General features: G+C 57.0%; 14 protein-coding genes and 1 long non-coding RNA gene across 28 annotated transcripts; 7 read left to right on the top strand and 8 right to left on the bottom strand.

Annotated features, from left to right (window-relative positions):
• Nucleotides 1-1,874: 1,874 nt before the first annotated feature.
• On the bottom strand, nucleotides 1,875-6,542 carry LOC136793458 (uncharacterized). The gene is made up of 4 exons (XM_067023912.1): nucleotides 6,507-6,542; nucleotides 5,818-6,163; nucleotides 5,427-5,680; nucleotides 1,875-4,455 (listed from the first exon to the last, which is right to left on the bottom strand). Exons 1-4 carry the CDS (start codon nucleotides 6,540-6,542, stop codon nucleotides 3,616-3,618), a joined length of 1,476 nt encoding a protein of 491 aa, XP_066880013.1. The 3' UTR covers nucleotides 1,875-3,615.
• Nucleotides 6,543-8,691: 2,149 nt separating this feature from the next.
• Nucleotides 8,692-18,977, top strand: EOLA1 (endothelium and lymphocyte associated ASCH domain 1). Of its 7 annotated transcripts, none has more exons than XM_067023107.1 (5): nucleotides 8,692-8,781; nucleotides 9,666-9,737; nucleotides 11,267-11,396; nucleotides 11,984-12,264; nucleotides 13,150-18,977. In XM_067023107.1, exons 3-5 carry the CDS (start codon nucleotides 11,329-11,331, stop codon nucleotides 13,371-13,373), a joined length of 573 nt encoding a protein of 190 aa, XP_066879208.1. In that variant the 5' UTR covers nucleotides 8,692-8,781; nucleotides 9,666-9,737; nucleotides 11,267-11,328; the 3' UTR covers nucleotides 13,374-18,977. The 7 variants fall into 7 exon arrangements, with proteins under 7 accessions (XP_066879208.1, XP_066879206.1, XP_066879203.1 ...); XM_067023102.1 differs by lacking the exon at nucleotides 8,692-8,781 and adding an exon at nucleotides 8,798-9,008; XM_067023103.1 differs by lacking the exon at nucleotides 8,692-8,781 and adding an exon at nucleotides 9,219-9,391.
• Nucleotides 18,978-20,541: 1,564 nt separating this feature from the next.
• LOC131748791 (melanoma-associated antigen 10-like) lies at nucleotides 20,542-21,531 on the bottom strand. Its single transcript, XM_059051138.2, has 2 exons — nucleotides 21,378-21,531; nucleotides 20,542-21,203 (listed from the first exon to the last, which is right to left on the bottom strand). Exons 1-2 carry the CDS (start codon nucleotides 21,529-21,531, stop codon nucleotides 20,551-20,553), a joined length of 807 nt encoding a protein of 268 aa, XP_058907121.1. The 3' UTR covers nucleotides 20,542-20,550.
• A 4,470-nt stretch (nucleotides 21,532-26,001) lies between these two features.
• LOC136793457 (melanoma-associated antigen C1-like) lies at nucleotides 26,002-28,619 on the bottom strand. The gene is made up of 3 exons (XM_067023911.1): nucleotides 28,406-28,619; nucleotides 27,636-27,889; nucleotides 26,002-27,548 (listed from the first exon to the last, which is right to left on the bottom strand). The coding sequence occupies exons 1-3, from the start codon at nucleotides 28,617-28,619 to the stop codon at nucleotides 26,106-26,108; spliced, it is 1,911 nt and encodes a 636-aa protein (XP_066880012.1). The 3' UTR covers nucleotides 26,002-26,105.
• A 226-nt stretch (nucleotides 28,620-28,845) lies between these two features.
• On the bottom strand, nucleotides 28,846-30,399 carry LOC136793475 (paraneoplastic antigen Ma6F-like). The gene has a single exon (XM_067024302.1). It carries the CDS (start codon nucleotides 30,368-30,370, stop codon nucleotides 29,105-29,107), a length of 1,266 nt encoding a protein of 421 aa, XP_066880403.1. The 5' UTR covers nucleotides 30,371-30,399; the 3' UTR covers nucleotides 28,846-29,104.
• A 5-nt stretch (nucleotides 30,400-30,404) lies between these two features.
• Nucleotides 30,405-31,457, bottom strand: LOC131748775 (paraneoplastic antigen Ma6E-like). The gene is made up of 2 exons (XM_067023910.1): nucleotides 30,535-31,457; nucleotides 30,405-30,418 (listed from the first exon to the last, which is right to left on the bottom strand). Exons 1-2 carry the CDS (start codon nucleotides 31,388-31,390, stop codon nucleotides 30,405-30,407), a joined length of 870 nt encoding a protein of 289 aa, XP_066880011.1. The 5' UTR covers nucleotides 31,391-31,457.
• Nucleotides 31,458-35,584: 4,127 nt separating this feature from the next.
• Nucleotides 35,585-37,844, bottom strand: LOC131748849 (melanoma-associated antigen 8-like). Its single transcript, XM_067023909.1, has 2 exons — nucleotides 37,737-37,844; nucleotides 35,585-36,899 (listed from the first exon to the last, which is right to left on the bottom strand). Exons 1-2 carry the CDS (start codon nucleotides 37,842-37,844, stop codon nucleotides 35,679-35,681), a joined length of 1,329 nt encoding a protein of 442 aa, XP_066880010.1. The 3' UTR covers nucleotides 35,585-35,678.
• A 935-nt stretch (nucleotides 37,845-38,779) lies between these two features.
• Nucleotides 38,780-75,236, bottom strand: TMEM185A (transmembrane protein 185A). Of its 2 annotated transcripts, XM_067024300.1 has the most exons (7): nucleotides 74,699-75,236; nucleotides 52,321-52,497; nucleotides 50,469-50,676; nucleotides 45,406-45,489; nucleotides 42,201-42,377; nucleotides 41,606-41,729; nucleotides 38,780-40,417 (listed from the first exon to the last, which is right to left on the bottom strand). In XM_067024300.1, exons 1-7 carry the CDS (start codon nucleotides 74,734-74,736, stop codon nucleotides 40,173-40,175), a joined length of 1,053 nt encoding a protein of 350 aa, XP_066880401.1. In that variant the 5' UTR covers nucleotides 74,737-75,236; the 3' UTR covers nucleotides 38,780-40,172. The 2 variants fall into 2 exon arrangements, with proteins under 2 accessions (XP_066880401.1, XP_066880402.1); XM_067024301.1 differs by lacking the exon at nucleotides 45,406-45,489 and having other exon boundaries at nucleotides 74,699-74,903.
• Nucleotides 75,237-79,492: 4,256 nt separating this feature from the next.
• LOC136793398 (paraneoplastic antigen Ma6F-like) lies at nucleotides 79,493-80,660 on the top strand. Its single transcript, XM_067023274.1, has one exon. The coding sequence runs from the start codon at nucleotides 79,564-79,566 to the stop codon at nucleotides 80,626-80,628; it is 1,065 nt and encodes a 354-aa protein (XP_066879375.1). The 5' UTR covers nucleotides 79,493-79,563; the 3' UTR covers nucleotides 80,629-80,660.
• Nucleotides 80,661-84,849: 4,189 nt separating this feature from the next.
• Nucleotides 84,850-87,730, top strand: LOC131748848 (paraneoplastic antigen Ma6E-like). Its single transcript, XM_059051198.2, has 3 exons — nucleotides 84,850-86,894; nucleotides 87,080-87,182; nucleotides 87,332-87,730. The coding sequence occupies exons 1-3, from the start codon at nucleotides 84,850-84,852 to the stop codon at nucleotides 87,728-87,730; spliced, it is 2,547 nt and encodes an 848-aa protein (XP_058907181.2).
• A 644-nt stretch (nucleotides 87,731-88,374) lies between these two features.
• Nucleotides 88,375-90,199, top strand: LOC131748847 (melanoma-associated antigen 8-like). The gene is made up of 2 exons (XM_067023907.1): nucleotides 88,375-88,404; nucleotides 88,531-90,199. Exons 1-2 carry the CDS (start codon nucleotides 88,375-88,377, stop codon nucleotides 89,899-89,901), a joined length of 1,401 nt encoding a protein of 466 aa, XP_066880008.1. The 3' UTR covers nucleotides 89,902-90,199.
• Nucleotides 90,200-94,452: 4,253 nt separating this feature from the next.
• LOC131748783 (melanoma-associated antigen 10-like) lies at nucleotides 94,453-95,433 on the top strand. The gene is made up of 2 exons (XM_067023579.1): nucleotides 94,453-94,606; nucleotides 94,781-95,433. Exons 1-2 carry the CDS (start codon nucleotides 94,453-94,455, stop codon nucleotides 95,431-95,433), a joined length of 807 nt encoding a protein of 268 aa, XP_066879680.1.
• A 1,569-nt stretch (nucleotides 95,434-97,002) lies between these two features.
• Nucleotides 97,003-106,847, bottom strand: LOC131748788 (protein EOLA1-like). 7 transcript variants are annotated; one of them, XM_067023994.1, is made up of 5 exons: nucleotides 106,505-106,847; nucleotides 105,552-105,623; nucleotides 103,893-104,022; nucleotides 103,025-103,305; nucleotides 97,003-102,173 (listed from the first exon to the last, which is right to left on the bottom strand). In XM_067023994.1, exons 3-5 carry the CDS (start codon nucleotides 103,958-103,960, stop codon nucleotides 101,950-101,952), a joined length of 573 nt encoding a protein of 190 aa, XP_066880095.1. In that variant the 5' UTR covers nucleotides 103,961-104,022; nucleotides 105,552-105,623; nucleotides 106,505-106,847; the 3' UTR covers nucleotides 97,003-101,949. The 7 variants fall into 7 exon arrangements, with proteins under 7 accessions (XP_066880095.1, XP_066880096.1, XP_066880094.1 ...); XM_067023995.1 differs by having other exon boundaries at nucleotides 106,501-106,630; XM_067023993.1 differs by having other exon boundaries at nucleotides 106,509-106,630.
• On the top strand, nucleotides 99,316-101,493 carry LOC131748846 (heat shock transcription factor, X-linked member 3-like). The gene is made up of 3 exons (XM_067023906.1): nucleotides 99,316-99,792; nucleotides 100,238-100,662; nucleotides 101,319-101,493. The coding sequence occupies exons 1-3, from the start codon at nucleotides 99,316-99,318 to the stop codon at nucleotides 101,491-101,493; spliced, it is 1,077 nt and encodes a 358-aa protein (XP_066880007.1).
• Nucleotides 106,848-107,251: 404 nt separating the features above from the next.
• LOC136793466 (uncharacterized) lies at nucleotides 107,252-110,628 on the top strand. The gene is made up of 4 exons (XR_010838733.1): nucleotides 107,252-107,376; nucleotides 107,611-107,740; nucleotides 108,038-108,597; nucleotides 108,882-110,628. It is a non-coding gene; the product is annotated as an uncharacterized lncRNA (long non-coding RNA).
• The last annotated feature ends 6,604 nt before the right edge of the window (nucleotides 110,629-117,232 follow it).

The raw sequence follows: 117,232 nt of genomic DNA, 5'->3' as shown, positions 1-117,232 counted from the left end.
GCATCCTCGTGGGCAACCAGGGTACACGGAGAGTCACCAAGGCACAGAAGCAGGGGTGGGCAGGCAAGAGAGAGCTTCCAGATCATTGGTTGGCAGAAAACCCCAATTTTGCTCAGGGAAAACATGGACTTCGCAATTTCGGGTCCAGGTTAATCCTAATAATATTATTGGCTACTAAGCATGGAGCAAGTGAGACGTCAGTGCTACTCCCTGAAGGCATCTTTCCATCCTGTCCAAAGTTAACAGACAGGCTTCTCGGGGACAGACGGGGCCACCCAGCAGAGCAACTAGTACCTAGGGCAGCACAGCGCCCTTTCAGCTGATCTCCTCCAGCTGCGTTTCCCACTGGGCTCTTGTGAGGTGTGCTATGAAAGCGAGGCAACTGGGTGAGCCTGACACTGCCGAGCTTCCTGTGTCATCACCGAGCTCTCAAAATCAGAGACTCCTAAATCACAAAACACGCCAGAATTGTGTGGGGGACGCAGGCTTCGTGGGACGGCACTGGGAGATGGCACAGGGCTCAGCATTTTCTGAAACAAGACAGTGGACAGGTTTTCAGAGATATAAACAACTAGTGGACACACACGCTTTCCAAGACCCCTTCCTCTTTTTAGCTCTAGGTTCATCCCATTTCTACCATGGAAGACCGTGGTTGGTACCAAACGAGATTCCACATCCTGATGCAGTTTGACAGATGGTGGGGTGTCTAGTCATCTAGGTTGACCTGGGGCTTGGGCCTCAGTCCTGCCTGTCCCAGAAATGGCATCCCTGCTGGCCGAAGGCTGCAGGAAGGTCACACACCCAGGAACCCTGGGCCTCTGTCAAAATGTTGGCTCTTACTGGTGTTAATATCACATGCGCACAATGCTTCGCCCAAAAGCCTTGGGGGCCACGTGACTTTTAGGATTCATAAAGATGACGGGGACACAGAGCATATATCAGTGACATCCTGGCAGGGTCTAGCAAACACACCGACTTCTCTGCAGTGAACCACATGACTCTTAACACCAAATGGGATAGAGAAAGAAAATTCAGGATGCTATAAATAGCTTTGTGCCGTTATCCATTTTTGGTTTTACCACCGAAAGGGTTTAGGTCAAGCTGATGGAATCGTGGAGAGCAGCAGATCATAGACCCGTATTACCCGAGGCAGCAGGCTGACATCAACTCCCACACAGTTCAGGGAAGCTCCTAGCTTCAGTGATCCCTGGCACTGCTACAGCCCCTAATTCTCAAACCCTGTCGGTTTGACTCAGTTCACACTGCCTCCTATTGTGTCCAGGGGCCACTATACGTCTTTGGCCAAAACCTACCCATGGCCCCCAAGTCCCCAGGCCATATCCTGTAGGACCTTTGGGACTGGGGTCCAATGGTGTCACTGTTCTCTTCCTCCTTTCCAAGCTGGAGGCTTTTCAGTGTCTGCCTGTCTCCCAGCTGCAGGCTTCAAGGCACAAGCCTGCTTTCCCACACTCTTTCTAGCCTGGCAAATCCTCCTTGGGCAAACAGCGATGCCTCTTCAAACACTATTCGTAGTAGGTGCTTTCTGGTTTCCAGATTGCTCTTGTGTGAATCATCCCATGCCATCCTCACCCCCACCAGACAGAATTTTAAAAATTTGTCCTTATGGGGAGACTTTCACATTATGCCCATCCTTCAGGCCAGGAAACCGAGACTCATAGAGGTCAAGTGATTCGCTTAGACTCACACTCCAGCAGTGGTGGTGCCGGGGATTGATCCCAGGTTTGTGACGGCAGAGCCGAGCTTGTGCTTCCTCCCACGATGCGCCCCATGGACAACAGGAGTGGCCCAGCCTACCTGGGTAGCTCTGCACACACACTTCCCTCTACAGGCAATGAATGAAACTTCACAGCACATCAAAATCTCTAAAACTCCTATGCCAACAATCGCTCAGAGGACCTGAATTGATGGTGTCAGGCTGGGGCCCTCCACAAACACATCTGCTCCAGCCGCACACCCGGTCTCAGTCCCCTGAATGTGTGTGGCCCTTGCAGGGGGCCCGTCCCCCATCTCCCAGCTAAGGAGACCCTTCTCACTTCAAGACCCAGCCCCGACGGCCCTCCTCCCTGAAGCCCTCCACAGCCCCTGGCTCTGAGTCAGGGGTTCCCCGCCCTTCACGCTCCCCTCCCTCTGCCTCGTTTCAGACTCTGCGCCTTACAGGTCTGCCTGGAAGATGCCCCTGCGGCACCAGCCCCGAGTAACCCAAGGGTGAGCGGACACCTGCGTCCCGTCACAGTCAAGGACCCTCTCACAGGACGGGCGTCTGCGGACTCGCACGGCCTTTGCCTCACCGCGCCTGGCATCCAGCTCTGCCCTCTCCCATCAAGCCGCGCCGACACCGACGATGCTCGCAGATGGCCAGTCAGCCGACGCCCTGGAAGCACGCCCCCGGCCCAACCCAGCGGCTGTCTGGTGCACAAGGAGTCAAAGCGCCTCCCGCCAGGCCGGCCGCAGGGCAGAGCCACGTGCTGCCCGGGCGAAGGCAGCTGGTGCCCCGCGTGCGCACGCAGCCGCCCCTCGGGCGCCAGTCCTGGCTGTCGGTTCTCCCGGTCAGTCCGCGTAGATCGCGAGGCCTCGGGCACTGCGAGGGTCCCCCGGGGCCCACCGGGGCCCACTGCGGGGGGCCTCTGACGCCCGTCCGTGCTCTGCAGCTCCCCGACGGGCTGGCAGAAAGCGTCGGGTCGACGTCGCAGGTTGAAGGCACACCCTGCCCAACCCTGCTTGCTCCCTGTCCCCTTGGCGGGTGTGAGTCCCCAGCCAGCCTTTGGCACTAACTCTCTCCCGGGATCGGCTTCCCGAGGGACGCAACCCGAGCCGGCCAGCCCTGGAGTGCTCCGAGGAGCAGGTGATGAGACGGGGTCTTGGCACGGGACGGGCGTCACCCGCCCCACTGGCACTGAGGACCCCGCCCCGGGGATGGGTGCTGTGCGGACAGCCCCGGGCACAAGGCCACAGCCCAGCTGCCTGCTAGACCTTTCGCTGGGCTGGCAGGGGGAGAGGAACCTCCCGGCAGGTGAGACGGTCCAAGCGTGCGGAGCGTGGGGGGCACAGGGGGAGGTGACTTCTTTGCTTGGCCGACCACAGGGGATGAGCAGCTTAGGGTGAAGAGCAGAGTGAGAAAAAGGGGGGCCCCAGGCTCTCCCCAGTACCTTACAAAGGAGCCCCCATCTCAGGCAGCAGACATTCGTCCAACCCAGGATTCGAGAGAAGTGGCTGAACCTCAAAGACGCCGAATGTCCCACCAAGGCACGTCTGTCCCGCCAGGATCGGAAGCCCACTTGGGAAAACCTGCACCCTTGACACGAGGCCCAGGGAGACGGGGAGGACGCCCCAGAAGAGCGGGACTCCCCAGAGGCCTCTGACCTTCTGCGCCTGCGGCAGGGGCCCACCCCTTCCCCTGCAGAGCTGGTGTCCCCGGCTCACCGCCGAGGGAGCAAACGTGACCCGAGTCCTTCCCCACAGGTGCCCCCCGTCCCAGGAGACAGGGGAGCCGGCCGCCCCGATTTGCTGTGGGAGCTGAAGCGCTACGAGCAGGAGAGTGCAGCAGAAATGGGGAGAGGTGGTCGGCCCACCGCCAGGGCCCCAGGCAGAGCGAAGTCACCTCACAACACAGGCCGGGCGCGCCAGGCCGGGGTGAGAGGGAGGAGAGAAGGGACGACCCCCTGCCCTCCCCCGCCGCCCAGGGACTGCAGCAGACAGAGGTCGTGGGGCGCCACTGAGCGGCCAGAAACCAGGGCCTGTGACGACGGCCGCCGCTGACCAGGAGGCCTGACCCACCGAGCGGGGCAGGTGGTCGGTACAACACGGCTTCCCGGGGGCGCGACGGACGGGCAGCCGACCAACATAGAGTCTAAAACGCACGCTGAAAAGAGCAAGGACGGACGGCAGGAGGCCGAGGGCAGCCGCCCCAGGGAACAAGTCACGATCCCTCGCCCAGGTTCTCCGCCCCTGAGCCGGTCCTCGGCGGTGGAACCGCGGACCAGGGACGTGGCGGCGGGTCCCCAGGGGGAAGGACGCTGCAGCACCACGGCGAGCGGGCACTGGAATGACCCCCAGCCCCTCCCAAAGGGGCCTCGGGCTCCACGCTGGCTGACCCAACACCGGGAAGCGGGACAGCCAGACAGCTGGAGGCTGCTGGACACGGGGCCCAGCTTGACCCTGGCGTGGGAGACGCGATAAGCTCTGTCTCTGCGGCCGCTTCGGGAGGACCCCTGGGCTGGGGTTTCTGAGCAGAGGCCGTCGCTGGCCCAAGGTACGCAGGGCCGTTCCCGAGGACTTGTCAGTGGGTCTTGAGCAGGGAGACGCTGCAACCCAATATCCTCCGGAACCAGGTGCAGGGCTCGGTGAGACGTCTGCCGAGGAAGCCTTCAGACCCTGGGACGACGCTTCACGTGAGTGAGCGAGAAGACGTAAGGCCCAACGGTAACCCTGCACGCACTGCAGCGAGTAAAGGAGAAACGTGGAGAAAAAGAGCGGGGCAAACGCGCCCCCCACCCGTGAACTCGTGAACCTTCTTGCCTCCGGGTGATGCCTCGTGGGCGTCCCTCGCTCCCGACTCTTCACATCCTCTCTGTACTCTGGAAAGTCGCCACAGAGAGCGCACAGATCCTCAAGAGGCGGCTGAACGGGCCCTACGTGCAGAGCGCATCAGTCCTGCCGGCCAAGCCCTGTAACCACGGTTACGGGATGGCAACACTCGCTCCAGACCCCCACCCCCGCACCCCGGCCCCACTCCTGAATCTCTCAAACAAGGAAGCTGGACCCATTCGCTGGGCCACGGCCTGATGGCGGGAAGGCCCCCTCCAGCTGCCGAGGGCCTGGGGCCCGGGTCGTTGCCGATCTGCCCAGAGGCTGAGGACGCTAAACAGCACGTAGACCCAAGAGCTCAGGAGTGCCCCAGACGTGCACACGAGCATCTCCCGCCCCCAGCCAAAGGGGATACAACGCTCTGTAACGTGAATGCAAGCGGGGGCATCGCCTGAAGAGCACGGGAGTCCCCCTGTGCTGCGCCACGTGCCCTGCGCAGGCACCACCCCCGAGCAGTGGCGGCAAAGTGGCTGCTCACGTCTGTGGGTCCCCTGTGCGCAGCTCCTTCCCGAGGTCCTGCAGCGCCAGCCACTGAGACAGAATCAGGTATACCTGCGGTTCTCAGGCTGGAGCCCCCGATCTGGGCCGTGGGGAGAGGGACACGGCCCACAGGAGCTGCCCAGGGGACAGAGGGGAAGGCGGGGGCAGGGGAGCACGTCTTAGAAACAGGCCAGATGTGGGGCGGCAGGAGGTAAACCGGGAGCTGGGGCAGAGCAAACAAGGCCGGCCGTCTTCCCGCAGCTGCACGGCTGCCCCGGGGCGTGCCCCGCCTGAGTCCATGGGGCACGGAACTAAAGCCAGGCGGCGAGCCAGTGACTTACCCAGTCAAGAGGGAGCCCTTTCTCACGGGCAGAGCGCTGGACGCCAGGGCACCGCCTCCTCGGGGACCACCAGCCCCAGGGGGCGGGCCAGGGGGCGGACCGGGAGCCTCCAGCGGGAGGGCCGGCGGGACACGCCCCTGACGCTTGGGCCCCGCTTACAAGTCGGAGAGGGTGCAGGCGAATGCGAATGCGGAGTCCAGAGCTGGCCTTCGAAGAGAGGAGGAAACCAGCCCCCAAGGGGCAGGAGGAGGCACCTGAAACACAAACAACCAGGGCTAATCGATTAGCACCCGGACACCGCGAAAGGAGCCCCCACAACTCGGCACACAGAGGACACGCAGCTCAGTGGGAAGATGGGCAAAAGGCGTTTCAGGGAGGAAACCAGCCCTACCAAGGAGGGCGCTAGGGAAACTGAGACTTTGCGTCGAGCCCGTCCCACACCGGTGGTGCCCCAAAACGTGCGGCAGGAGCAAACTGGAACCCTCTCCGGGCCTCAGAGAGGCAGCTGGGGTGGGGGTGGGGGGCTGGAGGGACCCAGGCCACCGGGGACGAGAAGGGGACGCAGCCGCAAAGGCAAGTGCCCAGATGGGTCGCAGGGACAGTGACGTCTGCTGGTGCCACGGGCAGGGCGTCAGAGACGGAAGTGGACTCAGAGCAGGTGCCCTGGGCTCCGAGAGGAGGCGATGTCCTGGGGGCACCGTCCCCCAAAGAGCAGTGGCGCAAGCGACAAGGACTTCCTAAAAGGAAGATGGGGCGCCTCATGGGGACAGAAGCATGTCTGGGGAAGAAGCAGAACCTGAGGGGGAGACTCCCTCCTGTGATGTGGGGTGCAGGCCAGTCACAGGGGCCGGGAGGGAGCAGGGGCCCCGAGCGGCGGAAGGCGGGAGCGGCCAGGCTGGAGGCCAAGGCTGACACCCAGGTGAGCACAGAGGAAGGAGAGAAGGCCTGTTCCTGCCAGGACGTCGTTCCTGGAGGGTGTGCGAAGCAGCAGGTGGAGAAAACGTCACCGGGAAGTCGGAAATCAGATGGTTTTCAGGCTCGGCGCTGACCTTCCTGTAATGAAGATCAAGGCTGAGTTGCCAAGGGGTCCTTCTCACAGGGGCAGCCTAACACCATCCCACGCCCGCCTGCAACACGGCCAGGCCATTCCTCCTGGGCCCGCCCGGCCCGCGGCGAACTGGCCTGGCAGCCACTACCCCGGGCCTCCCCACCCCGCCACCCCCACGGGGGACCTGGGTCTCCCCGCCTCTCAGCACACACGGGAGGGTCAGAGAAGGGAGTCCTTATGCAGCGCCATCACAGCTGTCCCCCAACCAGCAGCCACCGATCACGTGCCTCCAGCTCACTGGGCAAGCTCTAGTTCTTCAACAACGGGACTCGGGAGGAACACCAGCAGCCCAGCCGCCATTCACGGGACCCTCCCTCATGATTTGAAACCGCTCCGACGAGGTTCTGGGGTGTCTGGACGCAGCTGGTGACCACTCTCGGGGCGAGGAGCCGAGGAGGGGACACCGGCATGGAGGGAGTTGGATCTGCTGATCGCTCAGGTCCCCCGCAGCCCCGAGGCCTCAAACCCACGAGGGCGCCCCCTGCTCCTCACCTCGGGGCCGGCGTTCCCGGGTCCTCGGGCTTCTGCAAGGGGAGAGGAGGCCAGCCCGCAGGAAGAGAAAGCAGCGCTCTGTTGAGCCAACACCCCCTCCCCTCAGCGGCAGCTCTGTCAGGCGCCCGGTAAGACCCTGTCCTTTGTCTTCCCGGGACTCCTGGAGAGCAGCTCCAGCCCGGGAAGGAGAGCCCAGCGAAGGAAGGCAGCAGGAAGGTACACGGCGCGGCCAGAACCCCAGACAGGCGCTCCTGACGCCCGCGGCGGGCAGAGAAGGGGACGTTACAGTTGTGCCCTGGAAGGAGGACAGGAGCTCGCCAGGACAAGAGGAACCAGGGGTCCAGGAGCGGGAACCGCACGTGCCAACGCGTAGAGACCCGCAGAGCGCGTGCGCGCAGCGTGCAGGGACAGCACAGGCACCCAGGGTGCTGGGCGACAAGGACGGAGAGCTGGGGCCGCTCGAAGGCCCTCCCAGGGCACCAAGGAGGTGTTGGGGCTTAAACAGGAGAGGGCTCGGCAGGGTTTTCAGTCCGGGGTTGACGAGGACAGATGTGCGGTGTGACACGGAACCCATGGCCTGTGGGGCACCCACTGGAGGAGAGACAGGCGGCGTCTCGGCCGGTGGGGAGACTCAGGTGACAGCACCGGCCCTAGGTCACGAGGCCTGAAGTCAGCCAGTAGCAGTGGGGTCAGAAAGAGGAGCATTTATTCTGATCAGGCACCTGGGAGGCAGGGACACAGGACTTGGTCACCAAGCAAATGGGAGGGAGGGCGGCGGTAAGGAACGCGAGGAGGAGCAGAGCCAGGTGGGAGGCACTGAGTGGGCTGAGGCCCCCGCCCCCCCCCCACTGGGAGGAAGAGGACAGGAAACAGCTCTGAGGGGGAAGTTGGCTTTCTTTGGCACATGCCAGCTCCCAGGGGCAACAGCAAACCGAGTGCGAAATTTTCTTCTCACCTCAGAAAAGGCCAGAGAAAGACTGTCCCGCAGGGCTCGGCCAGCAGTCGCAGGGTGGCTTGGAGGGGAGCTGGCCTGGGCATTCAGCCCAGAGGGGCGAGACTCAGCCCAGAGGCCCCGCCCTCTCCCCCTGCCTCCCCCCCGCCCTCTCCCCCTGCCTCCCCCCTCCCTCCCCTCCCCACCTCGCCCCCGCCTCCCTGTCCCCTGGGGTCCATTCTGAGGCTCGGATTTGGTCGCTAAGGACCCTGGGTCGCTGCCACTTTGACCCCTGCCGACTGTTGAGGCGCGGACTGGACTGGACGCCTAAGGCAAGGCACTCAAAAGGGCACTGCCCGGCCTCCGCCACTGAGCTGGCCTCGCCCACCCTCCATGGGTTCCCAGGGGCCCAAGCTCCATCCCTGTCAGCTCCGCCCCCGCCCCGCACCTGCCGGGCTTTTCCCCAGCTCGGCCCCACTCCTCCTCAGCTCGGCCTCCTCCTCCAGGAGCTCCTCCTCACCCAGCTCTTTCCCACACCTCAGCCCCACATACTCCTCCCCCCAGTTCCTCCCACCTCCGCCCTGCCCCTCCCCCAGCTCCTCCCCAGCTATTCGCCACAGCCCCGCCCCTTCTCTTCCGACCCGCTCCCCCGCCCACTTCCTGGTCCTCCTCCTCCTCCTCCACCTCCTCCTCCTCCTCCGGGTGCCGCTCCACGCCGCCGGTCTCGAGCCTCCGAGCGGCCTGGTCTTCCGCGCGCCGCACGGCCTGGCGGCTCCTACCCTGTCTCCTAGCGGCCGGAGCCTGCGGCGAATGCGCCATTGTGCGTAAGTGCGTGTCTACGTACCTGCGTGCCTGCGTGCGTACGTGTGTACGTGCATGCGTTCACCCTGGAAATCAGGGGCGTCAGCGCTTGTGGGCGCGGCCACGTGTCACCGGTCCCGGTTCCCCGAGGCGGACGACCGTCCTCCCCGGTGGCCGCAGCCGGGCCGTCCAAGCGCTCCCGCGACTCGCCCCGCCCGCAAGGAGCCAGGACCCGCCGCGCCCGCGGACGGTACTTCGGGGCGGGAGTTTCCCGGGCTCTGCGCTGGGGAGCGTGCGCGGGGCGGCCGAGGCCGCACCTTCCTGTCCCCTCCGCCACCACCGTCCCCGCCCGCCATCCTTCCACGTGTGTGTCCCGCGATGCGCTGGTCCACACGCACCAGCCGCCCGCAGTCCTGCCGCCCCCCCCCCCCGCCTCCCGCGGGCACCCCGCCACCCCTACCCCCGCCTCCCTGCCCTGCGGGGCTCAGCTGCTTGTCCGCGGCTCCCCTCCCGGTGGGGCCCTCCCAGGAGTCCATTGAGGGGCACGGACTGTGGGGCTCTCCATATCCTTCCCACGTGGCCGTGTGAGGAGAAGTGTCGTTTTTTCCTGTTGGATGCGGGAGCTGCTGGGCTGTAAGATCCCCGTCACTCCTGTGGGATGGGCTTCTGTGCTGCAGGCTGAGGCATTCGTGGGGTCCCGGACCCGGCCGGGCGGGGGCAGGGCCATTGCTTTGATGAGCAGAACCAACCCCGAGGGAGCCGGAACGTGTGTTTCTCATCGGTTGGGCCCTCCTGGGTCCTGGTAGTCTCCGGTCCCCGCCGAGGAGAAGACCGTTGTGGTTCCTTGGCCAGCATTGCTGTCTTGTGGCTGATGACTTTTCTCCTTGTTCCTCTGGTTCTCGTGCAGGTGAAGACGCCCAGACAAGTGGAAGAGTGTTTTCTCCTCTGGCCGCCAAGCAGGCACTCTCTGCGTGGAGAGGTAGGAGGGCACTCAGCCCCCTTCTTCCCGAGGGATTCTCCCCAGGGATTCCACCCACACAGTTCGGGTCCCATGGTTGTGATCTGGTGGTGCCCGTGAGCAAGGGGCTGGCTTAGAAGCTGAGTGGAGGAAGCCGCGGGCGAGCCTGGGATCCAGTCACACACCCCAGGAGGAGCCGGAGAAGCGGCCAGGCCCCAGGGACTGGCCAGCCTCCCTGGTAGCTGACTCAAACGCAGTGTGGAGGGCGACCCTTTGTCGCCCCTCAGGTTGGCAGAGGTTAAGCGGAATGAGGATGCTCGGGGGCCCACCAGCGCGTGAGGGCACGGCAGCGTCGCCCGTGGCTGGTGGAGCGTACACGGGGTGGGGCGCCTTGGCGGAAGGCCGTCTGCCGGCGTGTGTCAGCATCTCAGGATGTGGGCCACGTGACACGGGCCTCCCCCGAGCCGGGGCTTCAGTTAGCGAGTGTGTGGTCGTGTTGAGCCAGTCTAGAGGGGCCGAAAGTGCCAAGCAGTCTGTGAGTCCCCGTCAGCAGGGGGAACAGTCAGTAACCTGTGGGACAGCCGACGACGGGGTACCGTGTGGGCGGTGAGACTAGGACAGATGAAGATGTACAGACGTGAAGCAGTGTTCCCGAGGTGCTGTGAGCGGAGAAGTCATCCCCCATCCCTGCATGGAGAGGTGTCCAGGACAGGGCTGACCCTCTGTGATCGCTTGCCCGGGCAGTCGTGTCAGAGTCCCGCAGTCTGGGTGGCTTAAACTCCAGAATGTATTGCCTTGCGGTTCTGGAGGCCAGCAGCCCGAGATCTAGGTGCCGCTGATGGTGGCTCTCGCGAGGGCTGTGGAGGGAATCTGTCCCACCCCGCCCCCCTCACTCCCGGGGCTTTGCTGGCTCTCCTGTGTGCCGGTCTGTCTCTAACTGGCCCCTTTTTATGGGGACATCAGTCCTGTTAGAGGAGGGTCGACCCTAATATTAGAGCTCACCTGACCTTGATCAGCTATGTGAAGCCCTTTGCCTTGTAGGTAGGGTCACGCTCTGAGATACTTGGGGTTGAGAGTCCAGCACGTGAATTTCAGGGGCATGGTGTGACCTCCTAACACCCTCCAAAGGCTCTGAGGTAGGAGCACACGTGGAACATTCCAGGGATGGAAGGAAGGCCTTAATGGCTGCAGGGGTTGAATCCAGGGGCGAGGAGAGCAGGCAGCCAGGGGGAGAAGCCAGATCATGTGGGGCCTCACGAGCCCTGGAGAGAAATGTGGCTCCGCTCTGCTCGGGGCAGGAAAGCCCTGGAAGGTCCTGGGCTGGCTGCCTTTGCGGCCTTGTCGCCCGTCCTCACAGCCACGTGCAAGTGGAGGCTCCGTGCGGTGCCGTGACCCGGCTGACTTTCAGGCCCGCGGCTCCCCTGCTCCTCTGTCCTCAGCGAGCAGGGACCCTCCCCGCCCTCCCCGCCTCGAGGTACAAGGAAAGCAGGCGAGGGATTCAGGTGCCCTGGAACCATGCGCTGTCTCTCTATCCTCCGGCGCCTCCTCAGCTGCAGAGCGGGGTGACGGTAACCTCGCGGGCGACGTGAGGATTGAGTTCTATGATCCCCGGATGGTGCCCGTCCCAGGTCCTGGCGTGGAGACGGAGCGCGCACCAGGGCCAGGAGTTCCTGCCGTCGGGTATCCTTTCTGGGGCTCCGGGCCGGGGTGGAAGCGGTGGTGCAGGAAGGGGTGGGAGGAGGGTGGCTCCCGAGGCGCGGGGAAGAGACGGCCGGCAGGGCGATGTGAGAGCCAGGGCGTCCCCGGGGCCGAGCCAAGGTGGGTTGCCGAGGCCTTGCCCTCAGCGGCCCTGGGGTGAGATGGGGGCGGGGGATCCGCAGAGCATGGGGTGCGGCAGGGCCAGGGAGCTGCGGGGCCGGGGGCAGGGGAGAGGCCAGGCCCGGGACGGTCCCTGTCTGTGCCGGGAGAGGGCCAGACCGGCCACCGGGCTGTGAAGCCAAGGGGGCCCTGCCTCCCTCCTCTCTGCCTCCGGGGGCCCAGTGTCCTCTGTCGTGGAATTGCCCACACGCGCCTCTCTCTCGCTGTCGCGGGCTCCACCTGACGGACGGATCCCCCCGGTCGGCACCCCCTGTCAGCTGACGGCGCGGAGACGGATGGAAGGGGCGGGCGCCCGCGGGGCCCACGGGGCTGGGGTCAGGCCCACGGGTCGTGAGCTCGGGGGCCGGCACGTCGGGCTCCTTGACGGTCACGGTTCTGTGTCTCCGCAGCCGCGTGAGGCCCCGGGAGCTGCGGGAGATGAAGTTCGGCTGCCTGTCCTTCCGGCAGCCTCATGCGGGTTTCGTCTTGAACGGGGTGAAGACCCTGGAGACGCGGTGGCGGCCCGTGCTGAGCGGCCAGCGGCACCGCACCCTGGCCGTGCACATCGCGCACAGGGACTGGGAGGACGCGGCCTGGAGGGAGCTGCTGGCCGAGAGGCTGGGGCTGAGCCCCGAGCAGATCCAGGCCTTGCTGCGGGACGGGGAGAAGTTCGGCCGCGGAGTGATAGCCGGCAAGTGACGATCGCCGCCCGGGGCTGCCCCCCAGGGGCCCACCCGGGCCTTTGGCGCCTCCTTTTCGTTCCAACCGGTCGGTGTGGGGTTAGGGTTCGTTTTCCTGAGGCCCCTCGCCTTCGGAGGGGCCGGGCCGGTCCCTGGGCCGGGGGGGTCGGCGGGCGGGCCCAGGTCCCCTCCCCGCCACTCTGGGGCTCGGTCCCCCTTGGTGCTCTGAGAGGCAGAGGCGGGGCCGGCTCTGCCCGCGGCGCTCGCCTCCGTGTGTGTACGTGCGTGTGCGCGTGCGCCTCCGTGTGTGTACGAGCGCGTGCGCGTGCGCCTCCGTGTGTGTACGTGCGTGTGCGCGCGCGCACCGTGGCAGAGCCTGCGGGAGGCGGCGCGGCCGCCGGAGCTGCGTGTGAGGGGGACCCGGGGACTCGGGCCGCCCGCCCGGCTTCACGCGCCCGCCTCATCCCCGCTGCCCGCGGCATCCTGAGGAAGTCCCCTAACCACACCCCCCCGGGGTCGGGGGGAAGGTCCCGCATCAACCGCCGGCCCCCAGTGAATCGCTCGGGGACCGGATTGCCCGTAGGCTCCCCGCAGCGGCGGTCGGGGGGCGGGGGGGCCTCCCCACCTGTACCTGCCGCCTGCAGCGGTCGGGCTGGGAGCTGCCCGGGGTCCTGGTGGGGTCGTGGAGGACCAGGCCTCTCCTTTTCATGGCTCTCCCTCCCTCCCTCCCTCGACCTCGCCTCGAATTCCCTGAACCGAGGTTGGCAGGTGGGAGATGCTCAGCCAGAGGGACCCAGTTCACCCCGGGTCCCCTCGATGATGTGGTCTTAGTCTCCAGCGGTCGTGACTTTGAATCCCCTTGTTGTCCGTCTGCGTGCTTCTGTCTTTGTGCACAGGGCTGGTCGACATTGGGGACACTTTCCCGTGCCCAGAAATCCTAGGCCCCAGCGAGGTCGCGGAGCTGGAGAATCGAGCCCTGCTGCCCAACCTGCGGCACAAGTACCTGACTGCGCTCGCCAACCCCCGCTGGCTGCTGCAGCCCGTCCCCGGGAGAGGCGGGAAGGACGTCTTCCAGGTGGACATCCCCGAGCACCTGATCCCCTTTGGGCAGGACGCCTGACCAGACTGGGCTCTCGGGGGGAAGGCGACCGAGAGGCCAGCTCATCGTGCCGCCGCCCGCTCGCCTTCACGCCCTGCACGTGCACGTCTGGCTCGGTCTTCGTCGGCCCTGCCCCGGGGAGCGCTGCCCGCTCCGTGCTGTTCGCAGAAGCAGGCGTGCCCCCCTGGCGCAGGGACCGGGCTCGGGACTCTCCTCGTGCGATGCCGCTCCGGGCTCAGCCACAGAGTCTCGAGGACTTCGACGGGCCTCGTGCACGCGGGAGAGGACCGCGGGCCCGGAAACAGGGCGCGGTCCGTCCTTACGGGTGACCCTGGCCCTGGGGTAAAGCGTCCCTCGGCTCACGAAGCGCGTGTGGGTTAGACGTGCTGCCCGGCCACTTCACGTCCGAAGACAGGCTCCTAACCACAGCTCTGACGGCAGAGTGAGAAGGGCTGGCGCTCACTTCGTGGAAATCTCTTACTTCTCGGTGGGGTTTGGGGCCACCCGCCAGCGAGCTTTCCAGGGGTTGTTACCTCTGCAGGTGCGGGGCTTTCCCCCAGGTGTCGGCTGGAAGGGCCCGTCTCTTCTGAGGCGGACGGCGGTGTGCACGGCTGCCTTGGTGGGCGGGATGGCCCTCCTTTCCGGCGGGCCTCTTGGGGAGGCCCCCGGATGGTGGGCTGGACGCGCGCTCAGCTGCGGGTCAGAAACTTCTGGCACCGTAGGGGGACCCAGGAGGAAGCCCCTTCTGCTTCAGGATGCGTGACTAAGGGAAGGTGACGGCCCTGGGGTCAGGAGCCAGGCTGTGCTGCCTCCTGACCAGCAGGCAAGGCCCAGGGAGCAGCCGGTCCGGGGCTGCACTCAGCGCTCCCTATAGCCACGCCCGGGGCTGAGCGTGGGAAATGCTGCTGCTTTAAATGAAAGGGGACGGCGGGGACCAAAGCCTGCCGGGGGTGTGGGTTTCCAGCCTCGTGGGGCCCGTCCACTGAGATGTGCGAATGGTACGTACGGACAGCTAGGAGGGACGCAAGACTCGCGATTCTCGTTCGATTCTCCCTTTACTCCCGTGGACTTTGTGGCTTTTCTTTTTTTTAGAGGCAAAGATAGGTTCTTGGTGATGAGATGGGGCTTTTTGTGTGTCCCCAGGGGCCTGCGAGCCCAGGGATCGCAGTTGTACTTGCCCGGTTCGCAGACGACACACGTGCGATCCGAGGAGCCCCCTGCTCCTCACCCACCTCAGGGACCCTGTTTGTGGACGTGACTAAACGGGCCGCCAGCAGGAGGCAGAAACACCTCTAGTACAGACACACCTCCAAGTCATAAGCTGAGGAAACCGTGGGGCTGGCGGGCAGTTAGTTCCCTGGCGCCGTCCCTTCCGGCGCAGTAGCCGCCGGGGGCACAGAAGTGACGTTCCAGGGAGCGCCCTCCCCACTCGGGCCGCCCTGATCCCTGGGGGGATGGTTCTCCCTGGCCTGTCCCGCTCCACCGCTCGTAGAGCACGCGCCAGAGAACAGGAAAGACCGGGTACCCCTGGGCCCCTGAGCGCTTGGGGCTTCCTTCTGGGCGGTGGAATCGTCGTAATGGACGTGTGGGGAGCATCTGGTAGCAGCCTCTGGCTTCCTTCTCTTTGGGGCTGTTGCGCTGGTCCCGGGCCGAGCCTTTGCTCGTGGGTTGACTTTTCTCTGAATGTTCTCGATGAGCAGAGGCTTGTCTCTCTGAAAGTTGGAGTGGCGGTAGATCTGAAATGAAACGAATCACTTTAGCCATTCTGGGAGATAATACCCATTCCTCCCCCCCACCCCCCCCACCCCCCACCACGCCCCGTCCATCATAATGGTCTTATCTGACTGTGGGAAAAGGTGTCTTTAAGTTCCTGGCAGGTTATTCTGCCCTAGAGTGTGCGCTCCCTAGAGATCCCCAAGGCGAGCCTCCGTCGAGGAGTTGCTGTCGCTCCCTGACATCTCGTGGCCCCTCGAGAGCGTCTGTAGGCACACCTGCGGCTTCTCTCTAAGGGGCCGCGGCTGAATACCACAGGCTCTACTTTCTCATCTTTCCTTAACTACCCTTCTCTCGTGAGGAAAGTTACTCTCGCCAATGAAACCCGTTCAGCACGTGGCCCATCTGGCCTGCCCGGAAGGTGTTCGAATAACAGAGAGAACGTGGGCCACGGAAGGGCTTTCTACTTTACCATCAGCCTCTTCTCCCCTGGAGAGCGGCTGGTCAGGCATATCTTGCTGAGTCCGTGCAGGTTCAGTTGGTGGACGAAAGACGTCAAGCTGTCTGTTTTGGAAATCTTGTCTGCGCCTCTGCGGTGAAGAACCTCCGCCTGGCAGAGGTCCGCCTCGATGACCACCGTGTCTCCCTCGTCGTTCCAGCGCGCAGAGGCGCAGGCGGGATCCCCCACCATCCTCCAGAGCTTTCTTGGGAAGGAGAGCTCAAGCATACTCTCGTCGGCCACGCCGTTGTCTGGGCCCCGTGGTGGCCGGTTGTCTTGGGAGCCGGGAGCCGGGCGCTCGGCTTGGTCACCCTGCTTCTCCGGGCTCTCCCTTGAATCCACGTTTGGATCCGGGGACGCACGAGAGGGGACCCACATTGCTGGCTCTGCGTCAGCCGACGGGCGCAGCGTGGCCGTACGGAGCTCGGAGCCAGTCTCGATTGGGAGCATTCTCCACCCGAGACCGTACCACTGAACTCTCAGGGCAGGAATGCCTTGGACCAGAGCGGGGATGCCCAGTAAACACTGTCCGCAAGATTCTAGAATCTCGGTAGTGGGGCAGGCAGCCGCTTAAGGCGCAGTCTTCTTTATTGGTCACGTGATGTCACAAAGGTGGCCTGGAGAGGGAGCCCTGGCCAAGTGTGGGGGAGGGGAGGGGGACGGGGCCCCCGGCGGGCGTCTTGTCTTTTTTTCTAAAAGTCTCGAAAAGTATGGTTCAGGTTCCCGGGAGAGACTCCCGTCCGCCGCCAGGCACCTTGTCTCAAGGGGCCGGGCCCCGGATGGGTTGAGAAACGTGATCCTGTCTCCACTCCGGTCCCTCGAGGCTGGCTTTGCTGGCTTTGCTCAAGGGCCAGGCCCTGGCGAGGCGTAGCTTGGCTGCCACTCAGACCACAGGGATCACGTGGGCCCCTGGCGACTGTCCCCCCCAGAAGATGGGGGTCCCTAGCGGGCTGGTTGGCCCAGCCGGAGTCGGTGCCCACCCCCACCCCCACCCCCATCCGCCTCCCGGCTCTGGTCGCTCGCAGATCTTCCTGCCAGCTGGTCGGTCGCGCTCAGATGGGCCCAAACAGAGAGTCCCGATTTCCTGCCTCCCGGGTCAAGCTGTCCCCAGAGCCGGGCTGTGCGCGACCTCACGTTCAACTCGAGGGTTCCCCAAGCACCTCGGGCACAGCCCTGCCCACGATGCTGCGTGGGAGGGCATAGCCACGTGCCCTCCGCTGGGCATCGAGCCTCCTTTTGAGCTCTGCCTTTGCCCCCAGACCGCAGCCCCGTGCGGGTCACAGAGGGGTTGTCTTCAGCGTCCGCCTCTTCCCGGAGAAGCCCTTCTCATGGCCCAAGGGCGCTCACTTCTTCAACAGCTGCGTGTGTCCTTGTCCCATCGCCTTCCCAGACCCTCGGACTCGGCCTCCCCGGAGGCTGCTTCGAAAGCCCTGTTTCCTTCCCGCAGTGGGGGGGAGGTGGGGGTTGGCTGCTGCTCCCCCGACCCTGGCCTCCCACGTCCACGTTGGGTCTTGCCCTTGGAAGGACTTGACTTGGGCTTTCAGCGTGTAGCCTGTCCCATTGAAAGCAAGCATTTCACTGGTGTGCTCCCAGGCCAGCCCTGCTCTCCTTCCCCACGCCCGCCCCTGCCCCCCCCTCCACCTCCACCCCTGGGCCCTGTCGCACTGAGGATACATAGGATGATTTTGCTTGCTTTCAGCTTAGACACTTGGGCGGGCCTACGTGACACGGACTCACGCCCAAGGAGGTTTCCCACTTGCCGCCCTAGCCGAGACCAGAGGAAGCCCCCGCCCACGTGCATTTGGAAACAGACGAGGGTGTGGGCGTCGGACACGCCGAAACCAGACTGAGAGTCGTCCCGCGTCTTCACCGCGGGCGGGAGGATAGGATGGTGGGTTTGGTGATGCGCGTCCTCTGGCCGTTGTGGGCGACTTTGTCCTTCATAGCCACTGGGTTTGAGACAGAGTGGCACCTTGGAAAGGCCCGTCTGCGAGGATCCTAGGCCCCTGTCCCAGCGCTGCCACTAAGCAGGGTCCCCTGCCCTCTGTGAGCGCCACCGCCCTACTTCTGCCAGGGGAGAGCTAAGAGGATGTGGAAGAGGGCCTCCCAAGGGGCCTTTCAGCCTGAGGACCGGCACCCTGGATGGAGCTCCCGGGCCTACATGCGGGCCTGCTCCCTGGTCTCTGTGCTTCTACACGGGTTTACAAGGCGTTCTTCCAGGTTAGTTCCTCCTGTAGGGACGTGACCTGGGAGGCTGCGAATGTCGGTGGAGGCCGTCGGCGGCTCCTCAGAAGGGGCCCGAGGGCTGCGGCCCCCTTGGGCGAGCCTGCCTGTGTGGCCTGGCCTGCCGCCCCCCTCCTCCCGCCCTCCCTCGCCCCCCGGCTCCCGTAGGAGCTGCCTCCCTCCTGGTCCCCCTCCCTCCCAGGTGCCAGCCGGGCCCCGGCACTGGGTTTGTGGGGGCACCGTGGGGTCTTCCTCAGCCGGGTCTCGGGGCCCTTCGGCTGGGCAGGCACAAGCCCCCGTGACGTCCGAGGCCTGCTTTTCCCAGCCTCGCCCTCCGGCCCCTGCCCCGGGCTTCCGCGCCCTGACGCCCCCGGCCCAGAGGCCCTCCAGCCGCTCCCCTCCCTCGCTGCCGCCAGGGTCTCGGGGTGTCCGCCGGCGTTCACTTCCCTCCGGTATCTGAGGAGGCTCCTGGAGGGGCCTTATCCCAGTAGGCGCTGGGGCCTTAGAGTCAGTCCCGGGCAGTCTCAGTCCCTCCCTCCCCGTGGCCCAGCCGTGAGCAGCTCAGCAGGCCGGGCTCCCGCTGGACAAGGAGGGCCCCGGGGCAGGAGCAGGGACGGGGCGCCGTCACGCGGGAAGGTGCCGGGACTGGACAGAAACGCCGGCACCGGGCAGCGTCAGATCGCAGCAAACCGCAGACGAGCCCCACGCCGTCTCTGCTTCGCCTCGGCGCCTTCCTTCCTTGGGCCCGCTTGCTGTCAACTGACAGACACCGCGTCGCACCGAGAAGAGCAATGAATCGCCCGTCAGAAGGTCGGCCACGGGCTGGGGTGGCTGGGAACAGCGTGGGCTCGAGAGGAATTCAGACCGGGGCTCTGGTCCCCACCCCGTCACTTGCCAGCACGTGATCCTGGCCAGAGCGCCAAGCCCCGCGGCCTCGGGTTCTTCCCCTGTGAGGCGAGTGGGTGTGACGAGCCCTGGCTCGGGCTGCAGCTCACAGGGCCGGGCGTCTGTCGGGACGTGGATGATCGGCGGTTGTCTGTCATAGCGTTTGGCCCCGGACCCTTCCCCTCGCTCCTCCGGCGTTTGGTTGCGCCGTTTCTTGTCCCGGTCATGTCAGAGAATATGCAGCTCGATAGGAATCAGCCAAACAAGACGTTTCATGAATAAAACTAAGTCAACTTTCCCAGTTAGAGGCTGTGTTAAATTCGGGTGCGGAGGAGTGTTCCCAGCGGGATACAACACGAAGCTCCAGGAAATAGAATCAAGGAACGAGGCTTTGCACCCCTCCCACATGCTCGCCCATCCAAACCGTTCCTTTGCTTCATTTCAGCCCCACCACACATGGAGTCCTTGATGACAATTGCCCGATTACAGTCACGATAATGATTAAAGCTAATTAACACCTTGGGTTCTGGTCCCCCCTCCCGCAACCCCGCGCCCGAACAGGGAAAAGAGGGCCTGTCCACGGACTTCTGGGCATCACGTCAAGGGAGTGTGACCGCATTTTTCCAGATGTTGCATATATAACACCTACTTCTTCACCGTGGTCAGCAGCAGCGCGACAGGAGCCAGGACCCCTTCCTTCCTGCCCGAGTATGAGATTTCTCTCGGGTTTATCCGTGATCCAGAGGGACACCTCACAGCCATGTCGCATTTCAGACGTTCCCCCCAAACCCAAGTCACACCGCCTGCTGGCCTGGCTGCTGCCACCACCCAGCTTCATCGCCATCACCTCCCCCAGAAGGAAGCCCCGCTTCCCAAAGGCCCAAACTGCCCCGGCTCGGGGCACTTACACTCCGGGGCTTGCTCCCGGCGCCCCACCGCCTCGTCCCATGTTGACTTGTTGTGTGGGACTTGGGGGACGTCTCACCACCTTCCTCATGTGACTGCGGCTCCTAGACCGTCACTCTACGTGTGCGTGTGGCCCGCTTTTCCCAGTGGCCCCGCTAATAACACAGGGCCTTCCGGAGAGCAGAGGCTCCGTGAAGGCCTGTGGAATAAATGAACCAGTGAGCAGGGGGTTATTGACTCAGACCAGTTATTATTGACTCAGACCAGTTATCTCCTACTTTCGTAAAAAACCCATGCAAATTCAACTAAACATATATATTTTCGTTTTATACAATGACAGAAAAAGTTAAAAGATTTAGAATTAACTTTTGCTTTTCTCTATTTCTTTCTTTTTTTGGGGGGGGGGCACACCATGCGGCTTTAGGGATCTCAGTTCCCCAACCGGGGATCAAACCAGGGATACCAGCCGTTAAAGTGCTGACTCGTAACCACTGGACCGCCAAGGAATTCCCAACTTCTGTATTTCTTGACCGCATCAATTTTAGTCTTAAGTTCGTTCTGATTTCCAACTACATTCCTATTCCAATGAAATGCTATCTTGTTTAGGATCACAAAATAAAATGGGAAACTTACAATTTGTTTTACAAAATAGAACAACTTTTGTCCTTGAACCATACATGTGTGATCAATGTCATACACAAAGTGAGACACTGAAGCTTATTAACCCTTCTTTTAAGTGGAACAATATTTGACAAATTTCTAAAGAAAACAGAGATGAAATTGCATGTCATCATGCACAACAGGAACCAAAAGTGGGTACACACCGGGTCCCCCCGACTGGCCCGGGCCCTCCCTACTTAGAAGGCGGACCGCGCCCTCTTCACACTCAGAGAGAAGCATCTGCCTCCCTGCCCGCCCCACGGGAGAAGCTGCTGGACGTGGGCCTGGAAGGAGCCTGGCTGCGGCCCTGGCTCAGGCCCCCTCTTCCTCATCGCTCACACCCTCTGCCCACAGGGATGCCGAGGACCTGGGATCCAAGCTATTGACCCAGAGCAGATGCTCCAGGACCTGCCACTCGCTGGTCTCCGCGTGGGCCCGGGGACCCCACAGGAACTCGTAGCGGGCGGGGTCGCTGTGGGGCACCGGCCGGTACTCCACGTAGCCCTCCTGCACCCACACTTCGGTGAGCAGCTCCCTGGGCTCCCCGTAGATGCGGTGCTCCCGCCCGGCACACACCCCCAGCTTGCCGAGTGCTCCCCAGACCTCCTCCTCGGGGCAGTGATCTCCGGACAGGGCGATCAGGCCCAGGAGGAGCACGAGCAGGCCGGCCTTGGGCATGCACTGCCCGTCGCTCAGCACCGCATCGCAGGTGAGGCCCAGGGTGGGGACCAGGACGTAGGTGCGCTCGCGGGGATCCACCTCCCTCACGTCCACGCCAAAGACCAGCTGCATGCACTCGCAGGCTCGCCTGAAGACCACGGGGAAGTGGTCCTGATGGTCACGGAGGACCATATGCAGCATCTCCGCCTTGGAGGTCGGCTCCTTGGTGCGATACTTGAGGAGCAGGAAGGCCACCAGGTCAGCCACCTTCAGTGGCAGCGGGTCTAGGTGCAAGGGATCAGCGTCTTCCTGGTCATGCTGGGTGCTCGGCCCCTCCTCGTCTTGGCTGCTGGAGTCGTCGTCTTCAGATTGGCTCCAAGGACTGGCGGCCATGAGAGTGGGGGAGGGGCTCTGTGGGGGACTGGGTTCCCCAGCATCAGCCGCCTCCTCCAGGGTGCCCGGGAACACGACATAGTAAGAAGAGGAGGAGGAGGAGGAGGAGGGGGAAGAGGCCGAGGGGGAGGAGGGGGATGCGGGCTCCTCCCCCGCAGCCCCGAACAGCTGCGCCTCCACCGGGCCCTGGGCCGGGCCTGGGCCCTGCAGGTCTGCCTCAGACTGGCGGAGCTCCCTCATCTCGCCCAGGGGCCCGATGACTGGGCTCGGGCCGCCGACAGGAGTGCGGGCAGGGGTGACAGGGAGGGACCACGGACCTGGGCGAGAGAGGGGCTGTGAGCGGCCTCGGCTAAGAGACGCACCCTGCGCAGCTCTGACAGAGGCCGCTCACAGGTCTCGTGTTGAGGGGAGCCCGCGGGCCTCACAGGGGCGCTGCTCCTGGGCGGCCCGGCCCCCGCCAACCTGAAGAAGGAAGCGAGGGGCTCCTCAGGCTGCGGCCAGCACGGCCCCAGGTTCTGGGGCTGACAGGGCGGTGGGGTGATTTGGGTGCTGCGGGGTCCCCGCTGTTCTGGGAGGCGGAGCCCCTGGGTTCACACGCAGGGCACGCACCTCCCCTCGCCTCCTGGCGCTGCCTGGGCCTCCTCTGCTCTGTGCTCTGCGGACACGTGCCTCAGACCCAGGCCTTCACCGCCTCGTTCCTGGAGCCCCTGCAAGAGGAATGGAGGCGGCACCTCGGGTGTAGACTGCGGCACGGCTCTGGGCCTCGGTGCCGGCAGGACGGGTGGGCAAGACTCCGTGAGAGCCCCCTTTGTTCCGGGGACTGGGCTCTCCTCAGTCCTCTCCCCTGGTCCACACCTTGACCGTGGCAGATCCTGGGAGTCCTCCCTCCGCTGACCTGACGTTTCCACTCAGACCCAGGTCCTCGCGTCCCAGGACGCGTCCATCCCCAACCACGTGGCAGAGGTGAGGGCCTCTGCCCGAGAGGAAATCAAGAAACGCTGCGTGTGCTCATCGCACCCCGGGGCCGCCCAGGGCTGACGGCAGGGGCGGGGATCTCTGGGGTCCCCTCTGCTTGGGGCCCAGCGTATCCTCCGTCCTCCCTCGGGGGCCTCACCTGGACTCCCCGCAGGACCTGGGACTCTCCCCTCTGCGCACCGGAGGCCCCGCCCCTTTTGCCAGGTCCCCGGTCTCTCTGAGACCCGGATGTCGGGAAGTCGGGACGGGCCTAGTGAGCTCATGCCGCCCGGGGGCCCCCCAGGGACGGCGGCAGGGACGGGAGTCTGTGGGCTCCCCTCGCTCCTCCCTCAGGGGCCTCACCTGGACTCCCCGCCGGACCTGGGATTCTCCCCTCCCCCCACCTTGGGCGCCGCCCCTCAGAGCAGGTGCCCCGTCGCTCCGAGGGCCGCACGTCAGAACCTGCTGCACGGGATTCTACCGCTCTCGGGCCGTCCAGGGCCCACTCGGTTCTGGGGCCCTGGTTCCCTTCGCTCCTCCCTCAGGGCCCTCACCTTGACTCCACGCGGGACCTGGGACTCTCCCCTCGGCCCACCTGAGAGCCCGCCCCTCGCCCCCGCTCCCCAATCTCCCCGAGCCCAGGAGGGCAGGACGTACTGCAAGTGCTCATCGCGCCCTCTGGCCTCCAGTGCGACCTGGAGCTTCTCGACGCCTCATGCAGTGGGCCGGAGCCCCTCCCTGGACCCCCACACATCCACCTGCTGTGGCCAACAGCCTCCAGCAGATCACGGCAGCCCCAGCGCCCCCCCTCGCAGCGTCACTTACGCCCCTCGTGGCCCGGCGGCTCCACCCCGCCCCCTCCCCGACTACATCCCCCCATACGCGCCCCCCCCAGGCACCAGCGGGTGGCGCTCCGCTCGGGGCCCTGGAAGCCGGGCGCCCCCCCGTGCGTACAGGTCACACTGCCTCTCTCAGCTGCCCACACCGGGGAGTCCTCCCCCAAGCTCCCTCAGCACCAGGGGCTCTCGCCTCTCGCACCCCAGACGCAGAGCCCACCCCTCGTGACCCCGCCCACGCGGGAGCCGGAGCCCCCTTCCTGCCACGAGCGGCCTCGCCCCCCGACACCCCCAGCCCCGGCGGGAGCTCCCCTAACGCCAACCGCACCCGGGCCCGGGAGTCCTCCCCATCGACCCCCGCCTCAGCCAGGAGCAGCTCCTCCTTCCTCCCGCCACACACACCGGCCCTTAGTCCTCCCCTCCCATCTCAGCCCGTGGGGGGGGGAGCGTCCCGTCCTCCCCACCCCCACAGCCAGTCGTCCTCTCCTCTGGCCCCCAAAGCCGGCCCCACCCGCCCGGCAGGAAGCCGTCCACTACACGCCGCCCCCATTCTTAGCCATTAGCCCCACCCTCTGCACCCCGACTCCAGAACGGCCCCCACCAGCCACCCCGGCGGACAGCGGTCCTCCCCTCGGACCCGCACACTGGGGGACCCTTCCCTCAGCACCCCTTCGGCCCGCTGCCCTCAGCCGCCCCTCCCCCACTCCAAATCGGGCAGCCCGTAGCCCTCCCCCCAACTCCATTCCTTCCCACGGCCCCCCCGGGGTACCTGCGGAGTCCTGGCCCCGGCAAAGCCCCTGCCTGGCTCCTGACTTGCTCTGACTCTGTGGATGACTCCGGAGTCCCGCTCAGGACGGGCTGAAGAGCTAGCTCGTCTGGGCACTGCAGCCAGCAACTGAGCAGCCGACCGTCCCGGGCACTCTGTGCGAACGCCACGTGGGTTTCCGGGTGCTCCCGGAAGTCCCAGGAAGGTGAGGGAGAACGTTCTAGACGTCTCTTTCCAGAGAAACTGGTTGGATGAGAAGAGCACGTGAGGCGCTTTGCGACGGAAGCAGCAGTAGGCATGCGCACTGAGGGCCTGAGGTCCCAAGGCTTGGCGCCTCCGGAAGCAAAAGACACGCCCACTGGCCTTCCACCAATAGGAAGGCCTCCCTGCAAGGCTGCGGAGTTGGAGGAGCAAACTTGGCGATGCAGAGCCCGTGGGGGCACACGGGTCAATCTGTCTTTACAGGTGGGTGGCTACTGTGATTGTTAATGTCATAAAGCTATTCTTTTCTCTTTCTCTGTTTCTTTATTTTATGTATTTTTTATACAGCAGGTTCTTATTAGTTATCCCTTTTATACATATTAGTGTACATATGTCAGTCCCAATCTCCCAACTCATCACACCACCACACCCCCGCCTCCACCACTTTCCCACCTTGGTGTGCATACGTTTGTGCTCTACAGCTGTGTCTCTATTTCTGTCCTGCACACCAGTTCATCTGTACCATTTTTCTAGATTCCACACTTAATATATGATATTTGTTTTTCTCTCTCTGGCTTCCCTCACTGGGTATGACAGTTTCTAGACCCATCCACGTCTCTACAAATGACCCAATTTCATGCCTTTGTACGGCTGAGTACTAAAGGAATAGGAATAAAGCCCTTCTTTCTATGGACTGATTACTGGTCTAGTTGTATCAAGTAGCCATCTTCTCACATGGCAGAAGAGGTTGAGGCAGCTGTCTGGGGTGTCTTTTACAAGGGAACTAATGTCATTCACGAGGGCTCCCCCCTCACGGGCTCATCACTTCCCAGGGCCGCACCTCCAAATCCCATCCCTTTGGGGGTTAGAATTTAACAGGTGAATGAGGGGGAGAGGTTTACAAATATTCAGTCCATAGCACTATCTGTCCATCTATTTTTGCTCCCACGGTCCCTTTTCCTGCTGAGGTAATCAAGTTTTTCATTTACATTTTAACTTCTCTACTGCCTTTTTAGGCACTGATCACTTTTCACCAAAACTTTACAATTCACCTATGAAATGGAAGAAAAACCCTCCCCATGTCTAGGTCTACAAATTGTCTACCCTACCCTCTCGCTGGTGAGGTGTCCCATGGGTGCTGAGCAGGAATCCGACTCTGGACCCCCGCCCTCACCCTCAGCAGCCCTTTCCCTCCATTGCCCCCAGCAGAGGCCAGACTCAGTGGAAACTTTCTCGGAATTTTATTAAAGAGAAACCTTGACTGAAGCCATTGAACAGAGGGCATGATAACACAGAGAGGAACCTCTAACGGCCACCGGAGCCCACGGGTCCCGCCTCCCCCCCATGGTCCCCAACAGTGTCCCCCCGGCGCACCCCACCCGGCGGCCCTCCCTCCCCGCACAGTCTCCCTTCCGGAGGGCCCCGCGGCTGGCATCTCGCCAGGAAGACGGGCGCCGGCCACGCCCGCTCCCCAAGGGCAACCACGCGCCCTCCGGCTCACATGCCCAGGCCTGGCCCTGCCCGATGGCGGGCTCGGGACAGTTTCACAGCAGGGCACGCACCTCTGAGCTGACGACGGGTTGTCCCGAGGAACAACGGGGGGGGCCTTCGGTTGTACTGCTAATTACTGTCACATTTCCAAGGAAATTCCTATTCCAATGCCATGATACCTTGTTCAGGATCACAAACTAATATGGGAATCTTATCATTTGTTTTACACAGTAGCAAAACTCTTGTCGGTGAACCGGATTAGTGCAAATACATCTGTGCTTAATGCCATTCACAAACTTAGATTCTGAAGCTCATTAAGCCTTCTTTCAAGTGGAACAATATTTGACAAATTCCTAAAGAAAACAGAGATGAAATTCCATGTCGTCATGCACAACAGGAACCCAAAGTGGGTACACACCGGGTTCCCCCGACGGGTCCGGGCCCTCCCTACTTAGAAGGCGGACCGCGCCCTCTTCACACTCAGAGAGAAGCATCTGCCTCCCTGCCTGCCCCACGGGAGAAGCTGCTGGACGTGGGCCTGGAAGGAGCCTGGCTGCGGCCCTGGCTCAGGCCCCCTCTTCCTCATCGCTCACACCCTCTGCCCACAGGGATGCCAAGGACCTGGGATCCAAGCTATTGACCCAGAGCAGATGCTCCAGGACCTGCCACTCGCTGGTCTCCGCGTGGGCCCGGGGACCCCACAGGAACTCGTAGCGGGCGGGGTCGCTGTGGGGCACCGGCCGGTACTCCACGTAGCCCTCCTGCACCCACACTTCGGTGAGCAGCTCCCTGGGCTCCCCGTAGATGCGGTGCTCCCGCCCGGCACACACCCCCAGCTTGCCGAGTGCTCCCCAGACCTCCTCCTCGGGGCAGCGATCTCCGGACAGGGCGATCCGGCCCAGGAGCACGACCAGGAGGCCGGCCTTGGGCATGCACTGCCCGTCGCTCAGCATCCCATCGCAGGTGAGGCCCAGGGTGGGGACCAGGACGTAGGAGTGCTCGCGGGGGTCCACCTCCTTCACGTCGAGGCCGAGGACCAGCTGCATGCACTCGGAGGCTCGCCTGAAGACCACGGGGAAGTGGTCCTGGTAATCCTTGAGGACGGTCAGCATTTCTGCCTTTGTGCTCGGCTCCTTTCGGCGATACTTGAGCAGGAGGAACCCCATCAGGTCAGCCACCTTCAGATGTAGTGCATCTTGGAGCAAGGACTCGGCATCTTCCTGGTCATGCGAGGTGCTCGGCCCTTCCTCATCTGGGGGGCTGAGGCCGTCGTCTTCAGATTGGCTCCGTGGAGGGGTGGCCATGGCAGTGGGGGAGGGGATCTGGGGGGGACTGGGTTCCCCAGCACCAGCCGCCTCCTCCCGGGTGCCCGGGAACACGACAGGGTATGAAGAGGAGGAGGAGGAGGAGGGGGAGGAGGAGGAGGAGGAGGGGGAGGACGAGGAGGAGGGGGGATGCGGCCTCCTCCCCCACAGCCCCGAACAGCTGCGCCTCCACTGGGGCCCGAAGGTCAGCCGCAGGCTGGCGGAGCTCACTGGTCTCGACCAGGGCCCTGATGACGGGTCGGGCCGCCGGCTGGAGTCCACGTGGGCAGGGGTGACAGGGAGGGCCCAGCGGCCTGGGGGAGAGCGGCTGTGCGCGGCCTCGGCGGAGAAACGCACCCTGCGCAGCTCTGACAAAGGCCGCTTGCAGGTCTCGGCTTGAGGGGTGCCCTCGCAGGTGGTGCGAGGCCCTTTGAACGACGGCTCTTCGGCCAAATCCTGGAAAGCGGCTTCCCCAGGCAGCAGCCTGAGGTCGGGGTGCCCCGCGGGCACGGGCTGGGCCAGGGCGAGGGACTGGGGGGTGCAGCTCCCTGAGCCGAGGGCCGGGGCCCCCGCGTCGGGAGGAAGAGGCACCTCGCGAAGCCGGGCGCCCTGCCCGCGGGGGGGCCCTTCTCGGCCGCGGCCACGCGGAGGGCGGCGTGTCCCTCCTCCAGGTAAACGGGACAGTGCGGCGCGGCCGGCAGCACCCTGGCCTCAGGCTCCCGCGCAGCCGCTCACAGGAGTGCCCGGGCTGCTCAGGGGGGACATCACAGCCCAGCCGGGAAGTGACATCACCAAGGGCGGGCCCGTCAGCGTGTCAGCCTCCTGCTTCACGCCCGTCAGCGCAGGGGACACGAAGACACGCGGGCACGGGCGCAGAGCCACGGGCCGAGCGCTCGTGCCAGCCGAGCGCTCGTGCCAACCGGGCACGGCCTTCCGGTCCCGGAGCCCCCGGGCCAGGCAGACGTGCCCGGACCCACGTGTCACGCACGAGGTCAGCGGTCCTCCTCTGTGTCCACTGGCCGTCAGGGCCGTGCACTGCACCCATGCTTTCAAGCACGAGCAACGCCCGGGACGGGGCCCACGGTCAAGGGCGCAGAAAATTTACAATTCACTTATGAAATGGAAGAAAAACCCTCAGCATCTCTGGGTCTGCAAAGTGCCTACCCTACCCTCTCACTGGAGAGGTATCCCATGGGTGCTGAGCAGGAATCTGACTCTGGACCCCCACCTACCCCCCCCAGCAGCCCTTTCCCTCCATTGCCCACAGCAGAGGCCAGACTCAGCGGAAACTTTCAGGGAACTTTATTCAAGAGAAACATGGACTGAAACCATTGAACAGAGGGCATAACAACACACACAGGAACTTCTAACGGCCACCGGAGCCCACGGGTCCCGCCCCCCCAAGGGTCCCCAACAAGGTGCCTCCGCTACACCCCACCCGGCGGCCCTCCATCCCCCCCCCAGTCTCCCTTCCTCAGGGCCCCGCGGGTGGCCTCTCGCCAGGAAGATGGGCGCCTGCAATGCCCGCTCCCCATGGGGCAGCCCCTCCCGCTCTGGCTCACATGTGCCTATGGCGAGCACAGGACCGTCCCACAGCAGGGCACGTGCCAGTGACCCAACGACGGGTGTCCTGAGGAGCAACGGGGTGCCCCAGCAGAACACAGGCCCCGGGGGGCCTCCCGCAGACCTCCTGCAGCCCCGGTCCAGGTCTTCCTTCCCAAGGTCCCGGGTGGGCTCCCAGGTCCTGGGGTGGGCACTGGCTGTGACCTCGTCCATCCCGTCCTTCCCACCGGCTCCTGGGACTGGGCTCGGGGTCTCCGTGCCGGGCTGGAGCGGGGGGAACTGCTCATAGGAGAACAAACGCAAATTTCCACAACAACAAGCAGCGCCGGGCCTGCATCTACGCCCAGAAAGCACACGTTGAGCTCACGACACTGGCCCACACAGACCAGAGCCTTGGCTGGCACGTGTCGTACCTCAGGGCTCTCCGGGGTTGGGGGGGCGATGGCTAGGGTGTGTGTGTTGGGGGGGAGGGGAGCGGGGGCTGGGGGGTTCCTTGACACCTGGGTCCCTCTGGGGCCTACAGGGACACATTGGGGCTCGCCAGGACAGGGAGCAGCCTGCCCAGGGGATGACGAACAGGGGTCCCCTCTCGGGAGGGAGGCCCAGGCACCTTGAGTGGCCCCTAACGTGGGGCCAGGAGGCTGCCAGGGCTGGCCTCCCCCTGCCTCCAAGCCTGGGGGCCCCGGGGCCTGCTGAGCCTACTGGCCCGAGGACGACCCCGGGGGGCTCATCTCTGCAGCCCCGTCCTCATTTCCCGGCTCTTCTGGGACATGCTGGAGCCCCTCCTCGGGGGTCTCCTCGGCCTGCTGGCCTCCTGCCTGGGCGAGGCCCTCTGGCTCCCAGCCAGGACCTCCTGGGGCCACCGGGGAAGCACTGCCCATCCGGCCAGGCATGGGGACTCCGCGGGCATGTGTGGGTCCTGCCGGACCTAGGCCCGCAGGGCCGGGAGCTCTTCCACCTTCCTGAGTGGCCGCGGAGGCCTTGCTGGTCTCCCCAGGGCCAGGGGCTGCCCTGGCGGCACCATGGTCTTCAGGGCCCGCCTCGCCAGCCTTGGCAGTGCCCGCAACTGCCTCACTGGCCTCTTCGGGCGCCGGGTGGTCCTCGGCGCGACCTTGCTTGGAAAGGGCGGCCTGGGTGGAGGTATCTTCACCGGCCGGGGAGGCCTTGGTGCCATCCGCAGTGGGGCCCGCGGTGATGGCCTCATGGGCCGGGGCGGCCTGGGCGGCTGCTGCCAGGACTCCAACGTCCACACGGGCCTCTTCTTCCCCTGGGAACAGCTCCCTGCTAGCCGGGGCGGCCTCGCAGGCCTCGGTCATCTGGAGGAGCCGCAGCATCCGCACGAAGCCGGGAGGCCTGGTCATCAGCTGCGTCCTCAGCGTCTGCTGGAGCGTGTCGTTCAGCCGGGCCCGCATCAGCACCTGCCGGGCGCGCACCTGGTCCGCCACGGCCGGGAGGATGGCCCCCTTCTCCAGGGCCGACTGCAGCAGGCCTTCCAGGCGCATCACGTACGCAGAGAGAGTCTCCTCGGGCCGCTGGGCACAGGTCAGGAACTTCAGCCGAGCGCTCTCCCGGGGGTCCGTGTTCCCAAACACCTGCACCAGCGCGGCCAGGCAGTCCTGGGCGGCCAGCTCGGGATCTTCCGCCAGGAGGCCGCGCAGGACGTCCAGCGCGGGGCCGCGCAGGCTCTCCACCAGCCTCCTCCTCCTCTCCCCCTCAGACACGTGGCGCCACAGGTGCAGCATGTCGCTGGCCTGCTGCAGCCAGCTCTCAAAGGACTCTTCCCCGTGGCCCGGCTCTTGCATCCCAGAGAAGGTTCCCAGCTCCTGGGAGCCCGCGGTGTCTGGCACGGCCTGCAAGGCCTGCCTCCACTGCTGGGTACAGGGCCCCGCCTCACCCACGGCGCCTGCCGCTTCCACAGCTGCTTCCTCAGCCGCGGTCATTGCCTCGCCCGCGGGTCCTGCCATACTCGGAAGTGCTGCCTCGCCTGCAACATTTCCTTCACCTGCAGCTCCCTCCTCATCTGACATTCCTGCTTCACCTTCAGCTCCTGCTTCACCCTCAACCCCTGCCTCACCTCCATCCCCTGCCTCACCTGGACCTTCCTCCTCACCTGCGGCTCCCTCCTCACCTGCGGCTCCCGCCTCACCTGCACCTCCTGCCTCACCTGCAGCTCCTGCCTCACCTGCAGCTCCTTCCTCGCCTCCAGCCCCTGCCTCACCTCCAGCCCCTTCCTCACCTGCACCTCCTGCCTCACCTGCACCTCCTGCCTCACCTGCAGCTCCTGCCTCACCTCCAGCCCCTGCCTCACCTCCAGCCCCTCCCTCACCTCCAGCCCCTCCCTCACCTGCACCTCCTGCCTCACCTGCAGCTCCCTCCTCACCTGCAGCTCCCTCCTCGCCTCCAGCCCCTGCCTCACCTCCAGCCCCTCCCTCACCTGCACCTCCTGCCTCACCTGCAGCTCCTGCCTCAACTCCAGCTCCTTCCTCACCTCCCGCTGCCACCTCACCTAAGCCTTCCTCCTCACCTGCGTCTCCCTCCATACCTGCGGCTCCCGCCTCCCCTACAGCTTCCTCCTCACCCGCAGTTCCTGAGTGACCTGCAGTTCCTGCCTCACCTGCCCTGCCAACCACTGCTTGTCTCTGGGGCTGTGCAGGGAAACTGGGTCTATCCTGTGACTCAGCATCAGGGGCCTGGGGCAGGCAGGCCACAGTCCAGGGCCCCCCCTTGCCTGGTATTTGGCGGGGGATCAAGCTTCGATTTATATACTCAGCAAACTCGACCAGGGCAACCCTCGACCCCAGCTCCTTTCTGTAGCCCTTGTGCAGCACTCGGTACCTGCCCAGGGAACGCAGGGCAGCCTGCACAGCCTCCTGGAATTCCTGGTCTTCGCCGTCGTCTGGGACACCCAGGATGAGCAGAGATCGCTGAGCGTTCACGCCCATCGACCTGCACCAGTCCCGCAGTATCGCCAGAGCCATCGCCATCTCCGAGGACCTGAGGGTGGGGGGAAGCGATCCAACAGGTGTGCACAGACTGCTGAAGTGTGGGAATCGGCCTGAGGGTGCAAAGAGGAGAGAATCATGTTTGTGCCACACAGCCCACCCTACAGCCGCTCACAGCAGCAGCCTGGAGCACCTCCCGGCCCTGTTTTGTTTGCTTGACTTTAGGAACCTTTTTCGATAAATTAAATTTTCTTACACAATGGAAGGCTAGGGACTTCCCTGGTGGCGCAGTGGTTAAGAATCCACCTGCCAGTGCATGGGACACGGGTTCGATTCCTGGTCCGTGAAGATCCCACTTACCGCGGAGCAACTAACCCCACGTGCCACAACCACTGACCCAGCGCTCTAGAGCCCACGAGCCATAACTACTGAGCCCACGTGACACAACCACTGAAGCCCACATGCCTGGAGCCCGTGCTCCGCAACAAGAGAAGCCACCGTAATGAGAGGCCCGCGCACCTCAACGAAGAGTAGCCCCCGCTCGCCGCGACGAGAGAAAGTCCGTGGGCAGCTACGAAGACCCAATGCATCCAAAAGTAAAAATAAATTTTTAAAAAAATAATAAAAGAGCACTTTTTGTATACGACACAAGAAACAGTAATAAAAAAGAATAAAATATTTTTTTAAAATAGATAGAAGGCTCATCACCTCTTCTACATTTCTGGCATCAGTTTTAGGAAGCTGCCTTTTCCCCAAGGAATTTTTCAAGTCTTCCAATTTTTTAGCATAACTATTTCCATAATATCCCTATACTCTCTTTTGAATATACATCTGATACGTAACATCAGCCCTGTTTCATTCTGGATATTGGTGATTAGCGTTCTTTCTATTTTTCCTTGATTCATCTTTCTAGGGCTTTCTCAGTTTTCTTGCTCTTTTGAAAGAAGAGCATGGCTTCTTTGTTCATTATGTCCATAATTTGCATTTTTTTTTTTCCTGTACGCGGGCCTCTCACTGTCGCGGCCTCTCCCGTTGCGGAGCACAGGCTCCGGACGCGCAGGCTCAGCGGCCACGGCTCACGGGCCCGGCTGCTCCGCGGCATGTGGGATCCTCCCGGACCGGGGCACGAACCCGCGTCCCCTGCATCGGCAGGCGGATTCTCAACCACTGCGCCACCAGGAAAGCCCCATAATTTGCTTTCCAGCACTGATTTCCTGTCTTAGCTCTCTTATTACTTCATTTCATAGTTCCTTTGGTCATCTTTTTCTAGCATCTCGAAATGGACCGTTAGCTCACTGATTTTATGTTCTGACTCTTTTCTAACAGAAGCATTTAGAGGAATACCGTTTCCTCCTGTCGTTTGTTGCTGCCTCCCACTGATTTTGCTAAGTTGTGTTCTTTTAGTTTTCAGTTGGAAATATTTTCTAAGTCCCTCTGTGATTATTTTCTTTGATCCATGGGTTTCCAAATATTTAAAGATACATTATCATTAGTACCATCAAATAAAATTTCCCCAGGATGAGAAAACTTTTCATGCAAAATTGCAATACTGTTAAATGTATGGAGAGCGTCCTCACCCCCACCCCCCGCCGCGGCGGGAGCTCCCCTAACGCCAACCGCACCCGGGCCCGGGAGTCCTCCCCATCGACCCCCGCCTCAGCCAGGAGTAGCTCCTCCTTCCTCCCGCCACACACAGCGGCCCTTAGCCCTCCCCTCCCATCTCAGCCCGTTGGGGGGGGGCCGTCCTCCCCACCCCCACAGCCAGTCGTCCTCTCCTCTGGCCCCCAAAGCCGGCCCCACCCGCCCGGCAGGAAGCCCTCCGCTCCGCGCCGCCCCCACGCTTAGCCATTAGCCCCACCCTCTGCACCCCGACTCCAGAACGGCCCCCACCAGCCACCCCGGCAGACAGAGGTCCTCCCCTCGGACCCGCACACTGGGGGACCCTTCCCTCAGCACCCCTTCGGCCCGCTGCCCTCAGCCGCCCCTCCCCCACTCCCAATCGGGCAGCCCGTAGCCCTCCCCCCAACTCCATTCCTTCCCACGGCCCCCCCGGGGTACCTGCGGAGTCCTGCCCCCGGCAAAGCCCCCGCCTGGCTCCTGACTTGCTCTGACTCTGTGGATGACTCCGGAGTCCCGCTCAGGACGGGCTGAAGAGCTAGCTCGTCTGGGCACTGCAGCCAGCAACTGAGCAGCCGACCGGCCCGGGCACTCTGTGCGAACGCCACGTGGGTTTCCGGGTGCTCCCGGAAGTCCCAGGAAGGTGAGGGAGAACGTTCTAGACGTCTCTTTCCAGAGAAACTGGTTGGATGAGAAGAGCACGTGAGGCGCTTTGCGACGGAAGCAGCAGTAGGCATGCGCACTGAGGGCCTGAGGTCCCAAGGCTTGGCGCCTCCGGAAGCAAAAGACACGCCCACTGGCCTTCCACCAATAGGAAGGGCTCCCTGCAAGGCTGCGGAGTTGGAGGAGCAAACTTGGCGATGCAGAGCCCATGGGGGCACACGGGTCAATCTGTCTTTACAGGTGGGTGGCTACTGTGATTGTTAATGTCATAAAGCTATTCTTTTCTCTTTCTCTGTTTTTGTAAGTTTTGAATTTTATTTTGTTTATTTTTTTATACAGATTATTAGTTATCCCTTTTATAAGTATTAGTGTACATATGTCAGTCCCAATCTCCCAACTCATCACACCACCACACCCCCGCCTCCACCACTTTTCCTTCTTGGTGTCCATATGTTTGTGCTCTACAGCTGTGTCTCTATTTCTGTCCTGCACACCAGTTCATCTGTACCATTTTTCTAGATTCCACATATATGCCTTAATATATGATATTTGTTTTTCTCTCTCTGACTTCCTTCACTCTGTATGACAGTTTCTAGATCCATCCACGTCTCTACAAATGACCCAATTTCGTTCCTTTGTACGGTTGAGTAATAAGGTAATAGGAATAAAGCCCTTGTTTATATGGACTGATTACTGGTCTAATTGTATCAAGTAGCCATCTTCTCACATGGCAGAAGAGGTTGAGGCAGCTGTCTGGGGTGTCTTTTACAAGGGAAGTAATGTCATTCACGAGGGCTCCCCCCTCTCATGAGCTCATCACTTCCCAGGGCCGCACCTCCAAATCCAACCCCTTTGGGGGTTAGAATTTAAGAGGTGAATGAGGGGGCGACGTTTACAAATATTCAGTCCATAGCACTGTCTGTCCAACTATTTTTGCTCCTATGTTCCCTTTTTCCTGTTGAGAAAATCAAGTTTTTCATTTACATTTTAAATTCTCTACTTCCTTTTTAGGCAATTATCACTTTTCCCCAAAACTTTACAATTCAACTATGAAATGGAAGAAAAATCCTCCCCATTTCTGGGTCTGCAAAGTGCCTACCCTACCTCTCACTGGAGAGGTGTCCCATGGGTGCTGAGCAGGAATCCTTCTCTGGACCCCCACCGACCCCCAGCAGCCCTTTCCCTCCATTGCCCACAGCAGAGCCCAGACTCAGCAGAAACTTTCAGGGAAATTTATTAAGAGAAACCTTGACTGAAACCATTGAACAGAGAGCATGATAACACAGAGAGGAACTTCTAACAGCCAGCGGATCCCACGGGTCCTGGCCCCCCTACCCCAGCGTCCCCAACCAGGTGTCTCTGCAACACCCAAACTGTCGGCCCTCCATTCACCCACATTCTCCCTTCCTCAGGGCCTAGCGGGTGGCCTCTCGCCAGGATGATGGGCTCCGACAATTCCCGCGCCCCCAAGCAGCCCCTCACAATCTGGCCCACATGCCCGGGACCTGGTCGTACCCTATGGTGGGCACAGGAGTGTCCCAGTGCAGGGCACACACCACTGACCTGACGACGGGGTGTCCCGAGGAACAAGGGGGTGGCCTTCAGTTGTACTGCTAATTACTTTCACATTTCCAAGGAAATTCCTATTCCAATGCCATGATACCTTGTTCAGGATCACAAACTAATATGGGAATCTTACAATTTGTTTTACACAGTAGCAAAACTCTTGTCGGTGAACCGGATTAGTGCAAATACATCTGTGCTTAATGCCATTCACAAACTTTGATTCTGAAGCTCATTAAGCCTTCTTTCAAGTGGAACAATATTTGACAAATTCCTAAAGAAAACAGAGATGAAATTCCATGTCGTCATGCACAACAGGAACCCAAAGTGGGTACACACCGGGTCCCCCCGACGGGTCCGGGCCCTCCCTACTTAGAAGGCTGACCGCGCCCTCTTCACACTCAGAGAGAAGCATCTGCCTCCCTGCCTGCCCCACGGGAGAAGCTGCTGGACGTGGGCCTGGAAGGAGCCTGGCTGCGGCCCTGGCTCAGGCCCCCTCTTCCTCATCGCTCACACCCTCTGCCCACAGGGATGCCGAGGACCTGGGATCCAAGCTATTGACCCAGAGCAGATGCTCCAGGACCTGCCACTCGCTGGTCTCCGCGTGGGCCCGGGGACCCCACAGGAACTCGTAGCGGGCGGGGTCGCTGTGGGGCACCGGCCGGTACTCCACGTAGCCCTCCTGCACCCACACTTCGGTGAGCAGCTCCCTGGGCTCCCCGTAGATGCGGTGCTCCCGCCCGGCACACACCCCCAGCTTGCCGAGTGCTCCCCAGACCTCCTCCTCGGGGCAGCGATCTCCGGACAGGGCGATCCGGCCCAGGAGCAAGACCAGGAGGCCGGCCTTGGGCATGCACTGCCCGTCGCTCAGCACCGCATCGCAGGTGAAGCCCAGGGTGGGGACCAGGACGTAGGAGTGATCGCAGGGGTCCACCTCCTTCACGTCCACGCCAAAGACCAGCTGCATGCACTCGCAGGCTCGCCTGAAGACCACGGGGAAGTGGTCCTGGTAATCCTTGAGGACGGTCAGCATTTCTGCCTTTGTGCTCGGCTCCTTTTGGCGATACTTGAGCAGGAGGAACCCCATCAGGTCAGCCACCTTCAGATGTAGTGCATCTTGGAGCAAGGACTCGGCATCTTCCTGGTCATGCGAGGTGCTCGGCCCTTCCTCATCTGGGGGGCTGAGGCCGTCGTCTTCAGATTGGCTCCGTGGACGGGTGGCCATGGCAGTGGGGGAGGGGATCTGGGGGGGACTGGGTTCCCCAGCACCAGCCGCCTCCTCCAGGGTGCCCGGGAACACGACAGAGTAAGAAGAGGAGGAGGAGGAGGAGGAGGAGGAGGGGGGATGCGGCCTCCTCCCCCACAGCCCCGAACAGCTGCGCCTCCACTGGGGCCCGAAGGTCAGCCGCAGGCTGGCGGAGCTCACTAGTCTTGACCAGGGCCCTGATGACGGGTCGGGCCGCCGGCTGGAGTCCACGTGGGCAGGGGTGACAGGGAGGGCCCAGCGGCCTGGGGGAGAGCGGCTGTGCGCGGCCTCGGCGGAGAAACGCACCCTGCGCAGCTCTGACAAAGGCCGCTTGCAGGTCTTGACTTGAGGGGTGCCCTCGCAGGTGGCGCGAGGCCCTTTGAACGACGGCTCTTCGGCCAAATCCTGGAAAGCGGCTTCCCCAGGCAGCAGCCTGAGGTCGGGGTGCCCCGCGGGCACGGGCTGGGCCAGGGCGAGGGACTGGGGGGTGCAGCTCCCTGAGCCGAGGGCCGGAGCCCCCGCGTCGGGAGGAAGAGGCGCCTCGCAAAGCCGGGCACCCTGCCCGCGGGGGGGCCCTTCTCGGCCGCGGCCACGCGGAGGGCGGCGTGTCCCTCCTCCAGGTAAACGGGACAGTGCGGCGCGGCCGGCAGCACCCTGGCCTCAGGCTCCCGCGCAGCCGCTCACAGGAGTGCCCGGGCTGCTCGGGGGGGACATCGCAGCCCAGCCGGGAAGTGACATCACCAAGGGCGGGCCCGTCAGCGTGTCAGCCTCCTGCTTCACGCCCGTCAGCGCAGGGGACACGATGACACGCGGGCACGGGCGCAGAGCCACGGGCCGAGCGCTTGTGCCAACCGGGCACGGCCTACTGGTCCCGGAGCCCCCGGGCCAGGCAGACGTGCCCGGACCCACGTGTCACGCACGAGGTCAGCGGTCCTCCTCTGTGTCCACTGGCCGTCAGGGCCGTGCACTGCACCCATGCTTTCAAGCACGAGCAACGCCCGGGACTGGGCCCTAGGTCAACGGCACAGGCACCCTGCCCTTTTGGCACTGTCACAGGCCGGGCCGGTGGTCCTCCACGGAGACCCTCTCCAGGCCCTGCCGTCGGTCCGCAGGAGGATCAGGGCAGGAGCTGCAGAGGTGACGGGTGAGCTCCTGGGGACAGAGGAGGACAGGCTACCGTCCCCTGCTGCTCCTCAGCCTGCACGTGTCCACCCCAGGCTGGTCTCTCTCTGCACGCCTAGTCTCCCATCACCCGGGACGGCGCGGTCACCCTGGGCCTTCACCCACGGTGCGGCTCACTTTCCACCGACCGCCGTCCATGGGACCCCCGTCTGGGTTTGCGCCCAGGCCCTGAGTGCTGCCATCCTGTTCTGGGGCCTGCTGCTCAAGCATCAGACAGGCGGCCATGCGCAACCGCCCATCTGGCACGTTCTCCCCACATGCGTGGCCACCTCCACTGATGCCCCCCACCCTACTCTGGTCACGGGCTCGAGGATCTTCCTGAGATTTCCACAAATCAGAAATGCCTCCAAACCCAATACGTCACCTGCCCACGGCCCAGGCGCCCGGCCCAGTGGGTGAGAGCGAGGGCTCGGCCAGAAGATGCCAAGGCCGGCACCACAGACCTGCTGATCCCCTGCTGCCTGGCTCACACCCTCGGAGCCTCTGCTTCCCCACAAGGATACTCGTAGGAGCACGTGCTTCATGGGGTCCTGAGGACTCAGGGGGACGTACAGCTGGAGGCAAGGTACCTGCCACTTAACTCACAGTTACCGTGGTTATGGAGAAGCGTGCTGTCTCACAGCAAGTTTGAATCTAAGGAGCTTAAGCAGTGGTCCATCGGTGGCCCTTGGGTACCTGCAAAAAGCCTTCCATCACCAGCAAAAGGTGGCCTTCCTTGTCGATTCATACAAACCGTGAGCTGAAACGCCACCTGAGTTAACTGTCTCTAGAGACAGCTAGGGTGTGCTACACAGAAATCACAGTGCATTTTGCATAGATGTAAGCGGTACTCAGTGCCCACCTGACTGGGCAATGCCTCGGGACCACTGAAAAGCCGAGTTCCACCTTAGAATGTCTGGGAACTCGCAAACACTGTCGGGCGCCTCCTCACCCGTCAGCATTGTGGCCGTGTGCTCCCCCACCAACAGCCGAATCCCGGGGCCCCCGGCTTTCCTCTCTGTACTGCATATTCCAGCTGCCCCTGGAGACTCCTGAGAGATGCTCACCCACCCCTGCTCCCCTCGGCTGCTGGTGGCAGCTCGAGGTTCCCTTTTGTGCTCGTTGACAGGACTTCCAGCATCCTGGACCATATCCAAACTAAGACGCGCACAGTGCACATGGAAAATGATGAACCAGTTTATTGAACAGCTAAAGGCGGAAAAAAGAGTGGATTGGGCTACATTTGCTATACACCAAGCCGGAAAGGTGGCACCATTCCAAGTGTCCCCCTTCAGGCAGCATAGGCTTCCTACAGGCTGGCACCAGGGCGGAGTGGTGGGCGCGGTGGACGTCAGCGGAGCCCGGTTTAGACAAGGTAGCAGCTGCCCCCTCTCCCCCTCTCCCCTGCTCCCAGGTGACAATGCCAGGGCTCCTTTTACCTTCTTTTACTCACGGCCTGCTTGTTCCCATCACATCTGCTTGCTTCCCTCTGACTCGTGGCTGTACCCTCAGCTCCTGGAGCCGTGGTCCTCCTAGCTAAAAGCATGGGCCCGGCTTGGGGGCGGACAAAAAGCCCCAGACCTCAACGCACACACTCTGCTGGCCATTTCTAGTCTCGGCACCCTTCTCCAGTGTTCCCGTTTCCAGTCGTGCTTTATGGCTTTCTGCAAGTCAGTATTCCCAGCATGTTAGAAAAAAGCACAAACAGTTTCTTGCTTACTGTGGCCGTTCTGGCAGTAGCAGCTACTATGTATGTGGAGAAATTGAATGAAGGGGAAACGGCAATGTCCCATGCAGGGGTGGCACCCCAGTGGGCAGGACAGGGGTGCCACCGGCCTCTACTTCTGCGACAGAACACGTATGTCCTCAGTACAAGCTTGTAAAAAAATACTTTAACAGAATATACTGTACAGGACTAGGATTTAACACGGTATATTACAGCGCTAAAATATTTGTATAAATACTATACAGGCACGGAGTCACTCCATTAGAAAGGGCTCACCAATGGGGCCGGTAAAAACCCAGAGAGAAACGACGTCCACGGCAGGAGCATGGCCAGCTGAGGCGGCATGGGTGCACACGGGGCCCGAGGCCTGTGCACAGTCCCCGAACCATGCCGCAACAGGGGCATCTGAGCTACGCGGCCGGGCCGGCCTGGTTCAAAAATACATTTCTCAGTAACACTTTCAATGGGAATTTTCACACTTTGAAAACCAGCTGTGTAGCCATTCCTGCTCAGGCCTAATCAGCCATCCAGGATGGCTCCAAGCCAGCTCCGCAGGCACCTGCCCGGGAGAAGTCACTTCTTCCCTCTCCACAGGCTCCCTCCATCAGATCCACAGCCGCTGACACGCACCCCACACCACGCTGCGTGTTCCAGGCACCTGTCACCTGCGTGTCCTGTCGCGGTGAGTCATTGGTAGGCATTGAGTGCAAACAAGGCATGAGATGGAAGTCCCCGGAGACCCAGCTCCAGCTCCAGTTCTGGGGGTGGGGGAGGTGAACGGAGAGGCGGAGGGAGGTGGAAGAGAGCGCGGGCCAGGTCCGCTCACGGTCCGCCCTGGGAGGGGCTGTCTAATCTGGCATTTCGATATTTAACTTGGGAGGTGGGAGGACATACTTTCCAGGGCTCTGGGTGATAGCTACCCTGGTCTTCTTTCGAAGCATAGGAGCGATCTTAGGAGGCTCTGGAACTGGCGCTTCTTCGGTTTCCTCATTACCTTCATGGTGGAGGTCGTAGGAAATGTTTCCATATTCTCTCAAAAATGGGCAGATTTCAAGCAGAAACTGACAGAAATCCTTGCGAATCCCAAACCACCCTGAAAAGGGAGAAATGTACTTTCTCAAACACTCGTGTCCATGGAATTTCAGGTTACTTTTCCTTCATGAATGAGAACTTTTCCTTGTACACTGTAGTGCTTTATCCTGATGCCTTGGGAATGAAGCCTGAGCGAGGCCTCAATACCAACTAAGGGTAAGAAGGAAGCCCTGCAGCTCTGCGGCTCTGCAGGTGGCAGTCCTGGACTGGCAGCTACCAGATGTCTCCCTGGGGCCTGTTAGGGATGTGATCTCGGGCCCCGGCCCACACCTCCTGAACCAGAGACTGTGGTGGGGTGTCAGGGGGCAGTCCTGGGATTCTGATGGGTCCTCCAGTATTGCGAACTACTGCTCTCACGAGTCTCACATTTATCTGCGGTGTCTGGATGATGTCAACATCCTCCAGTCTTCCCGGCCCAGGAGAAACACATGTGCGACAAAGGATGTCACCCAAGAAAAGGATCTCCATCACCCTCTGGGGTCCGGGAAGATGGCAGGCATGTGTTGGTCCAGGCCTCAAAGCTCCTTCTCCAAGGCCCGCTCTTCCGGTCTGGGTACCACTAAACCGTCAGCTTAGTGCTGGCTCTCCTGGGGCAAAAATCCCCCGTGGCATTAGTTTCCAGAAGGGCGTGCTCTGGGGCTACATGCAAAGGAGCTCAGAGTCTAGTGAGGAGGGGGCCCTCATCAAAGAGCACTTCAGAATGGGCTATCACAGCACACAGGTGGAGAGGGAGAGAGAGAAGCCGGGCACCGCTGACAAGACTTGGAGACGTCAGGAATGACGCCGGCGAGAGCGAGGACAAAACGGACACCAGGAGGACGCCAGGGTTTGGTAGATGATGTGGATTTTCACCTAATCCTCAGGAGCCCCTGGGAAAAAGGAATCCTGGTGCCCAGGTTGCAGCGGAGGGCATGGGCTCAGAGAGGCTGCCTGCCGCGCTCAGGCCTCCCTCCGGTCATAGGGCCACGAAAGCAAGGCTGAGAGCACGCCGTTCCCCTGGAAGATTCCAGGCCTTCTTCAGTCCTACCTTTCCCAGGGAAACTCCCTGATTGGGGTCCTTAGGCTCATCTTTTCATAAAGCGGGGCCACACACACACACACACACACACACACACAGCCACGCAACAGGCACACAGACACGCACGCACACACACACAGTTCAAGCGCTTCGGAAAAGCTGAGTACGTACAGTGGTTTCCGCCTTTCTGCCCGAACGTGGTTGCCATCAGAGTGATCAAGGAGAGCCAGAGCGGGACAAATATGGGGACACAAGAGAACGCGTTGTGGCCGTCTAGCTTGTGAACCAGCAGGATCTAAGGAAAGAGAGACAGGTGAGGTTCTGTCGATGGAGCATCTGCAAACAGACCCTCTCTGAAGCCAGACTGCACTGCCCCTCCCTCGTCAGGTCTCCTGTTTGCTCCACAGGAGGCAACAGTAACCCTCTCTTCTGCGGGGAAAGGACAAGATGAGCTTTCACATGGCTCTTCGGGACTAAACAAAATCCATCCACCTAGAACATTTCCAACATCCGGATTGTTATGGCAAACTCTTGCTGCTGTTCTTTTGGAGGAGTCAACAGTGCCCACTCTAGAATTCTCCACAGGGCTCAAATACAAAAATACCACATCCGACTTTCTCTTTCTAGAGGACGACAAATCAATGCATTCGGCTGCACGGTGGCTGGAGAGGTACACTTCTCACCGCCGGCGCCCAGGCCCCCAGAGGAAGGCTGCTCCGACTGTCCTGTGGTCCTCTGCTGGCAGGCTCACCCGGGAGCTGCTTACCTCAAAAGTAAGGAGCGGCACGACGATCGTCATCCAGCTCAGCGCCATGGTGATGTGTGTCCTCCGCTGCTCCGCGATCACGTCCATGGAGCGCAGGAACAGCACGGACCACACGATGTAGTAGAGGACCACCAGGCACAGGAAAGACATGAGAATCCACAGGGGGACACACACGACCTGAGCGAGGAGGAGGGAAGAGAGGTCTTTAGGGTAGGCGGAGCCAACTCCTTCGGGGATCTCTGCGCTTAAGACAGCACCAGGCCTGGACGGGGCCAGCGTGGGAAGAGGACCCGCCGCTCACTGTCACGTCGGGGTTGCCGTCGCCCCGGCAGCCCTCAGGGTGACGGGACTCGCGGGCGCTTCCCTGAGGCGTGAGCTCGCTTGGCGGGCCCCGGGCTCTGCCCGCCTCCCCTCCACCCACGCCCTGGCTCGCCCGGACATCCCCCCTCCGCAGTCACGTCCCATCCTGCCAGAGGCACTGTGGCCAAAGGCTCCTTGGCAACTCGGGCTGCCCAGGGCGCCCAGGCCCTCCGTGAACTTTCAAGTCGAGGCCGGGAGGCTTCCGCCACTCGGCCTCCGCTGCCCCGCCCAGGTGGGTTCTGGGCCAGTTGCTGTCACACCAAAAAGAGCTTGTTTCACCCTCACACACAAGCCCACACGATGAGTCCTGGGGGCCTCAGTGGGCTCCTCCCGCGTGACCTTTTCTCCCTTCTGCACGCGGCCCCCTTGGGTACATCTGTTGTCCCTTTGTCTCCCCTTACAAAACAGTAAAATTGACTGTTATCCTTTGGTGTCCAGTTCTATGACCTTTCACGCCCACATGTATAGATCTGTGGAGCCTTGGGCGGGACACAGGGCAGCTCCTTCACCCTGCCAGACTCCCTCGTGCTCTCCCATTACTGTGTCACCCCCTTGCCCCACCCATAACCCCCAGCAGCCACTGCTCTGTCCTCTATCACGACACTTTGGTCTCTTCAAGAACGTGATGGAGATGGACTCATACAGCACGTGACCTTCTGAGGCTCCCTTCTCCCAATCAGCAGAACATCTCTGAGATGCCCGCAGGTTGTTTGCGTGTATCTACACGTCACTCCTTTTCACCGCTGAGCGCTGCTCCCCTGGATGGATGCACCCCAGCCTGCTATCCAGTCACCCTGGGAAGGAGATGTGGGTGCTTTCCCGCTTCTGGCTCTTGCAAATAAGGTTGCTATAAACATCTGTGCCCAGGTTTCTGTGTGGCTGTACATTTACATTTCTCCAAGGGAAACACCCAGGATCGGCACGGCTAGGTCACATGGTAACTCCATGTTCAATTTATAAGAAATTGCCAAGCCGTTTTCCAGAGCGTTTACCCAGTTTGGCATTTTTCCCAGCGACGGGCAAGGGTCCGGGTCCCTCGGGTCCACCCCAGCACTTGGTGCTGTGGTTCTTATCTTTGCCATTTTGATGAGTGTGCTGTGGCGCCTCATCCTCGTTTTTATTTGCTTTTCCCTAATGGGTAATGATGTCCTTTTCGCGTGCTTATCCGCCACGCGTCTATCTTCTTTGTGAATTGTCGGTTCAAGTCTTTTGTCAATTGTAAAATTAGGTTGTTGAGCTTTGGGAGTTTTGAGAGTTCTTTACGTGCTTTGGATACGTGTCCTTGGTTAGACATCTGCTTTGCGAATATTTTCTCCTGGTCTGTGACCTGTCTTTTCATTAATTTCATTTCAATTTTGAGCTTCTTTTATAGACCACGTTGTTGGTGCCATTTCCGGGAACTCTTCACCTAACTCCAGATCCCAAAGATTTTTCTCCTATGTTTTCTTCTAACAGTTCTTTAGTTTTTACCTTTCATTTTTAGACCTAGGACTTGAGTTGGTATATGAGTTTTAATCCTCCTGGAATGTTCGTGACCAGCCTCACTGGGTTTCTCTTGAACACTGTGGGAACCTGCAATCGGGCTGCTTCAGCTGCTGGGACTCGCACAGGACTGGGGCTGGAAAAAATTCCTCTGTTCATCTATAGAAAACATGCACGATTCCTAATCTTTTTTTTTTTTCTGATTTTACCTTACACTAAAATTTTGTTCTTACCCAGATTTGTTTCCTCCATGGCACAACAGAAAGCTCTGAACCCAACTATCGTTCTCTAGACACAGCACCCTGAAGATGTAAGATGGGTGCCTGCACAGTATTTTTTATTATGAATGTTTTATCAAAGACTTTAGGCAGAAGGGATGGATCTTGTCTTTATTCACTAGAGAGGTAACTTATATTCCCTTATTTTCCTCCTTGTCGCCAAATGAATATTTTCTTTTTTTTTTTTTTACTATATCTTTCACAGACAATGTCTTATGTACAAAAGTACACATCAAGCGGGGGGGGGGGGGGCGGGGAGAAAACCCCAAATCCTGGCAAGACCTCGCCTCCCAGAGACAAGATAATTCTTCTACCTTTTGTCTCATCTTCTTTCTACGCGTTACTAGTTGAAACCGTACTGTCTTCTCTAATTTGCAGCTTGCCATCTCTCTCTCTCTCTCTCTCCATCCATTCTTCTATCTATCTATGTATGCACAATCGGTTTGAACCGAACACCCATTAACGGAAGCAAGAGGTCACTAGCATGACTCAGACTTCACCCCTGGCAGGAGTGTAAACTGGCACAGCTTTTTTGAAAAGGGAGTTGGCAATGCAGTTTGTATTTCAAAATCTCAAAAAGTTCCCACCCTCTGGCCCAGTAATACTGTTTCTGTAACTTTCCTAGGAAAACAATGAGAAAAAAAAATAGGCAAAGATTTTTATGCACAAAATTATATGCTGCAGCATGGTTTATAATCGTAAAACACCGGCAACAACTTCAATATTCGGAAATGAGGGGACAGTCTCGTAAATGTATTTGAAGACTATTTTGCATCAATTAAACTTGAAAGGTTATGCTTATAAAAACCTTTTATTGACGTGTAAAAATGCTTATGATACAACACTAGAACAACAAAGCAGGATACCCAATTATACATGCAGTATGATCTCAATTATCTTTAGGAAACAGTAAACCCCCAGACAAGGAAACAAAAAACACTAACCATGTTATCTCCCAGTGGATTACGGGTGATTATTATCCTATTACCTACGCTTGCCTGTCTTTCCTGACATTTCTACAATAAACACGAATAACTTTTATAACAGAAAGAAAAGTTTATTTAAGGATTTAAAAAGTTACATACAAGCCACGGCCAGTGGATGATCTTGTCCAGTCTTAAGGCAATGAATATGAACTGGAGAATGTTGACAGAACACAGGATTTCTAACTAAAAATGAAGAGAAGAATCAGTTAAACAAAATGATGGTTGCATTCAATACCGCAGCTCTTTGGTGAGCACACTAAAAGGCAATGCAAGTTATAAGGCAGCGAAAGTTGTATTATGTCACGCTTGCAACCTCCTGATTTTCAGCACTGGAGGAGCAAAGCAGTGCTGTGTCAAGGAGAAACCTGGCCCTGGCCTTGTGCCTCGTCCTCTCTGCTAAGTGGCTGCTCGGCCCTTTATGCTCATCCAGGCAATGACCTGTTTCCAGGCTCGCGATCTGCAGAGGCAGTCTCTAGGGGTCTCCCCCAGCTTCCTTCCTGCGCCTACCCACAGACATCTCTGTTCTTAATCATCCCTGTACCGCCTTCTTCTTGCACCTGGAACTCAGTCTGCATCCCACACCTTCCTTTCTGGCTCCTCGAGGACCCTGTCACACCAAGACATCAATTATGGATTCTTTACTGCATCTTTAACCCCGCCACGCCACGATCCTTCCCAGAAGCACAGAAACGTGTTCAACTTATTCCCATTCAACACAAAATTACCCCAGGACCCAATGAACCCACCCTTCCCTTGATCCGGTACCCCTCCCAGCCCTAGCTCTCGCTTTGTGTTACCATCAAGCTTTGTGAGACACCGTGGACACTTGAGTCCCTATGGCCAGCCCTGCCACTCCAAGCTCCACCCACTGTGGCCCGGCCTCCACCCTCAGGACCACCCGGAAACTGCTTTCATGAAGGTCACCTGATCAGCTCTGTAGCGTCGGACCGCTTCAGCTGGCATCATACTGGGCGTCTCTGCAGTGGGGAGACTGCCCACCGCTCCTCCCTCCTCCGAGGATCCCAGCGTGCAGTCTCGCCAACTTCCTGGTCCCGGACACTTCCCTTTCATGTGCCTTTTCCTCTCCTTAAATGGTGAGGCCCCCCCAAAGCCTTAAACTCAGCCCTCTCCCACTGTAGAGACTCAGAAACACGTGCTTTCACTCCCTTGGCCCGCCCTGGGGTGGGGGGTAGAGCCAGCCTTCACATCCCTGGCCCACCGCCGCGACCTCCAGCTGCTCGCTTCTCCACGCTCGGTCTCCACCTTGGCCTTCCTGCTGTGGCCCAGAGCCGACTCTCCCTGAGGCGCTTCAGAGGAAGCCCTTCTCCCCCCGAGTTCATCACCCCACCCCGCGCACCCTGCTGCCTTCACGCTGTCTCACCGGGAGCTACTGCGGTGGCCTGATTCCCCAGATCAGGACACAGGAGGGCAGCCCGCACTGTGTTGCCCACACTCTCGGGCTCAGGCCCTCCGCCCTGTGCCCCACGGCGCACACTTCTCTAGCGCCCGTGGCCCGGCCCCCAACCTGAGCCCCCCTGCTCCCGGATGCCCCGCAGGGGGCCCTCCCTCTGGCTCCAGGGCTCGCTGCCCTTCGAGGGCTCAGCGCTGCCCACAGGATGGACGTCACAGGACGCCACGTGACCTGGCCCAGAGCTGCCCCAAAGTTCCCAGTTCCCAGGGCATTTAGCGACTCAGCAATTCTTTCTGAGGCCTCTGGGCCAAAAGAAACACCTGACAGTTCCACTGATTTAAGTCATTAGATCTAAACTGAGTACTTATCTTAAGTAGCCATCTAAAAAAAAAATACCTCACGTTAATTGAAAGAAAAATATTATATGTGTTCCACTCTTAACTAACGACCAGTCATTCCTAGTGGGAAGCGTGTGCCTGTTGGCACTGCACCATCCCTCAGAACGCTGCCACCCTCATCACCTGCACTCCGTACGGACTTCTGCACAGTATCGCCTTCTCATCCCAGCAACTGCCAAGAACTTAGACTCTTCCATGACACCACCGAAATGAATGTAGTGTGACCTAATAATAAAGCCGTGAACTACATGGAGCTAGTAGTTCGTAGGGTGTCCCTACAGATGCCAGGGATCACTGCTTTTCCCTCAAAAATGTCCGGTATCCCATGGTGCCCCTGTGAACTCATTATGGTGCCCTGGGAAGCTCAGCAACGCCTCGAGGACTGAGGACTGGCCCTTTCTCACCCCAATCCCTCTACGCAGACCCCCTCCTCCCCGGCTCCCTCCTTCACACTTCATGCTCCGGGCATTTTTTTTCTTTTTACTGTGGAAAAATACACATACTGTAAAACTTACCCTCTTTGTCTTGACCGTCTTTCAGGGTACAGTTAAATGGTACTGAGTACATTCTTTCATAGGACCACCATATGACTGTAGCTGTGACACCATCACCATGTTCCACCTCTAGGACTCTCTGCATCCTGCAAAACTGTGCTCCAGTCATATCTGAGTCACTGGTCCACTCAACATGACAGACTTTCTTCTGCATCTGTGGCTTCTTATGTGTTATTTCCTCTGCCTGAAAAATACCATCCCCTTCCTACCTACACAGGGCACCCTGGCTCACCCAGACTCCTCCTCCAGGGCTCTGGGGGAACCTAGCCCCAGTCACCCCCTAGCCAACGTAGGTACTCCTCCTGGGACACAAGAACCAAGAGGGAGCTCAGCTCTTGGCATGTGCTTTCTTCTCGTAGGTACACTGCCAAGAGTGGGAAAATACGGTTTCATGCCCAGTACAGTCCTAACCCCTGTATATGCTTTTACTTTCTAAGAAACAAAGTTCCAAATTTTCAGTTTTCTTAACCCTCCTCCTCAGCCCTCCTCCGACAGTATGTACAGAACTTCCTCAGTGCTTTTCAACCCGGGTAATGCTGCTCACCTGCGAAAGAGCTAAGAAATGTGCAGGGGCCCTAATGGCTGTCACAGCGACTTGAGGGAGCACCTTCGCCAGTGTTTAGTGTTGAGCAGAGGCCAGGGGTAAGTGTCCTGACATGCAGGGCAGAGTCCTGTCCAACGGGACATTTCCTATCCGAAAGGCCAAGAGCATACCCAGCCCCCACTGAGAAACACGGCCCCAAATAGGTAAAACCGAGAATCTGTGATCTCAGTGATTCTGTTTAATGCAGGCTTTTATAAATGATTTTTAAAGCTTGGCTTTACTTCATTTTGCTCAGATGACAGAGAAAAACGCAAAGCAGCAGAGGCACAAAGTAGAAAGGTAAGTGTGACTGGGTGGAAATGGTGCCTCCACCTAATACAGGGAATACAGACTCAGGGGAAGTTGGATAAGGAGTCTGGAGCTCGTGTAGACATCAAAGTTTACAAATGCGAATTTAGGAAGCGAGAGCATGTAAGTGGCAGCGGAGGCAGGCAGTGTGGACAAGATCATTCAGAGGACGTGTGCACAGTTGAGGACAGAAAGTGCCCACGACTAGACTCCTAAGGGACAGCGCTGTGCGAGAAGGGGCCGAACGCAGGCAGAGGTGGCCAGACTGGTCGAGGGACCCGGGGTGTCAGGAGCCACCGAGCGGCCAGTGGCCAGACAAGACGGGGGCTCAAGAGGCCCCCGGATGAGGCCACAGGGCACGGGGAACGCGGGGCCCCTGCCGCACCGCTTCCCAGAGCCTGTCTGTGGGGAAGGAAGAGGCACGAGAGGCCAACAGAGGCCTGAGGGGGGTATTGCTGCTGCTGTTGTGTTTTCCCTTTCAGATGAGAGAGCGAGGTCGCTGGACAGAGGGCACCAGTTCAGGAGCAAAGTTTTGGAGGACCCGGCGGGGCAGAGGGTCTGAAGCGGGAGGGCAGGCGCAGGGAGGCTGAGAGCGGGCCCCCAGGGCTCCCCTCCCTCCGCGGCCACCCGGACCAGGGCTGAGGGGCCGCTCTCCCTGTGCCAGGCGCAGCCGCTCCTGTCGCTCGGGGCCCTATTCCCACCTGGTGCCCGGGGGCCTGGCTCCATCACTCTCCCACTGTGGGTACCTCCCTTGCCAGGTTCACGTACCCTGAGCTGCCACCCACCAGCTCCCACTCTCCCTTCCGACCAACTGCGGCCTTCTTCCTCCGCTCTCCACCCACGCAGCTCAGCACGGCATCCACAGTGTCCAGTTTCCCCCCTCGAGCCATTCGAGACCCGGCTGTGGGCCCTCAGCTTCTGGGCAGTCGGCGCACGGGCTTTGGAGTCGGGCTGCCTCTGCAATGGAATCCTGTCCCTGTCCCTGGATAAGCGGCCAGGAACAAATTCCCTACCCTTTCTGGAAAGCAGGGGTGGCAACTGCAGCCACGTCACGGGGTTGTTGCAGATCTTCAATGAGATCCTACTGCATGGAAGCACCCAGCCCCAGGCCGGGTACACACCAAGTGGTCAATAAATATTATCTGCTATTATTTTCATTACTACTGTTAGCATTGCTAGTATTGCTTTTTCATTCGTGTGTGTATCCCCTATGTTTAGGCCAAGAGGGCTTGGCATATAGTAAATACTTGGTAAATGCTTACTAAATGAACATATAGGCCCATCAGGATAAGCTAACCAGAGAGCAGACAAAGTGCTGGTCATGGGGTCTGAGGTGCTGTACTGGCTAATTTTACACGCCCACTTGGCTGGGCTGTAGTACCCGGTCCTTTAACCTGTGAGGGTACTGACTTTAAGAAAAGGAGACCTCCCTCCAGGATGTGGGTAGGTCTCATCCAATCAGTTAAACGGCCTGAAGAGCAAAAACTGAGGTTTCCTGGAGAGGGAGAAATCCTGCTGAATCTCCAGCCCGCCAGCCTGCACCATCAATTTCAGACTCGCCAGCTCCTTCAAATAAACCTCCTCGTGTGTATATCTATCTGCACATCTACATCTCTATCTACATCTACGTCTATCCTACTGGTTCTGTTTCTCAGGAGAAGCCGGCTGATCCAGGTGGGCAGGGAAAGACGTGAAGCTAGAAGAAGCCTGATGGCCTCGGTGAAAAACCAGCGTTCTAAGTCAAGAAAGAGAAACGTGATGACTTCCATCATCTTTCGTTTCCTTATACACCATGATGCAGCGTGAGCGATCAACCTCATCCTAACAAAGGACAAGAAGTCTCCATTACAATAACCGACCGAAAGAGTTTGCTTTTTAAAACCTTCCTAAATAGACAAAAATCTCACCTCCAGTGACCTGTCATGTCGAAAACCCCAAACACAAGCTGCCACAGACACTGGGGAAACGAAGAAGAGCGGCATGAAGACCAGGAGCCAGAAGTGGCTGCCCCTCTCGATCCTGTCACACACCAGCACCTCAAACATCAGCAGGAGCAAGTGGATGCCCACCGCGATCAGCATCGCCTTGAACTCCACACACGTCTCCCCTTCTGCTCTAGAAAGGGACACAAGGAGAAGAAAAACACCCTCAGTTGGGAATCTCCGTAACACGCCAGCAGCTCAGCGCAAATACCCACTTATGTGGATACTAAGGACTGTATTTGTAAATGTGACAAAAGGCGAAGGAAAATCAGGTAGAAAGCCAAATTAACATTCCTCCTTAATAGGCCATCTTTCAAACATCAAAGAACTACTACAGGACAAGAAATGAACATTTACAACCAAACCAGACTTAGACTTTGAACTGAATAAAGATATTCTCAGAAGCGACAGCCACAGTTATTATTTCCTGACAGCGCACGTAAACACTTTTGTTCACAACTTTAAATTCAACTACTTCCAAGATTATTTAAGCTGATTGCTTCTACTGCTAAAAACTGACAAATATCCCTTAAATCTCACGATCCCTGTCTCTCAGTGAATTAAAAACCATGTAAATCGCATTTCATGCAATACTATCAAAATAGCTCTAGTTTTATGAATAAGTGTGTGTTATATTTCAAGAAAATACAGTAACTGTGGTTAGGTACTATTTTAAAATGCAAATAAAATTGTGAATGCCTTTTTATTTTCCTTTCTATTCCATTAGGATGAAGTGACACCTGCAGATGATAAAAAAGAGCCATTAAAACTGTTCTTTAAATCAGTTAAAGCTGCTTAAGGACCATTCTTGGACTTAACAGGTTAACAATTAAAAACAGTAAGGCCACTAATCAGGAAAATGCTTAACGATGCATTTGCAAGGCTGACAGGGCTTCATTCAAAATATAGATGAACAATTGTGATGTGTCATGTTGGTGGTAAATACTTGTAAGTTTAGGACACAGAGAAAATGAGGTCAGTGGTTATTTCTATAGGACCCAACGATGTTCCATTGGACAGTACTGACACTAGAATGACCATGTCTGTACGTTCGGGACATTCAGCTATGCACACACAATTCCTTTTCTTAAGGGAATCTTGAAAGGAATCAAATTTAACCAACAGAGGAAAGCTCAGATAGCTTCTAAATAACTAGTGGAACTTAAAATGTTTAGCTATGTAACTTTTCATTCTTTGAGTAGCAAATATTAGATATCTGAAAATATCTCATAAAAAATAGAAGATTTATGGCCACACAGGTAATCTTTTGGGTCTCACCTTTTCCTGTCTCAGGACCTCACTGTTTCCTGGCCAAGCTGCCTCCTCCACACTAACAGTCCTAAAACCCCAGGACTAGGAGACTGGGACAAGGGGAGACCCAGTTCCAGGACTGAGTGGAGGAGGATATATCCCTGAGGGCCAAAGCTAGAACTGTGGTTTGTAGAACTGCTCCTACAAACATGATGGTTTTATACGTCCTTGTCTAGCACGGTATAACAGTTCTATATTTTGGATGCATGTTAGATTACTTAAGCTTTTGTAGGCTGGCTAGGAACTTAGCACCTAAAATAACAGTGCATTTATAAAAAGTGGATATCAAACACTTAATTTTTAAAAACTTAGAAAAGAACTCAGCTTGCCTACATTATAGTTCTTATAAAACCTCAGACAGGTAGAAAAGAAAATAGTCCTGACTTTATCAAAAGTGAAAAACAAGATACTGCCCCCACCCCCCGGCTCAGAGTAGAGACCAAAAGGTTTTATAAAGCAGTATTACCGATATTGGGGATTTCGTGCCCAGACTCCAGTTCCAACCGAGGCTCCAACAATGACCATTAACTTCCACAGCCATATTGGAGCAAAGACAGCCCAGTAACTCCACTGAATGATGCCATCCAGACGAAGGGCCAGCAACACAGAGAATAGCAGCAGACAGGCATAGATGAGGAATTTACTAGGAGAAAAGCAAAATGATTAAAGAGGATTCACATTTACAAATATGCGATATTAAAATGAGAAGTAGTAACAGCATTGCTTTTTAGCACATGAAAAGAGTCACTAATTCAATAATCATATATCAAAAATTCTATGTAGAAGACATACTGTTGTTAGAGGATAAGACAAATATAAAGAAGACTAAAATAAGTTTCCTGCTTTCCAGGGCTTCCTGGTAGGAGGGGGAGTCCACACAGAAACATATAATTACAACACAGCATGGCATGTGCCATAATGGTTCTATGGGTAGAGTGTGATGGCAGCGCAGAAGAGGAAATATGGATTCTGTCTGGGGGGACTGGGAAGCAGAGAGGTGATGACCCTGGAGCTGGTTCTGGAGGATACATGGAAAGCTGCCAGGCAGGAAAGGATATGAGCTGAGGAAGCATTCCAAGCAGAAGGAACTAGCCCTTGAGACATGGAGACTGAAAAAAGTTGACAGGCTCAGGATATGGTCAAGTTCTGTCAGTGACTAATTATTTGATTCTATTTTTAAGCAGGTAGCCATCTGCCATATTCAAATATAGTAATATTTTAGTATGTGTATTATCCTTTTTGTGACTGAATTATATATACAAACATACACTTATATTTCACATAAAAGGGACTTCATGAAGAGGATGTTTTTAAAATATTAATTAGAAATTACATTGTTGAGGACTTCTACTTCCAGCTTTGATACAGTAAGAGGGATGGAGTTTTCCTTAAACAAGAAACTGGAGAAAATATATGAAACAACAGTTTTCAGACAGTGAACAACAGGCAGTGAAGGACCGTGACGGCAGAAAGAAAGAAAACAAAGGAGATAAACTCTATCAATGCCCCAGCTTACTGCTTTGGAGGCAATTTCCAGACTGCAGTAAGAAGGCAGTTAGAACCCAACCCTATGGACAATTACATGAAATATAAATGGTCTAAATACCAATTAAAAGACAAAGATTGTCAGGCTGGATTTAAAACAGCAAGATAACTATATGCTATCTATAAGAAACCTACTTTATCTATCTACAAAGTGAGAGATAGATAATAAGGACAGAAAAAGTTATACCAGGCAAACACTAACCAGAAGAAAGTCAGAGTGAGTTTATTAATATCTGTTTTAGTCTTCTATTGCTGCTATAACAAATTACCACAAACTTAGCAGCTTAAAAGAATGCAAATTTATTATCTCACAGTTGTGTATGTCAGAAGTCCAGACAGGCTTAGTTGGTTTCTCTGCTCAGAGTCTCATAAATGAAATCAAGATGTCAGTTGGCTGGGCTCTTCTCAGGTGACTCTGGGAAGAACCTGCTTCCAACTTCATTCAGGTTGTTGGCAATCCTATTTCTTGCGGTTGTAGGGCTAAGATCTTAGTTTCTTTGCTGGCTGTCAGCTGGGGGCTGCCTGTAGGTCCTAGAGTTCTCTCTCTGAGAAGAACATAATAGGCCTTTACACTCAAAGCCAGGAGCAGCATATCGAATCTTTCTCATGCTTCGGACTTCTTTTGCCCTATGGCTCCTGCTTCCAGAGAAAGTGCTATGCTTTTAAGAGCTCATGTGATTAGATTGGGTCCTCCTGAATAATCCAGGATACCCTTCCTATCTTAAAGTCCACAACTGTGGCAGGCAGAATTCTAAATATGTTCGCCAAGATTCCTGCCCTCAGTTATTCAATCTACGTACTACCATGAAAGGACTTTGCAGATGGAATTAAGGGTACTAATCAGCTAATTTTGAAATATGGAGATCATCCCAGATTATCCAGTTGTGTCCAATGTAATCATATGAGCCCTTAAAAGCAGAAGAGGAAGGCATACAAGTAAGTCAGAGAGATGTGGCAGAAGAGGAGAGATAAAGGCACAAGGGGAAGTCGGTGAGATTCCAAAAGTGAGAAGGATTCCACCTGCCTTTGCTGGCTTTGAAGATGGAGGAAGGGAGTCATGAGCCAAGGAATGCAAGCCAACTCTAGAAGTTGAGAATAACTCCTAGCTGACAGCCAGCAAGGAAATGGGGTCATGAGCCCTACAACCACGAGGAACTGAATTCTGACAACAACCCAAATGAGTTTGGAAGCAGATTAATCTCCAGAGCCTCAAGAAAGGAACAGAGCCCTGCTGACACCTTGATTCCAGCCTTGTGAGACTCTAAGCAGAAGATGCAACTGAGCCAGGCTGTACCTGTACTTCTGACCTACAGAACTATGAGATAATAAGCTTGTGTAGTTTTAAGACACTAAATCTATGGTAATTTGTCACGGATGCAATAAAAACTAATACTGTAACCTTAAAGACATCTGCAAAATCCCCCTTACCGTGTAACATAACATATTCATAGGTTCCGGGGCTTAAGGGCCTGGATATCTCTGGGGGAACCATTCTGCCTACCACGATATAAGGTTAAGATATATTTTTGAACAAGGAATATTACCAGGGACAAACAGGGGCATACATAATGATAAAGAGGTGATTTGTGCTGAAGGAGGATCTAACAACTGTAAATATTTATGTACCTAATAGCAAAGCTTCAAAATCACGTAGAAAACATTAATAATTAAAACATTAAGGAGAAACAGAAAAATCCACAACTATTACTGGAAATTAACACTTCTCAGTAACTGATAGAACACATAGAGAATTACTAAGGATATACAAGTTTGTAATAACACTATCAACTAAGGATATACAAGTTTGTGATAACACTATCAACCAACATGACCTAATTGATATTGATAAAGCATTCCTCCCAACAACAGCAGAATACAAATTCAAGTGCAAATTTGGGTGCACATGGAACATTCACCAAGACAGACTGAATTCTGGGCCATAAAACAAGCCTCAACAAATGTAAAAGGACTGAAATCATACAAAGTAAATCTCTAAGCACAATGAGATTAAACTAAAAATCAATAACATAAAGATATTTGAAAAATTCTCAAAATACTTACAAATTAAACAATACTCTTCTAAATAATCCATAGGTAAAAGAAGAAAAAAAAACACCCAAGGAAAAATTTTTAAATTCTGGACTAAATGAAAGTGAAAACACAACATACCCAAATATGTGAGATATAGCTAAAGCAATACTTAAGGGGAATTTACAGCATCAAATGCTAAGTAGAAAAGTTCTCAAGTCAACGATCTATGATTCACCTTAAAAAACTAGGAAGAGAAGGAAATTTTTTTAAAAATGAATGGAAGTAAATAATAAATATACACACAAATATCAATGAACTACGTAAGAAACATGTTAGAGAAAAATCAATGAAACTAGGGACTTCCCTGGCAGTCCAGTGATTAAAATGTCGCCTTCCGGTGCAGGGGGTGCAGGTTCAATCCCTGGTCGGGGAGCTAAGATCCCATATGCCTTGTGGCCAAAAAGCCAAAACATAAAACAGAAACAATACTGTAACAAATTCAATAAAGACTGTAAAAATGGTCCACATTTTTTAAAAAAAGAAATCAATGAAACTAAAAGCTGGTTCTCTGAAAAGATCAAGAAAATTGGTAAACCTATACCTAGAGGTATCAGGAAAAAAATTTGTGTAGACACAAATTACCAATACAAAGAATGAAAGCAGGGACATCACCACAAATCCTACAAACATTACAGGGATTAGAAGTGGATATTATGAACAACTTTATGCACATAAATTTTTTGAAATAAAGACATTATTAAAGTTCACACAAGAAGAAATATTCATATTCCTGTATCTATTTAAAAAACTGAAATTGCAGTTGGACTCCTTCTCACAAAGAAAATGTCAGGGCCAGACAAAATCTACCAAACACATAAGGAAGAAACAGTACCAATTTTTCACAAACTCTTACAGAAAAAGATGAGAGGGGAACATTTCCCAGTGTATTTTATGAAGCCAGCATTACCCTGATACCCAAACCTGACCAAGAAAGAAAACTACATACCAGTATCCTTCATGAAGACAGATGCAAACCCCCTAAAAAACAGGATATTGAATCCAGCAATATATAAAAAGGATATTACATTATGATTAAGTGTGGTGTGATATTACATTATGATTAAGTGTGCTTTAACCAGGATTGCAAGTTTCACTTAACATTGGAAATCAATTAATGTAACTCACTGTATTAATAGAATGAAAAACAGAAGCCATATGATTATTCAATAGTTCCAGAAAAAAAATCTGACATAATTCACTACTCACTCAAGATAAAAGCTCTAAACTAATTAGGGCTAGAAGGGTATCTAGAAAAAAAACCTAGTTAAAAATGCTGAATGGTTAAAGACTAAATACCTTCCCCCTAAGATTGGAAACCAGGCAAGTATGTCCACTTCAATACATCTATTCAACACTGTACTGGAGGTCCTAGCCACAAATATAATACAAGAAAAAGAAATAAAAGGGATAAAGACTCAAAAGGAAGGAGTAAATCTGATATTTGCAGACAACATGATGTCTACGTAGAAAATCTTACATACTCTACCAAAGAAGCTACTAAATCTAATAAGTGAATTTAGCAAAATTTGCAGGATACAAGGTAAATATACAAAAAAAGTACTGCATTTCTATATGCTAGCAATAAGAAAATGGACACTTAAAAAAAACTATCATTTACTGCAACTTTCCTATAAACCTAATAATATTTAAAATCAAAAGTTTATGAAAAACTACCATTGACAACAGTATCAAAATATGAAATACTTAGAGATAAATTTAACAAAATATGTGCAAGACATACTCTGAAACCTAACACTACCAAAAAATTAAAGATCTAAATAAATGGAGAGATACACCATTTTTATAGATTGAAACATTCAATATTGTTAAAATTTACATCCTCTATTAGTTTCCTATGGTTGCTATAACAAACTACCATGAACTTGATGGTTTAAAAACAATACACATTTATTCTCTTATAGTTCTGCAGGCTAAAGGTCCACAATGGTGTTCACTACATTAAAACTAAGGTGTCAGCAGGGCCATGTCTCCAGAGACTAGGAGAGAATCCATTCCTTGCCTTTTCAAGTTTCTAGAGCTGCATTCCTTGCACTACTTTGGGCCCCTTTCTCCATCATCAAAATCAGAAGGGCAGCATCTTCAAATCTCTTTCTCTGCCTCAATCACATTGCCTTCTCCCCCTAATAGTATCTCCTTCTGCCTCCCTCTTATATGAAAACCCATGAATGCATTTAGGGCCTGCCTGGATAATCCAGAACACTCTCCCCATCTCAAGATCTTTAACTTAATCACATCTTTTGCCATATAAGACAATATTCACCTTTTTGTCACAGAAGGTAATATACACAGGTTCCATGGATTAGGAAGTAGGTATCTTTGAGGGACATTATTTAGCCTACCATACTCATCAGATTATTCAAAAGATTCAATGAATGTAGTCCCATTTTTGCTTTTGTTTCTCCTGCCTGAGGAGACATATCCAAAAAAACATTGCTAAGACTGATGTCAAAGAGCATACTGCCAGGCTTCCCTGGTGGCGCAGTGGTTGAGAATCCGCCTGCCGATGCAGGAGACACGGGTTCGTGCCCTGGTCCGGGAGGATCCCACATGCCGCGGAGCGGCTGGGCCCGTGAGCCATGGCCGCTGGGCCTGTGCGTCCGGAGCCTGTGCTCCACAACGGGAGAGGCCGCAGCAGTGAGAGGCCCGCATACCGCAAAAAAAAAAAAAAAAAAAAAAAAAAAAAAAAAAAGAGCATACTGCCTGTGTCTTCTTCTAGGATTTTTATGGTTTCAGGTCTTACATTTAAGTCTTTAATCCATTTAAGTCTTTAATCATTTCTGTATATGGTATGAGAAAGTAGTCTAGTTTGATAACATCTTACACTGTCAGAATGGCTATTATTTAAAAAAAGACAACAGATAACAAGTGTTGGTGATGATGTGAAGAAAAGGGAACCCCTGTGCACTGTTGGCAGGAACATAAACTGGTGCCACCACTATGGAAAATGGTATAGAGGTTCCTCAAAAAATGAAAACTAGAACTACCATGTGATCCAGCAATTCCACTCCTGGGGATTTATCTGAAGAAAACAAAAACACTAATTCAAAAAGATATATGTACCCCTAATGTTCACTGAAGCCTTATTTACAGTAGCTAAGAGATAGAGGCATCCTAAGTGTCCATTGATAGATGAATGTTTAAAAAAGATGTGGAGTGTGTGTGTGTGTGTGTGTGTGTGTGTGTGTGTAATGGAATATTACTCAGCCACAAAAAAGGATGAAATCTTGTCATTTGTGACATGGATGAACCTACAGGGTATTATGCTAAGTGAAATAAGTCAGACAGAGAAAGACAAATACTGTATAACTGCATTTATATGTGGACTCTAAAAAAGCAAATTAACAAACATAACAAAACAGAGTCATAGATACAGAGAATAAACAGGTGGCTGCCAGAGGGGAGGAGAGGAAGGGAGGAGAGAAATAAGTGAGGGAGATTAAGAAGTACAACTTCCAGCTACAAAATAAATGAGTCATGGGTATGAAATGTACAGTGTGGGGAATATAGTCAAAAATAACATAATATCTTTGAATAGTGACAGATGGTAACTAGACTGATTGTGGTGATAATTTAAGAAATGTATAGAAATACAGAATCACTATGTTGTACACCAGGAACTAACATAATGTTGTAGGTCAGTTATACCTCAAAAACAAACAAACCGATAGAAAAAGAGATGAGATTTGTGGTTACCGGAGGTCGGGGTTAGGGGAGGGGGTACTGGATGAAGGCAGTCAAAAGGTAGAAACTTCCTGTTATAAGATAAGTAAGTATTAGACAAATATTTTACATGATAACTGTAATTAACACTGCCATATGTTACACATGAAAGTTGTTAAGAGAGTACATCCTAAGAGTTTTCACCACAATGAAAAATATGCTTCTTCTTTTTCTTTTATTTGGTATCTATATGAGATGATTCATGTTCACTAAACTTACTGTGGTAATAATTTCATGATGTATGTAAGTCAAATCATTATGCTGTATCTAAACTTACACAGTGCTGTATGTCACCTATATTTCAATAAAACTGGAAGAAAAAAACCCACCGTAAAGCAAGGTGCAATAAAGTAAAGTGCAATAAAGCGAGGTAAGCCTGTATGCATTTAAGGTTCCACCATGTCTTTTCATGGCTTGATAGCTCATTTCCTTTTAGTGTTAAGCAAGATTCCACTGGAATAAGTAATAAACCACAGTTTATTTATCCATTCAAGATGTCCCCATTGAGGGATATCGTGGTTGCTTCCAAGTTTTGGCAACTATGAATAAAGCTGCTATAAATATATAGAAAAAAAAGATTCAGTGCAATGCCAATGAAAATCCAAGCAGCCTCTTCTACAGAAATTGACATACTTGATCTAAAAATTATACGAAAATGCAAAAGACCTCAAATGGGCAGAACAACTGTGAGAAAGAACAAAGTTGGAGGAACTACACTACATGCTTATACTGCATGCTTTCATGGCTTACCATAGAGCTACAATAATCAAGACGATGTAGGATTCGCATCAGAAGAGACACAGAGAACAGAATAGGGTCCAAAAACATACCTATACATACTTGGTCAAAGGTGCGAAGGCAATTCAACAGAGAAAGAATTGGGCTTCTATAAATGGTGCTGAAACAACTGGATAGATGGGGAAAATGAACCTAGACTCTTAACCTCACAGCGTATGACAATCGTTGCTGAGGAGGTAGAGCAAATGGAACCCTCATATATTGCTGGTAGGAATGCAGTGTAGCCACTTTAGAAAGCACTTTGGTAGTTTCTCATAAAGTTAAGTATACCCTTACTCTACAGCCGAGCAATCCCATACCTAGGTATTTACTTAAGAACAAGGAAAACATATGTCCACACAAAGACTTGTGTTCAAATGTTCAAAGCCGCTTTATTTATTATAGCCACTGGAAACAACCCAAATGTCCAAAACCTGGTGAATGGTTAAACCAACTGAGGTATGTCTATTCAAATGGACTACTAATCAGCAGGAAAAAGGAACAAACTAGGGAAGCACGCAACAACGTGGATAACCTCAAATGCACTGTATGCTAGAAGAAAAATAACTCAGACTGCAAACACAACACACCGTATGACTCCACTTATTTGACATTGTGGAAAAGGCAAAAGTATAGATACAGAAAACACATCAGTGTGATTACCCGTGGCTGTGTTGGGGGAAAGGATGACTACAAAAGGACACGAGGGAAGATTTTGCAGTGACAGAACTTTTCTATATCTCTATCTTTGGGTGCTTACACAAGTGAATGGGCTTATCAAAACTCACAGGACTGTGCACTAAAAACGGTAAAATTTACTGCATGTAAAACATACTTCGATAAACCTGGAATATCTATTGATCTATCTACACATATACAACTTCCATGGCTAACATTTCTGGCTATTTATGGAATGTCAGGTAATGTCACTTAAGCCTCACAACAGCCCTATGAAGGAGGCACTTTCGCTATTCCCATTTTACAGATGTGAAATGAAGCCTTCGAAGTTAAATAACTTGTCCAAGCAGCCAGAGGCTCACAGAGCTGAGATTCAAACTAAGATCTATTTGACTCCAAAGTCCTTTTAATTGAGTACTATATGATACTCACTTTATACTAATAATTCAACATTTGGAAAAGCTTCTGGATAAATATACACTGAGGTCTAACCACGCTCTCCAGTGGAGACGATTAAGGACAGTCTTACACTCTTGCTTATGATTGCTGATTTTTCTGCAAGGTACATATACTTCTTTCGTATTATGAGAACTAACATAAGAAACTTCAACTGGAAAAAAAGAGGGAGATTTTAAGGAGATGGGACCCACAAAATTCAACTCAGAAGCAAACCTCCAAGAGTGTAAACAATGGTGGGAGGACCATCAGATTTGGAGAGGTTGCTAACTAGAGTGTCTATATAGCCTTTTATTAGCATACTAATACTTTCACAGTATTCTCCGCTACAAAATGAGGGTAATATGTACCCCATAAGGTGGCCGTGAATATAAGATAATGAATATGGAAAGTCCTTTAGGTAAAGCATTAAATTAGTGGTTCTCAAAATTTTTTGAATCAGGACTCCTGTACATTCTTAAAAATGACTGAGGACTCTAAAGAGCTTTGTTTATATGGGTTACACCTACTGCTATTTACTGTATCAGATTTTAAAACTGTTATTTAAAAAATATTTATTACTTCATTAAAAATAACAATAGGGCTTCCCTGGTGGCACAGTGGTTGAGAGTCCGCCTGCTGATGCAGGGGACACGGGTTCGTGCCCTGGTCCGGGAGGATCCCACGTGCCGCGGATGGGCCCGTGAGCCGTGGCCGCTGAGCCTGCGCGTCCGGAGCCTGTGCTCCGCAACGGGAGAGGCCACAACGGTGAGAGGCCCGCGTACCGCAAAAAATAAATAAATAACAATAATAAACACATTACATATTAACATAAACAACATAATTTAAATGAAAAAAACCCTATTTTCCAAAATTGTTTTTAGAGTTTTGCAGTTTAAAAATGTCTGGCTTCATAGCAGACACCTAGATTATATCTATATCTGCATTCATTCTGTTGAAGTATGTTGTCTGGGTTCAAGCATATGGAGAAAAAAAACTGACATCACCGAGATACGTCGTCAGAAAATAACTGAGTATTTTAATTGCTCTTTCAGATAACTGGATATTTTTCTTCGACAGGACACCAAAAGTCAACAAGTGGTAGTTCCTTAATGTGGAATCTGAAACGCTATCAAGGAATTTTTTTTTTTTTTTTTTGCCACACCTCGAGGCTTATGGGATTTTAGTTCCCAGACTAGGGAATGAACCCAGGCCCTAGGCAGTGAAAGCACTGAGTCCTAACCACTGGACCGCCAGGGAATTCCTTCAATGAACTTTTTGTAGTCTGTTACCTTAAAATCCACTGGTCTCTCTTGCACTTTGAATGAATCTTTTATCCCTGCATGATTATAACGCCATATAGGTCGACCAGAAAATACTGGTTCACTGAGTAATGAAGATCTTTAAATGCTGACACATTTCACTATAATATAGCAACAAAAAAAATCACATTAGTTAATATCACAACCCACTTCATCAGAAATCTTTTAAGTTTTGGAAGGCTGTCAAGCTCAAGGTGGTGAATACAACTTTTCAGAAGCTTAGGTTTTCCCTTGAAAGCTCAAGTTTTGCCAAGCAAAGCAGAAAACACTATCAGTTGTTTTCCTCGAAATAACAGGTTCACTGGCATTTTTGAGCAAACGTCTGTCAAATACCCTAGTACGCTAAGCCACAGTCTTGTCTGTTAGCTGTCCTTCCAGGTAAAAATGGCGTTCCGCAAACAAAGCAGCTCACCCCCCAGGCGCATGAGTGCTTTTCTTGAGTCCACGACTGCACTTCAGTGTAGAGCAGATGGCCTTTAGGCGTCCTTCCTATTTCGTCACCCAGAATATTAAAACAGCTGTGTACACAAGGGTCAAGACGGAATGAGATTGGTCAATTTTCTGCTTTATTAAGGAGATTCTTAAGTGAAGCAGCCTTTTTTAACCTGCAAGCACACTATGAAGCACCCAATGACAATGAGTACGGAGTACTATTTCCTGGCACCGGCTTGATTTGTGCTCAGTTTACCCGCCACAGTGCAAATGTCAACCCAGAGAAAGAGGCCGAGAACATCTTAGTATTATTATGAAAATAGTTCTGACCTCGCAGACCCCTGGAAAAGTTCTCAAGGCCCCAAGGGGGTCTATGAAAAATAGTCTGACAACCGCTGCACTCAATACATGTTAGTTATGATTACTCATGCTGAGAAACAAGAGGAGGCTTTTACAAGCTGCCACAAAGAAAAAGAGAGCTACCGCTGAAAGATGGCAAGAAAAGAATGACTCCGTTCCTAGACTTCGGAGAAGAAAAGGGCTTGAGGGGGATTCACGAGCTAATAGAAATGGAGTGATCACCACAAACAGAGAAAGTTACAGCCGAGAGGACTTTTTCTCTCTGATAGCAAAGGAGGATATCACAAAATCTAGAAAATCAGAACCAATTTGTCAACCAAAGCCCTTGGCTATACATATCATTACCAGAAACAATGGACTGGAAAACAGAAAGGACATTTAAAAGAAAAACGTGGGGGGAGAGTAAACCCTGTAAGCTAAATTCATTATCTTCCCTAAAAGAGTTCTCTTATTTAACAGAAGAAAAGAGTCATGGAAATAATAAAAATTTAAATGTTGGAAAAGTGAGTATTTTATAATTTTTGACATAATTTAAAGGGAAATTAAGAGCTCTGGGTCTATTACATAAAAAATTAAAAATATAAAGGAAACAAGATGAACTTACAAGAAGAAAAATAACAGTACAAAATATAACTCCTTCAAATACTGGTGTTGGAAAAATATAAAGAGGATGAAGTATCCTGGTATTAGTTTTCTATTGCTGCCATACAAAATTAGCACCAATTTAGTGGCTTAAAAAGCACAAAGTATCTTTACAGTTCTGAATGTTCAAAGTCTGAAATGGTCTCACTGGGCGAAAATCAAGGTGTCACCAGGGCTGTGATCCTTCCGGAGGCTCTAAGAGAGAATGTTTTCCCTGTCTCAGCAGCTTCTAGAGGCTGCCTCATAGCTTGCCTCATGACCCCCTGCTCCAGTTTCAAAGCTCCAGCACTCCTCCCCACATTGACTCTCTCTGACCTCCTCTTCTGCCTCCCTCTTCTACATTTAAGACCTGGGATTATGGGTCCAGCTGGAGAATCCAGAATAATCTCCCTGTTTTCAGGTCGGCTGATTAACAACCATAATTCCAGTTGCTACCTTAACTTCCCTTTACCGTGTAATGGAACATACTCCCAGGTTCCAAGGATTAGGATGTGGGCATATTGGGGGAGGGGTGTCATTATTCTGCCTATCACAGGCCTAAAATAAGAAAGGTCACTTAACTGGATTAAAAAATAAAATCTAAATCTGTTGCAGTCAAGAGTCACAGTTGCAACCAATGACAAAAGTCAAACCAATTACAAGAAAGGAGATGACACAGGTTTATTGTGACTGAGTAAGGACAAGAGAAGCAGTTTACTAGGACAGTACTTTGATCAATTAGATTTCAAAACAAAAAGCATTAAAGTGACTAATAAAGAAAATCTAAATAATGAAAATCTAACAACATGACCATAGAATGTGGAAATAATCTGACAATATTTCTTGTACAAATATACAGAGGTATTTTCATTGTGGGCTTCTACATGCTACTATTAAATCATGACAGACAAAGCAGACAAAGTTCCTAAGGAAATTATGGAAATGAATGCTAGAGTAGACAAAAATAGCATGGTTCTATCGAAGCAAACAAAATATGCTTTCTTTACATGTGTACAGATTTTTTCCAGAGGGAAAAAAAGGATCATGGGGCACCAATACAAAATACACACAAATCTAACTTAAAACTTTAAAACCTGTTTGAGCGTGTGGGAAAGAAACAGTCTGTGCCCTGAAGATGCTCAAAGATGAACAGGAGCAGAGGGCGATCAAGCAACTATATATCATGGCAAACTGGGACATGGAAGGCTCATTTCCCTGGGAGAGCTGGGAAAGGAGCTGGGGTTTGGGGATAGGGAATTCCAGAAGAAGGGAATAAGATTTTTTTAAAGCATGAGACAGTCTTTTGTACCCCGGGAGACTAGAACACGTGGAGTACGTTCTGTAAATCTTGGGGTGTGGAGTGCTGGGGAGACAGGAGAAAAGGCACCAGAGGAAACAAGGGAAAGGTAGAATGGGGGATTTGAATATCAAGGTAAAGTCCTGAAAATTTATTACTAGGCAATAGGGGGCCACTGAAGATTTTCTGAGCAAAAGAGTGACAGAAGGTAGAGAACAGTGTGTAAGGTAGATTGTAGATGGTAGAGGCTGGAGGCAGAAATTCCACACAAGTCATAATAAACTGACAAAATAGACTGAAAATTGCCTAACCTGGGACTTCCCTGGTGGCGCAGTGGTTAAGAACCCGCCTGCCAATGCAGGGGACAAGGGTTTGAGGCCTGGTCCGGGAAGGTCCCACGTGCCATGGAGCAATTAAGCCTGTGCACCACAACTTCTGAGCCTGCGCTCTAGAGCCCGTGAGCCACAACTACTGAAGCCTGTGAGCCACAACTACTGAAGCCCACGTGCTGCAAAGTGAAGCCCACGCGCCTAGAGCCCGTGCTCCACAACAAGAGAAGCCACTGCAATGAGAAGCCCTCACACCGCGAAGAAGAGTAGCCCCTGCTCACCGCAACTAGAGAAAGCCCGCGCACAGCAATGAAGACCCAGTGCAACCCAAATAAATAAATAAAATAAAATAAACCATGATAACTGTAGGAAAAAAAAAGACTGATAAAAAGCTCCAAATACAAAACAAATTTTTTAACTAAAAATAAAAATTAAAAAGCCTAAACTACTATGAGTTACTTTTCAAGAAACATTCAGACCAGAGTCCAAGTATAAAAACAGACTGCTCAATTCTCCACAAATCAGCAAATGGAGGTTCCAATGGATATTCTGGCATCAAACCACTACTTCCTTAATTTCACTTTTCCAATTACACCTTAAAAGTGAATTTACCCCACTTTCATCTGAGTCTGTAATGCCAGTACAAGATCACTAAATAGTGTCACATGGGCCAAACTACAAAGCCAGTATTCTCTCTGAAATGTACATAGAGCTTTCTGCTTGAGGCTCAAATTCCCTCTCTCCACCTTGCGGGGAAGGGAAAACGGATTTAGGGAGGAAGGGAATATACCTAGTAAAGAGATGACAATGTGCATATAAACGTTCTATTATCTTGTTTTCTGCAAGTCAAAAGAATGCAGCTAGACTCTTTTTAGACCCATCAGTTTTCTCCAGGGAAAGCCACTGGCTTTAACTGGAGCAGGCACACATGCACACACACATGCTCTGGGTGACACATCCCTGTGAGCGCCTCTCTGTCTACAACTTTGGAGAATAGCTCCAACTGACAAACTACTAATTGACACTCTCCCAACATTTTCAAGGAACTGCACCTCTTACACTGAGCTTATTCAACATAGTTTTGGAAGTTCTAGCCAAAGCAATCAGAGAAGAAAAAGAAATAAAAGGAATCCAAATCGGAAAAGAAGAAGTAAAGCTGTCACTGTCTGCAGATGACATGATACTATACATAGAGAATCCTAAAGATGCTACCAGAAAACTACTAGAGCTAATCAATGAATTTGGTAAAGTAGCAGGATACAAAATTAATGCACAGAAATCTCTGGCATTCTTATACACTAATGACGCAAAATCCGAGAGTGAAATTAAGAAAACACTCCCATTTACCACTGCAACAAAAAGAATAAAATATCTAGGAATAAACCTACCTAAGGAGACAAAAGACATGTATGCAGAAAAGTATAAGACACTGATGAAAGAAATTTAAAAAGATACAAATGGATGGAGAGATATACCATGTTCTTGGCTTGGAAGAATCAACACTGTGAAAATGACTCTATTACCCAAAGCAATCTACAGATTCAATGCAATCCCTATCAAATTACCACTGGCATTTTTTACAGAACTAAAACAAAAATTTTCACAATTTGTATGGAAACACAAAAGAACCCGAATAGCCAAAGCAATCTTGAGAACGAAAAATGGAGCTGGAGGAATCAGGCTCCCTGACTTCAGACTATACTACAAAGCTACAGTAATCAAGACAGTATGGTACTGGCACAAAAACAGAAATATAGATCAACAGAACAGGATAGAAATCTCAGAGATAAACCCACACACCTATGGTCACCTTATCTTTGATAAAGGAGGCAAGAATATACAGTGGAGAAAAGACAGCCTCTTCAATAAGTGGTGCTGGGAAAACTGGATAGGTACATGTAAAAGTATGAAATTAGAACACTCCCTAACACCATACACCAAAATAAAGTCAAAATGGGTTAAAGACCTAAATGTAAGGCCAGACACGATCAAACTCCGAGAGGAAAACATAGGCAGAACACTCTATGACATAAATCACAGTAAGATCCTTTTTGACCCACCTCCTAGAGAAATGGAAATAAAAACAAAAATAAACAAATGGGACCTAATGAAATTTAAATGCATTTGCAAAGCAAAGGATATCATAAACAAGACCAAAAGACAACCCTCAGAATGGGAGAAAATATGTGCAAATGAAGCAACTGACAAAGGATTCATCTCCAACATTTATAAGCAACTAATGCAGCTCAATAACAAAAAAACAAACAACCCAATCCAAAAATGGGCAGAAGACCTAAATAGACATTTCTCCAAAGAAGATATACAGACTGCCAACAAACACATGAAAGAATGATCAACATCACTAATCATTAGAGAAATGCAAATCAAAACTACAATGAGATATCATCTCACACCGGTCAGAATGGCCATCAACAAAAACTCTAGAAACAATAAATGCTGGAGAGGGTGTGGAGAAAAGGGAACACTCTTGCACTGCTGGTGGGAATGTAAATTGATACAGCCACTATGGAGAACAGTATGGAGGTTCCTTAAAAAACTACAAATAGAACTACCATACGACCCTGCAATCCCACTACTAGGCATATACCCTGAGAAAACCATAATTCAAAAAGAGTCATGTACCAAAATGTTCATTGCAGCTCTATTTACATTAGCTAGGACATGGAAGCAACCTAAGTATCCATTAACAGATGAATGGATAAAGAAGATATGGCACATATACACAATGGAATATTACTCAGCCATAAAAAGAAATGAAACTGACGTATTTGTAGTGCAGTGGATGGACACAGAGTCTGTCATACAGAGTGAAGTAAGTCAGAAAGAGAAAAACAAATACCATATGCTAACACATATATATGGAATCTAAGGGGAAAAAAGGTCATGAAGAACCTAGGGGTAAGATGGGAATAAAGACACAGACCTACTAGAGGATGGACTTGAGGATGTGGGGAGGGGGAAGGGTAAGCTGTGACAAAGTGAGAGAGTGGCATGGACATATATACACTACCAAACGTAGGGTGGATAGCTAGTGGGAAGCAGCCGCATGGCACAGGGAGATCAGCTCGGTGCTTTGTGACCACCTAGAGGGGTGGGATAGGGAGGGTGGGAGGGAGGGTGACGCAAGAGGGAAGAGATATGGGAACATATGTGTATGTATAGCTGATTCACTTTGTTGTAAAGCAGAAACTAACACACCATTGTAAAGCAATTATACTCCAATAAAGATGTTAAAAAAATTTAAAGTCATTTACTGACAAGAAAGTACAAAAGCCAAATAAAAACAAATCACTCTTGAGGAGGACTACACACAGCCCAGGCCTGTGGGAACTGTTTCCCAGCTGTGTGGTTGTGCGTGGGTCACTCTCTCCTCATTGGGTTGCTCCTATATCCACTCATGAAGGGGATATGAGAGCCCTGTGTAAATGATGGATTTTACCCATTTTAGCTGCTACTAGTATTACAAAAGAGAAAAGTTATAACAATCTCATTTAGCCATCATTTTTCTATGAGGTCATAGGTGACAAACGACGAATCCTCAGTTATAAGGAGCCTATCTCCAGAGTTGAAGGCTTTCATCTTAAATTCTAGTCTCCTCGTACAGGCATGGCCTATGGTCAGGCAAGGCAATTAGAAGTCCCAAGCTCAATACTGGGAAGCTTCACTCCCAAAGTCCTAGGAAACTACCTAAAATGCCTCCAATCCACTGTCTCTCCCCTACAACACAGAGTTCCCCAATGGCTCACGTCTACCTGTACTCAACATCCACTCACTCAGCACATTTATCGAACACCTCCCCATCCTGGCCTTCAAAGAACTCACAGCCAAGAAAAATATGCATGTAATTAGCAAGTAATGGGAATGATATTTTTGAAACCAGAAATTCTGCATTCAAATGAGACGTGTCTCCTTTAAACAGTCCCCCTGGGATGCAATGCACTAAGTCTACTTCCTTGCTCAAAGCATCTTTGGAGCTTTCCTCCTGGAATCGCCTTGAGAGCCTGCAGTCCGTTCTTTTGAATACCCCCAGTGGTGCCAAATCTTCACTGAGAGTGGATTTTTGGAAATGGCCAAAAGTCAGTCAGAGCCAAGTTTAGTGGATAGGATGTGTGATCAAAGTAGGCAGCAGTACTTTGGTTAAAAAATGATATATGAGGGCTTCCCTGGCGGCGCAGTGGCTGAGAGTCCGCCTGCCGATGCAGGGGACGCGGGTTCGTGCCCCGGTCCGGGAAGATCCCACGTGCCGCAGAGCCGCCAGGCCCGTGAGCCGTGGCCGCTGGGCCTGCGCGTCCGGAGCCTGTGCTCAGCAACGGGAGAGGCCGCAACAGTGAGAGGCCCGCGTACCGCAAAAAAAAAAAAAAAAAAAGATATATGATTATAAAGCAATGAGATGGATTTTCTTACAGGATTTGCTTCCAAGGAAATTTCAAATGAGTAACAAGGGGTATGAGCAATGGAATAGGTATATATTTACCTTTTCCCTAAGTAAGTTCTTTGAAAGATAATACTCATTTGGATGCGTAAGCTCGAATACAAGGTTTGCCTTGCTTAATCACAACTCATAAATAGAAGGCTCGTTAGTATATGGGACCTCCTGTGCCACGGCTGGGGCAGGCAGACGTCACTGAATCAGAAGGGGGCGTGCATACCGGAAAGAGCGCAGGTTTCAGACGGAGAGCAACTTGCTCCACTCCTGACTTGGCTCCTCACCGCCTGTTTGACTTCAGGGAAGTCACAAGCTAAGACTCTGCAAAATAAGACTGATATCGAACTCACAGGGCTGTGGTAAAGGTTCAAGATAATGGGTGCAGAGCACTGATATTGTGCCTGACACGAGGTAGGTGTCCCAGAAGTCATAGCTATTATTAATAACCTCAGTATAATCAACAAGCTTTTCTTACTATAGGTAGTCTGAGATGACAGAATGACAGATCAACAGACATTTGGGTGGTGAAGAGTTCATTAACAGTACCAACATACACTCACTATTGATGGATCTGGAGCCTGCTTTAAAAAAAAAAGCCAGTAATGTGTCAAAATCATTTACAGTAACTGTTAACACTACGTGTAGTATTCTTAAGTCACGTGACAAGCGTTGCCCGCAATGCCCCTACCACACTGACCTTTCAGCACTGTCTTAACACACCAGGCCCTCCCATGACCCCGCACCTCTGCATACTTTGTCCCTTCTAAGATGCCTTTCCTGCCGTCTTGTCTGACAAAAGCCTATAACTATATCCTTCAGCACCGAGCTGTGGCAGCTTCCCTGTCCATGCTAGACGGAATTAGTGGCTCTGTCCCTTGTGTTCCCGCAGCCTTTGGTTCTTTGGTTCTTGTGTCTGGAATGCCTTGCCCTGTGTTGAATTTTAATCTGTTTCCATTTCTGCTTCTTCCGCCGGGCTCGAGCGGGGAGGGACCACGTCCCATTCACTCTTGTACTTCAGGCGCCTGGCACATCTCTGGCACACAGTAGGAACCAGGGAGATGTGTGATGAAGTAATGCTTTACATATACCATACAAATGCCTCTTAAAGGTCAGGTAGTTGCCTGTTGTTAATTACCCACAATCACATTCATTTTTCCAGACTTCGAAAAAGAGACAAGATCACTCACACAGACTCCAGAATGGCTTTAGATGTTGCAGCATATGGAAGCTTCTAAATGCTACTGACCTCAGGACTCCATCCCCACACGACGGAATGCCCAGAGCAGCGCTCCTCGGCCCTTGTCCCAGTCCAGGACAGCGGCGGGACGCACCACACTCCATGTGGAGCTCACTACGGCTGACTCAGAAGGCCTAGCAGAGTTCTCACAGTCTTCGAGCGCTGCCTGGCTACCAGGGCTGAAGGGCCTTCTCTGAGCCAGCAACTGCACAAGGCAGCAGAAAATCCCAAGGCTCCGTGGTGGGGACAGGGTGCCGGCTTAATGCCACCTACTCCCAGATCTCTACCTCCCAGGAACACCTCAGGATCCCAGTTTGTCAATTCCGTATACTTCAAAGAGTCTGCCTAGTCAATAAATAGGGCTCCCTAGCTGTTAGGAAGCCTTGGGCATTCAGGGAAGGACTTGGTGGGTCCAGGGTGTCTGTTTCAGCAAGCCTTAACCTATGTAACTAAAAAGAAGCTCATGATCAACCAGTTCTGAGCCAGATGGAAATAGGCAGAGGGTCAGCTGGCAGTCCTGTGCATCTGAGAGTTGACAGTTGTGAATCATTCTCTGTCAGTGTAGTTTTCCAAAGCCTTGGCAATCCAGTAGCAGATTCAGACTCCCAAGATCAAAAGGTTGGAAAGGAGATCTGGAGCCGTGGCCCAGGCCTTGGGGCCCACCAAACCACGACAGTGACTATTCCTGTGACATACACAATCCACAAAGTCAAGGCAGCCACGCTCTGCTTAGCGCCACGGCGTTCCCAGCTCTCCGATGGAATGGCTGCATTCTGAAGGAGGGAAGAGGGTGAGAGGAAAGAGAACCAGGCCGCAGACCATGAGGAACGCAGTGACTCTGGAGAGTGAGTCGTTCGTTCGTTCATTCATTCATCCATCCACCCCAGAAATACTTTTTGAGCCAGGTACTATTCCAGGTATGCAGGCTACCATAACACGCAGAGTCAAGGCCCCACCCCCATGGAGCTTAGAGTTTCATACGGGAGACAGGCATTAGTCTAACAAGCACCCAGACAAATACAAGGGTACAGGTGAGTGTATGATGGAGGAACACAGCACACTACACAGACTGTACACACAGGGCTCAGTGTGCTGGGTGGGGAAGTCAGAAAAGCTGCCCTCAGCAAGCCACAAGTGAGCTGAGATCTCAAGGAGAAACAGAAGCTAACAAGGTAAGGAGAAGAGGAGGAGAGAGAGGGAAACACTTCCGGCAAACAGAACAGTATGTGCTAATGTGCTGGGCTAGGAGGGAGGCGTTGAACTGGCTCTGAATTCCAGGCGGGGAGTGAGACAGCAGCACCGAGGTTTGAGGTCCTGGCACAAGGTTTCCTCCTGTCTACAGCCCTCAGTTTGCTCTTCGAGCTGTCTGGAAGGTCCTCCTCAGCATGGAGCAAGACTAAAAACTAAAGAACAGTGTCGAAAATGAGGTGTGCCCACAAGACATGACACACCACCAGCTGAGAAGTGGCACCTGCCAAAGTTAGCTGGCCACCGTCTCAGGAGTCCCCACGGTGAGGAAACACGGCTCTCTCCCACTGACTCAACCCGGCATCAGGAAAATGAAAACGAAAACGGCATCCTATAAAAGACCTTCAAACTTTTCAGGGAGATGGGCATCTCAATCCCAATAGAATTAAAGGGTTGACAAGTACTTTGATGTTGACCATAAACCTGTTTCGATATCTGGTATTTAACTGTCATTTTCCCGTGCCAATTTCCAGGGGTGGGGTGGGGCAGAAATAAGCTACTACAGGAAAAAAATGGTTAAGGATGTTATCTGGGCAGCACTATTTTGTCTCAGCAAGTGTTAGCCAGTTCCCTCACTCCAGGCAGCTCTTTGTGGCTTCGGAATGATCTGTCACCTAGCAAAGTTGTCCTGGAACTTTCTATTTGTAAAGCGCTTTGCAGTCAATCATTAATTTGGCCTCTCTATCCTGCTGAGAGATAATACTCATTCTGCCTATAAAACAGACAGATAAGCGAGTGGCCCAAGGACACAAAACAATTCAGCTTTTACTTATCTTTCTTATCACCATCGCCAAACAATGTAGATACACAAGGTCTATCCAACTCCCGGCACCAGCCCTACTACCCTGGAGACCAATCCTAAGCCCTAGAAGCAGCAGAGGAAAGCGCTGCAGTCAGTTCTGTTACCTGCTCTCAACAAGCTCCTCTATGCAGAGCGCCTTCAAGGCCAACGGTGATAATGACTGCACTGTGATGGGGACGCTGGCACTCCAGACAAACAGAACATGAACTCGGTAGTGCTCAAAGAGGAATAAGAGCGCCCAGTAAGCCACAACGGCTCGCACCTTAAAATGCCAGCGTCCCTAAGGAGCCTGCACTCCCAACACACACACACACACACACACACACACACACACTCATCCTCTCTCTCTCCCAAGACACCCCCCACAAGCAGCCTGGAAGGTGGTCTCCACTGGGCTGCCACAGCACAACCCTGCACTGTGCTGTCAATGGTCTATTGGCCTGCCCTTCTCCACCCTCACGCTGGGCCCTCTCAGCATCTGAAGCAGACAGCATGGGACCTGGCATAGGAAAGGTTTATTGAGCGCCTGCCTTCCACCAGCAAATAAGGGAGCTAGGCACTCCCTTCACAGGGCAGTGGACTTCAGAGATCACCTAGGCCAACTCCTTATTTTTCAGATGAGCAGAGGATCCCCCAGTTACATACGGCCTACTCTCCAATCCAGGTCTTTAGATTCACTTTAGTTCCACAAACATTTGATAAGTGCCTACTATGTGTCAGACACAGTGGGAGCTGCAGGGAATAGAGATTTGAGCAGGAGACGGTCTCTGCTTTAGGGAGTTCACAGCCTGGGGAGGTAAGAGAGTTACAGAACACTTGGGCAAGTCCAAGGACAGACGCTCGATTCTTTATCCAGTGTTCCTTCCCTCCAGTCCACTGGCTAGTCCCCATCTGGGAAATAGGACAGCAATGTCTGCTTCCTGCAAATAAACTTATAGTCAAGACTGATGAGAAAACGTGTACGGAAAATTGTCAGGTTTACCCCCCAAACGCGTTATGTAAGGTCCCGCCATACCCTGACACGGACTCCAAGGATTCAACAGTGTTTCAGACATCAGTTCCACAAAGAAGCAAACAAGCAAGGGATGGGCATACGTCCAAGGCAAACCTCAAGGGCTGGGAGGAACTGGAGGAAACAGCTGGGGTGGGGGGTAGGGGTGTCGGGCCAAGTGAACCGGCCCTGGCGCGGGGAACGCATGGCAGGCAGCGGGTGCCAGAAGATGGAGCGGAGAGAGGGAAGTTGGGACAGCGACGAGGGAGGGAGGGCAAGCGGAGAGGCGCGGGGTTCCCGCGGGGCGGGGACCGCGGCCGGGAGGTTCTAGATGGGGCGGCAGGCCGGGGGCTGAAGGCAGCGGGCGCGGGAGGAGGCAGCGGGTCGGCGCCGAGGCCGATCTGTTCCCCGGGGAGGCTCGGGCAGGCCCCGCCGCCCACCACAGCATCACGGACGCCGTGCCTCCCCGAGCCGTGCGGGCGGCGCCTCACCTCGGGTTGAAGTCCTGGAAGAGGCCCCTCAGGTTCATGGCGGAGAACTTCACCGCGCCGTCCTCCTCCTCCTCCTCCCCCCGCCCCCCGCGCCGCGAAGCCTGCGCGCTACAGCGGGTTCATGGTGCCAGCGCGAGCCGCGTCCCAGTCTTCGTCGCCGCCGCCGCCGCCCTGAGAAACCTGAGCCGCACCTCCCACCCCTCCTTCCGGGCTTCCGTAGGCCGCCGCGCATGCGCCTCGAGCCCCGCCCGGCAGGCCCGAGCAGTGCCGCGAGTGGCGCGCGACGCCGCTTTCCCGGCTCACGGTGCACGGAAACCCCGGCCCTCGCCTCCGCGCCCGGCGGAGGAGACGGCGGGGGCGACGGAGGCTGGAGGGACCGGGAAGCCGGGAAAGGGCGCAGAGAGCCGAGCGGGATCGCTGACTCGGCGCAGGCCTGCGGGGAGCGAGCGCGCCGCCGGCGAGTCCCGCGGGGAGGTCTTCGCGGACACCTGTCACCTTGGCCCGCGCTGCCTTCTGGAGGTTTCCTCCAGCGAGAACTGAGCCTTGGGGGTAGTGGCCCCGGGTGACACGTTGCATTTTGGCCATCTCCTCCCAGGCCTTCACCTGTCAAATCTGTCAGTGACTGCGTCTCAGCTTCCCTCCCAAGGCCCAGGCCAGCGCGTGGAGATGTGCTGGCAGTCCCAAGCTCAGGCTACCCTGCACCAGTCATCTGCCCTCCTTACCGCCTTCCCCTCCTCGGTTGCCTCTCTCCGTCGGCAGCGGACCTGTTCACTGGGTTGGTGGGGGTGAGGGTAGGGGGTGCCCAAACTGGAAATGTGAAAGTCATCCTCGCTTTGCTAACCTAGTTCAGAGATTCCTTGCCTCCTGCCCAGACTCTCTGGTCACCTCCCACCCGGCCCAGCTCTTTCTCCAGTCTAAGCCATGCTATTTATAACTGCCAGGTTCATTTTCTGTGGGCAAGTCAACATCTTTTGAGCCTCATTTTTTCTCCTCTGCAAAATGGAGATGATAAAATCTACTTCCTAAACTTGTTGGGAAGATTCAGTGAGCTAGCGTGCGAAACACACTGCCTGGTGCACGTCAGGTGCTCAGAGAACGCTTTTGCTATCTGGTGCTTCTTCAAGGGCCTACCTCCTCAAGGAGTCTGTTTACTTTTGGAATTAGAGAGCAGGACAAGCTCACGGCAGGTGGCCTGGTCTACCTTCTTCACTTTGGCTGATTTAAGAGTTTTCCATGAGCACAGCAATACCTTAGACATTAGTCTGTATCATTGTGGATAATAGCTGCACTTTGTGACAATAGCAGAATTTCACAAACGTCAATTTTATAGGATTTAGCCCTGGGGGCAGCTTGAGAAGATCACAGTTATGGTAGTCATGCTGTGCCATGATGGTATCACCTTTCTTCTGTGAACTTGCAAACATTTCACAGGTAGTAATTAGGTTTCCCAAACCCACTGGGGAGCGGATATTATTATATGAGCTGTTTCTAAGGATGAGTAACCTGAATCAAGTTTGTTAGCTGCTGAAGCACCAGAACCCTGTCCCAGAGTTTTGGTCTAGTTCCCCTGCTCACCCTGCAAGTGGAGTCTGATGTGTACCCCTGAGGAGGTTCCCAATGAACATATAAATACAGAAGAGAAAGCTGAGGCGCAGAGAAGCTTGTATAATGTGCCCTGAGCTGTGCAGCTACTAAGGATGTAGGACCTGGGGTCCTTCAGAACCTGCAGCCCATACTCTGCAAAAAAAGAGGTACTTGCCAGTGACCAGATTGGCCAGCACCACCTTAATTACTGGTGGCCTCACCCCAAAGAGGCATTAAGAGTGAGATTGTTTGTCAGTTCAGACACTTGAATAACAGACACTGTTGCCCTTTCAAGAGCTTCACAGACAGAGACCAGGCGGGCTGTTCAGGGTCCAGAGCCTCAAGGGCAGGCACTACTTTGGTGAGGTCCCAGGGGGTCCCAGAGCTGACCCACTGCCCTGCAAGCCTGCAGTACCCCCTCAACCCGAGATGACCAGGCCAACTGGCAATGTACTGTTTTGCTCTGACAAGCCAAATTGCCGAGGGAGCATAGAGGCCTGTCCACGAGGACATGTGGGAAGAATTGGACTACCCAGGGCTTCCCGTCCTCAACCTTCGAGAAGTGGATGAACCTAGACTCGGCCTCAACGTTACTGGCGGCCCAGCCATGTCCTCTTCTGGTGCTCCCATGGAAATAAGAATCGGAACATCCAGGCGTCTTTCTTGTCCTCTCTCCAACAAGTACAAGAGACCCCGCTGCCTGTCTGCTGCCCACCTCAGACCCCTTGCTCAATGTACCACCCTGGGCAGTGGCCCAAAGCTTCCCTGGCCTGTGTGGACAGACCCAGGAGGGACCTGAACATTGAGGAAGGACCCTGAGCCATGCACAGGATGACACCCTCATCATCTCTAGCTAACCCGGACTGGCCACCAAATTTCAGGGCCACCTTACTTAGAGGCTCCCAACAATCTTCATACAAAGGCATGAAATGGCTCTGGATTGAAAAGGCACGAGCCCCAGATAAGCCAGAAAGCAGTTGGTGGCTTGTCCAATTCAACATTCACATTGACTCCAATGTGATGGGGTGGAGGGCGGGCTTCTGAAGAGCAGGGCCCTGAAAGGAGAGAATTCTGGTGCCTTCAGACAGTCTGGTTATGGAGGAACTGGGTCAGGGAAGGAAGTGGCTGGGGCCCAGCTCTCCGCATTGCCAGCGCTCCGCCCCCGGGCCACTGCAGCAGCAGAGTGGAGGAGGCATGGAATTAGAGGACTTAGACCAGCTTCACCGCAGCTCCACTGGAGGGAGGGACAGCTGGGAGCCAATCCCTGGCCAGCCGGGGCCTACCCCAGGGTTCCTGGGGGACCAGCTTGCCAGCATCTTCAGCCGGGAGCCTGTGGCTACAGGTGGACCCTCTCTGGACCTGAAATTCTCCACTCTGAGCTCCTGAAAGGCCACAGCCTTAATGCCGCCAAGGAGAAAATCCCTGGACTCCCTGGAGTTCCCAAGACTCCACTTACAAGGTGCCTCCCCCCAGCGCTTCCTTAGAGGGCCCTTGTTTCTGGCTACTTTAGCTTCACTTGCTAAGTGCACTGTCTTTCTGGTCCTGAAAGCTCCCTGGCAGGTGGTTGGAGCCTGGCAGGGGGCGGTGGCAGAACACAGGGGCTGTGTTTGGAGGCTCAAGGAGCTGGGGGAGGGGCTGGGGTGCAGTGGAAGGGACTGAGGCAGTAGGATCTTTGGTTCTGCTTCGATTGCAGCTGCTCCCGTCTTCCTCCAGAGCCCAGAAGGGGCCACCCCTCACCCGGGAGGCTTCCCTCGGGATTTGCAAACTGCAGCTGCTGAGACAAGAGGGAGAGAGGGGCGTCTCAAGGCCCCACTGGGGCCTTGGACCTGGGAACGGGTGGATAAGCACCTCTCCTGGAGCAAGCTTCCCAGAAGGAAGGGAGCAAGGGCCATTTCCTGTTGGAAGGCCGATGGGTAGGCGGTGTCTGGGACTCTAGAGCCACCAGGATCCCCTGTGCTTCCACTCTGGACCTCTCTTGCCGCCAGGGGCTCCAGGAAGGCTTCCCAGGTGGAGAGGGAGGCTCTGGGCCTCTGCGAAGCGACATCTCAGTGAGGCAGCTCCATACATTTCTCAGAGAGCTAGATTGCTTTGTCAGTCTCCGGTCTACACTGGGATCCTTCCACCCGCTAAAATGTTTGCTCCAGCCCCATGGACTGCATCCCATCCTGCCCTGCCTCCCTGCAGTCAGCAGGAGGGGGGATTTCCCGGGCCTCTGTGTCCTGCGGGCTGAGCTCAGGAGGCCCTTGGGTTTCCTGCTACCACCTGCACCCCTGCAGCGCAGTATGCCATAGGTGTCAGCAAGTGCCGAGGAAATGAATTCGGGAGCCCGACACACCCAAGAGCCCCGCTACCAAGCAGTTGCCCCTCCTCCCAGGCCTCACTCTGGGTGTACCACCTCTGCCGGAATCATGATTTCTGCTTCCTAAGATTCCAGGAGCTGCAGGCAAGATCTGTGGGCAGCCGCAACACATTCTCGCAGGGCATGGACACGCTGAGGCTTCTTGAACAAGTTATACCATGTTTCCACAGATGTGAGATAGATCATCCATTTCATAACCTATTTTAAATGGAAAAACATATTTTAAAACAGAAAATCTGTCAAGCAATGTACAAGTAGATCATAAGATATACACAGATTCTGGAATATTAAAATGTGGGGGAAGGTAGATCTTGGATACACAGTAAAAATAGCCCCTTGGCATTGAGCACCTACACTGGGTCAGCACTTCAGATGCAGGTGACACCTTGTGGCATGTTTGTTAGGGGTTAAATAATGCCCCCAAAAAGATATGCTGAAACCCTCATCCCCAGTACCTGTGAGGGGAACTTATTGGGAAATAGGGCCTTTGCAGATGTAGTCGAGTTAAGATGAGATCATTACAACAATCCCACTATTGGGCATATGCCCTGAGAAAACCATAATTCAGAAAGAGTCATGCACCACAATGTTCACTGCAGCTCTATTTACAATCGCCAGGACACGGAAGCAACCTAAGTGTCCATCGACAGATGAATGGATAAAGAAGATTTGGCACATATATACGATGGAATATTACGCAGCCATAAAAAGAAACGAAATTGAGTTATTTGTAGTGAGGTGGATGGACCTGCAATCTGTCATACAGAGTGAAGTAAGTGAGGGAGGAGCTGCAAGTGAGGAGGGAGCATCAGGTGAGGGAGGAGCTGAGGGTGAAGCAGGAGCTGAAGGTGAAGCAGGAGTGTCAGACGACGAGGGAGCTGCAGGTGAAGGAAATGTTGCAGGCGAGGCAGCACTTCCGAGTATGGCAGGACCCGCGGGCGAGGCAATGACCGCGGCTGAGGAAGCAGCTGTGGAAGCGGCAGGCGCCGTGGGTGAGGCGGGGCCCTGTACCCAGCAGTGGAGGCAGGCCTTGCAGGCCGTGCCAGACACCGCGGGCTCCCAGGAGCTGGGAACCTTCTCTGGGATGCAAGAGCCGGGCCACGGGGAAGAGTCCTTTGAGAGCTGGCTGGAGCAGGCCAGCGACATGCTGCACCTGTGGCGCCACGTGTCTGAGGGGGAGAGGAGGAGGAAGCTGGTGGAGAGCCTGCGCGGCCCCGCGCTGGACGTCCTGCGCGGCCTCCTGGCGGAAGATCCCGAGCTGGCCGCCCAGGACTGCCTGGCCGCGCTGGTGCAGGTGTTTGGGAACACGGACCCCCGGGAGAGCGCTCGGCTGAAGTTCCTGACCTGTGCCCAGCGGCCCGAGGAGACTCTCTCTGCGTACGTGATGCGCCTGGAAGGCCTGCTGCAGTCGGCCCTGGAGAAGGGGGCCATCCTCCCGGCCGTGGCGGACCAGGTGCGCGCCCGGCAGGTGCTGATGCGGGCCCGGCTGAACGACACGCTCCAGCAGACGCTGAGGACGCAGCTGATGACCAGGCCTCCCGGCTTCGTGCGGATGCTGCGGCTCCTCCAGATGACCGAGGCCTGCGAGGCCGCCCCGGCTAGCAGGGAGCTGTTCCCAGGGGAAGAAGAGGCCCGTGTGGACGTTGGAGTCCTGGCAGCAGCCGCCCAGGCCGCCCCGGCCCATGAGGCCATCACCGCGGGCCCCACTGCGGATGGCACCAAGGCCTCCCCGGCCGGTGAAGATACCTCCACCCAGGCCGCCCTTTCCAAGCAAGGTCGCGCCGAGGACCACCCGGCGCCCGAAGAGGCCAGTGAGGCAGTTGCGGGCACTGCCAAGGCTGGCGAGGCGGGCCCTGAAGACCATGGTGCCGCCAGGGCAGCCCCTGGCCCTGGGGAGACCAGCAAGGCCTCCGCGGCCACTCAGGAAGGTGGAAGAGCTCCCGGCCCTGCAGAGATGAGCCCCCCGGGGTCGTCCTCGGGCCAGTAGGCTCAGCAGGCCCCGGGGCCCCCAGGCTTGGAGGCAGGGGGAGGCCAGCCCTGGCAGCCTCCTGGCCCCATGTTAGGGGCCATTCAAGGTGCCTGGGCCTCCCTCCCGAGAGGGGACCCCTGTTCGTCATCCCCTGGGCAGGCTGCTCCCTGTCCTGGCGAGCCCCAATGTGTCCCTGTAGGCCCCAGAGGGACCCAGGTATCAAGGAACCCCCCAGCCCCCGCTCCCCTCCCCCCCAACACACACACCCTAGCCATCGCCCCCCCCAACCCCGGAGAGCCCTGAGGTACGACACGTGCCAGCCAAGGCTCTGGTCCGTGTGGGCCAGTGTCGTGAGCTCAACGTGTGCTTTCTGGGCGTAGATGCAGGCCCGGCGCTGCTTGTTGTTGTGGAAATTTGCGTTTGTTCTCCTATGAGCAGTTTCTCCCGCTCCGGCCCGGCACGGAGAGCCCGAGCCCAGTCCCAGGAGCCGGTGGGAAGGACGGGATGGACGAGGTCACAGCCAGTGCCCACCCCAGGACCTGGGAGCCCACCCGGGACCTTGGGAAGGAAGACCTGGACCGGGGCTGCAGGAGGTCTGCGGGAGGCCCCCCGGGGCCTGTGTTCTGCTGGGCCACCCCGTTACTCCTCGGGACACCCGTCGTTGGGTCACTGGCACGTGCCCTGCTGTGGGACGGTCCTGTGCCCGCCATAGGCACATGTGAGCCAGAGCAGGAGGGGCTGCCCCATGGGGAGCGGGCATTGCAGGCGCCCATCTTCCTGGCGAGAGGCCACCCGCGGGGCCCTGAGGAAGGGAGACTGGGGGGGGGGGATGGAGGGCCACCGGGTGGGGTGTAGCGGAGCCACCTTGTTGGGGACCCTGGGGGGGCCGGGACCCGTGGGCTCCGGTGGCCGTTAGAAGTTCCTGTGTGTGTTGTTATGCCCTCTGTTCAATGGTTTCAGTCCATGTTTTTCTTGAATAAATTTCCCTGAAAGTTTCCGCTGAGTCTGGCCTCTGCTGTGGGCAATGGAGGGAAAGGGCTGCTGTCAGGGGTAGGTGGGGGTCCAGAGTCAGATTCCTGCTCAGCACCCATGGGACACCTCTCCAGTGAGAGGTAGGGTAGGCACTTTGCAGACCCAGACATGGTGAGGGTTTTTCTTCCATTTCATAGGTGAATTGTAAAGTTTTAGCAAAAAGTGATAATTGCCTGAAAAGGCAGTAGATACCTTAAATTGTAATTGAAAAAATTGGTTATCTCAGGCAGGAAAGAGGGAACATAGGAGCAAAAAGGGATGGACCGACAGTGCTATGGACTGAATATTTGTAAACCTCTCCCCCTCATTCACCTGTTAACTTCTAACCCCCAGAGGGATGGGATTTGGAGGTGGGGCCTTGGGAAGTGATGAGCCCATGTGCGGGGAGCCCTCCTGAATGACATTAGTTCCCTTATAAAAGAGACCCCAGACAGCTGCCTCATTCTGTTCTGCCATGTGAGAAGATGGCTAGCTAGTTGATACAACTAGACAAGAAATCACTCCATATAAAGAAGAGCTTTATTACTATTACTTGATTACTCAGCTGTACAAAGGAACGAAATAGGGTCATTTGTAGAGACGTCGATGGATCCAGAGACTGTCATACAGAGTGAATGAAGTCGGAAAGAGTAAAACAAATATTGTATATTAATGCATATATGTGGAACCTAGAAAAATGGTACACATGAACCGGTTTGCAGGGCAGAAATAGAGACACTGATGTAGAGCACAAACGTATGGACACCAAGGTGGGAAAGTGGTGGGGGCGGGGGGGTGGTGCTGGGATGAACTGAGAGATTGGGACTGACATATGTACACTAATATGTATAAAAGTTATAACTAATAAGAACCTGCTGTATAAAAAATACATAAAATAAAATTTAAAAACACAGAGAAAGAGAAAAGAATAGCTTTAAGACATTAACAATCACAGTAGCCACCCACCTGTAAAGACAGATTGACCCGTGTGCCCCCATGGGCTCTGCATCGCCAAGTTTGCTCCTCCAACTCCGCAGCCTTGCAGGGAGGCCTTCCTATTGGTGGAAGGCCAGTGGGCGTGTCTTTTGCTTCCGGAGGCGCCAAGCCTTGGGACCTCAGGCCCTCAGTGCGCATGCCTACTGCTGCTTCCGTCGCAAAGCGCCTCACGTGCTCTTCTCATCCAACCAGTTTCTCTGGAAAGAGACGTCTAGAACGTTCTCCCTCACCTTCCTGGGACTTCCGGGAGCACCCGGAAACCCACGTGGCGTTCGCACAGAGTGCCCGGCTCGGTCGGCTGCTCAGTTGCTGGCTGCAGTGCCCAGACGAGCTAGCTCTTCAGCCCGTCCTGAGCGGGACTCCGGAGTCATCCACAGAGTCAGAGCAAGTCAGGAGCCAGGCGGGGGCTTTGCCGGGGCCAGGACTCCGCAGGTACCCCGGGGGGGCCGTGGGAAGGAGTGGAGTTGGGGGGAGGGCTACGGGCTGCCCGATTGGGAGTGGGGGAGGGGCGGCTGAGGGCAGCGGGCCGAAGGGGTGCTGAGGGAAGGGTCCCCCAGTGTGCGGGTCCGAGGGGAGGACCGCTGTCCGCCGGGGTGGCTGGTGGGGGCCGTTCTGGAGTCGGGGTGCAGAGGGTGGGGCTAATGGCTAAGCGTGGGGGCGGCGCGGAGCGGAGGGCTTCCTGCCGGGCGGGTGGGGCCAGCTTTGGGGGCCAGAGGAGAGGACGACTGGCTGTGGGGGTGGGGAGGACGGGACGCTCCCCCACCACGGGCTGAGACGGGAGGGGAGGGCTAAGGGCCGCTGTGTGTGGCGGGAGGAAGGAGGAGCTGCTCCTGGCTGAGGCGGGGGTCGATGGGGAGGACTCCCGGGCCCGGGTGCGGTTGGCGTTAGGGGAGCTCCCGCCGCGGCGGGGGGTGGGGGTGAGGACGCTCTCCATACATTTAACAGTATTGCAATTTTGCATGAAAAGTTTTCTCATCCTGGGGAAATTTTATTTGATGGTACTAATGGTAATATATCTTTAAATATTGGGAAACCCATGGATCAAAGAAAAAATCACAGAGGGACTTAGAAAATATTTCCAACTGAAAACTAAAAGAACACAACTTAGCAAAATCAGTGGGAGGCAGCAACAAACGACAGGAGGAAACGGTATTCCTCTTAATGCTTCTGTTAGAAAAGAGTCAGAACATAAAATTAGTGAGCTAACGGTCCATTTAGAGATGCTAGAAGAAGATCAAAGGAAACAAAATGAATTAATAAGAGAGCTAAGAGAGGAAATCAGTGATAGAAAGCAACTTATGGACACAATGAACAAAACCATGCTCTTCTTTCAAAAGAGCAAGAAAACTGAGCAAGTCCTAGAATGATGAATCGAGGAAAAATAGAAAGAACGCTAATCACCAATATCCGGAATGAAAGAGGGCTAACGTTACAGATCAGATGTACACTAAAAAAGAGAATATAGGTATATTATGGAAATGTTTATGCTAAAAAATTGGAACACTTGAAAAATTCCTTGGGATAAAGGCAGCTTCCTAAAACTGATGCCAGAAATGGAGAAAATGTGACGAGCCTTCTAGCTATCGTTTTTTAAAAAATTATTATATTTTATTTTATTATTCCTTCTTGAGTCGTATACAACAAATGCTCTTTTATTATTATTTTAAAAATTGATGTTTACTTTTGGCTGCGGTGAGTCTTTGCTGCCCGCGGGCTTTCTCTAGGTGCGGCGAGCAGGGGCTACTCTTCATTGAGGTGCGCGGGCCTCTCATTACGGTGGCTTCTCTTGTTGCGGAGCACGGGCTCCAGGCATGTGGGCTTCAGTGGTTGTGTCACGTGGGCTCAGTAGTTATGGCTCGTGGGCTCTAGAGCGCTGGGTCAGTGGTTGCGGCGCACGGGGTTAGTTTCTCTGCGGCATGTGGGATGTTCCCGGACCAGGGATCGAACCTGTGTCCCCTGCACTGGCAGGTGGATTCTTAACCAGTGCACCACCAGGATAGTCCCTAGCCTTCTATCTTGTAAATAAATTTAATTTATAAAAAAAGTTTCCTGAAGTCAAGCAAACAAAACAGGGCCGGGAGGTGCTCCAGGCTGCTGCTGTGAGCGGCTGTAGGGTGGGCTGTGTGGCACAAACATGATTCTCTCCTCTTTGCACCCTCAGGCCGATTCCCACACTTCAGCAGTCTGTGCACCCCTGTTGGATCGCTTCCCCCCACCCTCAGGTCCTCGGAGATGGCGATGGCTCTGGCGATACTGCGGGACTGGTGCAGGTCGATGGGCGTGAACGCTCAGCGATCTCTGCTCATCCTGGGCGTCCCAGACGACGGCGAAGACCAGGAATTCCAGGAGGCTGTGCAGGCTGCCCTGCGTTCCCTGGGCAGGTACCGAGTGCTGCACAAGGGCTACAGAAAGGAGCTGGGGTCGAGGGTTGCCCTGGTCGAGTTTGCTGAGTATATAAATCGAAGCTTGATCCCCCGCCAAATACCGGGCAAGGGGGGGCCCTGGACTGTGGCCTGCCTGCCCCAGGCCCCTGATGCTGAGTCACAGGATAGACCCAGTTTCCCTGCACAGCCCCAGAGACAAGCAGTGGTTGGCAGGGCAGGTGAGGCAGGAACTGCAGGTCACTCAGGAACTGCGGGTGAGGAGGAAGCTGTAGGGGAGGCGGGAGCCGCAGGTATGGAGGGAGACGCAGGTGAGGAGGAAGGCTTAGGTGAGGTGGCAGCGGGAGGTGAGGCAGGAGCTGGAGTTGAGGCAGGAGCTGCAGGTGAGGGAGGGGCTGGAGGTGAGGCAGGGGCTGGAGGTGAGGAAGGAGCTGCAGGTGAGGAGGGAGCTGCAGGTGAGGCAGGAGGTGCAGGTGAGGGAGGGGCTGGAGGTGAGGCAGGGGCTGGAGGCGAGGAGGGAGCTGCAGGTGAGGAGGGAGCTGCAGGTGAGGCAGGAGCTGCTGGTGACAGAGAGGCTGGAGGTGAGAGAGGGGCTGGAGGCGAAGAAGGAGCTGCAGGTGAGGAGGGAGTTGAGGGTGAGGCAGGAGCTGCAGGTGAGGCAGGAGGTGCAGGTGAGGAGGGAGCCGCAGGTGAGGAGGAAGGTCCAGGTGAGGCAGGGGATGGAGGTGAGGCAGGGGTTGAGGGTGAAGCAGGAGCTGAAGGTGAAGCAGGAGTGTCAGATGAGGAGGGAGCTGCAGGTGAAGGAAATGTTGCAGGCGAGGCAGCACTTCCGAGTATGGCAGGACCCGCGGGCGAGGCAATGACCGCGGCTGAGGAAGCAGCTGTGGAAGCGGCAGGCGCCGTGGGTGAGGCGGGGCCCTGTACCCAGCAGTGGAGGCAGGCCTTGCAGGCCGTGCCAGACACCGCGGGCTCCCAGGAGCTGGGAACCTTCTCTGGGATGCAAGAGCCGGGCCACGGGGAAGAGTCCTTTGAGAGCTGGCTGGAGCAGGCCAGCGACATGCTGCACCTGTGGCGCCACGTGTCTGAGGGGGAGAGGAGGAGGAGGCTGGTGGAGAGCCTGCGCGGCCCCGCGCTGGACGTCCTGCGCGGCCTCCTGGCGGAAGATCCCGAGCTGGCCGCCCAGGACTGCCTGGCCGCGCTGGTGCAGGTGTTTGGGAACACGGACCCCCGGGAGAGCGCTCGGCTGAAGTTCCTGACCTGTGCCCAGCGGCCCGAGGAGACTCTCTCTGCGTACGTGATGCGCCTGGAAGGCCTGCTGCAGTCGGCCCTGGAGAAGGGGGCCATCCTCCCGGCCGTGGCGGACCAGGTGCGCGCCCGGCAGGTGCTGATGCGGGCCCGGCTGAACGACACGCTCCAGCAGACGCTGAGGACGCAGCTGATGACCAGGCCTCCCGGCTTCGTGCGGATGCTGCGGCTCCTCCAGATGACCGAGGCCTGCGAGGCCGCCCCGGCTAGCAGGGAGCTGTTCCCAGGGGAAGAAGAGGCCCGTGTGGACGTTGGAGTCCTGGCAGCAGCCGCCCAGGCCGCCCCGGCCCATGAGGCCATCACCGCGGGCCCCACTGCGGATGGCACCAAGGCCTCCCCGGCCGGTGAAGATACCTCCACCCAGGCCGCCCTTTCCAAGCAAGGTCGCGCCGAGGACCACCCGGCGCCCGAAGAGGCCAGTGAGGCAGTTGCCGGCGCTGCCAAGGCTGGCGAGGCGGGCCCTGAAGACCATGGTGCCGCCAGGGCAGCCCCTGGCCCTGGGGAGACCAGCAAGGCCTCCGCGGCCACTCAGGAAGGTGGAAGAGCTCCCGGCCCTGCAGAGATGAGCCCCCCGGGGTCGTCCTCGGGCCAGTAGGCTCAGCAGGCCCCGGGGCCCCCAGGCTTGGAGGCAGGGGGAGGCCAGCCCTGGCAGCCTCCTGGCCCCACGTTAGGGGCCACTCAAGGTGCCTGGGCCTCCCTCCCGAGAGGGGACCCCTGTTCGTCATCCCCTGGGCAGGCTGCTCCCTGTCCTGGCGAGCCCCAATGTGTCCCTGTAGGCCCCAGATGGACCCAGGTGTCAAGGAACCCCCCAGCCCCTGCTCCCCTCCCCCCAAAACACACACCCTAGCCATCGCCCCCCCCACCCCGGAGAGCCCTGAGGTACGACACGTGCCAGCCAAGGCTCTGGTCTGTGTGGGCCAGTGTCGTGAGCTCAACGTGTGCTTTCTGGGCGTAGATGCAGGCCCGGCGCTGCTTGTTGTTGTGGAAATTTGCGTTTGTTCTCCTATGAGCAGTTCCCCCCGCTCCAGCCCGGCACGGAGACCCCGAGCCCAGTCCCAGGAGCCGGTGGGAAGGACGGGATGGACGAGGTCACAGCCAGCGCCCACCCCAGGACCTGGGAGCCCACCCGGGACCTTGGGAAGGAAGACCTGGACCGGGGCTGCAGGAGGTCTGCGGGAGGCCCCCCGGGGCCTGTGTTCTGCTGGGGCACCCCGTTGCTCCTCGGGACACCCGTCGTTGGGTCACTGGCACGTGCCCTGCTGTGGGACGGTCCTGTGCCCGCCATAGGCACATGTGAGCCAGAGCGGGAGGGGCTGCCCCATGGGGAGCGGGCATTGCAGGCGCCCATCTTCCTGGAGAGAGGCCACCCGCGGGGCCCTGAGGAAGGGAGACTGGGGGGGGATGGAGGGCCGCCGGGTGGGGTGTAGCGGAGGCACCTTGTTGGGGACCCTTGGGGGGGCGGGACCCGTGGGCTCCGGTGGCCGTTAGAAGTTCCTGTGTGTGTTGTTATGCCCTCTGTTCAATGGTTTCAGTCCATGTTTTTCTTGAATAAATTTCCCTGAAAGTTTCCGCTGAGTCTGGCCTCTGCTGTGGGCAATGGAGGGAAAGGGCTGCTGGGGGGGGAGGTGGGGGTCCAGAGTCAGATTCCTGCTCAGCACCCATGGGACACCTCTCCAGTGAGAGGGTAGGGTAGGCACTTTGCAGACCCAGAGATGCTGAGGGTTTTTCTTCCATTTCATAAGTGAATTGTAAATTTTCTGCGCCCTTGACCGTGGGCCCCGTCCCGGGCGTTGCTCGTGCTTGAAAGCATGGGTGCAGTGCACGGCCCTGACGGCCAGTGGACACAGAGGAGGACCGCTGACCTCGTGCGTGACACGTGGGTCCGGGCACGTCTGCCTGGCCCGGGGGCTCCGGGACCGGAAGACCGTGCCCGGTTGGCACGAGCGCTCGGCCCGTGGCTCTGCGCCCGTGCCCGCGTGTCTTCGTGTCCCCTGCGCTGACGGGCGTGAAGCAGGAGGCTGACACGCTGACGGGCCCGCCCTTGATGATGTCACTTCCCGGCTGGGCTGCGATGTCCCCCCCAAGCAGCCCGGGCACTCCTGTGAGCGGCTGCGCGGGAGCCTGAGGCCAGGGTGCTGCCGGCCGCGCCGCACTGTCCCGTTTACCTGGAGGAGGGACACGCCGCCCTCCGCGTGGCCGCGGTCGAGAAGGGCCCCCCCGCGGGCAGGGCGCCCGGCTTCGCGAGGCGCCTCTTCCTCCCGACGCGGGGGCTCCGGCCCTCGGCTCAGGGAGCTGCACCCCCCAGTCCCTCGCCCTGGCCCAGCCCGTGCCCGCGGGGCACCCCGACCTCAGGCTGCTGCCTGGGGAAGCCGCTTTCCAGGATTTGGCCGAAGAGCCGTCGTTCAAAGGGCCTCGCACCACCTGCGAGGGCGCCCCTCAAGCCGAGACCTGCAAGCGGCCTTTGTCAGAGCTGCGCAGGGTGCGTTTCTCCGCCGAGGCCGCGCACAGCCGCTCTCCCCCAGGCCGCTGGGCCCTCCCTGTCACCCCTGCCCACGTGGACTCCAGCCGGCGGCCCGACCCGTCATCAGGGCCCTGGTCGAGACGAGTGAGCTCCGCCAGCCTGCGGCTGACCTTCGGGCCCCAGTGGAGGCGCAGCTGTTCGGGGCTGTGGGGGAGGAGGCCGCATCCCCCCTCCTCCTCCTCTTCCTCCTCCTCCCCCTCCTCCCCCTCCCCCACCTCCCCCTCCTCCTCCTCCTCCTCCTCCTCCTCCTCTTCTTACTATGTCGTGTTCCCGGGCACCCGGGAGGAGGCGGCTAATGCTGAGGAACCCAGTCCCCCACAGAGCCCCTCCCCCACTGCCATGGCCACCCCTCCACGGAGCCAATCTGAAGACGACGGCCTCAGCCCCCCAGATGAGGAAGGGCCGAGCACCTCGCATGACCAGGAAGATGCCGAGTCCTTGCTCCAAGATGCACTACATCTGAAGGTGGCTGACCTGATGGGGTTCCTCCTGCTCAAGTATCGCCGAAAGGAGCCGAGCACAAAGGCAGAAATGCTGACCGTCCTCAAGGATTACCAGGACCACTTCCCCGTGGTCTTCAGGCGAGCCTGCGAGTGCATGCAGCTGGTCCTCGGCCTCGACGTGAAGGAGGTGGACCCCCGCGATCACTCCTATGTCCTGGTCCCCACCCTGGGCCTCACCTGCGATGCGGTGCTGAGCGACGGGCAGTGCATGCCCAAGGCCGGCCTCCTGGTCTTGCTCCTGGGCCGGATCGCCCTGTCCGGAGATCGCTGCCCCGAGGAGGAGGTCTGGGGAGCACTCGGCAAGCTGGGGGTGTGTGCCGGGCAGGAGCACCGCATCTACGGGGAGCCCAGGGAGCTGCTCACCGAAGTGTGGGTGCAGGAGGGCTACGTGGAGTACCGGCCGGTGCCCCACAGCGACCCCGCCCGCTACGAGTTCCTGTGGGGTCCCCGGGCCCACGCGGAGACCAGCGAGTGGCAGGTCCTGGAGCATCTGCTCTGGGTCAATAGCTTGGATCCCAGGTCCTTGGCATCCCTGTGGGCAGAGGGTGTGAGCGATGAGGAAGAGGGGGCCTGAGCCAGGGCCGCAGCCAGGCTCCTTCCAGGCCCACGTCCAGCAGCTTCTCCCGTGGGGCAGGCAGGGAGGCAGATGCTTCTCTCTGAGTGTGAAGAGGGCGCGGTCCGCCTTCTAAGTAGGGAGGGCCCGGACCCGTCGGGGGGACCCGGTGTGTACCCACTTTGGGTTCCTGTTGTGCATGACGACATGGAATTTCATCTCTGTTTTCTTTAGGAATTTGTCAAATTTTTTCCACTTGAAAGAAGGCTTAATGAGCTTCAGAATCTAAGTTTGTGAATGGCATTAAGCACAGATGTATTTGCACTAATCCGGTTCCTCGACAAGAGTTTTGCTACTGTGTAAAACAAATGATAAGATTCCCATATTAGTTTGTGATCCTGAACAAGGTATCATGGCATTGGAATAGGAATTTCCTTGGAAATGTGACAGTAATTAGCAGTACAACCGAAGGCCACCCCGTTGTTCCTCGGGACAACCCGTCGTCAGCTCAGAGGTGCGTGCCCTGCTGTGAAACTGTCCCGAGCCCGCCATCAGGCAGGGCCAGGCCTGGGCATGTGAGCCGGAGGGCACGTGGTTGCCCTTGGGGAGCGGGCGTGGCCGGCGCCCGTCTTCCTGGCGAGATGCCAGCCGCGGGGCCCTCCGGAAGGGAGACTGTGTGGGGAGGGAGGGCCGCCGGGTGGGGTGCGCCGGGGGGACACTGTTGGGGACCATGGGGGGGAGGCGGGACCCGTGGGCTCCGGTGGCCGTTAGAGGTTCCTCTCTGTGTTATCATGCCCTCTGTTCAATGGCTTCAGTCAAGGTTTCTCTTTAATAAAATTCCGAGAAAGTTTCCACTGAGTCTGGCCTCTGCTGGGGGCAATGGAGGGAAAGGGCTGCTGAGGGTGAGGGCGGGGGTCCAGAGTCGGATTCCTGCTCAGCACCCATGGGACACCTCACCAGCGAGAGGGTAGGGTAGACAATTTGTAGACCTAGACATGGGGAGGGTTTTTCTTCCATTTCATAGGTGAATTGTAAAGTTTTGGTGAAAAGTGATAAGTGCCTAAAAAGGCAGTAGAGAAGTTAAAATGTAAATGAAAAACTTGATTACCTCAGCAGGAAAAGGGACCGTGGGAGCAAAAATAGATGGACAGATAGTGCTATGGACTGAATATTTGTAAACCTCTCCCCCTCATTCACCTGTTAAATTCTAACCCCCAAAGGGATGGGATTTGGAGGTGCGGCCCTGGGAAGTGATGAGCCCGTGAGGGGGGAGCCCTCGTGAATGACATTAGTTCCCTTGTAAAAGACACCCCAGACAGCTGCCTCAACCTCTTCTGCCATGTGAGAAGATGGCTACTTGATACAACTAGACCAGTAATCAGTCCATAGAAAGAAGGGCTTTATTCCTATTCCTTTAGTACTCAGCCGTACAAAGGCACGAAATTGGGTCATTTGTAGAGACGTGGATGGGTCTAGAAACTGTCATACCCAGTGAGGGAAGCCAGAGAGAGAAAAACAAATATCATATATTAAGTGTGGAATCTAGAAAAATGGTACAGATGAACTGGTGTGCAGGACAGAAATAGAGACACAGCTGTAGAGCACAAACGTATGCACACCAAGGTGGGAAAGTGGTGGAGGCGGGGGTGTGGTGGTGTGATGAGTTGGGAGATTGGGACTGACATATGTACACTAATACTTATAAAAGGGATAACTAATAATCTGTATAAAAAAATAAACAAAATAAAATTCAAAACTTACAAAAACAGAGAAAGAGAAAAGAATAGCTTTATGACATTAACAATCACAGTAGCCACCCACCTGTAAAGACAGATTGACCCGTGTGCCCCCACGGGCTCTGCATCGCCAAGTTTGCTCCTCCAACTCCGCAGCCTTGCAGGGAGGCCTTCCTATTGGTGGAAGGCCAGTGGGCGTGTCTTTTGCTTCCGGAGGCGCCAAGCCTTGGGACCTCAGGCCCTCAGTGCGCATGCCTACTGCTGCTTCCGTCGCAAAGCGCCTCACGTGCTCTTCTCATCCAACCAGTTTCTGTGGAAAGAGACGTCTAGAACGTTCTCCCTCACCTTCCTGGGACTTCCGGGAGCACCCGGAAACCCACGTGGCGTTCGCACAGAGTGCCCGGCACGGTCGGCTGCTCAGTTGCTGGCTGCAGTGCCCAGACGAGCTAGCTCTTCAGCCCGTCCTGAGCGGGACTCCGGAGTCATCCACAGAGTCAGAGCAAGTCAGGAGCCAGGCAGGGGCTTTGCCGGGGCCAGGACTCCGCAGGTACCCCGGGGGGGCCGTGGGAAGGAATGGAGTTGGGGGGAGGGCTACGGGCTGCCCGATTTGGAGTGGGGGAGGGGCGGCTGAGGGCAGCGGGCCGAAGGGGTGCTGAGGGAAGGGTCCCCCAGTGTGCGGGTCCGAGGGGAGGACCGCTGTCCGCCGGGGTGGCTGGTGGGGGCCGTTCTGGAGTCGGGGTGCAGAGGGTGGGGCTAATGGCTAAGAATGGGGGCGGCGTGTAGTGGACGGCTTCCTGCCGGGCGGGTGGGGCCGGCTTTGGGGGCCAGAGGAGAGGACGACTGGCTGTGGGGGTGGGGAGGACGGGACCCCCCCCACGGGCTGAGACGGGAGGGGAGGACTAAGGGCCGCTGTGTGTGGCAGGAGGAAGGAGGAGCTGCTCCTGGCTGAGGCGGGGGTCGATGGGGAGGACTCCCGGGCCCCGGTGCGGTTGGCGTTAGGGGAGCTCCCGCCGGGGCTGGGGGCGTCGGGGGGCGAGGCCGCTCGTGGCAGGAAGGGGGCTCCGGCTCCCGCGTGGGCGGGGGCACGAGGGGTGGGCTCTGCGTCTGGGGTGCGAGAGGCGAGAGCCCCTGGTGCTGAGGGAGCTCGGGGGAGGACTCCCCGGTGTGGGCAGCTGAGAGAGGCAGTGTGACCTGTACGCATGGGGGGGCGCCCGGCTTCCAGGGCCCCGAGCGGAGCGCCACCCCCTGGTGCCTGGGGGGGGCGTGTATGGGGGGATGTAGTCGGGGAGGGGGCGGGGTGGAGCCGCCGGGCCACGAGGGGCGTAAGTGACGCTGCGAGGGGGGGCGCCGGGGCTGCCGTGATCTGCTGGAGGCTGTTGGCCACAGCAGGTGGATGTGTGGGGGTCCAGGGAGGGGCTCCGGCCCACTGCATGAGGCGTCGAGAAGCTCCAGGTCGCACTGGAGGCCAGAGGGCGCGACGAGCACTTGCAGTACGTCCTGCCCTCCTGGGCTCGGGGAGATTGGGGAGCGGGGGCGAGGGGCGGGCTCTCAGGTGGGCCGAGGGGAGAGTCCCAGGTCCCGCGTGGAGTCAAGGTGAGGGCCCTGAGGGAGGACCGAAGGGAACCAGGGCCCCAGAACCGAGTGGGCCCTGGACGGCCGGAGAGCGGTAGAATCCCGTGCAGCAGGTTCTGACGTGCGGCCCTCGGAGCGACGGGGCACCTGCTCTGAGGGGCGGCGCCCAAGGTGGGGGGAGGGGAGAATCCCAGGTCCGGCGGGGAGTCCAGGTGAGGCCCCTGAGGGAGGAGCGAGGGGAGCCCACAGATTCCCGTCCCTGCCGCCGTCCCTGGGGGGCCCCCGGGGGGCATGAGCACACTAGGCCCGTCCCGACTTCCCGACATCCGGGTCTCAGAGAGACCGGGGACCCGGCAAAAGGGGCGGGGCCTCCGGTGCGCAGAGGGGAGAATCCCAGGTCCTGCGGGGAGTCCAGGTGAGGCCCCCGAGGGAGGACGGAGGATACGCTGGGCCCCAAGCAGAGGGGACCCCAGAGATCCCCGCCCCTGCCGTCAGCCCTGGGCGGCCCCGGGGTGCGATGAGCACACGCAGCGTTTCTTGCTTTCCTCTCGGGCAGAGGCCCTCACCTCTGCCACGTGGTTGGGGATGGAGGCGTCTTGGGACGCGAGGACCTGGGTCTGAGTGGAAACGTCAGGTCAGCGGAGGGAGGACTCCCAGGATCTGCCACGGTCAAGGTGTGGACCAGGGGAGAGGACTGAGGAGAGCCCAGTCCCCGGAACAAAGGGGGTCTGCCGGCACCGAGGCCCAGAGCCGTGCCGCAGTCTACACCCGAGGTGCCCCCTCCATTCCTCTTGCAGGGGCTCCAGGAACGAGGCGGTGAAGGCCCGGGTCTGAGGCACGTGTCCGCAGAGCACAGAGCAGAGGAGGCCCAGGCAGTGCCAGGAGTCGAGGGGAGGTGCGTGCCCGGCGTGTGAACCCAGGGGCTCCGCCTCCCAGAACAGCGGGGACCCCGCAGCACCCAAATCACCCCACCGCCCTGTGAGCCCCAGAACCTGGGGCCGTGCTGGCCGCACCCTGAGGAGCCCCTCGCTTCCTTCTTCAGGTTGGCGGGGGCCGGGCCGTCCAGGAGCAGCGCCCCTGTGAGGCCCGCGGGCTCCCCTCAACACGAGACCTGTGAGCGGCCTCTGTCAGAGCTGCGCAGGGTGCGTCTCTTAGCCGAGGCCGCTCACAGCCCCTCTCTCACCCAGGTCCGTGGTCCCTCCCTGTCACCCCTGCCCGCACTCCTGTCGGCGGCCCGAGCCCAGTCATCGGGCCCCTGGGCGAGATGAGGGAGCTCCGCCAGTCTGAGGCAGACCTGCAGGGCCCAGGCCCGGCCCAGGGCCCGGTGGAGGCGCAGCTGTTCGGGGCTGCGGGGGAGGAGCCCGCATCCCCCTCCTCCCCCTCCGCCTCTTCCCCCTCCTCCTCCTCCTCCTCCTCTTCTTACTATGTCGTGTTCCCGGGCACCCTGGAGGAGGCGGCTGATGCTGGGGAACCCAGTCCCCCACAGAGCCCCTCCCCCACTCTCATGGCCGCCAGTCCTTGGAGCCAATCTGAAGACGACGACTCCAGCAGCCAAGACGAGGAGGGGCCGAGCACCCAGCATGACCAGGAAGACGCTGATCCCTTGCACCTAGACCCGCTGCCACTGAAGGTGGCTGACCTGGTGGCCTTCCTGCTCCTCAAGTATCGCACCAAGGAGCCGACCTCCAAGGCGGAGATGCTGCATATGGTCCTCCGTGACCATCAGGACCACTTCCCCGTGGTCTTCAGGCGAGCCTGCGAGTGCATGCAGCTGGTCTTTGGCGTGGACGTGAAGGAGGTGGACCCCCGCGAGCGCACCTACGTCCTGGTCCCCACCCTGGGCCTCACCTGCGATGCGGTGCTGAGCGACGGGCAGTGCATGCCCAAGGCCGGCCTGCTCGTGCTCCTCCTGGGCCTGATCGCCCTGTCCGGAGATCGCTGCCCCGAGGAGGAGGTCTGGGGAGCACTCGGCAAGCTGGGGGTGTGTGCCGGGCAGGAGCACCGCATCTACGGGGAGCCCAGGGAGCTGCTCACCGAAGTGTGGGTGCAGGAGGGCTACGTGGAGTACCGGCCGGTGCCCCACAGCGACCCCGCCCGCTACGAGTTCCTGTGGGGTCCCCGGGCCCACGCGGAGACCAGCGAGTGGCAGGTCCTGGAGCATCTGCTCTGGGTCAATAGCTTGGATCCCAGGTCCTTGGCATCCCTGTGGGCAGAGGGTGTGAGCGATGAGGAAGAGGGGGCCTGAGCCAGGGCCGCAGCCAGGCTCCTTCCAGGCCCACGTCCAGCAGCTTCTCCCGTGGGGCGGGCAGGGAGGCAGATGCTTCTCTCTGAGTGTGAAGAGGGCGCGGTCCGCCTTCTAAGTAGGGAGGGCCCGGGCCAGTCGGGGGGACCCGGTGTGTACCCACTTTGGGTTCCTGTTGTGTATGACGACATGGAATTTCATCTCTGTTTTCTTTAGAAATTTGTCAAATATTGTTCCACTTAAAAGAAGGGTTAATAAGCTTCAGTGTCTCACTTTGTGTATGACATTGATCACACATGTATGGTTCAAGGACAAAAGTTGTTCTATTTTGTAAAACAAATTGTAAGTTTCCCATTTTATTTTGTGATCCTAAACAAGATAGCATTTCATTGGAATAGGAATGTAGTTGGAAATCAGAACGAACTTAAGAATAAAATTGATGCGGTCAAGAAATACAGAAGTTGGGAATTCCTTGGCGGTCCAGTGGTTACGAGTCAGCACTTTAACGGCTGGTATCCCTGGTTTGATCCCCGGTTGGGGAACTGAGATCCCTAAAGCCGCATGGTGTGCCCCCCCCCAAAAAAAGAAAGAAATAGAGAAAAGCAAAAGTTAATTCTAAATCTTTTAACTTTTTCTGTCATTGTATAAAACGAAAATATATATGTTTAGTTGAATTTGCATGGGTTTTTTACGAAAGTAGGAGATAACTGGTCTGAGTCAATAATAACTGGTCTGAGTCAATAACCCCCTGCTCACTGGTTCATTTATTCCACAGGCCTTCACGGAGCCTCTGCTCTCCAGAAGGCCCTGTGTTATTAGCGGGGCCACTAGGAAAAGCAGGCCACACGCACACGTAGAGTGACGGTCTAGGAGCCGCAGTCACATGAGGAAGGTGGTGAGACGTCCCCCAAGTCCCACACAACAAGTCAACATGGGACGAGGCGGTGGGGCGCCGGGAGCGAGCCCCGGAGTGTAAGTGCCCCGAGCCGGGGCAGTTTGGGCCTTTGGGAAGCGGGGCTTCCTTCTGGGGGAGGTGATGGCGATGAAGCTGGGTGGTGGCAGCAGCCAGGCCAGCAGGCGGTGTGACTTGGGTTTGGGGGGAACGTCTGAAATGCGACATGGCTGTGAGGTGTCCCTCTGGATCACGGATAAACCCGAGAGAAATCTCATACTCGGGCAGGAAGGAAGGGGTCCTGGCTCCTGTCGCGCTGCTGCTGACCACGGTGAAGAAGTAGGTGTTATATATGCAACATCTGGAAAAATGCGGTCACACTCCCTTGACGTGATGCCCAGAAGTCCGTGGACAGGCCCTCTTTTCCCTGTTCGGGCGCGGGGTTGGGGGGGGGACCAGAACCCAAGGTGTTAATTAGCTTTAATCATTATCGTGACTGTAATCGGGCAATTGTCATCAAGGACTCCATGTGTGGTGGGGCTGAAATGAAGCAAAGGAACGGTTTGGATGGGAGAGCATGTGGGAGGGGTGCAAAGCCTCGTTCCTTGATTCTATTTCCTGGAGCTTCGTGTTGTATCCCGCTGGGAACACTCCTCCGCACCCGAATTTAACACAGCCTCTAACTGGGAAAATTGACTTAGTTTTATTTATGAAACGTCTTGTTTGGCTGATTCCTATCGAGCTGCATATTCTCTGACATGACCGGGACAAGAAACGGCGCAACCAAACGCCGGAGGAGCGAGGGGAAGGGTCCGGGGCCAAACGCTATGACAGACAACCGCCGATCATCCACGTCCCAACAGACGCCAGGCCCTGTGAGCTGCAGCCCGAGCCAGGGCTCGTCACACCCACTCGCCTCACAGGGGAAGAACCCGAGGCCGCGGGGCCTGGCGCTCTTGCCAGGATCACGTGCTGGCAAGTGACGGGGTGGGGACCAGAGCCCCGGTCTGAATTCCTCTCGAGCCCACGCTGTTCCCAGCCACCCCAGCCCGTGGCCGACCTTCTGACGGGCGATTCATTGCTCTTCTCGGTGCGACGCGGCGTCTGTCAGTTGACAGCAAGCGGGCCCAAGGAAGGAAGGCGCCGAGGCGAAGCAGAGAGGGCGTGCGGCTCGTCTGCGGTTTGCTGCGATCTGACGCTGCCCGGTGCCGGCATTTCTGTCCAGTCCGGCACCTTCCCGCGTGACGGCGCCCCGTCCCTGCTCCTGCCCCGGGGCCCTCCTTGTCCAACGGGAGCCCGGCCTGCTGAGCTGCTCACGGCTGGGCCACGGGGAGGGAGGGACTGAGACTGCCCGGGACTGACTCTAAGGCCCCAGCGCCTACTGGGATAAGGGCCCTCCAGGAGCCTCCTCAGATACCGGAGGGAAGTGAACGCCGGCGGACACCCCGAGACCCTGGCGGCAGCGAGGGAGGGGAGCGGCTGGAGGGCCTCTGGGCCGGGGGCGTCAGGGCGCGGAAGCCCGGGGCAGGGGCCGGAGGGCGAGGCTGGGAAAAGCAGGCCTCGGACGTCACGGGGGCTTGTGCCTGCCCAGCCGAACGTCCGACGCCCAGACCCTCGTCTGTTTCCAAATGCACGTGGGCGGGGGCTTCCTCCGGTGTCGGCTAGGTCGGCAAGTGGGAAATCTCCTTGGACGTGAGTCCGTGTCACGTAGGCCCGCTCCAGTGTCTAAGCTGAAAGCAAGCAAAATCATCCTACGTATCCTCAGTGCGACAGGGCCCAGGGGTGGAGGTGGAGCGGGGGGGGGCAGGGGCGGGCGTGGGGAAGGAGAGCAGGGCTGGCCTGGGAGCGCACCAGTGAAATGCTTGCTTTCAATGGGACAGGCTACACGCTGAAGGCCCAAGTCAAGTCCTTCCAAGGGCAAGTAGCCACGGAGACCCAACGTGGACGTGGGAGGCCAGGGTCGGGGGAGCAGCAGCCAACCCCCACCTCCCCCCCACTGCGGAAAGGAAACAGGGCTTTCGAAGCAGCCTCCAGGGAGGCCGAGTCCGAGGGTCTGGGAAGGCGATGGGACAAGGACACACGCAGCTGTTGCAGAACTGAGCGCCCTTGGGCCATGAGAAGGGCTTCTATGGGAAGAGGCGGACGCTGAAGACAACCCCTCTGTGATCCGCACGGGGCTGCGGTCTGGGGGCAAAGGCAGAGCTCAAAAGGAGGCTCGATGCCCAGCGGAGGGCACGTGGCTATGCCCTCCCACGCAGCATCGTGGGCAGGGCTGTGCCCGAGGTGCTTGGGGAACCCTCGAGTTGAACGTGAGGTCGCGCACAGCCCGGCTCTGGGGACAGCTTGACCCGGGAGGCAGGAAATCGGGACTCTCTGTTTGGGCCCATCTGAGCGCGACCGACCAGCTGGCAGGAAGATCTGCGAGCGACCAGAGCCGGGAGGCGGATGGGGGTGGGGGTGGGGGTGGGCACCGACTCCGGCTGGGCCAACCAGCCCGCTAGGGACCCCCATCTTCTGGGGGGGACAGTCGCCAGGGGCCCACGTGACCCCTGTGGTCTCAGTGGCAGCCAAGCTACGCCTCGCCAGGGCCTGGCCCTTGAGCAAATCCAGCAAAGCCAGCCTCGAGGGACCGGAGTGGAGACAGGATCACGTTTCTCAACCCATCCGGGGCCCGGCCCCTTGAGACAAGGTGCCTGGCGGCGGACAGGAGTCTCTCCCGGGAACCTGAACCATACTTTTCGAGACTTTTAGAAAAAAAGACAAGACGCCCGCCTGGGGCCCCGTCCCCCTCCCCTCCCCCACACTTGGCCAGGGCTCCCTCTCCAGGCCACCTTTGTGACATCACGTGACCAATAAAGAAGACTGCGCCTTAAGCGGCTGCCTGCCCCACTACCGAGATTCTAGAATCTTGCGGACAGTGTTTACTGGGCATCCCCGCTCTGGTCCAAGGCATTCCTGCCCTGAGAGTTCAGTGGTACGGTCTCGGGTGGAGAATGCTCCCAATCGAGACTGGCTCCGAGCTCCGTACGGCCACGCTGCGCCCATCGGCTGACGCAGAGCCAGCAACGTGGGTCCCCTCTCGTGCGTCCCCGGATCCAAACGTGGATTCAAGGGAGAGTCCGGAGAAGCAGGGTGACCAAGCCGAGCGCCCGGCTCCCGGCTCCCAAGACAACCGGCCACCACGGGGCCCAGACAACGGCGTGGCCGACGAGAGTATGCTTGAGCTCTCCTTCCCAAGAAAGCTCTGGAGGATGGTGGGGGATCCCGCCTGCGCCTCTGCGCGCTGGAACGACGAGGGAGACACGGTGGTCATCGAGGCAGACCTCTGCCAGACGGAGGTTCTTCACCGCAGAGGCGCAGACAAGATTTCCAAAACAGACAGCTTGACGTCTTTCGTCCGCCAACTGAACCTGCACGGATTCAGCAAGATATGCCTGACCAGCCGCTCTCCAGGGGAGAAGAGGCTGATGGTAAAGTAGAAAGCCCTTCCGTGGCCCACGTTCTCTCTGTTATTCGAACACCTTCCGGGCAGGCCAGATGGGCCACGTGCTGAACGGGTTTCATTGGCGAGAGTAACTTTCCTCACGAGAGAAGGGTAGTTAAGGAAAGATGAGAAAGTAGAGCCTGTGGTATTCAGCCGCAGCCCCTTAGAGAGAAGCCGCAGGTGTGCCTACAGACGCTCTCGAGGGGCCACGAGATGTCAGGGAGCGACGGCAACTCCTCGACCGAGGCTCGCCTCGGGGATCTCTAGGGAGCGCACACTCTAGGGCGGAATAACCTGCCAGGAACTTAAAGACACCTTTTCCCCACAGTCAGATAAGACCATTATGATGGACGGGCGTGGTGGGCGGGGGGTGGGTGGGGAGGAATGGGTATTTTCTCCCAGAATGGCTAAAGTGATTCGTTTCATTTCAGATCTACCGCCACTCCAACTTTCAGAGAGACAAGCCTCTGCTCATCGAGAACATTCAGAGAAAAGTCAACCCGCGAGCAACTGCTCGGCCCGGGACCAGCGCAACAGCCCCAAAGAGAAGGAAGCCAGAGGCTGCTACCAGATGCTCCCCACACGTCCATTACGACGATTCCACCGCCCAGAAGGAAGCCCCAAGCGCTCAGGGGCCCAGGGGTACCCGGTCTTTCCTGTTCTCTGGCGCGTGCTCTACGAGCGGTGGAGCGGGACGGGCCAGGGAGAACCATCCCCCCAGGGATCAGGGCGGCCCGAGTGAGGAGGGCGCTCCCTGGAACGTCACTTCTGTGCCCCCGGCAGCTACCGCGCCGGAAGGGACGGCGCCAGGGAACTGCCCGCCAGCCCCACGGTTTCCTCAGCTTATGACTTGGAGGTGTGTCTGTACTAGAGGTGTTTCTGCCTCCTGCTGGCGGCCCGTTTAGTCACGTCCACAAACAGGGTCCCTGAGGTGGGTGAGGAGCAGGGGGGCTCCTCGGATCGCACGTGTGTCGTCTGCGAACCGGGCAAGTACAACTGCGATCCCTGGGCTCGCAGGCCCCTGGGGACACACAAAAAGCCCCATCTCATCACCAAGAACCTATCTTTGCCTCTAAAAAAAAGAAAAGCCACAAAGTCCACGGGAGTAAAGGGAGAATCGAACGAGAATCGCGAGTCTTGCGTCCCTCCTAGCTGTCCGTACGTACCATTCGCACATCTCAGTGGACGGGCCCCACGAGGCTGGAAACCCACACCCCCGGCAGGCTTTGGTCCCCGCCGTCCCCTTTCATTTAAAGCAGCAGCATTTCCCACGCTCAGCCCCGGGCGTGGCTATAGGGAGCGCTGAGTGCAGCCCCGGACCGGCTGCTCCCTGGGCCTTGCCTGCTAGTCAGGAGGCAGCACAGCCTGGCTCCTGACCCCACGGCCGTCACCTTCCCTTAGTCACGCATCCTGAAGCAGAAGGGGCTTCCTCCTGGGTCCCCCTACGGTGCCAGAAGTTTCTGACCCGCAGCTGAGCGCGCGTCCAGCCCACCATCCGGGGGCCTCCCCAAGAGGCCCGCCGGAAAGGAGGGCCATCCCGCCCACCAAGGCAGCCGTGCACACCGCCGTCCGCCTCAGAAGAGACGGGCCCTTCCAGCCGACACCTGGGGGAAAGCCCCGCACCTGCAGAGGTAACAACCCCTGGAAAGCTCGCTGGCGGGTGGCCCCAAACCCCACCGAGAAGTAAGAGATTTCCACGAAGTGAGCGCCAGCCCTTCTCACTCTGCCGTCAGAGCTGTGGTTAGGAGCCTGTCTTCGGACGTGAAGTGGCCGGGCAGCACGTCTAACCCACACGCGCTTCGTGAGCCGAGGGACGCTTTACCCCAGGGCCAGGGTCACCCGTGAGGACGGACCGCGCCCTGTTTCCGGGCCTGCGGTCCTCCCCCGCGTGCACGAGGCCCGTTGAAGTCCTCGAGACCCTGTGGCTGAGCACGGAGCGGCATCGCACGAGGAGAGTCCCGAGCCCGGTCCCTGCGCCAGGCGGGCACGCCTGCTTCTGCGAACAGCACGGAGCGGGCAGCGCTCCCCGGGGCAGGGCCGACGGAGACCGAGCCAGACGTGCACGTGCAGGGCGTGAAGGCGAGCGGGCGGCGGCACGCTGAGCTGGCCTCTCGGTCGCCGTCCCCCCGAGAGCCCAGTCTGGTCAGGCGTCCTGCCCAAAGGGGATCAGGTGCTCGGGGATGTCCACCTGGAAGACGTCCTTCCCGCCTCTCCCGGGGACGGGCTGCAGCAGCCAGCGGGGGTTGGCGAGCGCAGTCAGGTACTTGTGCCGCAGGTTGGGCAGCAGGGCTCGATTTTCCAGCTCCGCAACCTCGCTGGGGCCTAGGTTTTCTGGGCACGGGAAAGTGTCCCCAATGTCGACCAGCCCTGTGCACAAAGACAGAAGCACGCAGACGGACAACAAGGGGATTCAAAATCACGACCGCTGGAGACTAAGACCACATCATCGAGGGGACCCGGGGTGAACTGGGTCCCTCTGGCTGAGCATCTCCCACCTGCCAACCTCGGTTCAGGGAATTCGAGGCGAGGTCGAGGGAGGGAGGGAGGGAGAGCCATGAAAAGGAGAGGCCTGGTCCTCCACGACCCCACCAGGGCCCCGGGCAGCTCCCAGCCCGACCGCTGCAGGCGGCAGGTACAGGTGCGGAGGCCCCCCCGCCCCCCGGCCGCCGCTGCGGGGAGCCTACGGGCAATCCGGTCCCCGAACGATTCACTGGGGGCCGGCGGTTGATGCGGGACCTTCCCCCCGACCCCGGGGTAGGGGGTAGGGGACTTCCTCAGGATGCCGCGGGCAGCGGGGGTGAGGCGGGCGCGTGAAGCCGGGCGGGCGGCCCGAGTCCCCGGGTCCCCCTCACACGCAGCTCCGGCGGCCGCGCCGCCTCCCGCAGGCTCTGCCACGGTGTGCGCGCGCACGCGCACGTACACACACGGAGGCGCACGCGCACGCGCTCGTACACACACGGAGGCGAGCGCCGCGGGCAGAGCCGGCGCCGCCTCTGCCTCTCAGAGCACCAAAGGGGACCGAGCCCCAGAGTGGCGGGGAGGGGACCTGGGCCCGCCCGCCGACCCCCCCGGCCCAGGGACCGGCCCGGCCCCTCCGAAGGCGAGGGGCCTCAGGAAAACGAACCCTAACCCCACACCGACCGGTTGGAACGAAAACGAGGCGCCAAAGGCCCGGGTGGGCCCCTGGGGGGCAGCCCCGGGCGGCGATCGTCACTTGCCGGCTATCACTCCGCGGCCGAACTTCTCCCCGTCCCGCAGCAAGGCCTGGATCTGCTCGGGGCTCAGCCCCAGTCTCTCGGCCAGCAGCTCCCTCCAGGCCGCGTCCTCCCAGTCCCTGTGCGCGATGTGCACGGCCAGGGTGCGGTGCCGCTGGCCGCTCAGCACGGGCCGCCACCGCGTCTCCAGGGTCTTCACCCCGTTCAAGACGAAACCCGCATGAGGCTGCCGGAAGGACAGGCAGCCGAACTTCATCTCCCGCAGCTCCCGGGGCCTCACGCGGCTGCGGAGACACAGAACCGTGACCGTCAAGGAGCCCGACGTGCCGGCCCCCGAGCTCACGACCCGTGGGCCTGACCCCAGCCCCGTGGGCCCCGCGGGCGCCCGCCCCTTCCATCCGTCTCCGCGCAGTCAGCTGACAGGGGGTGCCGACCGGGGGGATCCGTCCATCAGGTGGAGCCCGCGACAGCGAGAGAGAGGCGCGTGTGGGCAATTCCACGACAGAGGGCACTGGGCCCCCGGAGGCAGAGAGGAGGGAGGCAGGGCCCCCTTGGCTTCACAGCCCGGTGGCCGGTCTGGCCCTCTCCCGGCACAGACAGGGACCGTCCCGGGCCTGGCCTCTCCCCTGCCCCCGGCCCCGCAGCTCCCTGGCCCTGCTGCACCCCATGCTCTGCGGATCCCCCGCCCCCATCTCACCCCAGGGCCGCTGAGGGCAAGGCCTCGGCAACCCACCTTGGCTCGGCCCCGGGGACGCCCTGGCTCTCACATCGCCCTGCCGGCCGTCTCTTCCCCGCGCCTCGGGAGCCACCCTCCTCCCACCCCTTCCTGGACCACCGCTCCCACCCCGGCCCGGAGCCCCAGAAAGGATACCCGATGGCAGGAACTCCTGGCCCTGGTGCGCGCTCCGTCTCCACGCCAGGACCTGGGACGGGCACCATCCGGGGATCATAGAACTCAATCCTCACGTCGCCCGCGAGGTTACCGTCACCCCGCTCTGCAGCTGAGGAGGCGCCGGAGGATAGAGAGACAGCGCATGCTTCCAGGGCACCTGAATCCCTCGCCTGCTTTCCTTGTACCTCGGGGCGGGGAGGGCGGGGAGGGTCCCTGCTCGCTGAGGACAGAGGAGCAGGGGAGCCGCGGGCCTGAAAGTCAGCCGGGTCACGGCACCGCACGGAGCCTCCACTTGCACGTGGCTGTGAGGACGGGCGACAAGGCCGCAAAGGCAGCCAGCCCAGGACCTTCCAGGGCTTTCCTGCCCCGAGCAGAGCGGAGCCACATTTCTCTCCAGGGCTCGTGAGGCCCCACATGATCTGGCTTCTCCCCCTGGCTGCCTGCTCTCCTCGCCCCTGGATTCAACCCCTGCAGCCATGAAGGCCTTCCTTCCATCCCTGGAATGTTCCACGTGTGCTCCTACCTCAGAGCCTTTGGAGGGTGTTAGGAGGTCACACCATGCCCCTGAAATTCACGTGCTGGACTCTCAACCCCAAGTATCTCAGAGCGTGACCCTACCTACAAGGCAAAGGGCTTCACATAGCTGATCAAGGTCAGGTGAGCTCTAATATTAGGGTCGACCCTCCTCTAACAGCACTGATGTCCCCATAAAAAGGGGCCAGTTAGAGACAGACCGGCACACAGGAGAGCCAGCAAAGCCCCGGGAGTGAGGGGGGCGGGGTGGGACAGATTCCCTCCACAGCCCTCGCAAGAGCCACCATCAGCGGCACCTAGATCTCGGGCTGCTGGCCTCCAGAACCGCAAGGCAATACATTCTGGAGTTTAAGCCACCCAGACTGCGGGACTCTGACACGACTGCCCGGGCAAGCGATCACAGAGGGTCAGCCCTGTCCTGGACACCTCTCCACGCAGGGATGGGGGATGACTTCTCCGCTCACAGCACCTCGGGAACACTGCTTCACGTCTGTACATCTTCATCTGTCCTAGTCTCACCGCCCACACGGTACCCCGTCGTCGGCTGTCCCACAGGTTACTGACTGTTCCCCCTGCTGACGGGGACTCACAGACTGCTTGGCACTTTCGGCCCCTCTAGACTGGCTCAACACGACCACACACTCGCTAACTGAAGCCCCGGCTCGGGGCAGGCCCGTGTCACGTGGCCCACATCCTGAGATGCTGACACACGCCGGCAGACGGCCTTCCGCCAAGGCGCCCCACCCCGTGTACGCTCCACCAGCCACGGGCGACGCTGCCGTGCCCTCACGCGCTGGTGGGCCCCCGAGCATCCTCATTCCGCTTAACCTCTGCCAACCTGAGGGGCGACAAAGGGTCGCCCTCCTCACTGCGTTTGAGTCAGCTACCAGGGAGGCTGGCCAGTCCCTGGGGCCTGGCCGCTTCTCCGGCTCCTCCTGGGGTGTGTGACTGGATCCCAGGCTCGCCCGCGGCTTCCTCCACTCAGCTTCTAAGCCAGCCCCTTGCTCACGGGCACCACCAGATCACAACCATGGGACCCGAACCGTGTGGGTGGAATCCCTGGGGAGAATCCCTCGGGAAGAAGGGGGCTGAGTGCCCTCCTACCTCTCCACGCAGAGAGTGCCTGCTTGGCGGCCAGAGGAGAAAACACTCTTCCACTTGTCTGGGCGTCTTCACCTGCACGAGAACCAGAGGGACAAGGAGAAAAGTCATCAGCCACAAGACAGCAATGCTGGCCAAGGAACCACAACGGTCTTCTCCTCGGCGGGGACCGGAGACTACCAGGACCCAGGAGGGCCCAACCGATGAGAAACACACGTTCCGGCTCCCTCGGGGTTGGTTCTGCTCATCAAAGCAATGGCCCTGCCCCCGCCCGGCCGGGTCCGGGACCCCACGAATGCCTCAGCCTGCAGCACAGAAGCCCATCCCACAGGAGTGACGGGGATCTTACAGCCCAGCAGCTCCCGCATCCAACAGGAAAAAACGACACTTCTCCTCACACGGCCACGTGGGAAGGATATGGAGAGCCCCACAGTCCGTGCCCCTCAATGGACTCCTGGGAGGGCCCCACCGGGAGGGGAGCCGCGGACAAGCAGCTGAGCCCCGCAGGGCAGGGAGGCGGGGGTAGGGGTGGCGGGGTGCCCGCGGGAGGCGGGGGGGGGCGGCAGGACTGCGGGCGGCTGGTGCGTGTGGACCAGCGCATCGCGGGACACACACGTGGAAGGATGGCGGGCGGGGACGGTGGCGGCGGAGGGGACAGGAAGGTGCGGCCTCGGCCGCCCCGCGCGCGCTCCCCAGCGCAGAGCCCGGGAAACTCCCGCCCCGAAGTACCGTCCGCGGGCGCGGTGGGTCCTGGCTCCTTGCGGGCGGGGCGAGTCGCGGGAGCGCTCGGACGGCCCGGCTGCGGCCACCGGGGAGGACGGTCGTCCGCCTCGGGGAACCGGGACCGGTGACACGTGGCCGCGCCCACAAGCGCTGACGCCCCTGATTTCCAGGGTGAACGCATGCACGTACACACGTACGCACGCAGGCACGCAGGTACGTAGACACGCACTTACGCACAATGGCGCATTCGCCGCAGGCTCCGGCCGCTAGGAGACAGGGTAGGAGCCGCCAGGCCGTGCGGCGCGCGGAAGGCCAGGCCGCTCGGAGGCTCGAGACCGGCGGCGTGGAGCGGCACCCGGAGGAGGAGGAGGAGGAGGAGGAGGAGGAGGAGGACCAGGAAGTGGGCGGGGGAGCGGGTCGGAAGAGAAGGGGCGGGGCTGTGGCGAATAGCTGGGGAGGAGCTGGGGGAGGGGCAGGGCGGAGGTGGGAGGAACTGGGGGGAGGAGTATCTGGGGCTGAGGTGTGGGAAAGAGCTGGGTGAGGAGGAGCTCCTGGAGGAGGAGGCTGAGCTGAGGAGGAGTGGGGCCGAGCTGGGGAAAAGCCCGGCAGGTGCGGGGCGGGGGCGGAGCTGACAGGGATGGAGCTTGGGCCCCTGGGAACCCATGGAGGGTGGGCGAGGCCAGCTCAGTGGCGGAGGCCAGGCAGTGCCCTTTTGAGTCCCTTGCCTTAGGCGTCCAGTCCAGTCCGCGCCTCAACAGTCGGCAAGGGTCAAAGTGGCAGCGACCCAGGGTCCTTAGCGACCAAATCCGAGCCTCAGAATGGACCCCAGGGGACAGGGAGGCGGGGGCGAGGTGGGGAGGGGAGGGAGGGGGGAGGCAGGGGGAGAGGGCGGGGGGAGGCAGGGGGAGAGGGCGGGGGGGAGGCAGGGGGAGAGGGCGGGGGGGAGGGAGGGGGAGAGGGCGGGGGGGAGGGAGGGGGGAGAGGGCGGGGCCTCTGGGCTGAGTCTCGCCCCTCTGGGCTGAATGCCCAGGCCAGCTCCCCTCCAAGCCACCCTGGGACTGCTGGCCGAGCCCTGCGGGACAGTCTTTCTCTGGCCTTTTCTGAGGTGAGAAGAAAATTTCGCACTCGGTTTCCTGTTGCCCCTGGGAGCTGGCATGTGCCAAAGAAAGCCAACTTCCCCCTCAGAGCTGTTTCCTGTCCTCTTCCTCCCAGTGGGGGGGGGGGCGGGGGCCTCAGCCCACTCAGTGCCGCCCACCTGGCTCTGCTCCTCCTCGCGTTCCTTACCGCCGCCCTCCCTCCCATTTGCTTGGTGACCAAGTCCTGTGTCCCTGCCTCCCAGGTGCCTGATCAGAATAAATGCTCCTCTTTCTGACCCCACTGCTACTGGCTGACTTCAGGCCTCGTGACCTAGGGCCGGTGCTGTCACCTGAGTCTCCCCACCGGCCGAGACGCCGCCTGTCTCTCCTCCAGTGGGTGCCCCACAGGCCATGGGTTCCGTGTCACACCGCACATCTGTCCTCGTCAACCCCGGACTGAAAACCCTGCCGAGCCCTCTCCTGTTTAAGCCCCAACACCTCCTTGGTGCCCTGGGAGGGCCTTCGAGCGGCCCCAGCTCTCCGTCCTTGTCGCCCAGCACCCTGGGTGCCTGTGCTGTCTCTGCACGCTGCGCGCACGCGCTCTGCGGGTCTCTACGCGTTGGCACGTGCGGTTCCCGCTCCTGGACCCCTGGTTCCTCTTGTCCTGGCGAGCTCCTGTCCTCCTTCCAGGGCACAACTGTAACGTCCCCTTCTCTGCCCGCCGCGGGCGTCAGGAGCGCCTGTCTGGGGTTCTGGCCGCGCCGTGTACCTTCCTGCTGCCTTCCTTCGCTGGGCTCTCCTTCCCGGGCTGGAGCCGATCTCCAGGAGTCCCGGGAAGACAAAGGACAGGGTCTTACCGGGCGCCTGACAGAGCTGCCGCTGAGGGGAGGGGGTGTTGGCTCAACAGAGCGCTGCCTTCTCTTCCCGCGGGCTGGCCTCCTCTCCCCTTGCAGAAGCCCGAGGACCCGGGAACGCCGGCCCCGAGGTGAGGAGCAGGGGGCGCCCTCGTGGATTTGAGGCCTCGGGGCTGCGGGGGACCTGAGCGATCAGCAGATCCAACTCCCTCCATGCCGGTGTCCCCTCCTCGGCTCCTCGCCCCGAGAGTGGTCACCAGCTGCGTCCAGACACCCCAGAACCTCGTCGGAGCGGTTTCAAATCATGAGGGAGGGTCCCGTGAATGGCGGCTGGGCTGCTGGTGTTCCTCCCGAGTCCCGTTGTTGAAGAACTAGAGCTTGCCCAGTGAGCTGGAGGCACGTGATCGGTGGCTGCTGGTTGGGGGACAGCTGTGATGGCGCTGCATAAGGACTCCCTTCTCTGACCCTCCCGTGTGTGCTGAGAGGCGGGGAGACCCAGGTCCCCCGTGGGGGTGGCGGGGTGGGGAGGCCCGGGGTAGTGGCTGCCAGGCCAGTTCGCCGCGGGCCGGGCGCGGGCCCAGGAGGAATGGCCTGGCCGTGTTGCAGGCGGGCGTGGGATGGTGTTTGGCTGCCCCTGTGAGAAGGACCCCTTGGCAACTCAGCCTTGATCTTCATTACAGGAAGGTCAGCGCCGAGCCTGAAAACCATCTGATTTCCGACTTCCCGGTGACGTTTTCTCCACCTGCTGCTTCCCACACCCTCCAGGAACGACGTCCTGGCAGGAACAGGCCTTCTCTCCTTGCTCTGTGCTCACCTGGGTGTCAGCCTTGGCCTCCAACCTGGCCGCCCCCGCCTTCCGCTGCTCGGGGCCCCTGCTCCCTCCCGGCCCCTGTGACTGGCCTGCACCCCACATCACAGGAGGGAGTCTCCCCCTCAGGCTCTGCTTCTTCCCCAGACATGCTTCTGTCCCCATGAGGCGCCCCATCTTCCTTTTAGGAAGTCCTTGTCGCTTGCGCCACTGCTCTTTGGGGGACGGTGCCCCCAGGACATCGCCTCCTCTCGGAGCCCAGGGCACCTGCTCTGAGTCCACTTCCCTCTCTGACGCCCTGCCCGTGGCACCAGCAGACGTCACTGTCCCTGCGACCCATCTGGGCACTTGCCTTTGCGGCTGCGTCCCCTTCTCGTCCCCGGTGGCCTGGGTCCCTCCAGCCCCCCACCCCCACCCCAGCTGCCTCTCTGAGGCCCGGAGAGGGTTCCAGTTTGCTCCTGCCGCACGTTTTGGGGCACCACCGGTGTGGGACGGGCTCGACGCAAAGTCTCAGTTTCCCTAGCGCCCTCCTTGGTAGGGCTGGTTTCCTCCCTGAAACGCCTTTTGCCCATCTTCCCACTGAGCTGCGTGTCCTCTTTGTGCCGAGTTGTGGGGGCTCCTTTCGCGGTGTCCGGGTGCTAATCGATTAGCCCTGGTTGTTTGTGTTTCAGATGCCTCCTCCTGCCCCTTGGGGGCTGGTTTCCTCATCTCTTTGAAGGCCAGCTCTGGACTCCGCATTCGCATTCGCCTGCACCCTCTCCGACTTGTAAGCGGGGCCCCAAGCGTCAGGGGCGTGTCCCGCCGGCCCTCCCGCTGGAGGCTCCCGGTCTGCCCCCTGGCCCGCCCCCTGGGGCTGGTGGTCCCCGAGGAGGCGGTGCCCTGGCGTCCAGCGCTCTGCCCGTGAGAAAGGGCTCCCTCTTGACTGGGTAAGTCACTGGCTTGCCGCCTGGCTTTAGTTCCGTGCCCCATGGACTCAGGCGGGGCAAGCCCCGGGGCAGCCGTGCAGCTGCGGGAAGACGGCCGGCCTTGTTTGCTCTGCCCCAGCTCCCGGTTTACGTCCTGCCGCCCCACATCTGGCCTGTTTCTAAGACGTGCTCCCCTGCCCCCGCCTTCCCCTCTGTCCCCTGGGCAGCTCCTGTGGGCCGTGTCCCTCTCCCCACGGCCCAGATCGGGGGCTCCAGCCTGAGAACCGCAGGTATACCTGATTCTGTCTCAGTGACTGGCGCTGCAGGAGCTCGGGAAGGAGCTGCGCACAGGGGACCCGCAGACGTGAGCAGCCACTTTGCCGCCACTGCTGGGGGTGGTGCCTGCGCAGGGCACGTGGCGCAGCACAGGGGGACTCCCGTGCTCTTCAGGCGATGCCCCCGCTTGCATTCACGTTACAGAGCGTTGTATCCCCTTTGGCTGGGGGCGGGAGATGCTCGTGTGCACGTCTGGGGCCTCCTGAGCTCTTGGGTCTGCGTGCTCTTTAGCGTCCTCAGCCTCTGGGCAGATCGGCAACGACCCGGGCCCCAGGCCCTCGGCAGCTGGAGGGGGCCTTCCCGACATCAGGCCGTGGCCCAGCGAATGGGTCCAGCTTCCTTGTTTGAGAGATTCAGGAGTGGGGCCGGGGTGCGGGGGTGGGGGTCTGGAGCGAGTGTTGCCATCCCGTAACCGTGGTTACAGGGCTTGGCCGGCAGGACTGATGCGCTCTGCACGTAGGGCCCGTTCAGCCGCCTCTTGAGGATCTGTGCGCTCTCTGTGGCGACTTTCCAGAGTACAGAGAGGATGTGAAGAGTCGGGAGCGAGGGACGCCCACGAGGCATCACCCGGAGGCAAGAAGGTTCACGAGTTCACGGGTGGGGGGCGCGTTTGCCCCGCTCTTTTTCTCCACGTTTCTCCTTTACTCGCTGCAGTGCGTGCAGGGTTACCGTTGGGCCTTACGTCTTCTCGCTCACTCACGTGAAGCGTCGTCCCAGGGTCTGAAGGCTTCCTCGGCAGACGTCTCACCGAGCCCTGCACCTGGTTCCGGAGGATATTGGGTTGCAGCCTCTCCCTGCTCAAGACCCACTGACAAGTCCTCGGGAACGGCCCTGCGCACCTTGGGCCAGCAACGGCCTCTGCTCAGAAACCCCAGCCCAGGGGTCCTCCCGAAGCGGCCGCAGAGACAGAGCTTATCGCGTCTCCCACGCCAGGGTCAAGCTGGGCCCCGTGTCCAGCAGCCTCCAGCTGTCTGGCTGTCCCGCTTCCCGGTGTTGGGTCAGCCAGCGTGGAGCCCGAGGCCCCTTTGGGAGGGGCTGGGGGTCATTCCAGTGCCCGCTCGCCGTGGTGCTGCAGCGTCCTTCCCCCTGGGGACCCGCCGCCACGTCGCTGGTCCGCGGTTCCACCGCCGAGGACCGGCTCAGGGGCGGAGAACCTGGGCGAGGGATCGTGACTTGTTCCCTGGGGCGGCTGCCCTCGGCCTCCTGCCGTCCGCCCTTGCTCTTTTCAGCGTGCGTTTTAGACTCTTATCTTGGTCGGCTGCCCGTCCGTCGCGCCCCCGGGAAGCTGTGTTGTACCGACCACCTGCCCCGCTCGGTGGGTCAGGCCTCCTGGTCAGCGGCGGCCGTCGTCACAGCCCCTGGTTTCTGGCCGCTCAGTGGCGCCCCACGACCTCTGTCTGCTGCAGTCCCTGGGCGGCGGGGGAGGGCAGGGGGTCGTCCCTTCTCTCCTCCCTCTCACCCCGGCCTGGCGCGCCCGGCCTGTGTTGTGAGGTGACTTCGCTCTGCCTGGGGCCCTGGCGGTGGGCCGACCACCTCTCCCCATTTCTGCTGCACTCTCCTGCTCGTAGCGCTTCAGCTCCCACAGCAAATCGGGGCGGCCGGCTCCCCTGTCTCCTGGGACGGGGGGCACCTGTGGGGAAGGACTCGGGTCACGTTTGCTCCCTCGGCGGTGAGCCGGGGACACCAGCTCTGCAGGGGAAGGGGTGGGCCCCTGCCGCAGGCGCAGAAGGTCAGAGGCCTCTGGGGAGTCCCGCTCTTCTGGGGCGTCCTCCCCGTCTCCCTGGGCCTCGTGTCAAGGGTGCAGGTTTTCCCAAGTGGGCTTCCGATGCTGGCGGGACAGACGTGCCTTGGTGGGACATTCGGCGTCTTTGAGGTTCAGCCACTTCTCTCGAATCCTGGGTTGGACGACTGTCCGCTGCCTGAGACGGGGGCTCCTTTGTAAGGTACTGGGGAGAGCCTGGGGCCCCCCTTTTTCTCACTCTGCTCTTCACCCTAAGCTGCTCATCCCCTGTGGTCGGCCAAGCAAAGAAGTCACCTCCCCCTGTGCCCCCCACGCTCCGCACGCTTGGACCGTCTCCCCTGCCGGGAGGTTCCTCTCCCCCTGCCAGCCCAGCGAAAGGTCTAGCAGGCAGCTGGGCTGTGGCCTTGTGCCCGGGGCTGTCCGCACAGCACCCATCCCCGGGGCGGGGTCCTCAGTGCCAGTGGGGCGGGTGATGCCAGCCCCGTACCAAGACCCCGTCTCATCACCTGCTCCTCGGAGCACTCCAGGGCTGGCCGGCTCGGGTCGCGTCCCTCGGGAAGCTGATCCCGGGAGAGAGTTAGTGCCAAAGGCTGGCTGGGGACTCACACCCGCCAAGGGGACAGGGAGCAAGCAGGGTGTGCCTTCAACCTGCGACGTCGACCCGACGCTTTCTGCCAGCCCGTCGGGGAGCTGCAGAGCACGGACGGGCGTCGGAGGCCCCCTCGCAGTGGGCCCCGGTGGGCCCCGGGGGACCCTCGCAGTGCCCGAGGCCTCGCGATCCACGCGGACTGACCGGGAGAACCGACAGCCAGGACTGGCGCCCGAGGGGCGGCTGCGTGCGCACGCGGGGCGCCAGCTGCCTTCGCCCGGGCGGCACGTGGCTCTGCCCTGCGGCCGGCCTGGCGGGAGGCGCTTTGGCTCCTTGTGCACCAGACAGCCGCTGGGTTGGGCCGGGGGCGTGCTTCCAGGGCGTCGGCTGACTGGCCATCTGCGAGCATCGTCGGTGTCGGCGCGGCTTGATGGGAGAGGGCAGAGCTGGATGCCAGGCGCGGTGAGGCAAAGGCCGTGTGAGTCCGCAGACGCCCGTCCTGTGAGAGGGTCCTTGACTGTGCCGGGACGCAGGTGTCCGCTCACCCTTGGGTTACTCGGGGCTGGTGCCGCAGGGGCATCTTCCAGGCAGACCTGTAAGGCGCAGAGTCTGAAACGAGGCAGAAGGAGGGGAGCGTGAAGGGCGGGGAACCCCTGACTCAGAGCCAGGGGCTGTGGAGGGCTTCAGGGAGGAGGGCCGTCGGGGCTGGGTCTTGAAGTGAGAAGGGTCTCCTTAGCTGGGAGATGGGGGACGGGCCCCCTGCAAGGGCCACACACATTCAGGGGACTGAGACCGGGTGTGCGGATGGAGCCAGTTCATGGGAGAGGAGGCTGGGAAAGTAGACTGGGTTCAACTCAGAGCCCACCCTAAGGAGTCAGGCCTGTGCCCTGCGTACGGTAGATCAACGCCCTCACTTGCAGTTTTAAAGGCAAACCACTGTTTCTCTCGCAGAGAAGGAATTTATCGATTCACTCATTTGGTTAGTCAGTGATCTGACAAAGCTTTGTGTGCCTCCCAGGCCAGGAGGCAGTTAGAGAAGAGGGGCACCCGAGTGAGTAAGGTGTCGCTCCGCGTATGGGTGCCTGTCCTTGCCTATCTGTACACGTGCACCTTTCTCCGCAGGCCGCCCCCTTCTCCTGGCTTGCGATGAGGTTTCCAATTCTTGTTCCTGACTTCAGAAAGAAGATTAGCGAGATGACGGTAGGTCTTTATGTTCTGAGGGTTATTGCTTGGGTGGGGGTGCAGGCATTGGGGCCAGATTCTCCTGGTCCACTCCAGAAGGTTGATTTGCCCCATGTGGCACCCAGAGCTGCCCAGGCTGAGCGGAGTGGCTGCTGCTGATGACCCAGAGAAAGAAGAAGTGGTGCGGGTTTGCCCAGAGCAGCTCACCGATGACCTGAGCTGTGGCCGCCTCCAGTGCCAGGAGGAAGTAGCCGTGTGGGCCCCTCGCTTACTGCCTCTGGGCCTACTGCGTTTGAAGGAGGAGGGCAGGCGGTAAGGACAAGACGATGTGGGAGGGTGGCCTTGGTGTGTTGCATCGCCCAACTAGAACGTTCCCGATGATACTCCGAGGCGGCTCCGGGAAAGGGGCCAGCTCTGTGGCTGACATGACACTAGGATTGGACGCCGGTAGCGTGCTGCTCGCTCATTGTGCCGTCTGCTGGCCAGCTCTTCCGACTTCACCTCTGTTTTTGAAGTGTAGTTGCTTTACGTGTTAGTTTCTGGTGTACAGCAACTTTTCCTTTTCAGTCTTTTCCATTGTAGTTTATTACAAGATACTGAATAGAGTTCCCTGTGCTATGCAGTAGGACTGAGTTTGTATATTTTATACATAGGAGCGTGTATCTGTTAATCCCAAGCTCCTAATTGATCCCTCTCCTCGCTTTTTCCCTTGGGTAACTGTAAGTGTGTTCTCTATGCCTGTGAGTCTGTTCCTGTTTTGTAAATAATTTCATTTGTATCATCTTTTAAGTGATATCTTAGAATATTTGTCTTTCTCTTTCTGACTTCACTTAGTATGATAATCTCTGGGTCCATCCATGTTGCTGAAAATGGTATTATTTCATTATTTTCCCATGGCTGAGTAGTAGTCCGTTGTGTATATATACCACACCTTCTTTATCCATTCATCTGTCCATGGACATTTAGGTTGCTTCCATATCTTGGCTGTTGTAAATAGTGCTGCAGTGAACATTGGGGTACATGTATCTTTTCAAAATAGAGTTTTCGTCTTTTCCAGATACATACTCAGGTGTGGGATTGCTGGGTTGTATGGTAGCTCTATTTGTAGTTTTTTAAGGAACCTCCACACTGATCTGTTCTCCATAGTGGCTGCAGCAATTTACATTCCCACCAACAGTGCAGGAGGGTTCCCTTTGCCCTACACCCTCTCCACCGTTTACTGTTTGTAGATTTTTTCACGATGGCCATTCTGACCTTTGTGAGGGGATACCTCATTGTAGTTTTGGTTTGCATTTCTTTAATGATTAGTGATGTTGAGCATCCTTTCATGTGCCTCTTGGCCATCTGTATGTCTTCCTTGGAGACATGTCTATTCAGGTCTTCTGCCCATTTTTGGATTGGGTTGTTTGGGGTTTTTTTTGCAACTTTAGTTTTAATTAAAGATGGTCAGTAATGAGAGCTTCCATGGCAGAAAGCTCTATGCAGTGCTTGGGGGGTATGAACGTGAAAACGGGGTGCTGAAACTAATGTGTCAGTACATTGCAAAGTATTTCTTCTCCTTTTCCTCCTCTGACCATTTCTGCCTTCTTGATCTTTCTACTTTTCCCAAGGCATAGAGACGTCAGATACATAACAATGTATGTTAAAACAGATTCTTAATGCTTGTTACCGTGAAGATACAGCAACTGAGTTTGCATTTTCCATGTGTAGGGCTTATGCCGGGAGCCCAGGCATTGGGAAGGGAGCCCATTGTTTGTATCCCATGGGTCCGTGAGGATGGATTGCCCCCTTTTTTGAGTGGCTGTGTGTCCATGTAGCTCGTAGGCTGGGCCAGTGCATGGGGCACACAGAGGGGCTGCCAGTGGGTGCTCACAATGCAAGTGATGTGATCCAGAGCCTGGGCTTTGGGGCCCGGGGACCTGGGTTTGGATGCCAGCTCTTCTTTTCCTGTGTAGCCTTGACACTTACTATCTCTGTGTGTCTCTCTCCTCTGCTGAAAACCAGGTGGCACAAAATGCCACTAATGTAACCGGGCTTTTCCAGGGCACAGCCTTGGATGTTATGTCTTCTTCCACTGGGGCTCGGGGTCTGTCTTTGCTTCTACTTTTGCAGGTTAGAGGTTGTTCCGGCAACGACGACTAGGAAGGTTTTTCTTGATACCCAGGCTTGCTGAATGTCGGAGTTCTCTAACAGTGTTCAAGGGGCTATGATGTGTCTTGGTAAAATGCCCTCATGCTCTTTGGAAGATCGCAGTTGTGCCATGTAGAAAATGAGACGATTGGTCTAGACTAGTGATTCTCCAACCTTTATGCGCATGGGATCTCTTAGTCTGGCTGGGGGTTCAACCTCCCAGAGAGATCAGAGGCAGGCTGCTCAGCTGAAGTAAGGCCTGCTCCCCACACCCCTTCTCCTTCCCGGTCTCTTCCGGGCCCACTCCTCTCAGAGGCCCATGAAGCATTCCACAGAACTGAGTTTGAAACCCAGTGATCGAGATCTCAAACTTCACTCTGCTTTCAAATCCCTTGGCGATCTTGTCAAATGCGGCTTCTGGCTCAGAAGTTCTGGTGTGGACCTGAGATTCTGCACTTCTCAGCAGATCCCAGTTGATGCCTCAGTGGTTGGTCCATGGATAGCATTTTGAAAAGCAAGGCTCTGATCACAGAATGCCTTTGACCTTTCACATCCTTTGATTCTGAGTTCTTTACTTACTGATACTCTGATTATATTACAAATTGAAAATTTGTGTAGTATGAGTGGTTTCTGTTGAGGGCAAAATTCCCAATTATACAGATGTGGAAACTGACATGGGATGGAGGAGGAGAAGGATGAAGGAGGCAGAATGTATTTGTTTCCGAACTTTGAGTGCCGGAAGCACCTGTAAAACATTTTGTAAAGAGTACAATTTGGGTTGAGAAGCTGTTGCACTTTGTTGAGAAGAGCTGCACTTTGGTTTGGTTGCAGTCCGGATCGTAAGGAAGTCTCATTTTGAGAGTTAATGGACACTTGTCTAAGGGAACTTCTGGCGGAAACAAATGACCTCCTTTCGGACCCTGGCCGAGGCCTGTCTCCATGCTCTCGGTCTAAGTGAGGGTTTAGAATTGTGGACAGCTGTTGGTGTGTCTGGCATCCATGTGCTTTCCTGATCATCTTAATGACGTGGCCCCTAGAAAGAAGTCTTCATGTAAATGGCCTCCATCCTTTCTATCCAGTGCTGAGTTGAGTGCCCCAGGTTCAGTGTTGGTAGGTAGAGTGCTCTGTCTTCTGCACTCCTTGCTGGGGCTCCTCCTGTGTGTGTCCAGTAGACCAGCTGCTTTACCAGACTACAGAGCTTTGCTTGTCAGTCTTTGTTTCAATTCAGTCACGTCATGGCTAAGCTGGGGAACCCACTTTAGCAAGGAGCCAAAAGCTCAACTGCTAGAGTAGCCAGTGTGTTTAAATGTCACACGTCCTATGTGGAATATGGCAGAAGA

Source organism: Kogia breviceps, chromosome X (genome assembly GCF_026419965.1).
Source record: "Kogia breviceps isolate mKogBre1 chromosome X, mKogBre1 haplotype 1, whole genome shotgun sequence".
Lineage (NCBI taxonomy): Eukaryota > Metazoa > Chordata > Mammalia > Artiodactyla > Physeteridae > Kogia > Kogia breviceps.
The sequence above is the reverse complement of the archived record's forward strand: the minus strand, read 5'-3'. Positions and strand labels throughout refer to the sequence as shown.

Coding starts and splice junctions, on each gene's coding strand:
- LOC136793458 (XM_067023912.1), bottom strand. CDS start 6,542: ATGGTGTTAGGCTGCCCCTGTGAGAAGGACCCCTTG. Junction 5,681..5,817: donor TTTCCCTAGCGCCCTCCTTG/GTAGGGCTGGTT, acceptor TTTGTGTTTCAG/GTGCCTCCTCCTGCCCCTTG. Junction 4,456..5,426: donor AAGGGCTCCCTCTTGACTGG/GTAAGTCACTGG, acceptor TACTCGCTGCAG/TGCGTGCAGGGTTACCGTTG.
- EOLA1 (XM_067023102.1), top strand. CDS start 8,834: ATGCGTTCACCCTGGAAATCAGGGGCGTCAGCGCTTGTGGGCGCGGCC. Junction 9,009..9,665: donor ACCCGCCGCGCCCGCGGACG/GTACTTCGGGGC, acceptor GTTCTCGTGCAG/GTGAAGACGCCCAGACAAGT. Junction 12,265..13,149: donor CGGCCGCGGAGTGATAGCCG/GCAAGTGACGAT, acceptor CTTTGTGCACAG/GGCTGGTCGACATTGGGGAC.
- LOC131748791 (XM_059051138.2), bottom strand. CDS start 21,531: ATGAGGGAGCTCCGCCAGTCTGAGGCAGACCTGCAGGGCCCAGGCCCG. Junction 21,204..21,377: donor CTCCTCCTCCTCCTCCTCTT/CTTACTATGTCG, acceptor ATGACCAGGAAG/ACGCTGATCCCTTGCACCTA.
- LOC136793457 (XM_067023911.1), bottom strand. CDS start 28,619: ATGGACGAGGTCACAGCCAGTGCCCACCCCAGGACCTGGGAGCCCACC. Junction 27,890..28,405: donor TGTGCTCGCCATAGGCACAT/GTGAGCCAGAGC, acceptor CGTGCTTGAAAG/CATGGGTGCAGTGCACGGCC. Junction 27,549..27,635: donor CGCTGACGGGCCCGCCCTTG/GTGATGTCACTT, acceptor GCCTGAGGCCAG/GGTGCTGCCGGCCGCGCCGC.
- LOC136793475 (XM_067024302.1), bottom strand. CDS start 30,370: ATGGCAGGACCCGCGGGCGAGGCAATGACCGCGGCTGAGGAAGCAGCT.
- LOC131748775 (XM_067023910.1), bottom strand. CDS start 31,390: ATGGCGATGGCTCTGGCGATACTGCGGGACTGGTGCAGGTCGATGGGC.
- LOC131748849 (XM_067023909.1), bottom strand. CDS start 37,844: ATGGCCGCCTGTCTGATGCTTGAGCAGCAGGCCCCAGAACAGGATGGC. Junction 36,900..37,736: donor TGGACGGCGGTCGGTGGAAA/GTGAGCCGCACC, acceptor GCCCTGGCCCAG/CCCGTGCCCGCGGGGCACCC.
- TMEM185A (XM_067024300.1), bottom strand. CDS start 74,736: ATGAACCTGAGGGGCCTCTTCCAGGACTTCAACCCGAG. Junction 52,498..74,698: donor TTCCAGGACTTCAACCCGAG/GTGAGGCGCCGC, acceptor CTTTTCTCCTAG/TAAATTCCTCATCTATGCCT. Junction 50,677..52,320: donor GCACGAAATCCCCAATATCG/GTAATACTGCTT, acceptor GTCCCTTTCTAG/AGCAGAAGGGGAGACGTGTG.
- LOC136793398 (XM_067023274.1), top strand. CDS start 79,564: ATGGCAGGACCCGCGGGCGAGGCAATGACCGCGGCTGAGGAAGCAGCT.
- LOC131748848 (XM_059051198.2), top strand. CDS start 84,850: ATGGCGATGGCTCTGGCGATACTGCGGGACTGGTGCAGGTCGATGGGC. Junction 86,895..87,079: donor CCGGGGTCGTCCTCGGGCCA/GTAGGCTCAGCA, acceptor GTGTCCCTGTAG/GCCCCAGATGGACCCAGGTG. Junction 87,183..87,331: donor CCACCCCGGAGAGCCCTGAG/GTACGACACGTG, acceptor CCCCCGCTCCAG/CCCGGCACGGAGACCCCGAG.
- LOC131748847 (XM_067023907.1), top strand. CDS start 88,375: ATGTCCCCCCCAAGCAGCCCGGGCACTCCT. Junction 88,405..88,530: donor CAAGCAGCCCGGGCACTCCT/GTGAGCGGCTGC, acceptor CCCCGCGGGCAG/GGCGCCCGGCTTCGCGAGGC.
- LOC131748783 (XM_067023579.1), top strand. CDS start 94,453: ATGAGGGAGCTCCGCCAGTCTGAGGCAGACCTGCAGGGCCCAGGCCCG. Junction 94,607..94,780: donor CTCCTCCTCCTCCTCCTCTT/CTTACTATGTCG, acceptor ATGACCAGGAAG/ACGCTGATCCCTTGCACCTA.
- LOC131748846 (XM_067023906.1), top strand. CDS start 99,316: ATGCTCCCAATCGAGACTGGCTCCGAGCTCCGTACGGCCACGCTGCGC. Junction 99,793..100,237: donor CAGGGGAGAAGAGGCTGATG/GTAAAGTAGAAA, acceptor GTTTCATTTCAG/ATCTACCGCCACTCCAACTT. Junction 100,663..101,318: donor CCTCAGCTTATGACTTGGAG/GTGTGTCTGTAC, acceptor GGCCTCCCCAAG/AGGCCCGCCGGAAAGGAGGG.
- LOC131748788 (XM_067023991.1), bottom strand. CDS start 106,452: ATGCGTTCACCCTGGAAATCAGGGGCGTCAGCGCTTGTGGGCGCGGCC. Junction 104,023..105,551: donor GGCACTCTCTGCGTGGAGAG/GTAGGAGGGCAC, acceptor GCGCCTCCTCAG/CTGCAGAGCGGGGTGACGGT. Junction 102,174..103,024: donor CGGCCGCGGAGTGATAGCCG/GCAAGTGACGAT, acceptor CTTTGTGCACAG/GGCTGGTCGACATTGGGGAC.